At 53.3% G+C, this 113343-nt stretch overlaps 4 protein-coding genes across 9 annotated transcripts; 3 read left to right on the top strand and 1 right to left on the bottom strand.

The window, feature by feature from the left end:
• The first annotated feature begins 3151 nt into the window (after positions 1-3151).
• MYO1F (myosin IF) lies at positions 3152-39046 on the top strand. The gene is made up of 28 exons (XM_090027543.1): positions 3152-3304; positions 11402-11539; positions 18119-18208; positions 18963-19057; positions 20979-21066; positions 21627-21716; positions 22472-22603; positions 23038-23172; positions 23586-23718; positions 24324-24520; positions 25173-25253; positions 25902-25988; positions 26416-26502; positions 27039-27206; positions 28231-28316; positions 28813-28894; positions 28985-29091; positions 29840-29938; positions 30801-30945; positions 31431-31545; positions 32612-32781; positions 33052-33197; positions 33775-33921; positions 34352-34500; positions 34849-34932; positions 35501-35702; positions 36219-36382; positions 38102-39046. Exons 1-28 carry the CDS (start codon positions 3302-3304, stop codon positions 38176-38178), a joined length of 3297 nt encoding a protein of 1098 aa, XP_089883669.1. The 5' UTR covers positions 3152-3301; the 3' UTR covers positions 38179-39046.
• Positions 39047-44243: 5197 nt separating this feature from the next.
• On the top strand, positions 44244-65187 carry ZNF414 (zinc finger protein 414). 2 transcript variants are annotated; one of them, XM_090027562.1, is made up of 10 exons: positions 44244-44560; positions 51276-51426; positions 53083-53190; positions 54061-54168; positions 55039-55144; positions 55559-56097; positions 56609-56671; positions 57367-57531; positions 58051-58209; positions 58951-65187. In XM_090027562.1, exons 1-10 carry the CDS (start codon positions 44489-44491, stop codon positions 59025-59027), a joined length of 1548 nt encoding a protein of 515 aa, XP_089883688.1. In that variant the 5' UTR covers positions 44244-44488; the 3' UTR covers positions 59028-65187. The 2 variants fall into 2 exon arrangements, with proteins under 2 accessions (XP_089883688.1, XP_089883689.1); XM_090027563.1 differs by lacking the exon at positions 44244-44560 and adding an exon at positions 44765-44967.
• Positions 65188-65286: 99 nt separating this feature from the next.
• LOC149853271 (acidic leucine-rich nuclear phosphoprotein 32 family member B-like) lies at positions 65287-72483 on the bottom strand. Of its 3 annotated transcripts, none has more exons than XM_090027565.1 (7): positions 72287-72483; positions 70597-70746; positions 69392-69514; positions 68052-68253; positions 67596-67714; positions 66820-66874; positions 65287-65526 (listed from the first exon to the last, which is right to left on the bottom strand). In XM_090027565.1, exons 1-7 carry the CDS (start codon positions 72338-72340, stop codon positions 65435-65437), a joined length of 795 nt encoding a protein of 264 aa, XP_089883691.1. In that variant the 5' UTR covers positions 72341-72483; the 3' UTR covers positions 65287-65434. The 3 variants fall into 3 exon arrangements, with proteins under 3 accessions (XP_089883691.1, XP_089883692.1, XP_089883693.1); XM_090027566.1 differs by having other exon boundaries at positions 65287-65523; XM_090027567.1 differs by having other exon boundaries at positions 67596-67711.
• A 184-nt stretch (positions 72484-72667) lies between these two features.
• ACER1 (alkaline ceramidase 1) lies at positions 72668-112256 on the top strand. Of its 3 annotated transcripts, none has more exons than XM_090027570.1 (6): positions 72668-73886; positions 102616-102730; positions 104656-104794; positions 106963-107100; positions 109562-109699; positions 111351-112256. In XM_090027570.1, the coding sequence occupies exons 1-6, from the start codon at positions 73884-73886 to the stop codon at positions 111517-111519; spliced, it is 702 nt and encodes a 233-aa protein (XP_089883696.1). In that variant the 5' UTR covers positions 72668-73883; the 3' UTR covers positions 111520-112256. The 3 variants fall into 3 exon arrangements, with proteins under 3 accessions (XP_089883696.1, XP_089883695.1, XP_089883694.1); XM_090027569.1 differs by lacking the exon at positions 72668-73886 and adding an exon at positions 81579-81630; XM_090027568.1 differs by lacking the exon at positions 72668-73886 and adding an exon at positions 88974-89077.
• Positions 112257-113343: the final 1087 nt, after the last annotated feature.

The raw sequence follows: 113343 nt of genomic DNA, 5'->3' as shown, positions 1-113343 counted from the left end.
AAGATCTGTCTGACATGGCCTGTGGTTTTCAGGGCATCACAGTTACAATCCTCTACAATGGTCATATTCCTGTTCTTTTTTTTGTCCTGTTTCCATAAGTTGTCCCTAGTTAGTGCAGCACCCAGGTCATGATACTGAGCTATTCAGGGTGCACACAGGCCCACGGTGCGACTCGCACGCCACAGGTAGGTGCCCCGCTGCCTCCAACTCACATTGGTGCCCTGCTCAGGTTGTGCAAGTTTAACCTAGTTTTATTCATCTCCGCCCATACAACTTGTGGTTGATCGGTACGTGCCTCTGGGCTGCCTTTCTCAGCATTTCACCTTGGGCAATCAAGAATCGTGAGTCAGGCTCCAAGATTGGTGAGGTTGGCTTCAAATAATTAGGGCATTTTTAAGCAGTAAAATATGTTGGAGGCTTTCTTATTTGCCTTCTGATTTCCGAGTCTTTCACTGGCCCTCGCTTCATTTTCAAGCCTTTCCCTCTGAGTATGGGGGCTAAATAGTTAATCTTAGAAGAGGAAAGTATAGACACTTGAGTTTCTTCTGAAGTCTCCTAATTCCAGGACTGGTGGCTTTAAGGACTACATTAAAGATCTCAATACAGATCCCCACGGATACACCTGGTGCTCCCACTCCCCGGCTGGCACTCACGGGGGGGGCACCTGTGTCCCCTCCTGCCCCGGCGCTCTCGTGGGGTACACGTGCACCCCCGTGCACTCCCTACACATCGCCACGGCCTGGGGAGCCGGTAACGTGGCCTGATAGGTAGGTGCCCGTCTCTAGATCAAGGCCACGTTTGCACCTGTTGAGCCTGGAGCATTTTGACGTTGAGTTCCCTGGCAAAAAGCCAAACACCAGTTAAGTCTGCAAAAATATCTGCAATTGTTTGTCTATCTGCAAGGGGCTGGTGAAGCCCTGCTCACAGACACCAGCCCTCCTGCAGGGAGCCGCGGCAGTCTAGGAGCAGGAGCACATCCCCAGTGCTGACTCCTATCCCGCGGTCGTGGGAGCTCTCACCAGCTCAGGTGTGCTCTGAGTCCGGGGTTTGCTCCCTGGTGCCGACTGGGCGAATGTCGGCCCCTGCTTCTTTTTGCTGTGACCTCCGCCTCCAGGTAATCATCACGGAAGAGCTTGCGATGAGCTGCAGTGAGCTTTTCTGAAGAACCACTTCCCCGACACATCGCTGATCGCAGGTACCAGCTACATCGCCAGCTTCCTGCAACGGTAGTGGGGGTGTCGGCAGTTGTCAGCCAGCTCTTCCCCTGCCTGTGGTCAGTCCAGCTCAGAGCAATTGCACCAGGAGTGGGTGTTTGGGAGCTGGGCTTTTCCACGAGGACTTGGCTACCCAGGCCAGGATCCGCACTTAGCCAACCCCGCACAAGCACTGTGTGCGCCTGCCTTGCTTCTCTCCACATCAAAGGGAGGTTCAGGCTATGCAGATGTCTTGCCCATAATGCTCCCAGTTCTTGGAAGATCTCTCTGGATCAGCTCTGGTAGTCAGAAAACCTTTGAATTGTCAACCCCTTCCCGGGTTTGGCCCCTTGGAAATCAATGACGGTTTTTGCATGAGAAGGAATCTCATCCCTGGGGTCATTTGATTTGCCTGGGGTTGCTAGGTTGTAGGTCACAGAGTAAGCACTTCCTTGGCCCTCTTACCACCCCATCTCCCCAGTGCCCCTTTTGCCATCTCTTGCAGAAAGACTGGGGCTGTGAGAGTGATGAGGGGAAGTGGGGGAAGCAGAGAAGACAGAAAAGCGGGGGGAAAGAGGAGATTCGCTCTACCCTCCCTGCCTCTTCTTGGCTGGAGAGGTCTGTGGGATGGAGGCAGGGGTGCCTGTTTCTGGTGGAAGGAGGCAGCATGGATGAAGCAGGGGCAGAGAGGAGCTAAGGGGAGCTCTGCATATTGGGGACACAAGGCTCCAACGAGAATCTGGCCCATATAGCTCCTCCTAGGATCCCCAGCCCTACGCCACAACCCCCTTGTGCTGGCCTGGGTGATCACTTGTCCGGATGTCTTGTCAGGAAGAAGGGGCAGGGCTTCTCCGGTCCTGCTGAAAAACCAACATTAGCAGTTCCTGGCTGGGTAGGCTTAGATCGTTGCTCAGAGCTGACAGTCATGCCAGGGCCTTCCCCTATCACCCTGCCTAAACATTCAAGGCCTTGATCTCTGAGCCTGCAGTCGAGCTCAGGTGCCTCCATGTTCTTACTGTAGTCTGTGTGTGCAGGGACCCCGAGCAACTTAAAAAGCCTCTGGTCCCTCGTTTGTGCCGCAGCCCCTGGTCCCTCATTTATGTTGCTTCCCCAGCTTCAGCCAAGAGCATTGCAGCACTCGAGAGACTAAAGAGACCTATTCAGTATAGAAAAGAGATGTTTGTGGGGGGACATGAGAAGGGTTAACAACCTACTGAATGGCCATGAGAAAGTAAATAGGGATTTATTATTTACTGTCTCTCACAGGACAAGAACGGGAGGTCACAAAAATGAAGCTAGGAGGCAGCCAGCTTAAAACTAACGCAAGGCAGTGCTTTTTCACATGGCGAGTCATGGAAAGTGTGACATTCGTTGTCACCAGCTTTGGTGCAAGCTGATGGTGCAGCTAGGTTCAACAAGGAATTGGACATGTCCTTGGGTCCTCAAGAGCTGTTGAGCACAGGAGTTAGGGATGGGGAGAGGGACGTGCAGTTCGGCCTTCTGTGACTCCAAAATGACTTAGAAGCTTTTGCTCCAAGGTTGCAGAGAGAAAGCCATTCAAAGGACTCAAGAGAAATCATTCTGGCGCGTTGCTGCTATGCAAGTTCCCAGCTCCGTGCAGCCCCAGGGTCCGGGAAAGATCGCAGAAGAAACTGCTTTGCAACCTTAAAGGTAGCAGAGGCTGCAGGTGATCCATGCGGCCTCCCCGCCTGCAGCCCAGCCCCCCCAGCAGGTGTCTCCCAAATGACAGATGCCTGGCGGAGGCTCAAGCAGAGTTACCCCTGCCCTCATCTCCTAGGTGGGCAGTGTGCGGGGGGGGGCGGGGGGGAGTTTCCCCGCCTCCGCAGCAGGTTGCAATAGGTAGACAAAGCCAGCTGCCCCCTCCCCGCCTCTCCCAGCCCTGAATGAGGAAGTAGAGGCTGAAAAGGAAATTAACTTGCAGATTTCTTGCTGCCGGCAAACCAGCCAGCGAGAGTCAGTGTCTGGGAGGGCCCATGTCCCCTGAGCTGCGGTGACAAGGGTCTGGCACCCCCTCGCCGACAGCTCAGCCCCACCCCACCTAAGGGTCTGCAGCCAGGCGAGCAGGACTCCGGGTCTGCAGGGACACCATGGTAAGTGCAGCAGCTCAGATCACGGGGTGCTGCCCCCTGCTCCTGCTCTGTGCCCGCTGGCTGTCCCTGCCCCCAGCCCTGACCTCCTCTGGGTTCGTCGCTCCTTGTTCTGCGCCCACCGGTGTCACCGCAACCTGTCCTGAGCTGCCCCCTAAACCATCAGGGTCTCATTTGCTCGTCCCTGCTGCCCTGGGGCTGTCACCGGCTTCTGCACAGCGCTGCACCCACTGCTTTTCCTGGCAACCTGCACTCCTCTGGGTTTGTGAGAAAGGCAAGGTGCAAAGACCCCCGCCCCGGGGACTGGGGAAGCTGCAAGTCTCCCTATGCACAGGGAGAGGCAGGGACTGCAAGGGGCTAAGAAGGAAGGAGGCAGGTCTAGTCCTGAGTCAGCTGGGGAGCCCAGGGTGGCTTCGACCCGAGGCTGAGAGCTGCAGGGTCAGTGCTGTTTGAGGCCTGCCATCGCCCCGTCGGCTCCCTGCAGGACCTCACCCCTCCAGGCAGGACTGTCGAGCCGGCTGCATTTGCTCTGGGCTGGGGCTGATGTGATGGAGGAAAGGTGGTGAGATTGTCTGGGTGCTTTGGATACCTTGGAGCTGCACAGCAAGGCCCATGGGGGAGCTTGGGGGGGACAGAGCCGATGTCTCTGGTTCCTGCTTGCCCAGCTTCCCCGAAATGCTTCTGCTTCCTCTACCTGCTGCCGTCCAGCTGCAGTCAACCCGGCGCAGACAGAAAAGGAGCAGGTTAGCAAGCTCCATCCCGCTGCAGGGTGGTGGGTGCCTCCAGGAGCTGAGGTGTCTGTATCCAAATAGGAAAGTGCACGGTTGCCAAAGCGTCTGGTTGAGATGGACCAGGCAGGGGCAGGCACCTTTTCTGGAAGCCAGATAATGCAGGAACACTTGGACTCACTAACACCCCTTAGTCAGGCCCCATGGCTCCTCTCCCATGGTTGAGCCATAAGGCACAGGCCAGCCGTGGTCCCCAAGGAGCCTGTGAGTCTTCGGGAATGCCATAGCCCATGCTGGAGGCTCCCCTAGGAGCTACTGAAGCAGGGGCACCATTTAAAGCCACCTCCCCTGGGGCTACCCCAACTTGCACCAAGCTGCCCAGCAGCCCTTGCATGTGTAAAATGCCAGCTGCTTCCATCCCTGCCCCACAGCCAAAATACCCCCTGCCCTGCATGGAGCTGGCTAAGTACAGTGCACTCCTGGTGTGAAGGAGAAGCAAATGACAAGCAGAAACAGAAGTGTCGCAAGGCAGCTGCACCTCCGAGCAGAGCCAGGACCTGCCCGCGTGCCCTGGCCCACTCGGTGCCCAGCCTCACCAGAGGCAGAGCTCAGCCAAACTCCCCGCTCCTAGGACAGCCGTGGGTAGATCTTGAATTTGCAAAGCAGCCTGCAGAGGTTGAGGTGCATCACATAACCCCCCCCCCCAAAAAAAAAACCACGTTTTTCTCCAGTTAAAAATAAACTAGAAGATTTACTTCTATGCTCAGAGCCTCGGGGTGGATCGTGCAGTTTAAGAGTGAAGCAACGAGAAATGCATTTCATTGGAATGAATTTAAAAAAGCAATCAGCGGGGCTGTGAACTAGTAGCTTCGTTAGCAAGAGCAGGGAAGAGCCGGCAGGATCTGCCCCGGGGAGGTGCATCTGGAGCCTGGCAGGTAGACCCCCCGCCCCCCCCATTCTGACTTGAACGTGAGGTTGGGTTGGTTTTGCTGCTGTGGCAGCACTATATGCACTTCTGCACCTTTTCAGTCTTTCCGGTAGTTGGGGTGTTGGCTGCAGGCCATGTTTGCTTTGCCTTTTAAAGGTGCCGGTTTGCCAGGCCTTGCGCAGTGTTTCCTCCCCTCTTCCCAGGGCTGCGCAGAGTGTCGTGCTCTGATTGCAGCTGTGCTTTGAAGGGGGCCCAGACTGTTTTGAAGATCGTGCCGCGAGAGGTCTACTGCTTCCCATTGCTCAGTTCTTATTTGGGCAAGACGGCTGAGCTCTCGGCCGGCAGCTGAGCAGCGATGCGGAGTGGCAGTGGCAGTGCCAGCCAGAGGTGGGCTGTGCTGGGGCACTTCTGCATCTTCTCTCACCCTCTGCCCCAGTAACCAGGTAGGGAGTTACACCTTACATGAGCTGTGTGAGGCTATAGAATTAGACTTCTAGTTTTAATCCTTGTATCAGCTCATCTAAGGCACCAGGAAGCAGGTAATCCCTGCCCTGAGGCTCGCTGCTTGTGCCCATTCCTCAGGGAGGAAAGCTGAGGAACAGCTGGAAATTAAAGCCAGGCAAATTCAAAGAGGAAGTAAAGCATTTGCAGCTCCAAGGGTGATGAACTGGAGGCAAACACTCCCCAGGGAAGTGGTGGAGGATTTCCCATCTCTCCAAGTCTTCAAGACGGCTTGCCCCTCTGCGACGTATGCTTTTAGCCAATCACAGTCACTGGGCTCGGGGCTGGGGGAAGCGGAAGAAATCCTACAGCCTGTTGGATACAGATATGTACCATCAAGCACCCGGGTCACAACCCGGACGAGCCATATTGCTCCCAGAGTGAAGGATGCTAGAGACAGGTAGCAAGAGCGGAGAGAGAAATGAAGAGGAAAGTGAAGCTGAGAACGACTCTTGATTCCTCCCCGGCTGAGATCAGCACAGGAAAGAGGAGTCAGAGAGGAAGAAGAACCTGGTGTGAATGCAGTTGTGGTCTGAGTGGTTGTTTAGCATTTTCATTGCACGCACTGAAGGAGCACCGGTGGGGGGGCAGGCCCCTACTGTCCAAGGCGCTGCGCACACACGCACTGGTCAAACGTCCCTGCCCCAGAGAGAGCACACTCGGGGCCTTTAAATCAGGTCCAGCCCACCGAAAACGTCCCCCAGCCGTTGAGATCTCTGAGGCAGAGGAAGGGCTTGTGTGCATCCCCTGTGAGGAGGGCTCGCCCCCACGGGGCACGTGCCTGCGACTGTCCCCCGAAAAGGGGCACAGGGACAAAACCGTCCAAAAGGCTGCACACACCATTGTCAATCCCTCGCTCTTTAATTCTAGGGTTTTGCAAACAGCTGGACCCACGGTTGCTGCTGTGACCACAGGCCGAGTGGAGGGAAAGGGGAACTGGGGCTATGCATTGTGAAAGTGGCCTACCTAGTTGCTCCCTTAGTTACTTAAAAGCTGCCAGTATGGAGGAGCTAGACGCCCAGACCCAGGGCAGGGTGCTAGGCACAGTGGACTTTGAGCTGCGCTCCAGTGACTCAGACCGGTCCCGGCAAAAGTGAGAGACACGGCTCATTTTGAGAGGGTGGATCCCAGAAAAGCAAACAACAGTCACAGAGGAGGTCTCGAGAAGACTTTCTCGGTAGCGTGGCTTCACTGTGGAGACTCACTAACTCGTACCCGCACTTTCTGTGCACATTGGGCAATATGTGACAGGGAAGAAGTGCATCTAGTTGTCAGAGCTGCGGACAGAGAGGTGGGGGGGTCCCCAAGTTTCTGAGTCCCTTCCTAATACTGTTGCTGACATGCTGTGGGCAAGGGGTTGGTGCATCGGTTTCTCCACCTGTAAAATGGGTATAAGGATCTTGCCCTACCTCACAGGGGCCAGTGGTGCTCTAGTCTGTGTAGGGGACTTTGAGCTCTTCAGTTCCTGGTTCTTCTGGAGCCGATTACAAAACTCCCGTTGGATTCAAGGGGACTTGTGTTTGTCCTCTGGCCCCAGTTTATCAAGGTTTATTAAGTAAGTCAGGAAAACACCCTCACCTATGAACCAGGAAGGTAAAAGCAGAGGTATGATGTTGGCTTGGACAGAAAGAAGGAAGGTGTTGAAGGTGAGTGCTTCACGCACACAGCCCTGTGCAGTCATAAAAGGACTCCCCTTGGACTGAGGTGCTTTGTGCGCTCAGAGGCGTTGCACAATTCCCCAAACGCATGGAGTTCCCTGGCAGCTTCCCGGTCTCACCCTCCAAACCGTTCCCCCTACAACTCCTCTTCCAACCTGCTTCCCTGCAGGTTGGTAAAGTAAGGGGGGAGCCATCTACGGGGCATCCCCAAAGGGAAGGGCATAGCCTAATGCATGCAGGGGAGAAGGCTACATACCCAACAACCAGCACCTCTGAAACCGGAAATGGAATTCCTTCGAAAGCCACAAGCTCGGGCTGCCCTACGCCACGTGCCAGCGAGACCGAAGAGCAAGGCCCCCAAACCCTATAATGCAGCACATGGGAGGCCTCCCCTTCCTGACCCCGGTAACGACTTGCTGCCTGTGCCCTGAAGCCTGCAGCTCAGCGAGCCTCCGTTGCCTTGCACAGTTCTGAGCGTTGTCACACAACCGCTCCAGCTGCCAGCCCGATGCCTCTGAACTTACGACCCCATTTCCAGAGAATTTCTTTTATAGCCCACTAGAAAGGAAGAAAGAGCTTGAGGAAGGGCAAGCAAAGTACCCAAACCGGGGCTAATGGAAGAGAGGCGGAGCTGAGATCTGGCAAGAGCTGTGTAAGCAGCCCCCAACCCAGGCCTGTGAATGCACCTGCTTAGTCATTGCAGCCTAACAGCAGTTCCTCCTGGTGAAGCTTTGCCTCCCCCATTCCCAGGGCCGGGGATAGATTTATGCCTACTTGACACAACGGCCCTACTTGTCATTTTTGCATCATGTTTCCTGTTGCATGAGTCAGCTTCATCCCTGGTGTTTGAGCCCGACAGCAAATTAAGATGAGATACGGCTGTATTCGGCTGGGTCCCGGCACCTGGGCTGGAGCTGAGGACAGCGTCGGGCTGCCCCCCTCCCAGCCTCATGAGACTCGGTTCTCAGGACAGGCAGCATGTCGGGGGCAGAGCTCTCCCATCAGCTGCAGTTACACCCTGTTAGGCCCCAGAAGTCCGATGTGGTCTGTGATCTTGCTGGGGAGTCCTCAAGGCATGTGACATGGTGGAGGAAGGGCAAGGCCTGAAGCAGACATGACTCACACAGGGAATGTGAAGCTGCCTGAATGTGGCTTGTTTGCAGGGTCCAGCCACCGGAGAGCGGGGCTTGTAGTGCAAAGTGGGGATGGGAAAGGCTGGAGAGGGGTGGGATGCACCAGGCTTTCTGGAAGGACACCTGAGTCCTGCTGAATAGCCTGAACCCCTGGCTGGGAGCCCTCCGAGCAATAGGAGGAACACAAATGAAAAGAGGAAGAGAAGGGAAAGGGAAGAAGCAAGAGGCACAGGGCCTGGGGGAGGGTGGGGAAGAGGGGAAGTGAAAGCTTTGCTTACTTTAAAGTGAAAAGAGGAAATTAAGGAATGGCAGCAGCAAACTGGACAGGCTCAGAGAGGAGGACAGGGCCTGGGGGGACGGCTCTGGCTGCTCTGAGACTCTGGCGGAGTCATGGCCCCCAAATGGGCTGGAAAAGGAGAGCCAGGCCAGACCAGCCGTGAGACGAATAAGTGGTGGGGTTTTCCCAAGTGCCACTCGCAGCCCCAGCTCTGCCCACACAGCAAGCGCAAGCCGCGTCGCATGGACGTCAGGGCAGGATGCTGCGCCCAGTGACCGGTGCAGTGACCTGCACTCGCGCTTTGCTCAGAAATGGAGTGATAAGTACGGCTGATCCTTCCAGGGTTAACACCCTGTTAAACAGTCCCGGGCTCTCTGTTGCTCCAGCCCTTTACACTGGGCACATTGTCTTTTCAAATGAAATCTGAGCCCAACGCGGCGTTTCCCAAGTCGGTTGACGCGGCCCAGCTCAGCGTGATCCCGGTGCACGGCCCATAAAGCCGAACCCACAGCCCGCAGCTTCCCTCCCAGCCAGCCACTGTAGGAGGAGACAGCTGGGCGACTTCAGGGTATTTCTCATCCGTGCGCTGAAAATGGACCTGAGCTATTTCTATTCCGCTGCTGGGGCAGAGGAAATTCTCAACTGTTATGTATCTCTGTGCTTTGAGGCAGCTGCCTGAAAGCCAGGGCCCCTGGTACTTGGTCCTGTGCTAACATCTGGCATGAAGATGGTCCTTGCCTTGACTTGAGTCTGAAGTGAGAGATAACAGACAGGCAGGAAGGGCAGGGAGAGGACAGACAGACAGGAACAGAGAGGAGGTAACTGTGCTGTGTAGGCTGCTTGTGTTTAGGTTTTGCTCATACAGTGCATGAGAGTTTGAGTCAGAGGCGAAGGCATAAGGAGCATTTATTTCCTCCTGCCCGAGCTGGCTACGGTAGCCAGAAGTGGCACATCCGTTCCCCCTCATTCCTCTTCGTGATGGTGTGCATGCCCAGCTGGCTTCAATCTCACTGGTGATTCACACAAGGGGAAGGAAGACTTTCGGGGAGGAACGTCACGGGGTGCTGGATGCTGCCAAACATGGCAAAAGGTTGGACCACAACCAGGAGTCTCTAGTTTCTCTTGCCCTGCAGTCACTCACTTCACCAGAAAAGCCCCTTGGCCTCAGGACAGGGCCTTGCAAGCCCTAAGGATGTCCCAACGAGTGCTTTGTACAGGACTTCGGATGGCTAATCCTAACAGAGCCAGGGAGGGGAGCTCACCCCCTGATCGAAATGAAAGGTGAATGCTCTGCTGTTGTAAACTGGCAGCATCCCAGCAATTTGGTTCCAGTAGCGGAGCCCTTTGACTTTACAACATTGTGACTTGACCCCAAAAACGAAGGTGGTGCATTGCTCCTTGGACCTGAAAGCACCTGGGTATTGTTATCTGCACGCTCCCGAGGAGAAGTGATTTCTTGAAAGTCCCATCACGAGTCCGAGCTGCATTTGGCATAGGGGCGCTCGTACACGATGCGTCTGGATGCAGAGTCCTATGCCCGCTCCACCGTGATGTGCTGCTTCTCTGAAGTGCCTTTGTTGGCCACAAAGGACCAACTCACGGGACTGTAATACATTCTAGTTTATTGGACGGCATGTGAAGTTGCCAATCAAATCATAAATGCCAACTTTGAGTTACGGGTGGTACCGGTCACCATAGCCCATGCACACACACATGCACTCCCTCATTCAGACCCATGTGGTATTGTGTACAGTAGCTGCCGTAGTGATTGTGACAGCACTGGCATCGGTATATCTACCTGCCTGAGACCCTGGAGTCTGCTGTTGGTGGACAGCTTCCTGCAAGGCGATGGGAATCGCCTGCTTCTCCTTGCGTCTCGGTAGGCCAGGTGCTGGATGAGAGGGTGCCACCGAGGGTCACTCTTCACTGCCTTTTATCCCTTTCTGGCAGACTTGTGTGATCCCCCAGCATCATCTTGCTGCCCAGTCCAGAGGTCACTGCCCCACCTGGGTTTTGAGTGGCACATTACAGCTGTAGTCACAGGGGTCTCTGCCTGCTGGTACCTGAAGTTTTGGGAGTCCGCCCTTGACTTACTGACTTAATGGCTGTATTGTCCTGGGTTACAGGAATAGTCCATAGGATGAGTGTTCAGCTCCAGGAATCACTTCCTTGGCTTGATTAGTTGAAAATGGCTTGTTAAGACCCTTCGGCTAGGCTATTGTCACTTCATTACATACTGATCACCATACACTCCCATTCATTCAAGGGACCGCCCAATATAGCAGATTGTATCACTTTACCATTGCAATTTCAGGGCAGTTTTTCACCGCGGTCCAGGGTGTAACTTCATTCTACAGGGAGGACATTCCTGCAGGGTTTAAAAAGTATAAAATATAAAATACAAAATGCTTTGGTAAAGACGAGACAGGTGAAATGCACTGGGAGAAATATATCAAAATGCAATGTGAGACAGTGAGGGACAAAGGCTACTAGGGACAGTGAGTGAGTTAGATTAGCACAGGATATATTTACAGTCTTTGCAGGGGATATTTTAGCTCTTTTGGGTTTTTTAGTGACACTGAGTTTAACTGATATGTAGATGTAGTTTCTAGGTTTCTCCTACAGAAAGCCACTTCAGCTTTCTGGCTTGCTCTGACCCTTGCCATACCCGTGCAATGAGTGTGCTAGGTCTCTGCCAGTACTGAGAAGGAAAAGAAATGCAGAAAATGGGAGGGAGCGGGTGCTGCAGGCAAGAAGGGGCTTCTGTTATATCAGTGTCCAGAAGAGAAATGTGCAAAAGGGGCTTTCTGCTACACCTTCTTGGCCTCGCTATGGACCGACCGTCAGTCTTTCTCTCTCCCATCTCCCCCCACAGGGCAGCAAAGAGCGGTTTCACTGGCAGAGCCACAATGTTAAGCAGAGCGGAGTGGACGACATGGTTCTTCTCTCCAAGATCTCGGAGGACTCCATCGTGGAAAACCTTAAAAAGCGCTTCATGGATGACTACATCTTCGTATCCTTTCCAGGGGCTGTGCCGGGGCACTGGGGCAGAAACCGAGAGGCCAGCTGAGGAGCACTGCTGAGAGCCTTTCAGTGAAACAGCTTCAGCTGGGGCCTGCTCTGGCCATCCAAGGGCTGCCCTCTCCGATAGTCCCTGATTGTCCTGTGGTCATAGGCGGTGTCAGGGTATTTCCTGGGATGCGCTGAGCACGGCTGTGGAAGGCCGCACTGTCCTCCGCAAAGGATTCAGGCACTGCCAGACACCGCAGTGAACGCAGATGTCTCAGACTCGACCCCGGATGCTTTTCCCATTGGAAGGCCTGAGACGCGACTACCCTGGGTATCTGAAAGGCTGGATCAGGAGGTACAAAGTCTTCCTGGGACACCAAGAGCAGGATTTTCAGACCTCAGCTCCCCTTTGGGCAGCAAAACCAGTGGCTGGATCATTACCCAGCCGGGATGCTGAGCTCTTCTGAAAATCTGACCTTTAGGCTCAGGGATCAGGCCATTTCCCCCCACGGCCATGATAATGTGGCCCTTTGTAACTCTCCTTCTGCCCCAACAGCACCTCTGCTTGGGAGAACAAAGGTCGTCTGCAGCCAGGGTATTTTAGGACCATTTCTTTTGAAATACATCCGTGTTGCTCTTACCCCGTGAGAGGCCTCCTTACTATAGGGAACAAAACATCAAAAAGCAGAGTTCGTTCTCAAGGCACACTGATTTTCTGGCAAAACATGCTGGCACAAATGCAAAATAGGATTATTTAAATTAGGGTTGCAATGCCCCCCCTGGGAGATGTAGTTCAAATCCTTTGTAGTCCCCTTCTCTTCCTTGTGCACTCCCTGGTTGGCCTGTATCTGCCGCGGTGCCTCACTTTCTAACCTGGAGTATTGTAACCTGGAGTATTGTAGGCACACCTGGCTGTGGTGCAGCCTGGGAGATGTAGTTTGGCCACAGATGGGAATGGGAACATGGGACATCTGACCTACAGCTCCCAGCAGACACAAGAGGGGCAGGTTGATTCAAACTCCTCCATTTTTGTGATAAAATTCCACTTTTTCCGGTGGCAAGCAGATTTGTCGCCAAACCCTGCTTTGTCAAATGCCTGGCTTTCCATCTGAAAAACAGTTGTATCGGAAAATTGTGGCAAGTCCTGGTGACGGCCTTGAGCTTAAAGCAGGAGCTCCCAGGACAGTCCTTGTTAGGCCAGTGGTCTGGCCGCTGTATAGGATCCCCCGCCGCAGGGAGACTGCCTGGGGAACCCGGGAGCAAACACGGGCAGGCTGAACAAAGGCAGGACCCAATGGGGGGTGTTAGGAAGTGGGGGGGTCTAACCAACCAGCCTCAGGGTGTTTTTCATGTGATAAAGGGAAAAACAGACATCAGTTCTCCTTGTGCATTTTGGAGGCTGACTTTGAGGCCTGGGTAGTTTCCAGCTGGGGTTGCTTTGCTGCGGGAAGTAGCGGCACTTCACAAGGAGAAAGGCCGAGGGACAGGAGAATCCAAAACCTGCAACCAAAATGCTGGATACAGAAGTGCTTCATGCAACTTCTGGAAAAGGATTTGGATGCAGTCCTGGAAGCGAGTGCCAGAGGCAAGGTCTGGTTCCCACTTTCCAGGTACTCCTTCCTCCCTGCTGGGAGCAGCCGCATAACCCCAGGAATTGCCGCCTGAATGGGAATCTGGGGCAGGCCCGTGTGTGCTCGCACGTCCCTGTCCTATACCTGGATGCTTACCAGCTGCATTTTACCTTATTCACATACTGAAACTACACTGGGCAGTTTCGCTTCCTGGATCTCAGGCAGTTATCTGGGGGTTTTCTGGGTTTGAGTGTAACACAGGAAGAGTGACAGCTTGCCATCGAGGGCCTCTTTAACTTTGTGCCAACTTTCGGCCGTGAGCCCTGTTCTGGGTTGTCTTGCAACCAAGCGAGTATTCGCCCCTGTTTCGAGCGGGTGTAAAGTGTCCCGCCCTCCCTTGACGGGTGAACAACTGCACAAAGTGAAGCCGGGACAAAGTGTGTCCATTCACTGTCGATCTGTGAAGCCTTTTCTTTGTTTATACGGGATCTGCATTTTGGGCCCCTGGGGCAGATAGTGAGGGGCTGCCTTGCGCTCAGATCTAGGGTCCGCCTGCTCCTTGCCTTCTCAGAGCAGCTGACAAATCCTGCAGCCCGGTCTATTGGGTCGAGCCATACTGCCGCCCTCATCTCTTTTGACAGGAAAGGCCAATGAGCTGGGAGCCAAAAGACCCCAGGCTCCAGCCTCAGCCTTTTCACTCCTTTCTGGCAATGACTCTGAACCCTTCACAGCCTAAATGACCGAGAGGGGCTTCATATCCCTCCCCTGGTAGGGTAGGCAAGTATCCTTCTCCACACCGGGAGGTCAGGACTGGAACTCGTAGCATTCAAAGGCACCTCGAGGGTCCCTGGGGCCAACCCCTGCAGAGCTGGAGGATTTGCTGTTCCTAACCCATTGCAGAGAGAGATCCCAAATGCACCTCTTTGTGAAACCCTCCAAGGAAGCTTTTTTTTTTTTTTTTTAAACATTTTATTAGAAAAACTGACACTATCAAACACATTAAGAAAAACAACAAAGAAACGAAACCCACCTGAGGTTTCACAAAGTTAATACAAAGCATATTCCACTGCCTCCCTCTGCGGGTCTGGGTGCTGGCCGGTGTTTTATGCCAAGACTACTGGTGCCGCCCTTCTGACTTCACCTTCTGAAAATCAGGGCTGAAGTTGCAAGGTCATGGACCTTCCCAGTGCCTGCACCACGCTTAGCTGCCCTGGGTCTCAGTGGTTTCATCTCTATCACCAAGGCGGGGAGCAAGTCTGACTGAGCAGGTGCAGGGATCCCCCAGTGCCTCCGCAGGGTGATCACTGCGGGGGGGTGGGGGCATGGAAATGCAGGGTTAAGGCATATGGCAGTGCTGTGTATAGTCCCGTAGGGACAGAGGGGAGAAGCCTTGCCTGGAATGAAGGACTAGCGAGTGAACCTCAAACGGAGCGACCGCTGTTTCCATTGACCTGGCGCATAAGGCTGGTAGCCAGCTCTGGGGCGGAGAGTGTGCGCAGTGCGAAACAGAAGACAGAGGAGGGGGATTTGGCAAGGTTATGGGTCATCTGGGTACAGAGCAGCCTCCCCCTGCCCCCCTGCCGGTCCCAACCCTGAGTCCTTCTTAGAGCAGGCTCTGCCCTCATCCTTTGCTTTCTAGTCCTTCCACCGAGCTGCTTCTGCGGTGCCCCCAGCAATGCTCACGTGCTCTTCCCTCCTGCCCAGCAGCACTCCCAGCTAGTCCAGCCCAGGTCCCCACTGCACCCCAGCACTTGACCTGCCTTGGTCCGGTCGGGTCCCTGCCTCCTGCAGCAGAGGCAGGCAGGTTTTTTGAGGACATCTGCACCAGAAGCCCGTGCTGCAGCGCAGAAGTGACTCTGGGCGCTTAGTACAGAACTGATCCTGTTTACCCCTGTTCATTGTGATTCGAGTCTCGCGCGCTGCCCTCGCACTGCCCATGCCGGGTCAGGGAGAAGGCGTCCGGGCAGAGCGCACCATGCACCCCCCCGGCACTTCCCTGCGGGAGGCTGCATGCTGAACCCACTTGCTATGGGGCTGCAGCCCGGAAGTGGATGTCAGTCCTGCTGGTCCCAGGGGCTATGTTTGCTGCAGTTGCAAGTGGAGAAGACAGTCAGCGCAACGCTGCGGCTTCGCCTGCTCACCAGACCGAGAACCTAAATAAACCTCCTGTGACCTTGCGTTGTACTTTTCACTGGCCATGGTCACAGAAGCATGACAGAGAGGCAGGCCAGCACACGGACGAGGGTCCGCAGCATCCTCCGGGCTCTCCAGCCATCGGCTGCTCCCTGCTGCCTTCCTGTCGGGAGGGGGCTGGCTGGGAGCAGAGGGAGCCGGCTGGGCACGGGGTTCCCTGGCTGGGAATGATGCTGGTCTGAATGCTGGGGGTGAGAGCACAAGCCACCGCCAGTCCCAAGGAAGATGGGGACGGTGAAGACTAGATCAGCCATTCGCACGGCTGTGGTGCACTGTGGTTTGCACGGAAGGCAAAGCTGTGTCCTTACAAGGCGAGGCAGTGACATAGACTCTTCCTGCTTCATGCATCCTGCGGCCTTGTCGCCTCTCTGGGGCTGTGGGGGGTGTTTTTCTGAACAGGAAAAAACACAAAAATAGAAACCTGCATCTTCCCTTTTCTTCTGCAGCTGTGCGAAGGGGCCCCGAGTCCAGCAGAGCACGTATGCATGCAGCAAGAAGTCCCCCACCCCTGCTCGCCTCTCCTCCCATACTGTTCCCAGTGGACCCGCCGCCTGGCAGGGGAGTGCTGCCCCACCCTCCTGCTCCAGGGACCCGCTGCGCTTCTGCAGGCTCAGCTGGACACCAGAGGCCACCTGCTCTGTCGGCACTGCCACGGCAGGAAAATCCAGCTCAGAAAGCGCGGTGACCTGGAGCTCTGCAGACACCTTCCCGCCCCGTGCCCTTCATCCTCTCCTTAATCTACCAGCTTCTCCTCCTGCGCTGCGCCTCACCTTTCCTGCCTCTGCTCTCGCTCGAGCACCCCCTTCCTCACTCCCAGTTCCCCCCATAATCTTTGGCATGTCCTGCATCTGCCCTTTCATCTCGTCCTGGATCTGACCAGGGCGCTGCTGGAGAAGACGGGCGCTCTCTCCGCAGCCGTGCCCTTGGCTTACTGAAGGGAGTCACTGCATAAAATGGAGATGACTCAAGACTATGGATACACGGAGCAGAGGGCAGCCCGCTGGCGCTGCGTCTTCCATGTATCAGGCCCTGGCTAGCTCTGCAGCACTGCTGATTTATACCAGGCCAGGTATAAAGCCGCTTAAAGGTGTCTGCTGGCTTATCCCTGATATGTGCACGGATGCTGAGCAATTGGGCCCGGGCAGGCAGTGCTCCCGCGGATGGGTCTGCCTGGACCAGGAGGAGATTGCAGCTTGCTGTCAGAGAGGCCGGCCAAGAAGAGCACTTCCGAGACATCAGGATAGCTGTGGTGAAAAGCGTGAAAAGCAGAGTACTCCAACCAGCATGGAGATGTCTGCCACTTCAGCTGCTAGCGCCGGCCCCCAGGACTCCTGCAACGCCAGAGCGGCCCCACGTCGAGGGGAAGGGGGAGATGCTGATAGCGAGCTCTGGAGCGTCAGTCTCCACGCGCCCAGGTTGCACTCGTGAAGCCGTGCTCCTTTTTGCAGGGCTGTTTTGAGGACTGGGGAGCTGGGCTGATCTGCCACATCAAAGCCCTGCTGGCAACACCCAGCATAAACCGTTGCGATTTCCTGATCTCTACCACCCAGCCCTCAAGCTAAGAGCGAGGTGAACAGCTCGTTTCACGTGCTCTGCCGCACAGGGAGGGGCCTGGCTTGGAGGGCATCTCGGGTATGTGCAAGTGGGGCCGCCCCTGTCCCAAGGTGCAGAGGGCAGTCCTGGTTCTCCAGGGTGCATTTTGCAATGTCCAAGGCTGGGGCTCTCGCGTTTGTCTTCGGTCAAAGAAAGCCTTGTGATGCATCGTCAGGACAGGAGGTGGGAAGAGAAGAGCCAGCGTACGCTGGAATACACCACTGGCCGGTGGTAGGCTGAGCCCAGCCTCCTCTTGCATCCTCCTGTCGGTCCGTCCAGTCATTTCTTCCTCCCATCCAAAATCAGAGCCATAGTCGGGACCCTGCACGTGGGAAGCTCGCAACGGAGCGCGTCCGTGGAGTGACAGCGTGGGACCGCAGCATGGTGCGAGATCACAGCATGACTTTCCTGCTCGCAGGACCTGGCTTTGGACCTGCCGGGACAGCCAGAGCACGTGCCCATCCGAGGCCACAAAACGCCAAATTTGCAGCAGTGTTTGGTGTCGGCAAGCATCATGGCAGCTGGATTTGGAGAGTTCAGTTGCTGAGTACGGCTTGAGCTCTGGCCCTTAGGACGCGCCACCCTGGGAGCTGAACGTTTGAGAATTTGGCCCGTAGGTCTGAATTTTCCTTGTGTTTTGAAACCGTCCCAAATGATAAGTTATATTTCCCCAAACTTCCCTCAGCTTCTGTAAAGCCAGTACGCCCCCTCCATAACCCAGTATCACCCTCGCGGGAGAGCTGTGCCATCCTCTATCCCCAGTGCTGTGCTTCAGCTGTGAGCCATTGGCAAGGGAGCAAAACTGTGTGTTATACCTGCCTTTGCCTCTCGGCTTCTCAAAGTCCATCTGCGCTATATCTTGACTGGCCCCTTCCTGTGGGATGGGAACCGTCATGATAGATTCAGGGAAGCAGAGACCCTAGAAAAGTCTCTGCACCCAATAGCCACCCGTACCGCTTTTCCTGGGCCTGATTGCACCGCTGGGGTCAATGCATTCGGCCACTCGCTAAGCTGCCGAGTTCTGGTCCAGATCCCCAATCCCTAGATGCTCCAAGGGTGAGATTTAACCCTGGTCCATCTCTTGCATCAAACTCCTCTGCCCAGAGCTAACATGGCCCCTATGCCCGGCTTCAGCAGCTGTGCTATGTCTGCGGTGCAGGGGGATGTGAGGGAAGGGAATTGAGAGACGCGCATTCAGGACAGATGGGCCTTAACCAGCTGCTCAGACTTACATCGGGCCAGTCCTCATCTCAGTCAACCCCTTCAAGCAGATGCCCTACTTCACCGACCGGGAGATCGAGCTGTACCAGGGGGCGGTAAGTGGACCTGGTCACAAGCCAGTTGGCCATCGGGCTTAGAGATGGGGGTTGATTTTACCCTTGTTGCTGCTGCCTCTGGATAAAATGCAAGCCACGGATTCATGCATAATCTATTGCATGGGGGGAACCTAGACCAGAGGCGGGGTGTGTGGACCACTGGGTCAGGCCCTGGCCTGGGAATCAAGAGACCTGTTTTAGTCCCAGTTCCATCATTGACCTCCTGCCAGACTAGGGCAGGCCACTTCGGCTCCCTGGGGTTTCTATCCATCCCGGTTGGATATAACTACGTTGAGGCAGGGTCTGCCATTCACAGTGAAGAGGCCGCCATCGTGGCTAGGGCCTTTGGGCACACTTGGAAATACACATTTCCAAACAGACGCTGTTTAGTCTGAGAGGTTGCATGAGGAACTGAGGGTCAGATATACTACTGAGACATTATAATTATCCCAGAAATAGACTTTGCGAGGCCAAGAAATTCAGCCTCACCGTTACAATTTCAATCCAGGTCCAACAATATTAACCCATAACCCCAGCTCCTTTAAACCTGTTCTATAATGACACCCAGAGAGGTAAAAATAATCTGAATTGTTGTCTCTAAAACTAATACAATCTCACTGGGGGGCTAAGTGCTGGTATGAATGTACAGCTGCTGTAGGGCGGAGTTTAGGTGATTTAGGAACTGTCTATAAGTGCTGCTCACTCAGGGGCCCTGCTCTGTGTTTGGTAACTATTCTTCTTGTCCCGTTTGTAGGCTCAGTATGAAAATCCACCCCACATCTATGCTCTGAGCGACAACATGTACCGGAACATGCTGATCGACGGCGAGAACCAGTGTGTCATTATCAGGTAGCGAGAACTCAGCCTCCCAGGGCAAGGAGACGTGGGGCGAGGGAGGAACTGGGGTGCGCTAGTAAAGATGCGGTACGTTCACCAGTTCAATGGAAACCTCCAGGGAATCCCTTTGTACTGGAGGAAGGAAATTTGTGGTTCAAGATGGGGCTTCAACTGGGGAGCAAGTACAGGTGCAGTACTCTGGGTGTTGCCATTCATGGAGGGGCCAGCAACTCAGCGTTTGCACAGCACCTAGCACCACAGCATCCGTCACTGCAGCTCCGAGGCCCTACAATAATATTATAAAAAAAATTATAATATTATAATATTATATTATTATAAAATATTATAATATTATAAAAAAAGCTGGGTCAGGTCCTGTCCTTTGCAGGCATTAAAAATCCCAGAACGTTTCCCAGGAGTAGGGCTGTGAGTCCTCAGTCCATCTCTGGGCTAAGTCCCAGCTCTGCCACCGCCTCTTCCACTTTCAGTAGGCCGCAGCATGCTTCACTTCCCCCCCTGAGCTGCTGCACCAGGCTGCTTTGGGTTTGGGAGCTGCTGTCCTGGCTGGGGTGATTCCTCTGCATGTGAAAGCATGAAGTGCTCAGAGGGGGAAAGGTGGTTGCAAAAGGCACTGGCAAGTCTACACCTACAAGGTGGTTAGAGGCAGAGGAGCTCTCTGGCAGGGGGCACACCAGCGTGGTGCTCTATGAACCGCTAGGCTAGCAAGGGTGTGTAATGTGACCCCATTTTACTGATGGGGAACCATGGAGGCCAGAGTGGCATGGTGATCAAGGTCACCCAGCAGTCCAGGGCAACGCTGGAGGGAGACCCCAGGACTGCTGAGCCCCAGTCTGGGGCTATAATCACTGCTCCACCAACCACATTGTGCCCCTGTCTGTCAGACACAAGCCATCTGCCCTCCATCTGGTTTGCAGCCACTAGTCAGCACCAGAAGAAGGCAGGCCTTCGCACTGCTCCCAGTTACTACCCACTTCAGAGCAGGCTAGCTTGTCTCCAATCACCCATTACTTGAATAAGATCAGGCCCCGCTGTGGTTGATGCGACCCATACACAGAGGACAGGACAGTCCCTGCCTTCAAGGGCATACACCCTAGACAGACAAGCCAGACAGAGGATGGGAGAGAGAACGGAGGCAGAGGTAGCCAGTGACTCAACCCAGGTCACACAGCAGGCTGGTGGCAGAGCCAGGAACGGGCTCCAAGTGCCAGGAGCCTGCATGCAGTGCTCCATCCGCTTGGCCACGCTGCTAAGGGAATGATGGCTGGCAGGAGATGAAGCAGGCACTTTGCACAAGAAGCAATCTTTGCACAAGTCCCTCATCCGGCTGCCTATTGCAAAGAAGCAGCCAGGATGTGGGGCAAGCCCAGAGACTTCCCTTTTACATAGAAGCCACCAACATGCCACACAAGCAAGAGCCTGGGGTGCTGGGAACTCAGCCCTGGGCAGCCCACCGCAGCGGCAAAGCCCTGCTACGTTTGTATGTCACCGCATCTCTGGGTCCCTTTGACTGCATGCTCCTTTTGCAATAGCAGGGATGCGGATTGGGAGTTAGACGAAGGATGGGAGGAGAAAGGAGGAATAGAGCCCTCCTTTCCGGACAGGCTCGGGGCCCACGCTGCGAGATCAGGCTGCCCCGTCTCACGGCTGGGTGGGTAACGGGGTGCTCCAGGCCTGCGGAGCAGGTCTCGGGTGGTCAGTCCTTGCTGGACAGCTGCATGCTAAATAAGCAGCTCTCTGCACCCCCTCATTAGAGCAGGACTGAAGGGGGTTCACCTGTGGGCAGTGGGGGCTACCCCAGGCTGTGATCCCAGTGGGTGAGGGCTGGGTCGGCCTCCACTGCTCTGGAAGTGCATGGGCCTGGGCTGGGCTGGGCTGTTTCACTTCCTCCTCGTTTCTTTAAATGTCTCTGCAGTGGAGAAAGCGGAGCTGGAAAAACTGTGGCAGCCAAATACATCATGGGCTACATTTCCAAAGTGTCCGGAGGCGGAGAGAAAGTGCAAGTACGGCTCCCTCCTGCACCCCCTGAGCCCACCTTGTCCCTTGTCTCTGTTCCTTTTCACTCCCTCCAGCACCTCCATCCCCCTCGCTTGTTTTCTTTGGACACGTCCTTCTTCCACCCACCGAGCAGCTGTCCCCAGTAGCAGGGGGCCCTGGCTTCTCCAAGGAAAGGGGTTGGCAAACCAGATCCCAGGCCAGGCTCCCTCTTAAAACTGAGTGCATCCTCCCCGCAAGGATGCAAGTGCATCCTCCCTGCTAACACCTGGCATCTGCTGCCCTGCTTCACACCAAGAGCTGGCACTTTCATTCCAGGGGCTCCAAAGGTCCCCCCTCACCAGCTGGCAGTGCCCACCCAGCACCAGCCCCCCTCTCCACACACTGGGAATTGCAGCCCTGCTCCAAGCTGGTGGCTAGCAATGAATGCCTGCCCCATAGCCTTGAAATGGATGTGCCTGCCTTTCCATCGGCCCCCTGCCATCGCCTCTCCTGAGCAGCAGCTCTTCCCCCTGAGTCACCGTGCCCACCCCATGCCCTCCGACTTGACCGTTCCTCTCATTCCCAGCACGTCAAAGACATCATCCTGCAGTCCAATCCGCTGCTGGAGGCCTTCGGCAACGCCAAAACTGTCAGGAACAACAACTCCAGCCGATTCGTAAGTCTCCAGGGCTGGCCAGGCCCATGCCATACCCTGGGCAGTGAGGGATGGAGCTGGAGAGCCTAGTGGGAGTCGTCATTGTCCCAGCCCATCCAGGTGGCAGGGATGCTGCAGCGTGGGCTGGACAGAGCTGGGCCAAAGCTTTCGCATGCCGTGCTCCAAGCAGCCGTTTGCTTTGCTTGGACCACTGCTCCTTCCAGCTGCACATGAAAGCCAGGAAGCCCACAAGCTGGCGGCGTATCCATCTGCTCCACTGGGACTCAGCATCAGACCCCTTCTCTTCCTCCCACCTGGTCTGGCTCCCTTTGAGCCTGCCTGTGGGCTCACAACATCCCCTGGCCAGGGGAAAGGTGGAGGTCTTGGAGCCGGGAGAGGGAGCAGGAAGGGTCATGCCCCCTGCAGATGGAGAACCCGTCTGAGGGCCAGGCCCTCAGTGAGGAGATGGGACAGGAAAAGGATGAGAGATGAGACAACTCGGGTCCCATATGGTACTTTTATCTGGATTGTGGTATCAATGAAGAGGTCTTGGGTTTGAGGTCTCGATCAGGATCCAAACTCCATGGTGCTACATAGTCTTTGCCCATGAGAAGGGGCAGCGGATAGGGGAAAGGGAGGAGAATAGCGCAAAAGGGTTTGGGAAAAACCAAGAGTTCAAGGATGAGGGAGCCTCATAACAAGACAGCCAGACTCTGGCTGATTCACGGGGAGCCGCAGTCCTGGAGCCCCAGGGCTGAGAGGTCTCCCCTCGGCAGGGAAAATACTTTGAAATCCAGTTCAGCCGAGGCGGTGAGCCGGATGGAGGGAAGATCTCCAACTTCCTGCTGGAGAAGTCCAGGGTGGTGAGCCAGAATGAGAACGAGAGGAACTTCCACATCTACTACCAGGTACCCGACAGAGCACAGCACAGCTCCCCGGGGCCTGGGGCTGCACAGCGCCCCTGCAGCCTCGGGAGGCAGAGGGAAGGGAGCGCAGGAGGGTCTGAATGGGCGTGAGTGTGACTGCATGGGTATTCATGTGTGTGCAGACGGATATACATGTTTGCTTGTGCATAAGCGTGTCTATGCAAGGGTCCAGGAGTGTGCAGGGAAGCGAGCAAAGGGGCATCCATGCCTGTGCCCCATAGCATGCCACTTCTGGAGCAGACCGGCTCTCTAGACCTGCTGACAATCCGTAGAGGATGGCAGTGCCAGGGGAATGAATGATCAGTTGCAGGTGCCAAGCAGGGAATCGCTCTCAGGACATCCCTGGCCCCTTCATGTCCATGCGGGACACAGAGCTGACCCCAGACCTGCATTTGCTCTTCCTCCTTTCCTGGCAGCTCATTGAAGGCTCCTCCAAAGAGCAGCAGCAGAACCTGGGGGTGATGACCCCAGATTATTACTACTACTTGAACCAATCGGAGACCTACCAAGTGGATGGCACTGATGATCGGAGTGATTTCCACGAGACCATGGTGAGTAGCTCAGCGGGGGCTCAATATGGGGCATGTCATTGTGGCTCTTACTGTGACTATCCAGATGAGCGGCTGTGACATATCGTGCGACCTGTGTCTTCCCATCACAAAAGTGATGCATTTCAGTGCTGCCATGTGGCCGGCATTAAAAACATTGTCCGAGACGTCGACGCGGCTTTATCACCAAGGGAAATAAATGACAAGTGAAATTTCCAAGACAAAAGCATTTGATATTTGGCAACAGATTCTAACAGCTTTATGACAATATCTTTTGCTGAAACTTCACAATGGACTTAATTTTTGTAGCGGTTATTGTTTCCGAGCCTGTCCCAAACAAGCTTGCAGCCAAGATACCGAGTCCGACGGTCCTTAGCCCAGCATGTGGGCTGACCAGCTGCTTTCTCTGCCCCCAGAACGCCATGCAGGTGATAGGCATCTCCGGCGAGCACCAGCAGCTCGTGCTGCAGATCGTGGCTGGCATCCTCCATCTGGGCAACATCAGCTTCAGAGAGCAGGGCAACTATGCCCAGGTGGAGAGCTCTGACCGTGAGTATGACAGCCTGAGCCCGCCTCCAGGGACAAGCTGATGGAGGAGGCAAGGAAGCTCCCACCAGGGGTAGATTTCCACCCAGAGACAAGGAAGAGAGAAATGCATCCTTCTGGGATCTAAAGATGGCAAAGGGACTGGAGTCCTCAGGCCGGCCTCTTCAGTTAGCAGGAGCCAGTGGAGAAACTTTTTAACAGCTTGCATGCAGACTCTCCACATCAGAGGCCTCACAGTGCAATACAGAGAGCGCTGCTGTCCCCATTTTAGAGAAAGGCAAACTGAGGCACAGAGAAGGGAAAGGACTTGACCAAGGGCCCTTCAGCAAGCCAGGCCTAGGACCCAGGAGTCCTGCCCGTCAGTTCCTTCCTATGAAAAGCTAAGCCACGTGCCCTGCCACGATGAGGAAGAGAAAACCCAGGCATCTGGGTGCCTCAGTGCCCATTTTCATCACCAGACCAGCTCCGCCCTCTATCAGTGACCTATCAGCTCTGCCCTCTAACCTGGGGGCCAACCGTCTTGCTGGCTAACACCCCGGGGAGGGAGCTGTGCGGCTGGTGGGAGTCTTCCTCTCTGCAGACACTGAGCTTGCGCTCCCTGTGCCCAGAGCTGGCCTTCCCCGCCTACCTCCTGGGGATCGACAAGGACCGGCTCAACGAGAAGATCACCAGCAGGAAGATGGACAGCAAGTGGGGGGGGCGCTCAGAGTCCATCAACGTGACCCTCAATGTGGAGCAGGCGTCCTACACCCGCGACGCCCTTGCCAAGGGCCTCTATTCCCGGGTCTTTGACTTCCTCGTGGAGGTGAGCTGAGCACCGTGCCTGGCTTCCAGATTCTGGCCGCTCTCTTACTACCCAGGCCCCGATGAGCATGGAGGGAGGAGGGATGGGTAGGCAATGGCGGGGGCAGACCTCAGGTAGAACGGGGCTGAGCGCACCCCACCCTTCCCGCCTGAATCCGCAGACATGCTCCAGAGCTGCAATTTCCTTTGGGAGGCTGCTCTGGACTTGTCCCCAGCACCTGCTCCAGAGCCTGCCGACTGTAGCAAGCCCGAGGCTGAGCCCAAAGCACCCCCGCAACCAAACCTGTGTCCCGGGAGCACATCGCAGGATTCAGGTGGGGTGTGAGTCCTGCCACTGACAAGCCCAGACAGACACACACCCACTTGGCATCAGCAGCTGCTACTGGCATATCCCCCATATACAGCTGTGCCCCACTGGGTCTCCCCCTGGCCTGAAGCAGCCTTTTCAGCTGCCTCTTTTTTCAGGCTTGTGGTGAATAAGGGTCAAGAATTGGGGTTTTGCTGAGTCCTGCCCCAACAGATAGCGCCAGGCCCAACCCCGCTGTGAATGGAGACACCAGAACGATGCAATGGAATAAACTAGAGGAAAAAAGGGCATCATGGTAACGAATCTCTCCCTTGGCTCTGACCCCTTTCTCTCTTTCTCTCTGCAGTCCATTAACAGGGCCATGCAGAAGCCCCATGAGGAGTACAGTATCGGGGTGCTGGACATTTATGGCTTTGAGATATTTCAGGTACTTGTCACCGTTCAATGGCAGCACTGATACGGGGCGGGGGGGTAGGAACTCCAAGGCATCGGCATTTATAATGGAGCAACCAAAGAGGGTAGACGACATTCCCTCTCAGCAGTCTGGATATCCAAAGAGGTCCCCCAAAGTTTCCTCCATCCCAGGGTCACTGTCTCCCCACCAAGCTCGTTTCCTCTGCAAGCCTCACCCTAACACAGGCTCCATGACAGCCTCCAATACCAGACTCATCCTTGCAAGTCTGGATCTCTGCTTCCCTGGGAACGAAACTACGAGTGAAAGGCCACCGTGCTCAGGGTGGCCCCGTGCAGACACTTTCACACAGACCTGTCTGCCAGCTGCCCCTGCTGGTGCCCACTTACCAGTCCTGGGAGCCAGCACCTATCAGCCTAAAACTTGGTGCCAGTGTCCACCCTGCCTGGCTAGCTATACAGCCAGCATCCATGCCCTGCTGAGCCCACGGTGCCCTGGACCTGCACCAGCAAGGAAGTGAAAAGCAGGCCTGGCTGTATTGCTACACCTACCTATCCTCTGACCCAGGGAGCAGGCAGGGCCCAAGGCGGGCTATGGAGAGTGGGATGAGCCAGTGTCATGAACCTCACCCTCACCTCCTCTCTCTCGTTTCTTATGCTGCAGAGAAATGGCTTTGAGCAGTTCTGCATTAACTTTGTCAACGAGAAGCTGCAGCAGATCTTCATAGAGCTGACCCTTAAAGCAGAGCAGGTACCGCAGGGATGGGATCCGAGCAGCTCAGGGGAGGGAAGGAGCCGGGGGGGAAAATGCTGCAATCAGGAGGTGCCATGCAGATCTTATGGTCTGATTTGCATATCTATAAATAACCATTTGCATACCATGCAGATTGTCTTTTCGAGAAAGAAACTATGAAACTATGAAAGCTGGCCCATTTTTGGCCCCACTGGTGACAATCTCAGCTGGACGCTGCTGCATGCTCCTGCCTGAGGAGGCCCAGCAGTCTCTGCGACCAGGACATTTTCCTGAGGGACTTGCTGCGTGTGCTAAATGGGCTTGAAAGGGAGACTGGCGACTGGTTCCCCCGGGAGGAGTCTGCCCATCTCCATGTGCCTGTGCCCCGCATGGCAGAGCCGTGCCTCGCCAGCCAGGTCAGCTGGATCTCTGTTGTGTTCCCTAGGAGGAGTATGTGCAGGAGGGGATCAAGTGGACCCCTATCCAGTATTTCAACAACAAAGTGGTGTGTGACCTGATAGAGAACAAGCTGGTAAGAGAGGAGAGTCCCGCTCTTGGGGGCGTGGGGCTGTGGGACCTGCATTCAGCACTGACCCAGGCTTTCCTGGGCACTGATGGTTCATCCAGTTGGCAGTGAATGGGACTGAAACCTTTGGGCCCCGCTCAAGCTCAGCAACAAAACAGCTGCACTTCCTGGGCGACATCCCTGGGCGGGACGGTTTGAGGAGGTGCTTTAAGATTCTCAGGCTGGAAAGACCTTGCCGGGCCTCTGAGTCCAGTCCACAGCAGAGGTGCCCATTTAGCCAGAGAGACCAAAAATTGTCTCTACTCAGGCACTGAACCCCAAGCACTTTGCACATAGTTCACAAGTGGTCCCACCAGCTCAACCTGAGTGGAGGCTGACCCGTACCAGCACAGGGCTGAGCTGCTGCAGGCACGAGGCTGAGCTGTGCCCTCCCTGCCACCTTTAGGAAGCCCTGTCCATCCATCGCAGAGGTCAGCAGCTGGACCCCGCTCCTTTTCGAGGGCCCCGTTCTTCCTTGGTTTCACTCCTACTCTTCCTCCCAGAATCCTCCTGGGATCATGAGTGTCCTGGACGACGTCTGCGCCACGATGCATGCCACCGGCGAAGGGGTGGACCAGACGTTGCGGCAGAAGCTGCAGGCAGCGGTGGGAACGCACGAGCACTTCAACAGCTGGAACTCGGGCTTCGTCATACACCACTATGCAGGCAAGGTATATTGCATAGACACGCTTCCTAGGGCCGCTGCACACCTCCACGAGTATATGAACACTCACACTGCACACACGGGCACTGCGCACGCTGCCCAGGGAGGCGTGTGCACTTCAGGTCTGGGGCCTGCATGAATACACACGCCCCAGGGCACACGCACGCAGCCTGGGAACCTGGGCGTATGCTGTGAATGGGAAGGAAAGCTGGTCTGGCGTAGTGGTTGCCAGCCCGCTGTGGGATGCGGATGACTGGTGCCTTGCGAGGTTGTAGTGAGCGAGCCCTGGGTTGCCTGTCTTCAGTTAACAGTTTGATGCTGAGGGTACCGGGTGGCATGCCAGAATTATGAGTGGCTTGGTCATCCAAAGATTTGACAGTGATCTGCTGGGAACAACTGGTCTAGTGGACAGAGCACTGGGGCAGGAGTCACTAGCTTCACTTCCTGGCTCAGCTGCATGCTTTTTCTGTGTGAGTCCCTCAGCCTATCCAGTTCTCCATCAGCAGAGGGGGATAGCTCTGTCCTACCTCTCAGGGGCCTTGTGAGGCTTAATTCCATGAATGACTGTGAGATGTCCCAGTGCCGTGGTGACAAGGGGACCGGGTTGCTACCCTGATAAGTAGAGTGATGCTGATTAATGTGCGCTGCATGGGTGATGTGGCCCTGTGCACACACTGAATGCATGCACATGAGTGCACACTTCTTCCTGCCATGAGTCCCCGGGCTGAGGATGTGCAGACCTCAAGGTGGAGCAGCCACTGTCTGGGATCCAGTAGAGGAGTCAGGGGCATGAGCACCAAGATCCTTGCCCTGTGGGTGATGCTTCCCCTGCTGGAAGTGCTCCCCACCAGCAGGACTCTAGCCCCAGACCAGACTGGGGGGTCCCCTTGGGCGCTTGCAAAAAAACAGTGACCCGCTCCTGGACTGTCCAAGAGCAATGGTGTCATCGGCGGATCATTAAGAGCATTTGTTGAGCTGAAGACTGGACCCTCCCCTACTGATTTCCTCCCTTGCCTCTCGGCCCCCCCCAGGTCTCCTATGATGTGAATGGCTTTTGTGAGCGGAATCGGGATGTGCTGTTCACCGACCTGATCGAGCTCATGCAGAGCAGTGAATAGTGAGTCCTGCGCGGGCTGCCCAGTGTCCCATGACAGGGGCTTGTGTGTGTCTGTGCCCTGAGGTTTGCTCTCAGTGCAGCATCAGTGGGTACAAACCCAAGCAAAGAGCCTCAGAAACCAACCTGGCTTGGGTGAGGTGGGCTGCCCACTGGGGCAGGGGCGTAAAACAGCAGGGACCAACCCGCTGTGACACCCGCAGCCCACAGATGCAGTTGGATCTTCCCAATGGCACTGTCCCTTATGCAACCCTCCCTGCATGCCGTTGCTTGGGTGCATTACGAGGGAGGATGCACCAGGATAAGGAGACTGGTGGAAACCATGGATTCAGCCCTTGTTTTAACAGGTGCATCTCACATTCACTTCAAAGGGAGCTGCACCTGATGGAGCCAGAGCCGAGACTGGTGCACTGAGCTGGCCAGAGCTTCAGGGGGTGGAGACCACAGCCTGAGCAAGCCTGTTCTGGGCTCGCACTGGTGACCATTTTCTGTCTTCTAGTGGATTCATCCGGATGCTTTTCCCAGAGAAGCTTGATTCAGACAAGAAGAGCCGACCGACCACAGCTAGTTCCAAAATCAAGGTAGGGCCCTGAGGCTGCCAGAGGGTGCGGGCCAGGATGGGCTCATGCTGGAGGCTGTTAATGATATATAAATGCTCTTCTTTGCAACAGAAACAGGCCAATGACCTAGTAAACACGCTAATGAAGTGCACCCCACACTACATCCGCTGCATCAAACCCAATGAGACCAAGAAACCCAAGGACTGGGAGGAGAGCAGGTACGATTTGCTGCTTATCATTTGGATTATTTGGATCCAGAGTCCCCTCGGGGGGTAGGAGCTGTACACACACATAGTAAGGTACAGCCTCTGCTTCAAAGAGCTTGCAAGGAAACTGCTAGCACAGACAAGGGGTTGGAGGAGACATGACCTGCCCAAAGGGGGTTCAGTAGCAGAACTGGGAAGAGAGCCCCGGATTTCCAAAGCCCGGTTCAGTATCTTCCCCTCTGGGCAGCAGCAAGAATCCAACATTTGATAACCTAGAATTAATCAATAGGTAGCTCTGCCGGACAGTGAGTAGGTCTGGGCTGTGGCTTAAAGCTGGGAGAGGGTGTTGATATACAAGCAAGATCCTATTTACATGTAAGCAAACCTGCTTCAGCACAAATATAAACCCACACAAGGTGCTGGTCTTCATCCTTAGGCACCTGCCCCGCTTGATAAATCATAGCTGTGCCAGCGCGGTAATACAAACGGGCCCTACAGCACATAACCAGTTTGAAAACGGTGCACGTGACCGGCCGTGTTTGATTTCTGTGGTTTAGTACAGGGGTAAGCGAATCAGACATGCATGTGCACACATGCGTGCACACGCTCGAACTCATCCGCTTGCACACACGTGCCCCTACACATCCACGTTGCCAAAAGGACTCAGGCATACTTGAGTGGTGCCTGCCCCTCAAGCTGAGGCCTTGGGGCTGATCAGCCTCCTGTGATGCATGTTCCTCTGTTCCTCATTGCTGCATAGGGTGAAGCACCAAGTGGAGTATCTGGGGCTGAAAGAAAACATCCGAGTGCGCAGGGCAGGGTTTGCCTATCGCCGAATCTTCCACAAGTTCCTACAGAGGTAAGGCCATCGCTGTCCCTGCCCGGGGCCTGGCAGACCCATGCTAGCTCCCTGGAAGGTGTCTACCCATGGAGCCAAGAACCACTGCGTCTAGGGCAGGGCGGGCAAAATGTGGCCCGGGGTCCAGATGCAGCCCACCAGGTTATTCTATCCGGTCCTCGGGGCCCCTAAAAAATTTAGAAAATTAATATTTATCTGCCCTGTCATGCGGCCCTCGATGGTTTGCCGAAACTCAGTAAGCAGCCCTCCGCCTGAAATAATTGCCCGCCCCGATCTAGAGCATGGTCTATGTTTCCCTGGGAGAAGGCCTCTTGTTTCTGAAGGAGTTTGAGATGCAGTCCCCGTAAGCTCATTGCTATTGTACAGACTAGGGGGGAATAAAGGGGTTTTCAGTTCAGCCAAACTTAAAAATTGTGGGAGGAGAACAGGGGGCAAGGGGAGCTGGGGGTTGGAAACAAATAAAAAATGGTTTAGGATCAACCCGAAACATCTTGTTCGACATAAACCGCGATAGCTTATTCACTTTTTCAGCTTATTAAAGCCCGGTGTTTAATTATTCTCAATTTCCCTTCTAATATCACACAGAAACGGGCGTCTCAAACCAAACAGTCAAAAGGCTTTGGTTTGAATGCGGCGAAACAGAAAATGTTGGCATTTCCAACCCAAAACATTTTGGGAACACCTTTAAAATGCCTCAACATTTTCATAAGCTTCTGGCCCCCGCCATATTTTTTCAACCCGAACTATTCTGCTGAATTTGTCCCTAACTGGTGATTCGTTCTGGGTCCCCTTGCAAGACCTTTTATCAGCCAGTTCATTAATCACTGAAAAAACTTTGCGCTCAAGCCCCCTCTCCTGGCAGGTATGCCATCTTGACTCCCGAAACATGGCCATGCTGGCGGGGCGACGAGCGCCAGGGTGTGCAGCACTTGCTGAGGTCTGTTAACATGGACACGGACCAGTATCAGATGGGCCGAAGCAAGATTTTTGTCAAGAACCCCGAGTCGGTACGTGTTCCTGGGTGCTGCCGTGGGGGCTCACCTCTTGCCTAGATTAAATCCTAGATTATCTAGGATTTCAAGGGAGTCACTGGACATGAACCCCAGTGTCAATGTGGGAGTGCTTTTGCCAACCTTCCCCTGTCCTTTGGCACCTGGGCATCTGGGTGATGAAGAGGAGGGGGCCAGCTGGGATTCAAAAGGCAGCAGTGCGGGTTCCCAAATACCTTGAAGAATGAGAACAGATGACAGCCCCCTTAAAGCCACTGGGGATTTTCATCCAGGGAAACCCCAATGGGGTCTTGACAGAGAGAGATTTAGATCTGATGGAAAACTGTCCCTTTGTCTGCCCGTCCCATCTGCCTCCTATTAACTCCACTTCCCTGTGAGCCTTCCCCGCCACGCAGTCCCCGTGGAGAACAGAGTACCCGCTCTCTTCCTGCCCCTTCCTACTTGGATTTTTTGGGGGGATCTCATGGTTTTTCCACCATCAGCTCTTCCTGCTGGAGGAAATGCGGGAAAGGAAGTTTGATGGGTTTGCCCGGATCATCCAGAAAGCCTGGAGGCGGCACATCGCCATCCGGAAGTATGAGCAGATGCGGGAAGAGGGTAAGGGAGCTGCAAGCTGTGCCACTGTGCGCAGGACAGAGGAGGGACGGGGCAAGTGACGACGCAGTGGAGGGTGGGTTAAAGTGGCATTAGCAGGTCGGGGCCTGTTCACCAGTGGGAGCTGATGGGGGGTCGTTCCAGGAGGGGCATGATTCAGGCCCAGCCAACTTCTGACGATGGTCCTTTAAACATGCACAGTTCAAACCTGCAGCCTGTGTGGGACTAGGAGACAGGGCTGAAGCTGTTCTTTGCTCTGGGAGAAATAGTTTTTCTCGTGGTAAAATGGAGAGAACTGAGAGGCACAACCCCTGGTCAGAGCTGAGTCTAGTGATTCGAGCAGGGAGGAGAGGAAGGCTGTATTTGTGGGTCCTACCCCCAGCCACCACCGGGAATTTGGGATGGGAGGTAGAGCCATGGAGACTGGGATGCAGGACGCCTCTAAGACATCCAGGACAATTTCCAGGAAGTCACTTTATTTCCCTGGGACTGTTATGAGGCTGAACTGAGGACTTAAATATGTATCACTCAATCTGAAAATAGAGTGTTCTCCTGCAGGCTCTAATACAACAAGAGCTTTACTAATGCTCCCAAACCTAAACAATATGAAAAGCCAGCAGAGATACACAGGTACAGAAATAGCACTGTAGAGAAGCCAGACGTGCTCCCATTGCCCTGTCCCGCAGCACAAATGCAAGAGGACAACCGGGGCAGAGAAAACCTTCAAAGAGACAAAAGCCGCAGCATCTCCTGCGATGCACAGCAGGCCTGCAGGACTTGCAGTGGCAGAGGATGAAGGAGAGAGGCAGCTCAGGACGACTGGGCATTTGTCTGGGGAAGAACGCCTTCGTACTTAGGATGAGGATGGTCAAATCATGGCAACTGTAAATGCCCAGGCTTCAGGGCATACGCTATTGGCAGCTCAGGGTCTGGAGGGGATAGGACTTCATATGCCAGGGTGCTTTAACACTGTCCTCCCAAAGCATCAAAACCGGGGGCATCCCACCAGGCCGGATGGGTCCTTGGTCCGCGCAGGGCCTGACTCGTGCGGACACATGTCTTTGCTCAGCTGCCAACATCCTGTGCGGCTTCAAGGAGAGGCGGAGGAACAGCATCAACCGCAACTTTGTGGGTGACTACCTGGGCATGGAGGACAGGCCCGAGCTGCGCCAGTTCCTGGCCAAGAGGGAGCGGATCGATTTTGCCGACTCTGTCACTAAGTACGACCGGAGGTTTAAGGTAAATGGGCTCATCCCAGGCTCCTCCTTCCCCAGGCCTGTGCCAAAAGGTTTGTTGGAGAAGGAGAGAGGTCAGTCCCAGGTGACGCAGGGGCAGGAACAAGGTGCTAACACGCGGGGATCGGGCCCTAAATGCCTCGTGTGCTGGCTGCCTTTGCCCAGGGTCTCCCCGGGGTCCCGGTGCTGTCCCATGTGAGACATGGCCCTAGCCCCTGCCCCTGGGCTGCTTCTGCTGGCTCAGCACCCCCATCCTCTCCTCTCTCTCCCTCAGTCCATCAAGCGTGACTTCATCCTGACTCCCAAGTATTTCTACTTGATCGGCCGCGAGAAGGTCAAAAAAGGCCCGGAGAAGGGTCAGATCAAGGAGGTGCTGAAGAAGAAGGTGGAGATCCAGGCTGTCCGTGCAGTCTCGCTCAGGTGACTTCTCCGCTAGCCCTCATCACACCTGCCACTCCCCACAAGGCTGCCCCAGCCCTGGCAGGGGGCTTCCAACACGTGTGAGTGCCTGGTTGCATTTGAAGTAGCAGCTCCTTCCCCCGGGCGTCTGTAGAGGAGCCGCCCTCACCCCCTTGCACCCACTCACCCCTTTGGGTTTCTTGATCCCACCAACGCACCGGGTTAACCACAGAGGTGCTCCCTTACTGCCAACTCCAGCACTAGCCAGGCTCTTCCCCCACCTTGGAGGCCACCCCTGATTACCTGACACTTTCTCCATTGCCAGAGACTTCCCAGACAAGGCTGGTGATGGGGTGCGGTGTAGGGGTAGCGTCCAGGAAGAGAGCTCGGTCCTTTGCATACACTACAGTGAGAGACACCCCCCCTCCATAGTTTCCTGAGCACATGTGACCTTGTGGGGGGGGGGGTGTCTCTGTGGCCTCTAACCAGCCCTGCCTCCAGGCTCACTGAACCCAGCAGGTCCCTCCTGGGGCTTTATGGTCCCTGATGGGGCCTGCAGGCATGTGACGCACTCTCCTCTGGTGGTTTCTCCGGCCAGCACAAGGCAGGATGATTTCTTCATCCTCCACGACAGCGAATCCGACAGCTTCTTGGAGTCCATCTTCAAGACGGAGCTCATCAGCCTCCTGTGCAAGCGCTACGAGGAGGTCACCCGGAGCAAGCTGCAGCTCAACTTCCACGACACGTGAGGAGCGGCAGGTCCCCTGGGGCAGGGAAGGTGGCACAGCTGGGGCCACTTCACCGGCAGACGAGCGCCCTGCTCCCAGCTCTGGGAGGGGTGTGTGGTCTAGTGGTTAGAGCGAGGGTAACAGGGCAGCAGGGCTCCTGGGCTCTATCCCAGGGTCTGGAAGGGGAGGGGGCTCTAGTGGTTAGCATGGAGGGGCTGGGAAGCAAGACTCTTGGGTGCTCTAGGCTGACCGAAGAGGAAAGTGGGTTGTAGCGTGGCTGGGGGGCAGGTCACCGTGGTGGTCTCGGGGCTGTTGTGGGAGAAGGGGAAGTTTAGGAGGAAGCCACACCTGATTTTTCAGGGCTGTCTCCTCAATGACACATGGGGCTTTTCAAAGAAAGACTAGCCAGGCGAGGGACCCTCACGGCCCCTCTCCCCACTTGCCCAGACTACAGTTCCGGGTGAAGAAGGAAGGCTGGGGCGGGGGCGGCACCCGCAGCGTGACCTTCATGAGGGGGCAAGGTGACGTGGCCATCCTGAAGGCATCGAGCAAAGCCCTGACAGTCAGCATCGGGGACGGGCTCCCCAAGAGCTCCAGTGAGTGCCTGCGGCGGGCCCTCTCGCCCTGGGGTGGGGGGAGCAGGAGGCTGGTCTGTGACTAGGGTGGCCTGAGGAATTGCACCTGAAGGATGGTGCCCCTGGGGGCCTGGCTCCCACCACTCCTGTGTCCCAGGCTGCACCATCCTGGCTGGAGCAGGCGGTTGCACGGTTTGGTTTGGGGGCCCCGGTCCCACGGGGAATGGGAAGAGGATGTGCCTCCGCGGGGCAGCAGAGATGGGTGTGCTGAGAAGCAATGGGAAGGTGGAGGTTTGCAGTGAGCCGGGTAAGCACCAAAGCCCTGATGAAACTGGGCTGCAGCTCCTGCTCACTGCTTTGTCCCAACAGAGCCCACTCGGAAAGGGATCCAGCAGAGCAGAGGCCACCACAGGCAACCGGCACCCACAAGAAGCGTTCCCCCTGCTCCCAGAGGTGAGGAGAACGGGGCTTTAGGGGCAGCAGCCCAAATCAAGAGCTGCCATGCTGGGGAGCCTGCCCAGGCAAGGAAGTCCCCAGACCTCCCCGAGACAGGGGCCCATCAGTCGGGTCCGTTTCAGCCATGGTGCCAGGCCTCGTGGGTCTCTAGGAGATCCCTCCCCGCTTAGGATCATGGCCCTGGGGCCCACCAGCAGCCCTCGAGCACTTGGGCTTGACAGTATAGTCTAATAGCTACAGCTCGCTGCCCTGGGAATTGGGACAGCTGGGTGTGTTCCTGGTTCTGTCCCTGACTCAGTTTCCCCGCCTGCCAAACGGGGATAATGAGGCCGAACCCCCTGGATCAGCGCTTCCCAAACGTTTCCTCGGCATGGCCCCATTTGCAGCCCCATTTCCTCAGCATGGCCCCCCACCCCCACGACGCCACATCCAGCGACGGTGTGACCCCATTTGGGGTCGCAGCGCTCAGGTTTGGGAGCCGCTGCCCTGCATCCATGGCTGGGGAGCGCCCTGTACAGCCGTCCCTGGGGCTCTCTAACGCACCCTCTTCTCGTGGCCCTTCCAGGGAGCTGCCAGAACGGAGCTCCCCAGTTCCCCCGCAACAACATGAGGCAGCGGGACTCGACAAACGCCGTATTGCAGAAGCAGCCGCGGGGGCCGCCGAACGCGGCGCTGCCCAGGCAGGGCGCCAGCCGCAGGGTCAAGACAAGACCCCCCTCGGAGCACAACCTGGAGTTCCTGAACGTGCCCGACCAGGGAGTGGCAGGGTACGTGTTGCTACTGTCCCGTGCGCCAGGTCCCTGGACTGCCCTCGCCCCAGCCACCGGGGCAGCGATTGTCCCCTTTGCCATCAGCCCCCTCCTGCCGCCTGACACGGTTCAGCCCATGCGTGGAGCCCCCCTGCGGGGATCAGCACGTGCTCACCAGCGCTGGCCTGAATGAGTGACTTGCTCAGGGAAGCCAGGAACAGCGGAGGCTGTCTAGAAAGAGAGCAACCTCACGCCTGGGGCTGAGGCCCTCCTAGCACCGACGCAGCCCTCCACAGCCCAGCGAGCAGTGATGAGGAATGAGCAAAGCTGCTCTGCCTCCTGTGTCGGTCCTGAAGCACAGAATCGTTCTGGGGGGGGAGCTGGGGACCCACACGAGGTTTTGGGGTCTGCCGTCACCGACGGGAAGATGCAGCCTGAGAGCTGTAGCCGTCCCCACCACCCACTCCTGAGACTCCCCTCCGTGCTGGGCACCGCGCAATCCCCACTGCTGACCTCTCTGGGTGCCTTTTGCAGCATGCAGAGGAAGAAAAGCATAAGCCAGCCCCCTCCTGCAAGACGGCCCAAGCCCCAGCCCAAGGTCACGGTCCCGCGCTGCCGGGCCCTATATCAGTACACCGGGCAGGACGTGGATGAGATCAGCTTCAACGTGGGAGACGTCATAGACATCCTGATGGAAGGTGCGTATTCTGCATCGGCTGCGTCAATGCGGGCCAACCTCCGCGGGGGCAGGAAAAGCAGCCCTGGGGCAGGGGCCCCAGTGCCAGGGAGGTGGGGAGGATGGACCCTGGGGTGACAAAGCCTGCCTCCTTAGGCTAGCTGGGGATTAGCTGCTTCACTCCCCGATCAGCAGATGCATCCTTTGCAAGGACGCTGCCTAGCAAAAGAACCCAGCCATGGTGCCCGACAGACTAGCATTAAAGTGGGTCTTGGTAGAGAGCCTGGGGTGTCTGCCAGAGGTTAGCTCAGACGCATATTAAGACTAGAGAACCTGAGAGTATAGAGCCTGTTCACAGAGGCTGGAAAATGCAACCCTTCACTTGGGATGCAGCCAGTAGCAGCAGGGAGTGACCATCTGTGTCACAGGACTCACTGGCATTCATGCCAGCTGATGGCAACAATGGCTAAGGTACTTTCTCCCTGTTCCAGACTGGATACCGATTCACTTGCCCTGGTCAGGAGTGTTTCATGCACAGAGCTCTGTGCACTAATAAAGGCACTCAGCTGGACTATAGCAACTGGATCTTTATTTTAAGCACGCTGCATTAGCGCATGTGAAAGTGGCACCTTGTTTGCTCAGAGCTGCTGTGCAATCCCCAAGCACATGGAGCTTCCTGGTTTCACCCTCCAAATCGTCTGTCCTACAACTCCTGCTCCAACCTGCAGTTTTCCTGCAGCTTGTTGCAAGGATTCCTCAAGCAAAGGGCTGAGGGCAGCTCCGGCCTGTGCACCTGTAGCTCGTGGAAATGCACCTGCTGCGCTGTTGTGTCTCATCTTTTCCCCATGGCGTGACACCTGCAAAGTGTAAGCAGCTGGGGACAATCAGACAGTCCTCGGGTCTCACAGTCTAAGGCCGTGATTCTCAGTCAGGGTGTCACAGCACCCCGCAGTGCTGCGGGGTGTCGCCCAATATGAGCACTGCTGGGTGTGCAAACACCTACACATAATTCACAGATAAACCCAGAGATTTCAAATCCCAATCCATAATGTTAAAAGCATCCTGCCTTGTTACCGAGTTCTTTGCAACAGAAGAATTGCTCTGTCATTTTTCCCTTGTCAAAAATTGAGCGAAAACAAAAGAGCTAGCCTTTTCCAGGGGGAAAATGAGTCTTAACAAGAGGTTTCTTGGGTCACCACAGGGCTACGGTCTGTGCGCTCCCTGAAGCTAGCCTGGGGTGCGGAGATGTCTTCTGTAGCTGACCGTGAAAACTGTTAGCGGGAGGGATGTTCTGGTCCCGTTCTGTGGCCAGAAGGGACCCTGTGAGCATCTAATCTGAGCCCCTGCATAGCACTGGCTGTAGGATTTCAACCCCAGGCAATGGGCTTTTGTTGAGTGGGCCTGTCCAGTGCAGGATATCGCCAGTTAAACCTGAATAGGATCGGGGTTAGGGCATCTTGTTGACTCGTTTTTTAAGAAGGGGTAAGTAATAGTGCAGCCAGCTCCCCCAGCTGGGAGACGACTGGGCCATGGCCAGAGTCATGCTCCCTACACTCACATACGGGGTCACCTTCGTAGGAGCCAGTCCACGCACCCAGCCGCACGTGCGCGCATACCCAGCTCTCGAGCTCCGCGGCAGCGGGAGGGATTCACTGAGATGGAGCTTGCAGGGCACAAAGAGCCTGCGAACGGCATCGCTCACTCCCCGCGCCTAATACTAAGCACCGTTTCCGTCTTCCAGATTCCTCGGGGTGGTGGAAAGGCCGGCTGCACGGGCGAGAAGGGCTTTTCCCTGGGAATTACGTGCAGAAGATCTGAGCCTCGGGCCGAGGGTGCGCGGACAGGTGCTTTGGGACAGACATGGCTGAGCCTACCAACCTCATCTTCTGATAAAGACTGTGCGACCAGTGAGCAAACAGGCCCCTCCCACAGGGGCAAAACAGGCTCCTCCCACAGGGGCAAAACAGGCTCCTCCCACTCTGCTTCCCGAGGCGGGGGAGGATGGATGCATGGCGGACAGATCGTGATGGGGATGTGGCGGCACAACTGTTGTTTGGATTCCCGGGCGCAGGCTTCGTCGGCGACACGTGTTTAAAGCTCGCTCCCGTACGGCTGCTGAGCAGCTGCTTGGTGTGGCTTTCTGCTGACGCTGGCATTTTAACAGGTGCTTTCCTTTCCAGCTGCCTGCCCTACAGCCCCCTGCTCCATCTCTGTTGCCCAGCTCCGGTCCTGCTCTCCTGCTGCTGAGTGATCGGGAGCTTTGTTCGTTGCTGGTCCAAGCCACCTTTGCAGTAGCTCGCCCACGTGAAAAACCTATTGCAGCAAGGAGGGCCCATTAGACATCCGTCCGACACTTAGGACAATGGGACTAGGACTTTTAGGTGGCTATGAGGCCCCAATAATGTATTATAATAAGGTTGCACTCAGCGGTGACTTCAGCCCCGTGACCCGGCACCCAGACCTCCTGCACTGTTTCTGTTGCACGCTGAATCTTGAATCAAGATCAGCAGAGAACATAGGGATGAGGAGCCGGCATCGCCAGCGGCTTGGCACCTCTGCACCGCGACTGGATCCCTCGCTGCTCCCCCCACAGCGAGACATGCAGTCTCTCAAGTCCGAGATGGTGTTTACAGCCAGGCAGCACAGCCCCCTGGTCCTCGTGCAATGAATGTTGAGTTTGCTCCTCTGTACGGTTACCTCGATTCTTTTTTATCTACACTCAGAAGGTGCACGGATAAACCACGTGGGACTGAGATGCGTTTCCTGCAGGAAGTTAGAAGAACGGTCTTTGCAAATCAACGTGAGACTATGCAACGGGGAAGTCCTAGCACAGCAGGGGTGCTACCATCACCTGACTACCTGGGAAGAGAGCCACAAGCAACAGGTGATGGAAGTGCCAGGAGTTAACGAGGCGGGCTGGCGAGCTCCAAAGCGGCTGACTCAACAGGTGTAGCAATTTGTCATCGTTAGTCAAGAGCTTACCCTTTTCAAACCAGCAGGTCAGCAAAGGGTGACTGTGGTTATGTGCCAAGGGGGCTGTGACTCTGGTATTAGCACCGGAGTTGCAGTGAGCAGCAGATTTGGTTTATCTTCCTGATCCGCACCCTGCCTGGAGCAGGAGATGGACCAAAGTCAGTGCAAAATGTTCTGAATTGGGTGTTCGTATTCCCTCTTAAAATACCAATTAAGTGGGGTCTGCTATTCCTCAGTAATGACCCGGCAAAGCGTCTCAGCTGGAGGGGGAAGTTTCTGATTCCACTGTTGATTCTCTTTTTGTTGAGTAAGAAGGCAGCAAAACTACCCCTGTGGGTTAAATAAACCTCTCTCTCCGGATTCCCACCTGGCAGCTGCATCACTTGCAGAAGGGAGACCACCAAAGACGGTCCTGCTCAGTTTGTCCCTGTAGGTGCTCGGACAAATGAATTGCCCTTTCATAGTTTCATAGTTTCATAGTAGCTAGAGTCGGAAGGGACCTAGGTAGATCATCTAGTCCGACCCCCTGCCTTGGCAGGAAAGAGCACCGGGGTCAGATGACCCCGGCAAGGTGCTCATCTAACTTCCTTTTAAAAATCCCCAGGCTAGGAGCCTGCACCACTTCCCCTGGAAGCCGGTTCCAGGCCCTAGCCGCCCTGACTGTGAAGTAGCGCCTCCTAATATCTAATCTAAACCTACCCTCCGCCAGCTTGTGACCGTTATTCCTGGTCACTCCTGGCAGCGCACGGGGGAACAGGGACTCCCCCAATACCTGCTGATCCCCCCTGACCAGTTTGTAGCAGGCCACAAGGTCCCCCCTTAACCTTCTTTTGTGGAGGCTAAACAGGTTCAGGTCCCGTAGCCTCTCCTCATAAGGCCTGCCCTGCTGACCCCTGATCATACGAGTGGCCCTCCTCTGGACTCTTTCCATATTGTCCACGTCCCTCTTGAAGTGTGGCGCCCAGAACTGGACGCAGTACTCCAGCTGCGGCCTGACCAGTGCCGCATAGAGGGGAGGATCACCTCCCTGGACCTGCTCGAGATGCATCTGTGGATGCATGACAGGGTACGGTTGGCCTTCTTGACTGCCTCCCCACACTGCCGGCCCATGTTCATCGTGGAGTCAATGACGACTCCAAGATCCTTTTCCGTCTCCGTGCTGGCAAGAGGGGAGTTCCCCAACCTGTAAGTGTGGTGCCGGTTCTTCCTCCCCATGTGCAACACCTTGCACTTATCAGTGTTAAACCCCATCCTATTCTCATCCGCCCACCGTTGCAACCTGTCAAGGTCAGCTTGTAGCCTATTGCACCCTTCTAGTGCACCCACATCCCCCCACATCTTAGTGTCATCAGCAAACTTGAACAGGGTGCTTTCTACCCCCTCATCCAAGTCACTGATGAAGATGTTGAACAGCGCGGGCCCGAGGACCGAGCCCTGCGGAACCCCACTGCCCACATCCGCTCCTGTTCCCAGGCCCTTCTTTAAGATAACAGTGTGGGCAGATAACATCACACCGTGCGGAAGAGGGAGACCATCCACCAGTTGTGTATGGGGAAGGCAGCTTGCTCAAAGCCATTCAGCTGCAGAGACAGGAACAGATCCCAGGTCTCCTGGGTCCTAGCCCAGTGCTCTGTCCGCTAGGCCTCTTCTGCTGTCACTGCAATCACTTTAGGGTAGAAATGGGCATGGAAGCAGGGATGTATGAGTAGGAAGGAAAACCAATATTCCTATCCCTACCTAATTGTGCAGCCCCCACCTACATGCTGTCTGCTTGCAAGACCTCCCAGATCCCCCTGCCCAAACCAGCACCCACAGGACCCCAACCCCAGCAGCCTCTTCGCTCACACGACCCTTACAGTGCTGACAGGCTGGGTAATAGGGAGGTCTGGAGGGGCTAAGGCTGAAATGGGGGGTGTTTGAAGAAGCAGAGGAGCCATGTAGGGGGCATAGGTTAGCTCAGCGGTGGGCAAAATGCAGTCCACGAGCCAGAAGCTGCCCACCAGGCCATTCTGTCCGGCCCTCGGGGCCCCTAAAAAACTTAGAAAATTAATATTTATCTGCCCCTAGCTGCCTGTCATGCAGCCCTCAATGGCTTGCCAAAACTCAGTAAGTGCCCCTCTGCCCGAAATAATTGCCCGCCCCTGGGTTAGCCCCTCCGTGCTAGCCTCATCGGGCCCCTGGCAGAAATCCCTGGGCAAATTAACTGAAGTGCCAGTGCCTCAGGGGAGGAAAGGGGACGCATATATGTACAACCGTGCGCACACGTGCATGCACGTGTGCTCACACAAACCCAAGCCATCAGGGGAATTAGGATGCAAATCACTTTGGGGCTGTCTTCCCTGAGGCTGTCCCCTAGGTTTGTCCCAAACATGCCTGCCCACACTCCGAACCCTCCGTGCGACTTGGCTAGAGATGTATTTACAGCCAAGGTGCTGCTTTCCCTCGATCTGATAACCCACCCAGTTCAGAGTGCTAATCAGGCTAAGCCCGGTCCTAATGGTCTTCCAGCGCCTTCCCACAACTCTTCTAGTGTGCTTAGCAGGACAAACGAGCTCTCCCACCACGCGCTGGGAAAGGATCATAGCACAGCTCCAGCCCCTGCACTACACACATCTGTGGGTTGGGCCCAGAAGTGCTAATGCCACACGCAGGGGAGGTACCAGTGACTAGGGCAGGATGGTGCTCGCACCCAGCCCGAGCTCGAACCCAAGCTGCCACCCATGGCTGCCTTCCAGCCAGAAGCACACGCCACAGCCACCACCCACAACGGCCCCCACCCTAAGGTCACCAGCCAGGCAGCACCCATGCTGGGCTCCCCTTTTCACTAGCCCCTACACCCGTCAACCAGACAGAGACTGGAGACGAGGCAGAAACAGGCCCAGGGGCTGCTGGCTGATGTAGTTGTCTCCAGGGTGCTGTATATGGCCTCTTGGTCCCTTTGTAGAAGGGGAGAGATGGAAATGGGGTGGGAAGTGATGGAGGAGGAAGAGCAGTGGCAGAAGGGAGGGTCTGCAGCTATAAATGGGTCTGCAGCCCAGCAGAGGCTGCCCACCCCCCTCCTAGGCACTAGAAAAGCAGCCCCAAAGGAACGAAGATGGGAGGATATGAAGAAGCAGCTCTTAAATGGCCGCTCCTTCATTGCAGGCCCCACTAGATGGCACCACGCACCCAGAGTACGGGTGCTGGGCCCATGGGCGGGTCCCGCGGCCCTGAGAAGGGAAGAGGTTTGGAGGCCTGGCGCAGGTCGGAACAAGCCTTGCCAGCCGGTCAGCAGTGGCAGCGAGGGGGACGCTAGGACCTCCTTGTCCCCAGGGGCTGGCACCTTGTCCTGGCCGTACCTGGGCCACCCCTGCCCGGAGGAACCGGGGTGCCAGGGCGTGCTCCACCCGGAGCAGCGGGCAGCACAGAGCGCGGCTCCCAGCCACGCGGGAGGCTGCGGGTGCCGTGCCGCGGGCAGGTTGCTGATGAGAAAGGGCTGCACACCCGGGGGTCCTGTGCGAGGTGCTGGGGCCCAGCCAGTTCGGGAGCGTGTGGGCAGGAGCTGCCCTAATTGCTAGCGGACCCAAACCAGGGACAGAAGAGCATTGATACAGGGGTCCTGGCCAGCTCCAGACCCAGCCGATACCAATGAAAAGCGCAGGCAGCCCCGGAGCGGTGAAAAGCAGGCCCTACTGCTTCTCCTGTCTCCCATCCCGGCTCCCAGCCTCTAACCCGGAGACCGCGTCACTTGGCATTATTCTACGCCTGGGGCAGAGTTAAGGCCCTGCCGGGGCCCTCACGACATATTTCTTCTCTTAATGCCTTTGGGTTTCTTTCCGTGACCTTAGAAGAAAAATGCCTAGCTTGGGAATAATTACAGCAGCCTGGTTATTCATTTACCCCGGCACAACCAGTACCGTGCAAGCATGAGGGATCACGGGGGACTTCCAGGCATTTCTGCAAAGGAGGCCACTGTCCTGATGGCATGGCAGATAGGGAAAAGGAGGCAGGGAGGTACGCCGCGGCAGGCCTGGGGTCACCTGGCAGGTGGGCGGCAGCGCTTAGGGCAGAACCCAGATCTTCAAGGCTGCAGCTGGTGAGACAGGTGCAAGGGTCTCCCCTAAAAGGACCCTCCTACCAAAAGCAGGACGTCTCCCTGCAGCAATGGGGGCTGGTCTGAGGGAAACGTGCGGAGCCTCCGCCTGGATACAAGATAGCTTAGAGCCGAATGCGACCTGGAGGCTTCCTGTGCGTCTGAGAGGCCCCCCAAGACATGAGGGCTGGCACTCGTCTCCTTCCTTCCAGCCATTCAAAACTTGGTGGGGCCCAGTGCTGGAGACCTGCTGGGACCTCTCATGACCCAGCAAAGGGGGCCAGACGCGGGCATGGGTGCACTGGGTTGCTGCCCAGGGCCCAGACGCAAAGGGGGCCTGAGAACGGTAATTTTTATTATCGTTATCGCTGGCAAAGCGGGGGCCGATACTAGAAGTTCACCCAGGGCCGCCAGGCCTAGGTACAGCGCTGCCAGCAAACCTTCCCTGGGCACAGGCTGGGCTCTGCAGGCTTTTCTGGGGGGTGGAGCGGGGCCCGTCTTCCCAACAAAGGGCATGGGAAGCCTGCGGGCAGGGACGCACGGTAACCCTCGGCTTAAACACGAGGGGACAGGCCCAACGCTGCGGGAAGGGCTGCAGAAAGGTGCGGGGAAAATCACGTGCTGTTGCGAGCCGGGTTAGGGGCAGGGGCCGCGCTCCTGCTCGGTCCTCCGGGCCCCCCCCGCCCAGCCGGAGCCCCCTGGGGCAGCGGCCGGGCCCCGCTCCGCTGCGGCCACACCGCCGCGCCCCGGCTCCCTGCCCCCATCCCGGGCGGCCGCCCCTACTGGTGTGGGGGAGGGGAGAGGAGGGGAGGGGAGGGGAGGGACCCCCGGGCGGGGAGCGCTGCGTGCCAACGCGCCGCAGCAGTGACGTTTTGGAACGTTCCCATTGTGACGCGTCCGGCCCGCACCCCCGGGGATCCCCCGGGCGCGGGGCAGCGCGACACGTGCGGGGGGCTCCCGGGGGAACCCCGCCGAGCCGGGCCGGGCCGGGGGAGCCCTGCCCGCAGCCCCCGCCCCGCCGCCTCCCCGCTCTCGCGACAGCTGCGAAGCAGAAAATGGCTCCGCGCTGAGGCCGCGCCGCGGATGCTGCTCCGGCCGGACCCGGCGCCCGCAGGCAGGACGCGGCCCAGCCTCGCGGCCCCCGCCGCAGCCATGGTACGTGGGCGCCGGGCCCTCCTCTCCCCGACGCTGCCCTGAGACAGCCGGAAAAACAGACCCCCCCACCCCTAAAAAGGGCCGGGGCCTGCCCCCCCCCCCCGGGCCCTGCTGCAGGATCACGTGACGCCCGCCTGGGGGCGCGGGGGGCCCCCCTGCCTGCGCCTGGGGCATGTCTCCCCCGCCGGGCCTGCAGGCGGGGGCAGGGCACGGGGGAGCGGGGGCTGCCTTGCGTGCCCCTGGGCGCCCGCCTCCTGGCACCCTCGTCTGGGCTCTCCTTGCACCCGCGGGTCCTGTCTGCAAAGTGGGCCCCTTCCTCCTGGAGAAGCCTCCATTTCTCCCGGCCCTCGCTCAGCTGCGCGGGTCACGGCTGGTAGCCCGAGCGGGGATGCTGCTCGGTTGTCCAGGCAAGGGGGCTGGAGGCAGGCCCGGCGGGGGGGTGACGGCCGCCACCCCCGCTTTGATTTGGGGTCTGGGCTGGAGGCGGTGGGTGGCTTTGCAAGGGAGATCCGAAGGTGCGGCTTTTGTTTCGGATAACGCGCTCCTGGCCGTTGCCGTCGGGGGAGGGCGACGCTGTCCCTGGCTCTGGAGAGATGCCCGACAGCCCCGCGCCGGCCTGCGGGCGCGGCTTCGCTGCAGCTCCGCGCCCAAAGGGCCTGGTGCCCTGAGCAGTTTGCAGGCGTAGGGCTGCGGCAGCCAGATAACTCTTGCAGCGGCCGTGCCCCCGGCGGGGGAAGCTAGCTGTGAGAGAGGCCCTCGGGGGCGGCGGGGCTGCCCGTCGTGTAATCTGTTCGGTTTCATTGTGCAGCCTTGCTCGGCTGATCGAAACAATAAGGCGTGTGCAGAGATCAGGGGTGGAAAGTCCCAAGCTAGGGGAGTCTGGCACCCGGGCTGGCAGACGAAGCGTTTCCAATGGGCTCCTTGAAGGCACATTTCCCCCCACCACCCCAGAGGCCTGTTTCCACAGGCGGAATGGTAAAGGCCTAGAAAATGAGGAAGAAGCTCAGGTCTCGGCGAAAGGGCACGAGCTGGTGCCAGGACCGTGTTTATCCTAGGGCACAGGCCTGAAGCAAAGGCTGCTGTCATCGCGGCTTGGCGCAGGTGGAGGAGTCAGCTGCATGCTCCTGTGTGCCAGGCAGAAGTCAGGTGCTGCACGGCGATGTCTGCCAACAAGGCATTTTGCATCACGTGCGTGCTTCTCTTGTGGGAGAAGAGACGCCTATGTTAAGGCTGAAATATTAACATTGGGGAACATGTGAATTGACGCCTGCTGCTCACCGTTGGTCTTGGTGTTTACTGCCAGCTTTAAATCATCATCCATCCCTCTGGGTTTCACGGTGGCAGATCAGGGAGATTTGGTTCAAACAAACAAACAAACAAAAAGCAACCCCGACTTGTCCAGCCCCAGCACAAATCGCCGGCTGTGATGCCCTTTGGATGCAGTGTTTTATTTAAGACCTGCGCGCTTAACTCTGTTATCCCTGGTCTGAATGTGCCCACTGCAAAGGGTGCGTGTGGCTTCCCCGCCTGGCAGATGGAGCATAAAACGCCGAAGGGCAGGCAGCGGGGTGGGCGGAAAGCTCAGCAGAGCGATCGGCAAAGGGCCTTTCCGCTGGTGTCGCATTTATTTCCTGTATCTCTCGTTCCTTCCTGTTATTACCCAGCGAGCGATCACATGAGTCCCCTGTTCTGAAGCCTTTGTCTCTTGTCCCTGCACGTTATGATCTGTGTTTCGGGGGCTGTTAAGCCTCTGGTGTAGATTCTCCAGCAAAATCATGCACCCCGCCGCGGTAGCCAGCATGTGCAAGCCCTCCGGTTTGGACCAGCGAGCTTGAGCCTTGGAAATTATTAACTGGGTCAGCACTGGTGACTTCTGTTCTGCCAATTAAATCTGGGAGGTTCCTATAAATGCTCTTCTCCTCAGTGTACCTGTTTGGATTCGCGAACGAACCAGCTTGGGCTGCTTTATTCCCTGTGTGCGTTATGCCTAAGGAGTGTTTAGAGAAACCGAGTTTTCAGCAGCGACGCAGAATATTTGTGGACAGTGAAGTTTGACCGGGCAGTTGACACTGCCAGGGGCCAAGGGTACCTCCGCCCTCTGATCAGTGCTTCCCTGGGCACGTATGGACCTCACTAGCTCGGGCATTACCAGCAGTGAAGAGCTACTGTGCAGGCTGTAAGGCCCAGCGGGGTCTTTTGGTACTTTGCAGAGTTGCTGGCCCATGCTGAAGCCCAAGCTAGCTCGATTAAAGCCAGCGGGGTGGAGTGATCTGTGTTTTAACGGCACTGCCAGCTGTAGCGTGGACGTACCCCAAGCACTCAGCTGTGGAGGGTGGAAATGCCCTGGGTAGTTACAGGCTCAAGTTGTTCTTTTTTTTCTTGATCTCTTGCACCAGGGCACAACTTGGAGTGATTTGGTAGCACTGTGCATGGTGCGGGTAGGGGAAAATGCCCCTGTTGCTAGCTCGTGGTGCGCCCTTCAGGGCTGCAGCAAGGTGCACGGGAGCCCACGCTGGTGCATCGTATCCTGGCTGTGTGGACAAAGCCGAAACAGTCGTCCTGCCTTTCTCCCCGTGCTCCTTCCCAACATCTCAGGGAGCTTAGCTTCTGGGGAAGGGTTGGGGCTGGGCGGGTGCACCCTTGTCCCTCCTGGAGCTGAGGCCAGGTTACATGGCTGTAAAGACCCCTGCAAGGGGCAGATACAGGTTGTCCTGGGGAAAGGCCTATTTTGGAGATCGTGTGTGATGTGGCGAGCCCCTGCTACAGGACTGTCCCTGGTCTTCCTGCGCTGACGCATGCGTTTCACTGGGGATGTTGCCTTCTCTCTCATTTCATGCACGCGGGTGTGAACGAAATGAATCAGAACACCCTCGGGGATGCTTCAGTGGACCCCAGTGCGGTAGATGTCCCTCACCATTTCCTCTGCCGATGCTTCAGCAAATTGATCTGCGCCCCCCCCCCCCCCCCCCGGCATCTGAATTTCCCAGAGGCTGGAAATCTCAGTTTCTGCCCGGTTCTAGCTGTTCCTGGTGCTGTGGCTTGGCACAGCCCACTGAGACACCTATTGACTTTGGCAGGCTTTAGGCCAGGGCTTGAGTGATTAAGGAGCCCTTGCATGACTTGCTCAGGAGTTCTTGCCTCCTTTTTAAACTAGAAAATGCCCCCACAAAGCCCCCCCTCCCCGGGCAGGTGTGACCAAAAACACCTAAGTGGCTTGCAAAAGGATTTGTGCTCCCAAATCACTCGGGTGGCAGTGAAAAGCCCATTTCTTGCATCAAGGTGGCATGGATAAACCTGAAGATGCCACCTTCCTTCTGTCCCTTTGTGTGCACTCATCACAATAGAGTCTTTAATTACTTGGTCACGTGCTCTTCCTAAATTATCGTGCCATTTTTTTTTCCCCCTATGCAAGCCAGGGAGTTGCCTCTTGAATGAGAATGAATCATTGTGTCTGGTTTAGTCTAGCACAGGCTAGACATCGGCATAATTTGAAAGCGCTCTCATTTGACACATCCTCTCTCGCCACCCTCTTGCTTGTCTTATGACTTGCCCCAAGCATTTCAAGCTGTTTAGGGCCAAAGCTGCGACTAGACCCGTACAGCACCAAGCACAGCTGTGCTTCAGTGGCGTCGAGGTTGCTGGATGCTAGTCTGCACCAAATGAGCTCAGGCACTTTGCTGACCCGAGAGAGCCTGATGGTGGCCTGGCCCTGGTGCAGCCTTATACAAGTGATGGACACTTCTAGGGAGCGCGTCCGATGCTCTAGACTCGCCTTTGCTTCCCGTGTGTCTGAGTCCCAGCCGGAGGAGCACGCGGCTGAGCTTGATGCGCTCTTAGGGTTGTCCAGTGAGGCCTGCACTGGAGGTCTCAACGCCACCCAGCCCCTGCATGCACGCACTTCTGTCTCCTCCGGTCTGGAGGGGAATTTGTCGCAGATGTGGAGGGTGGCCGGCTCACCCAGGAGCCGGGCACGTCCCTTTCCTTTGCTTCTGCATATCACAAAGGAACAGATGCTAAGGAACACTTTTTCAGGTGCTTTGAGCAAATGCCCAGCCCTTCCAGAGGCTGCTTCCCTGGGGTGCTATGTGCTGGGCCTGCCCACCCCTCCGGATGGCGCACAGCTCTGGGGAGGAGCAGTGGGCCTAGTTCTTCCAGGCACTCAGGCTCCTGCCATCCCTTGCATTCCCTCCTGGCCGTGCAGTTGTGCCAGGCCTGGGGCTGTGCAGAGCAGCAGGGAGGGGAGTGAACCGGCCCATGGTGGGGGCAGTCGCTGGCATGATCTATCGGCCCTTGGCGCCGGCTGGGCTGCGCGGAGGCTTGTCAGCCTGCGATGGGAGTAGGTTGTGGGGGCCTTGGCTCACGCCGTACGGGCACGTTCAGCTCCAGCCAACTCCCCCCCAGGAATGTGCCGCGTCAGGTCTGAGATGCAGAGCTGCACCGTGTCCGTACCACCATGCCGCCCCAGCTTGGCCTGTGGCCAGGTGCCCATTTCGGGACCCCCGAGCCCTAATTTCAAGCCTGCTGCAGCACGGCCAGCATCCTGGAGGCAAGGGGAACAGGCTCCCCTTTGTGCGCCCCGTAGGCCTGGCGCTGAGCGAGCCCCGGGCTCGGCTGGGAATGAAAGAGCCACTGAGTCACGCCGGAGCTGTCCGTGTCCCAGCATCACGGGGCCCTGCCTGGCCACGGGGTCTCCGGCATCCCCTGTGGGCCTTGCCCCGAGTAGCAAAGAGCCCCTCCCATCCCATCCCGTCCCCAACCACAGGACGAGCGTAGCCTTGTCTGCGTTATCCACGCAGGCAAGTGCCAGCACTGATGCATTGGTGTCCCCAAGCGGTCCCCGGTCCCTGGCATGAGAGGGGAGTCAATGCCACAGGCTTCCTCATCCTGTGCCTCCACCAGGCCTGGGCTGAGGCTGTCGGTGCTGCCGTCAAGCCGGTGACAGCTCAGCCAGGCTGAACGCGGCTGGTTTAACCTGCCTGGCCCCAGTGCCCTGCTGCAGCAGCTCTGCAGCTCTCCATGTACCAAGCAAGCCCGGGTATGTCTGGGCCAGCGGCAGGCCATCCCGCTGGCAGCAAGAGCTGCGCCCAGAGGCGGGCCCGGGGTCTCGGCCCCCGTGGCAGGAAGCAGCTGGGTGCAGGAAGCGAGTAACCTCCTGCCGTGGGAGCATCTCCGGGCAAGGGCTGTGCCCACGTCTTCTCGGTACCCAGCGGGATCCGCAGCCCCGCGGCAGCCTGGGTCTGTTCCCTGCCCTGCACAGGCTTTTGCAGCATCTGCTTCTCCGTCCTCGCTGCAGCAAAAGGCTCTTACGATGACTTTTCAAGATGGCCCATTTCTAATAGGCTTAGACTGGGGAGGCCTGTTCTCCTGCCTGTGCGTGTGCGTGCGAGCACACACGCATGCGAGATAGCAAGGAGAGTAAGGCAGGCACTGCTCCCACAATGCACTGTGTCATCCTCATCCGTGCCGGCAGGCAGGCAACCAAGGTGTCCCCGGCTAACCTGAGTTTCCTGCTGCTGAGCAATGGGGGAGGAGGTTGCAGCAGACGTGGCGAAGCCCCAGACAGGGGCATGTGGGACCCTGAGTCGAGGGACCTTTGAGCGCTGTCCCCAGGAAGGACCATACGGCTGGGATCCCAGTGCTGGCCCGCACCCCTGGGACGCCGAGGCTGTTTTGCTGGGTCGTGTGCTGCAGGCTTGCCCGTGGGCCGTGGGGAGCAGGCACTTGGCAGCGAAGGCAGGGCCTGGCATGGGAGCACCGGAGAAGGGCTGGGGGCTGCAAGAGCGGGGACGGGCTCAAAGGAGGACAGCGTCCCTGAGAGAAACAACAGCGAGGCCTGGGAAGCCTCTGGTGTTGGGGCACGGGTCCCTTCTGCCTGCCAGAGACTGGCATCAGCAGGGTGGGTGGGTTATGCAGTAGCTGCCCATCGCTTCTCACATCCTCAGATGAGGCTCCCAGCTAGAAGGCCCCTGGCCTGATCACCCTCTTCCTACGTGGAGGGGGCCTGCTCCCTGCCTGCCGTACAGCTTGCCCAAGCTATCGGGGCGACGGGGCCCAAGCCCTGCTCATCCGTCCACTCGCTGGAGCGGCTGCACCGCCCGGTCCTCTGAGACCCCGGCCTCCTAGGGCCTGGCTCAGGTCCTGGGCCCAGTGGCCCCACACCCGGGTTTAGCTCCACGTCCAGGCTGCACAGAGCCCTGGGGGTGCTGCCTGCCTCTGCTCCTTCCCCAGCCACGTCCTCTTTCCACACCTCCCCTTCCCACTTTGCTCCCCGCTTCACCTAGCCATGGCCCCTCCTGGTTCCTCTCCAGCCATGCCAACCTCTCCTCCTGCTTCTTCCTCAGATCCCAGGGACATGTGAAGGGGTCTGGGGGGGAAGGGGTTGGAAAACGGTCCTTTCTGCTCCTCTGTGGTCCCATGTAAATGGCCTCCCAATTTGACAGGTGTGGTGTCTTCACCCCATGAGTGTTGTCCCCACACAGCTCTTGGGGAGGAGGGCTGTGGCCAGGGGACATCCCAGTGACCTCCCACCCTGCCGCACAGCCAAAGGTCATTGCACTCCTAGGCCTTTCCCCGCGCTGCACGTGGAGCAGGCAACACTGAAGTGCAGCGGTGGCTTTGGGAAGAGGGCAGGGTCCCCTCTCGGGGGGGGGGGGTGCTGTGGTTGATCCTTCCTCCCCCCGCACAGCTGACCGTGCACCCTCGTGTCTGTCTGTAGCATCACCAGGAGAAGACCTCCTCACCGGTGCCCAGCATGCCTGCCCGCTCCACCACTGCGCTTGCTTACCCTGAGCTCTACCCCAGCCCCATCAAGAGCAAGGTTTTGAAGACTGAGAAGGAGAGAGCATCGCCCACCTTCTCCTTGGGTGGTAAATACCCTTCTGGGGGACCAAGGAAAGGAGGGAGGCTGGAAGGCAGCTGGCTTTTTGGGAAGGGGGCCGGGGCCAGGAGCTGAGGGTAGGGGTGGGGCGCTTGGTTCTCACGGAGCCCCTTTCACGAGAGCACAACGTGCCGCCTGTGTTCGCCCACCAGGCGAGGCAAAACAGGGGGCATCGTTGCCTGGGGCTGTGCCCAGAACGGTCCTGCTGGGGCAGCTCCGCTCCCCCCTCTTCTAAAGCGAACCAGATCTTGGGGCCTCAAACCTCACGACAGCCCCTGCCTGAGTGGAGGTAGCAGGCACCCAGCCTTGCTTCCTCATGCCTCCTGCTCCACGGATGTGTGCAAAGCCACCCTAGGCCATGCCACCCCATCTGCCCACGCTGGTCACCATCTGGAGCAGTCCTCTTCTCTCCTTGCTCCGACTCCGGCTGTCCCCAAGTGCTTTAATGGACCAGGCTGCGAAGTCTGACAGGTGGCTCCAGCCTCCCACGGTGGCCAGAACCGCACAGCCAGGCACCACCTCGGGTCTGGGCCTTGGCATGGCCTCAGGGCTGGGGTTGTCTGCCTTAGGCTCAGGAGGGAGATTGTCAGGAGCTCTAGTTTACAGCTGGCTGCCCCGTAGGGCCTGTCCCCCCAGTCCGGATCCCTGTGCGGGTAGCGAGTCTGTGCCTGCAGTGGGTAGGTTGGAGCAACATGCAGAGGTCCTGGCTGAGACTGTAGCCCTGCTGTGCTGTCGAGAGGACTCAGCCCTCTGACCCCTCGGTCAGCCCTGGAGGATCTCCTCTACCCACACCTGACAAGGCAAAACCTCTGCCAGAGCCAGAACAAGCAAACAGTGGGAGGGAAAACTGAGGCACGGAAAGGGAAAGAGACTTGCTATTGGTAGCAGCAAGTCAGTGGTGGATGTAGGACTTGGATTTCCGGTTGCCTGAGTTTCAGTCCAGTGCCCTAAGTACTAAGCTGGGCTGCCTCCCCGTGCTTTCTTCTAAGCCCCTGGAGGTTTAAGATGAGTTCAGATGGGCACTGGGTTCTCTACGACGACAACAGGAGATAGAAAAACAGGAGCAGCGGAAACAGTGCACCGTGGACCAAAGAAAAAATCCAGCACCACCCACCCCATGTGGATACAGGTGCTCGAGTTGCAACAGAGCCTGTCAATCCTGGATCGTCCTGGTTGGCCACCTTCGGACCCCCAGATAAGACAGTCATCCTTGACTGCAGGGGGATTGCCAAAGAAGGATTCTCTGCAGCTGTCTGAAAAATAATAGAGACCTTGGCCTGTTGTTTTTTTAATCTGCAATGAGAGGGGAGTGGACATCACTGCAGGCAGTGCTAAGGTGATTAGGAGCCTGCTCCGAGGCATTTACACTGAGGCTTCTGGTCCCCTCCAGTTTGACTGCCTGTGTGTCTCCTCTGTGCCCTTGTGCTACGTAAGCTGAACAGTAGCTGGGTCTTTGGCCAAGCCAAGCCAAGCCCTGTCTGGGAACGTGCTGCTACCCCAGGCTGGGATATGAAATCCATCCCTGCTTTGTTGAACCCCTCCACGCGCCCCCCATGACCTCATCCTAGGGTGACAGACTTGCCCCCCTAGCACTGGTGCTGGTGTATGTGTATTCACCCTCCTCATCACAGCCTCTCCCCATCAGGGTGCAGTGACCCGGCCGTCTTGGGCAGCCAGGCACAGCCAACGGCAAGCGGAGGCGGTGGGGCTCAAGCGCAGGAACTGCGGCTCCCCAAGCGCAGACCTCTCCCAGGTAAGGTCCCTGGAGCCCCTTCTGGCAGCCTTGCTCCCAGCAGGGTGGGGCCGTGGTCCTAGCAAGGCCAGGCAGGGTACGCTCAGGTTCTGGGTGGGCATAACTGTGGGCCAGCTCGAACTTGGGACCCTCGTGGGTCTGGCGTTGTTGCCCTTTCAGCCGCAAATGGTGACTGCAGCTGCAAGACACTAGCCTGGGAAAGAGGGAAGGGTTAGGGGAGTTGGTGAGATGCAGAGGGAAAGCTGTGCCTGCCTGGTGTGGCGGGGTGGGAAACTGGGCCATGGCAAGAAAGAGGCAGAGGTTAAAAGAAAAAAGAGGTGAAGGAGTGAAATGGATGTGGTGGGATATTTCTAAAGGAGAAATGAGGTACCAGTGGGATCAGAGCCCCTGGTACAGACAGGGAGCATCTGCCTTTTGACTGCTCACCAGGCCGTGTGACGTGAGTATGCTGCGTCTCAGCTGTGGAGCTGATGATGTCTTTTCCAAGGGGCCAGCTCCGAAGAGGGAGAACAGGCCATGGGGAAGTCTCTAAGCCAGGTCGGAGGTGCACTCCAGGGGCCAGGAAGGTGCTGCCGCTTTCCATACCCATTTACTGAGCAAACCACATCTGCAGGAGCTCTAGCTCCCAGCCATGGGTCCTGTGAGGACTGGTTGGCCGTGCTTGTGGGGCAGGGGTGGTCTCTAGATTGGGTGTGACAGCCCAGGTCAGCTTCAGTACATCAGTGCCAGCAAAAGAGGACCTGCCTGGGGAAAAGCTGCATGGAACAAGGCTGCATGGAAGCCCCTACTTTCAGTCAGTCGGAGGTGGTGAAAGCCAGGAAGCTGTCGGAGCCAGGGACAGTAATGACTCCAGGGTTTGTCTTCTTCCAGGGAAGCACTACCAGTGCTCGAGCTATGGCTGCAAGCTGGCCTTCCACAGCATGCAGGAGCTGATGGACCACTTGAAAGTCCACTACCGACCCACGCAGTCACTGGAGGGTAAGGCGGGGGGCACATCCTGGTGAGGGGCACTGCTGCTGAGATGAGGCACGTCGGGACAGCACGTGCAAGGGGAGCGTGGCGGTTGCTGCAGGGGCAGAGGATTCGACTTAAGGAGGCCTTGTTCACCCCTTCCTGGTGCTTTGGCTCAGCAGATGGGCGCCAGTGGGTTATCGTATCATTGCAGTGTTCATTCGGTCAATAAATTGTGGCCCACGGGCTGCTTGCAGATAACCTGCTGTGAGCGCTTGTCCGAGGTGTGATTGGTCACTGAAGTCCCCTGGTGTTTCTGCCAGTGCACAGGTGGTCATGGCTCTTGTACCAGGAGCGCGCAGACTGCCATGCCAAGGGCCGGTCTTCCAAGTGTTCAGGGCATGGTTGGGGCATGGAAGGTGCTGTTCACTCTGGGAAATCTGGACCTTGCTTCTTATGCCGTCATGTGTCAACATGACACCCACATGCATATGCATTGCACTGTTTTCCTGGCTCTGCCTGTGGGCTAGATGAGCTCTTCATCTTGTGTCTTAAAAGAGGAGACTGATTTATTAACGCCCAAGTTCTCCCCTCCCTGCTGTGCCCTGAGCATCTTCTTTTATTGGTAGGTCTCTGCCAAACTTATCACCCACTTCAGTAAATGATCAGTAGCTCTTCTGTTCTTAGACCAGTCCGGCGCATGCCATGGGTGGGGAGAAGTGTATGAGGCGAACGAATGGGTGGTCCTCGGTCTCCTGCTGGACTCTGTAACCATTGAGTCACTGGTTTATGGAGGTCCCCTGGGTACAGGGGGAGGCTGCCGTGGCTGGCGCTATCCTGGCCATGGGTGCTGCTGCAATGGCTAGGACACTGCCAACCTCTGTGCCCCTCTTCTAGGGAAAACCTTCCGCTGTCCCACTCCGGGCTGCACGGAGACCTTCCCCAGCATGCAGGACCTCATGACCCACATGAAGGTGCACTACAAGCCAAACCGCTACTTCAAGTAAGTCCCCTTCATTGCACTGCAGGCACAAGGCTCCTGCCTTTCTCCACCCACTTCTTCCTTTGCTCACGCCTTTCCTGGGTGGGATTGTGTCTGTTCCCCGGTGGCTGTTCTGCCTCCTCTCAAACGTCCCCATGGGATGTGCTCTCACTATTCAGCCTGGGAGATGGTGTAAGAGCCAGTGTCCCTTCCTTTTGGACCCCCAAGCGTTCTGCAGCCCCTGGCCTCATGCAGTGGGGTCACAGGGGCTAATCCCTGCCCCCCACATTAGCTTTGCCCCCCTTGGTTGTGTGTACAGGAAGGCCTTTCTGCCTGTGGCCTGCTCGGCTTTTGGCCCCTTCGGGCCTGGCGGCAGGGGCCAATGCCGGGGTGGCTTCCATGCTTGCCGGGCCATTGCCAACTCTCTTCTTCCAGGTGTGAGAACTGCATGCTGCGCTTCCGAACGCACCGCTCCCTCTTCAAGCACCTGCACGTCTGCTCCGACAGCTCCAGCACTTCGTCTCCGGCTCCAAAAGCCGAGAAGCCCATCCTACCTGCTACCTCTGGCCTGGAGAAGGACCCCCTGGCCAAGCCGCTGGAGGGGCTGCCCAAGCTCCAGGGCGTCATCCGGCACATGGAGAAAGAAGCCATTCTCCCTAGCATGGACACGGTCTCTGCCACGGCGCCAGCCTCCCTCCCCGCCAGCCTCTCTGGTCTGCATGGCTCCCTGGAGTCCATGCCCCTGGTCTCCCCGACCTCCCACCCCTTCCCTCTGCTGGAGCCCTCACTCTTCGGGGCGCCCTCCTTGACTCGGTTCTCAGGCCCGCCCCATTCCTCGGTGTCGGGGCCTTTCCTGTCCTATATGCCCCCCTCGCCCTACAGCTTACCTCAGGCTTCAGTCCAGCATCGTCTCAGGCCATATCTGCCCAGCCAAGGTCTTCCCGTCTCCAACGCCGTGTGGAAGAAGAGTCAAGGTGAGACAGCAGGGCCGTTCGGTACAGCTAGAGCCTTCTGCTGGGGCTTGCCCATGGCACAACGTGGCTCCCGCGGGGCTCGGCTAGCAGCTTCTGCTCAAGACCCAGGATATTACTGGGCCCTTTCCCTCCAGGAAGGATCTGGCACCCCTCAGCTCCCTCTCTGCCTCCTGGGCTTGGCCTGATGCGTCTGGGTGGCCATTTCTCTTCCCCCTCCCCCCCCATGCCCAGACTCTCACCCCAGCTAGCAAGCGGCTCCTTGGGAAGGTGTTAAATCAAGTCCCACCGCCCTGCCTGGAGACCACAGCCTGGGGTCGTGGGAGGATCCTGGTCCAGCCTCTCCCAACCACCGGAGCTGTCGCCACCCCACAGAGTCCTTGTTGATCAGGCAATGTCCGACCTCCATGCCAGGCCTCGCCTGCCTGAATTGCTGGCATCTCAGCCAGGGCTTTCCCCCAACCCCCGCACCCTGCCCTGGGAAGGGAAGGCCTAATGCTCCTCTTGCCCCCAGTTCCCTTCGCAGATGTGAGTGTCAGCCCCCTCCTCCCAGGCTTCGGCTGGGGAGTGACTCCAGGTTAGTCCGGCGTGGGGCTGCTTTCTGGCCACGAGAGGGAAGTTCAGCCTCGCGGGGTGGATGCTGCCGTGCAGAAGCGGGAGGGGAGGCGGCGCCCTGGCTGGAGGCTGAAGGAAGACCAGGGAGGCTGCTTGGACCAGCGATGTGACGAGGGGCTGGGGGACCTTGCAAACTGGTTGAGGAGTTCCCAGAGCTTCCCTAGGGGGTGAAATGGCAACGCATGGGGCTGGAGGCTTGCTCTTACTCTGCTGCTTGTGGTTGCTGGGTATCGCGGGCCCTGGTCTCATCGCAGCTTGTAAGCTCAAGTGTGCTCAGGAACTGGACATAAGGGGCACAGCCCAACAGTCATACCTTGTGGCCACTCGTGGAGGGAGGGCGCTGCAAGCTGGGAGGCCGGGGGCTTCCGGCAGGTCTCTAGTCCAGCACCAGGTGGGTCTTGGCTGGGGGTGGTAGCTACAGTGGTACCCAGCTGATACCGGGTCCTGTTTTGGTACTAGGTGGGGGCTGGCTCTGTCCTCTTCAGCTTGCCCCTGCGTGCAGCGGTCTGCGTCCTGCCTCTGCATGGGACCAGAACCTGGGTTCCCTGCAGCTCAGCGTGGGGCTCTGGCCCTGGGGCGGGTGTATGACAGCAAACACGGTAGCCAGACAAATTCCCCTTAAACTGAAGTGCCCTGGGCCCCTCCTTTTCTTGCCAGAGGTAGCACCCAGACACCAGGCCCCAGCAGGAGGCAGCCCCTTCCCCAAGGAGCCTCAGTCTTACTTTGGTTCTCACTTGAGCTGTTGTGGCACCCTGGGGTACCATGAGATGCTTTCGGGGATGCCACACTTGCTCTTCCCCACCTGGGCCCTCTTGCAAGGAGGTAAGTGGAGGCTTTATGCAGGGTAAGCTCCTGCTTCTCCCTGCTAGCCCCCGGGCAAGCAGCGAAGTGCTTGAATCTCCCCCCAGCACCCTCTGACCTGCCCCTGTGCCAGGAGGTATGTGCTGTGCCAGGAGTAAACACCTGCGGTATTGAAATGGGGTGTCACAGAAGGAGTTTGCGACCCACCGGTCTAACAAGACGAGGCAGACGCAGGGTGGCATGGTGCAGGGTGTTGGTGGCAAAGCTGAGAACAACGCAGGCGTCCTTAGCTCCCGTTGGGGGGCCATGCTTCATCCATTGCCCTCTTGATCCCTCACCCCACCCCTTGTGCCATCAGCTTCATGCTGCTCCTTGCATAGCAGGGGGCCATGGCTGAGGGCCATTGCTGACCCAGCGGCAGTTACGGCTTCGCATGCCTGTCCTGGCCATGGGTCCCCGGGGGCTGCGCAGGCTGTGCCCTGTGCCCAGGCGCTGGCGAGTCAGTGCGTTGCTTCCTGCCCCCCCCCACCTGTGCTGCAGGCCACTCCTCCAACAGCCGCATTGTGTGGGAGCACACGCGAGGGCGCTACACTTGCATGCAGTGCCCCTACTCCACCGCCTCGCGGGAGGAGATGACGCTGCATATCGAGGACCACCGCAAGAACCCGCCCCCGCCCAGCCGGCTAGATGGCGAGATGGGTATGTGCCAGTGGGCAGCTGGGGTGTCGTGGGGAGGCGAGCAGCGTACCGTGGCCTGCTGCTGGGGTTGCTGTGGCTCCCATCATGAGTCCGGGGGTGCTGGCCTTCAGCTGCTTGCTCCCAAAGTGGTCACAAGCCTTGGCTGTGGGTGGGCACTGTGCCCCCAGCTGTCACGTACACCCTTCCCCAGCCTTTCACGGCTGGGCTTTGCCTTCCTAACTGGAGAGGCAGGGAGGAAGGTTGGATTCCTGCAGCATGACCATGTCCAGGGAGAGGAGAGGTGGGTACTGGCACTGAGGATCAGGCTAAGCTGCCAGAGACCTTCCCACGACACTAGCCCCCCTCCACATGTGATCTGCACCATCACCTTCTCCCCCAAGGCTGGGAAAGCTCCCCTTGCCTGGGTGCCTCTCCCTGCGGGTGCCCAGCAGAGCTTGGGCCATGCACCGTGCACCTGCCAGCCTGGGGCACTGACACTGGCTGGCAGAGTTGACAGACAAGTGAGGCATCTGGGGTGGCTGCAGCCATGAAGTCTCCACTGCAGCAGGGCCAGTCTGTGCCCCAGATGGGGCTTTTGCAAAACCCTGGGAGAGGGCTGGGGTGGCAGCGCCATCTTAATCCAGGGCAAGCCAGGCTGTCCTGCCCCTGGGAGACATGCACCACTTAGAGCAGCCCCTGGGGAGCTGGTGGGTGCTTTGGCACTGACTCTTCTCCACCCCCCCCCGTCTCTTTCTCCTTCAGATTTCGGGGTGGGCCTTGCCTCCTTCCACTCGAAGCTCACGCCGGAGATGGAGAACTCCCTGTACTCACAGCTCTGATCCTTCTGCTCCTGCTTAGTCAAGTGATTTTTTTTTCCCCCCCTGCTCCCCGAGGTGGGCAGGGAGCTGTGCACGGGACTCCAACAGGAGCTGGGAGTGGGGGGAACTTAGGCAGGACCCCCCCCCCCCTCCACCCTGGGGCTCTGGCATGGCTCCTTCACCCCCCCTGCTGTGTTCACGTCCCTTCCCACTCCAGCCCGGACTGCGTGCAGGCCCCTTGGTCCCCCACCGCAGCATCTGGGGTGGGGGGGAAGGGTCTGGGTTTGCTTTTCTTTGGAAGTTTGATTCGAGGCCCCAAAGCCTCTCGCTCTCCTACAGATCTCACTGCTTCAGACACGGCTCTGCCGAGCCTGCGCGGGCTGCTCAGGAGTTAGTGGACTTCTTCTCCGGAAGGAGGTCTCTAAATAATAAATGGGAACTGTACAGGAGCCACCGTGGGGCCGTCTGCTCTGCTCTGTGTCCCGGGGCTGGGGGGCTCCAGGGCAGGCGGGAGAAAGGGATGAGAGCGGCTTGCACGGCGTGGGTGGAGGGGCGCTGGGCCTGCCAGCATGGCTGGTCCCTCTCTGGAGGGCAGCAGGGGTTCAGGCATTTGGTGGTTGCTGCTTTGGGCTCTAAACCAGAGAGGGGGAAGGCTTGCGGTGCTAGAGGGAGACACCCCCTCCCCATGGCTGGTGTTATCCTGCAGCCCACAGTGGTGCTGTCTCCCGGTCGGGATCTCACAAGTCCCCAGGCTCTTTTCTCTGTCGGCTTCACCAGGCAGCTGGTCAACCAGGCCCCTTGGTCCTAGGGCAGAGGGAAGGAGGCTTGTGGTCCAGGCCCTGCACTGGCCCAGACTTGCTCTTCCCATGGAGATGCATTGGCTCATAGCAGCACTAGTGTGGGCCCAGCTGGAGGTAGGCAGTGGGAGTTCAACCACAGCAGTTGTGCTCTCTCTGGCTGAACTGGCCAAACCCACCTTGCCTTTCCCCAGCTGGAAGAGCGTCCCCCCAAGCCCAGGCAGAGCTAGGGGAGAGAGGGGGGTGGATCCAGTCTGCCATGGCGTATTAACCATTTGTATCGCAGGAGGATTAGAGCCCCTGCATTGTACTTACCAGAGCAAGGCAATCCTGACTGCCCCCAAAGACCAAAGCAGGGAGACAAAACCTGGTGTCTTATCTGAGGTCACAAGGGCCAGTACTGCAAGTTCCCAGCTCAGGGCCAACTCCCACAGCCCACACTTCACATCTGCTTTGCCTTGGCTTGCACATCTGGATGCTCCTGTTAAGCCCTTCAACCCAAGGGGCCACTTTATACACACCAGTGAGATGCAACCCAGAGCCATACCTCTTCCCCCCACAAATTGATGCAGCCTTAGGGATCAAGTACTGAAATGAGTCAGTGCAGCACCAGCCCCTCCCCACCCCCTAGCCTGCCCAAGCGGCTGGGATGGTGCACGATCCCCAGCACTGCTGCTTGCTTTGCTCATGATGGCGTGGCAGCCTCCACCCGCGGTCCCCACGCCTGTGCGGCCCTGGTACACCCAGGGCCCCACTGTGCTGGGCATGGCAGATAAGAGCCCCTGCCCTGTTGCATGCTAGAGACAAGTCGGGTTGGGGCGCTAGAGCGAAAGAGGAGGAGGGGTGAGCAGGGAGACTTATCCAGGGCCCAGCTGTGGGCACGCCCTGGGGTTCAGTGAGGACAGGGGCTGATACAGTGGAGCAGCCTAGCACTGCCAGGACCCCCCACCCTTGATGCCGTGGTTCCTTGAGATAAACCACTGCTTCGGTACCTTGGACCCCTTCAGCAGAGCAACAAGCAGAGCTGCAAGGAAGGGGGGGCAGTGGTGTGCCAGCTCAGCCCAACCTGCACGGCCGATAGCTGCGCTGTACCCACCGACCCAGCCCGCTTCAGACAAGCCGGCTAGAGCTGAGCCTGAAAGGAGTGGGCAGAACAGCAGCACACGCTGAAGGGTTCGCAGCCGTGGGGCAGTGTGTGGCCATGGACGGGGACCTGGCAGCCACTGGTGGTGCCCAGCAGGTGTGAGTGCATCCCCAAGTACCAGAAGGGTAGATCTGCACCCTACAAACTAAACCAGAGGGGTATGGCATGAGGTTTTGGGAGCCCAACAGCCAGGCAGCCGCTCACAGAAGCACATGTTCTGATTTAGTTAGTCCAGCAGCACCCGCAGTCAGCCCAGCTGGTGGCAGGGCCATGTGGGCCACCCCACAGAAATTTGGCAGCAGGCAAGTGGCAATTCATGGTGGTGCCGCTCCCTTCCACCACCATATTTTTGGCCCTGTAGGGACCCCAGGCAGCTGCCTCCCTCCGCACTAGCAGGAAGGGCTGCACTGCCACAGCCTGAAGCCCTTCATTCATCTGTGGCAAGAGCAGCCCCTTGCCAGTGGGTCAGACGCAAGGAGGGGAGGGACCGCGGCTGTGCTCCATCACGTAGGCAGTGCATTAGCCATTTCTCCCCGAGCACAGAGGGTTAATCCTAACCCCACCCAGCACCAGCCATTTGTGCCAGCAGCTTTCTTTGGACTTGCCTGCCTGCCTACGCCCTCCGTGAGTCAGCGGGCAGAAGATCCAGCTTTCTTTGCTGCAACACAGAGCGCGGCCTCAACCCCCGCCCCAAGGGAGGGAGCGGACGCCATGGCTGGAAGAAAAGGCAATGCAGCCACAGGCGGGCCAGGCGATAACAGGCCTCTGTGCTAAGCTCCAGCGCAGATCCCAAAGCACAGGGTGTCCCAAGGTGGCCAGAGGCTGGGCTGTGGGAAAAAACCCAGTAATTAGGTTGGGGAAACCTCCCTGCTTCTTGAACCGTGCTCACACGGCAGCAGGAGGGGGAGGGATGGGTGTTGAGGGCGAATCCAGAGCTAAACAGGCCCCAGACAAGGACGATGTTCCTGCCAGCCAGGCAGTGGGCAGCAGAAACCCCTCGAGGCAGCTGCGTTTGGCCGCGGCGCGGGCAGCCAGGAGCGATGCATCTGCTGGGCAAGGCAGCTCCCCTCGGCAGCCCTGCTCCCTTTAGTCCCATGGCATCCATTGCTGCTGGAGCACAACAGAGTCCTGCCCCCCCAAGCACTCCTGTCCTGTCCTGTCCATGGGGTGCCGCATCACAGTCTCCCCCTCCTCTCCAGGAAGCAGCCTGGGCCTCCGCTGATAACAAAGGGCAGAGGCTGACCTCACAGCCAAGGCATGTTTGCTCTGTGCAAGCTGAGCAGTGAAGCCTACTGAAGCAAGCACCCACCCCCAGGCATGTTTGCTCTGTGCAAGCTGAGCAGTGAAGCCTACTGAAGCAAGCACCCACCCCCAGGCCTGGCAGGGACCGTACAGTCTTCTCACATTCACCCCCGTCCCAGACAGGGCATCCTCTCTCCATGGGGGGCCAAACCGACCCAGAGAGGACAGGGACCCACAAGCGGAGCCTGGGAGACATGCAGCCCCCTTGATCTCTGAAGGGCGATTCTCCAGCATCTTCCCAAGAAGTAGGGAGTTTCCCCCATTTCCCAGCCCTAGTTGAGGAACCCCTGGGGAAGGGAGCCCAGCTCCAAGACCAGCACAAGCAGGCAGCGCAGAACATGCTGCCGTCACGTCCTGGGGTGCCTGCTGCACTCCCAAGAGATGCTCCAGTCTCCCGTGCTGGGCTTTAGCAAGCTGAGTGCTAACAGCTAGGGCACCGTCCCTTCCTTTTCAGCTCCCCGTGGACCAGGTCCCATCCATCTGTAGCAGCTGCAAGGCTCTGCATCCCCCCCGACTCCTCCCTACCTGAGATTTCCAAGAACTCAGCCTGCAGCTTCCTCCATCCACCTCCACTCAGTGCAATGGAGAAGGGGGAAGAAATCAAATGCTTCTCCTTTCAAAGAGGCAAGCATGGCTTCCTCTGCAGCAGCTCCAGCTCTGCAAGCAGGCTGAGGCAATAGGGGTGCAAGATCCCCCTCCACCCCCCATTCTGTGCAGGTGCTTGGTTAGCATTTCAGTGACCCACACAGGTGCTAGGACTCCAGCTTCCCTCTGGCATGTCTCCCTCTGCCTCTCCTTCCCACATACCAGAAAAGCCAGCCCTGCCCTACGGAGATCAGGCTTGTTCTAAAAACCCAGCGCCCCTTAAGTCAGTGCTTCCCAATTCTGCACTCCCCTCCCCAGTGAAGAACTTGCACCGAACTTGGCAACCCTGCCTGGCCCACTACCCAGGTTCTCCAGAAGGCTATATAGGGCTCTACACTTTGCCATTTCTCCTTTTTCAGCCTAGCCTGAGGCCTTTTTAACATATTAGAGCAGCGAAGCACATGTGTTCCCAGTCTAGGGGTTAAACAACAAACTAATCCTGGCAGTTTCAAGACGCTGGCCAAAAGGAGCTTTGCATCTTGCTTTGGACCAAGCGCCCTGCTCCAAGCCATGGGGGAAAGGACCAAGATACCCCCTTATCTCGCGCTTCCCAGGATCGAAAGGGGGCAGTGAGAGAAAGCCGATACAAGGGGTTTGTAAAAACTGACATCTTTATTAAAACTTTTTCTCCAAATTTTGTAACAAAAAAAAAAAAAATTTACAAAAAGGCTGGAGAGTCTCATTTCTGGGGCTATTCTGACCAATCGAAACCTGACGGCGATTAGGCTAATATAAAATCCTTACAATCCGCTTCATTAAAAAAAAAAAAAAAAAAGGGAAATTAAAAAATACCAACTGCTGCTCTGATTTCATTTAACAAAAAAAATCCATTAACATTTATAAGTTATTCAGTTTGCATTTTACAGGAGGAGTTTCTCTTTGAATGGTTATAGCTACTGTACAATGCAAGAGACAAGGGCAAAGCCACACCAGGCGACAGAGCAGAGATCTACGGGGGCTGCGGTATTCAATACTCCTCCGCAAGAACTGCCTCAGGAAGGGGCAACTTGCTGCAGTCAGCTGCAGGGGCATTTGCATTTGTGATAGGCATTTGCCCAGTGGCCAAGCGCCCTGCTAAGTGCCAATGCATCTGCCTTTGGGATGACCCAACTCCCCTATCACTAGCCTGTCTGAACAGAGATCACTGGGCACCAAATAAGCCAGCAACTGCAGTGCCATGATGCCACAAGGCTAGGACAGAGTCCAGGAGCAAACAAACACCCCAAAGAGGGAGGGACAGAAACCAAGGAGTCAGAAATGCCATGCTGGGTAGCTCCATCTGGTTAGATCCCACCCACTCCTTGCTATAAAATAATAATTAAAAACAAAACAAAGCAATCCATAAAAAGGGCCCCAAAATACTGACTGGAGAGGCGCATCGGTTCTACTGCTCTGGGCAGGGGAGAGGGAGGAGGCACCTGGTGAAAATGTTGCAGCACAGCCCGAGGTCTAGTAGTGCATGAAACAGTGGAGATGGGGAACAGCTGGAGTTCCCAATGCACTTCTCTGCACTCTGGAAAGAGGAGGGGATGCATACGCCAGGCTAGCAACTGAGCCTATCAGCAAGAGCTGGTACTGGCTAGCAGAAGGACCCTGAGAATATTTAGGCTAACACGGTCTCCGGGGAACGCCGAGTTAGGTGTCACAGTGATAATGGCGGAGTGAAAAATGGAGTGTGGTGGTGGTGGTGGTGGTAATGCAGCATCCCCTGGCCAGCTGCTTTCTGCCCCTTCCTAGAGGTGTAGGTTGGGATGGGGATAGGGAAGCCTCACCACAGCAAGACATTCACAGCAGCCAGGCAGAACTACTTTGCTGACAGCCACAAGTTATGACGTGGCTAACAGGTCACAAAATTCCAGTTTATAAAACAAACTAGGAAGCAGAGAAAGCAAGTGGCAGGGCTGCTGCAAGGTGCAGCCTCAGAGGTATAAGACCCAGCAAGGAGCCTGTTCCTCCTAGAGACCCAAATGCCTTTGCACCCCGCAGGGCTGACAATCTTCCAGCATCTCCAGAGGTCCCACCACCATTGCTGTTCCTGATGGGACAATACCTCAGGTGGCTTTGCTTTCAGAGTCCATCTGGACGAGCAGCTTGCACGCACTGTTTTGGGAGGCTGGCAGCTCCTCTGGAGTGTGTGCATGGTGGGGATGGCCAACTTGCATCTCCTTGTGGGGACATGGGGTGGAGAGGGGCTGCTGGAGCTCTGGGTCCCAGGTGGTGAGGCCAATTTCAGACAAAAAGATGCTCTAGGAGGATTTTCTTTTCTTTTTTTTTTTTTTTTTTTTTGCAAAAATGCAGCACAAACCACAGAACGGAGGAAGCCTTTGGTCATGAGATGTTTGTGAGAAAGTGAGCTTGTATGGAAGGATTCTCCTGAATGCCTAGGGTAGTCTAAGTCTTAAAAAAATATATTGTGGATGCTGCAGCCGGACAGAGGGGAGGGGCTGGGAGACAGGGATTTACAGTCTCACATGGACACAACAGGGAGGTTAGGACAAGCACAGTCATAGTCCGTAAAACTGATTGGCTCGCTAGGATTATCAGTCGTCGTCCTCATCGTCTTCATCTTCCAGATCTTCCTCTCCCTCATCCTCTAGCTCTCGTTTTCTCTTCTCTCCCTGCGGAAGCTCTGCTGGGAAGGAAAGAGATAAACTAAGCAGGTGGCCTGGCCAAGACCCTGCTAAGTGCATTATCTCAGCACACCTTGAAGGGGCCTGGTTTCAGGAAAGACAAGGCACCTCAAACTCAGTCCCCTCCTGTGGATTTCTGAGCATGCAGAAGCTACTGGCTACTTTGAGCCTCCTGACCAAGCTGATTAATCAAGTGATTTAACATTCCAAGTCCATGCCAGCCTTCATGCTGCTGCATATATCCTCTCTCAAGCTTTAGTCTCCTTTATATAATAAACCCACTGAGATCGAGATCCACTAGCCAGTGAATTTCAACACAAGTTGAAAGGCTCAGTCCCCTTTTGCTCAGGAGGGAAGAGGCCAAGTAAACTGCACTTCCAGGAGCAAATGCTTCCTTGATATTACATACAGATCAAGTTTCCACTGGAGACTCCTGTACAACTGCAGGAGAAGGCTCCTACAATGAGAAATGGGCTATTTTGTCAGTCCACTTTAATGTTTCACTGGATTGAACAGCCAGCTGCTACCTTTTTTTTTTTTTTTTTAAAGGTCCTGGAAGAGCATAGATTTGGTTAGTGTTAATGGGAAGTGAATGCCTGGTAAACCGGTATCGCTCCTCCGGGCTTAGTCCAAGTCCAAAGTTACATTTTGTAAGCACGTAAAGCTGATCAGGCCACTTCCCCAGTGGTTCCAAGAAATCATCTTGCTCACATAACACACATCTGAAGTTTCAAATGTGGCCTGTTCCAAAAGCCTCAGTCAGGAAGGATGATGAATTTCATTGTGAAGGCAATGGATGCTTTGTCAGCAAGTTTGCATGAGCCCATTTGGAGATTTCACTGCCTCCATTAAGGGTTTGGACAATTTGCACCTGCAGCTAAACACCCTGCGTGGCTTTATTGTGTGCACACACATACACACGCCACAATGCAAGTCAACACAGCATCGAGCACAGGAATGCTGCACCGTAAAGGAACTCAAGCATTAACCCACAGCAAGAACGTTGCATGGCAATGACATTAACTGCAAGTAGGTGCACCCAGGCTATGCAGAGTAACAGTTTGTACTGGGCCAAACTTCTTGGTTTCAAGTACCTCGCTTGTGTGCTGGGTTTCACTGCTTGCACTTTTCAAAGTGCCCAAGTTCAGAAAAAATGGGGCAAGACTCATCCAACATGGAACTGCCCAGTTTCTGCTCATATCTCAGAGCAACTGTGTGCACCCAAGCTGTGCAGTAATGGCCAAGGTGGCATCAGCCATGCAGTCTAGTTAGGAGAATTAGAGTTTTATACTCACCCTCATCACCTTCATCCTCCTCTTCATCCTCCCCATCCTCATCATCCTCTTCCTCCTTGAATGAAATGAGAGGCTATTTGTAGCAAGGAATAAGATCCGTGGGACAAATCTAATGACCTTTGTAGGGAAGCATCCCCCCCACAGCCCCTGCTCCTCTGACCCTGCCCACTGGAGGAGCTGTCCCAAAAATGATCCCCAAAAGCATAAAACCATGAAAAAGTAAGGCTGGAAGGGACCTCTGCAGGTCATCTAACCCAGGCCCCTGCTCAAGATGGGATCATCCACAATTGAACCATCCATGTCCTAGCCTGAATTATCCCTGAAACTACACCATCAGCCCTGTCGCAAGCCAGTATGTAATGTGCTGTTTCTTTCAGTCACCAAGCCAATCTATTTACTCCGGGAAAGGCTTCAAGAAGGCGGCTTCAAGAAGACATGACTGCTGGCAGCATTGTGCCAACAACAGTTCCTGCGATACCGAGCTCTCTTTGCACCTAGACGGCTGCTCCCTCCTCATCCTACTCCATTCTATTTCACTTTGTAACAAGCAGGAGAAAAAATGCAACTCAGGGATGCACAGAAAGATGCTCTCCTTAAATGCTACAAGGCACTATTCGGAGACCAGCCAGCTACCACAAAGGCTCTTTTCCTGATTAATACTACCCTCGGGCCAGAATACAAACAGCTGGCTACATTACCAAACAGGATTAGAGGGGATCACTGATGCAAAGGACACACGCTGGGAACCAACCAAAATGTACAAAAGCGAGTCTCACCTCATCGTCTACACCATCCTCTTCCTCTTCAGCATCCAAGTCATCGTCATCCTCCTCTTCATCATCAATCACTTCTTCATCCAATTCATCTTCCTCATCATCATCATCTTCCTCCCCTTCTAGCACAAGAAAAGTTGAAAGAACTGGGTTCTGCTTGGCACCAACGGGAAAGCCGGGAACCCCTGACACTTCCAACTCCCAGCTGCCAGTATGGCCACACTATTTATGTTAGTGCAACGTACCTGTGACAGGGGACTAAAAAATCCTGCAGAGCAGACCTAGGCACATAGGATGTGTCAGGTGACAAGCCCAGATTTCTAAGTTAGGCCTGGGAAGGACAAGATTATAAAGACTCATCCTACTCAGAGTTCAAAGCCTGAAGATGGGTCTTTGGGAAGCCTGGCTCCTGAGAGAGTGAAATGTGTAGGCAGTTCTAGAAAACCAAAAATCTCTTACCATCGCCATTCTCCTCATACTCATCATCCAGCCCATCACCATCTGCTTCAGGGTCCGAGTCAGGGGCCTCCTGGTCATCCACATCAAACCCATCCAAGTAGGTGAGTTGGGGCAGAAGGGCAAACACGCTCTCCCGATAGTTGATCAGCATTGTCACTTCGCAGTTGAAGAGGTCCAGGCTATGCAGGTTCGGCAATTTTTTCTGCAAGGATTAATTTGTTGCGCTGTCAGAAGGTTGCTTATGGCAGGTGAACATCAAGTTATTTCCCAAAGGGCTGGTTTCCTCTCTACCAGAAGCAACCGTCTTGCATGCAATAACTGCACTGAGCTCTTTGTCAAAACTTGATAAGCTGTGAAATAAGGACGGAGCTATCCCAGACTCAGTGACGATAATCCTAGCATAGCTGCTTCCATTCTAGCTCCATTGCTGTGCATTTTTCTCCTCTCAAAGCTTAGGTCCCTCCTTGATTTGTCTCTAAGCCCCATGGAAGAGGAAGCTAGACCAATGCTTAGTTCTGGCCTGAAGCGTGTTGCATGAATTGGCCTTCATACATCCTTTCCTGCCCCAAAGTCAAGACACCACAAAGCACAAGTCTGATGCTAAATGGCTGCACGGCTAGATCATGCAGCAAGGCTACAGGCCATGTACTTTCGGTGCCTGGGAAGTGCTGTTCTCACTGCCCCACCTTTTCCTCAGTCGTGCTGCTTCAATTTGGACTGCAGAACTGGGCTGAGGGAGGAAGGGAGAAGAACAGCAAAGAGCTTTGAACTACTGGGGAAAAGATGCTGAGAACAAACTGCACCTACCAGGCACACAATGGGTGCCACAGAGGCAGGAGCCTTCTTCTGGGAGCAATGTTAACAGAGTGGGGGAAAGGGGCTTTGAATGTGCACCAAGAAGGCCACATGATCCGCAGCCATAGCACCAAGGGTGACATGGGGTCATGACACAGGAGGCGAGTGTCCCAGGACTGATGTGACTGACACCCCCTCTGGTGTCCAAGCAAATCACGGCTCCATGACACACCCAGGTGCCACCTACCTCAAACCGCATCCGACCCCTTAATGGTCCTGTCTCACAGATAGACACTGCGCACTGCGTCCACAGTTTACTCATCCAGCCCAGTGTCAGGCTTCCTTTAGCAACTGGCTGCTGGTTTTCCAGACAGAGGAGCCATTAACTATTAGCCCAGCCACAAATTGGGCGACTCATCTGTTCACATCAGAACCACGAAGTGCTGTTGGAACAGTTACCAAAAGGTTGGACGTTTACCGCACAGACAGCTCCCAAAGGAAAGAGTGCCAATGGCTCGGATCCCCGTGCTGGACCTTCCACTCACCAGTGGCTCCAGGGTGTTGATGTCCTTGATCTTGTTGCCGCTCAAGTTCAAGTGCGTCAGGTTAGGGGTCCTCTCTGCTAGCACTTCCAGGCCTCCAGAGATCCGGTTATCACTCAGCTCCAGCTGCCAGGAAAAATATTATGAGGCCAGGGTCTAAGAAGTGGCAGCACTTGGGGTGGAATATCACCTCCATCTGAGAGGTCATACAGGCTAACAGAGGAGCCCAGACTCCTCATACAGCTGGGATACCCCAAATACCACCCCCCCAACCTCATATAAGAAATGGTCATAACTAGAGAGCCTACCGCACTCCAACCAGTGCCCCACAGGAAACGTCAGCAAGTTAAAAGTGCCCCAAAAATCCAAATTACAAGCAACAGCATGAAACATCCTCCCACTGCCAACCCATGCAGGGGCTCCACTGCTCCAGCAACCGTCAGCACATTTTAGTTTGTCAGAGCGCACAGGCAGCGATACAAATGGAGCAAAGTGGTGCTAATCCTGCCCGTAAGAAGTTTTGTATCCCCACTAACAGCAGGGCTATGCAGAAAGCTTTGTCAATGGTTTCCAGTGTTTTAACCAGCTATAAACGCCTGAACCAACATGGCAGGACCTCCAGTGCCAGCAACAACTCTGCTTACACCTACAAATGCTGCACGCGCGCTTGCAGCACCAGACTTTTTTGAAGGCTCGTGCGGAAAGAACCAGCAGTTCTCATCCCCAGTAAGGCTGGCCACAGACAACGGTGTCGAGGCATTCAACAGCACAGCACTTTAGCAGCAAACAGGCCTGCTTCCACCATCGAATATGGCGCTTGCAAGCCGGCCCTGAAGCAGTTAACCTCATTGTTTCACCAAAATGTGGTCGTTCCGCGGGGTCACTGCTCTACATGCCCGTTTCATTAAGCCCCACATAAAGATTAGGTGTGTACAATGCAGCGGCTCCCAAGGGAGGCCCAAAGGTGCTGGCCCCTGCCCCTCCATGCATCACTGAGTGACATGAGGCAGCAGAGATGTGGGGGGAGGGGATGGCAGCACCACTCCACCCCAAACTCCATGCGACGCATTACCCGTTGCCAACACCACGAGTGGTAATAGCACAAATGGCAGTCTCTGCTCCCAAAGACATTCAGCTCTTCTATTGCCAGCCATGGTTTCCCAGTGGACAGCTGCTACAGGTCTGCCAGGCACCAGCCTCTCGTTTACCTTGCGAAGTTTGCTGAGCTTGGGGAGGTTGGATACCGACAGCAGGTTGATGTTGATCATGCTAAGGAACTCCAGGTTCTCAAAGTCAGAGGAAAGGCCGACAATCTTCCCATCATCAGAACGGCAGTTATCCAGCACCAGCTCCTTCACCTAGCGAGAGGGGAAAGGCACGAGAAAACCATCATCATTTAAGTTTCCTGCAGTGTCATCTCTAGAGTCGATTTGCATGAACCCCACACAGGCTCACCTCACTCATCCGAGCTCAATGACTACCTGCAAACATCCCCCTCCCACTCGCACCATAAAAGGGGAAGCAAGTTCCCCACTGCCTTGAAACCAAATGTGCTCCGGAGGGACGAGGCAAGCAGATCAGCAGCACCTGCTACGGAGTCAGTCTAGTTAGGGTATGGACAGTGCACTTCGGTGACAAGGTAGACATTGCAAAGGGACAGGGGCTAAAATACACACACCTCCTCAGGACAGCTACTCCTTAGCTTGGCGGCTAAAAGTTGTCAACCAAAGAATGACAAATTTGCATCGTTTCACCCTGGGCACTGAAGCAAGCTCAGAGGACAAGCGCTTTTAGACTGCATCCGATCCCAACCGACCCGCTTTTGTCCAGTTACCGCTCCCTTTCACCACAACCACCTGGGTCTGCCTCTTACAGATGGGAATATTTCCCCACTAGAGTTTTTCACTCCAAACTAGCGTGTCCAACAACACCCATAAGCCGTGCCTCTGCCTACTTTGCGCCCCCGGCTCCGCACAATAAGACAAACTCATTTTTCAGGTCCTAAACATTTCCTGGCCTGTAAAAGCTCGGCTCCAGACATGGCCCAAATGGACACGGACCTCACCTATTTGCTCCAGTAAAAAAGCTGCTGCCTGTAATCAATTTGAGGGCGCTCCAAAGATGATTTTATCAGGAAGGGCAGCCCCAGGTGTTACGAGCTGGGACGCTGGGGACAACCCAAAACGGAGCAAGGCGGTTCTCTGCAGTTAAAAACCAGCCTTTCCCATCAGGCAAACCAGAGGCTTTGATCCCACGTGCTCTTGCAAAGCAGGACGTTACCCTTGCTAGAAAGCTCCCTTGGAGGAGCATCCCTAGAAAGCTAGGGATGCTCCTCCAAGCCACCCTGCGCCCCTGCCCTCCTGCAGCCGCCACGGCCTCCCGACTCCGCCACGCGCCAGCAAGTGGCTTTGCCTGGCCCACGCGGGCCCAACTCCCCTCAGACTCTGTCCATCCCTCCCAAAGCGGCTGAGGAAGGTCCCCCGGCTGCGCCCGAGCGGGGCCGTTCGGGCCAAGCGGAGACTTTAACTTTGAATTAAGGAGGCGGTTGGGTTCCCCTTAAATTTTGCAGCTCGCCCGAGGGAAGGGGCAAATCGCCCTTGGATTAGGAAGCGGGGTTTCTTTTTGATTTCGCAGGCAGCGCGAGGGAAGGGGCGGCTCAGGAGGGGTTTCTTTCTTCATGTCGGTGTGCAGGGGCCCGGGGGAAGGGGCGGCTCTCCCCCACGGAGAGGAGGGGCGGTTTTATTCCGCGTGTCCCGGGCCCGGAGGAGGCGGCCGCGTGGCAGCGCAGCGCCGGGCCGGGGCCCTTCCTTCCTCTCTCCCTCCCCTCCCCCGGCCCCGCCGAGCACCCCCGCGCGGCGGCCACGTGCCGGGGGGGCCCGGGCCCACGTGCGCGCCCACCTCGGCCGGCTTCTTGTTGCGCAGCTCCAGCGTGAGCCGCTTCTTCATCTCCATCCTCCGCGCACCACGAGCCGCCGCCGAGCCAGGGACGCGCCGCCGCCGCCCGCGCCGCTTATATAGAGGAAGGCGCCAAAGGCAACAAAGGGGCGCGGGCAGCGCCTCTGCCGGAGCTTCCGCGCCCTGCGCCGCCTCCCGCCGCCGCCCGCTGCCTCCCTCACGGCGGCTGCCTCAGCTTGCGGCGCCCGCCCGCGCCCTCCGGAGCGGCCGGGCCTCCTCAGAGGACGCCAGCCGCGAGCCCTGCGAGGAGTGCAGCCGGGAGGCCTTCAGAAAGTCCCGCGAAGTCGCCTCGAAGAAGTCCTTCCACATCCATACGGCTGCTGTTTACCACATAAATGCCTCAGCGCAGCGCTGTGACTCGGCTGTAATTGACCGAGTACAAAATTCTGCCTCAGTTTTGGTGAAAACAGGGGCTCGGGTCTTGGTTCAGGAACCCCTCCCCCATTTATAACAGTGCAGGAACTAATCGTGCCCTAAATCCGGACTGTCCTATGGCCTGCCAGTTGTGTCCGTGTCCCTAAACGTGACTGCTTAACCCCAGCTCGGACCCATCACTGACCCCTTTGCAGGGAGGTTTGTTGTTTTTGGTCGTTTTCCGTATTTCAAGCCGAATGAGTCCAGATCCAAGAGTCACGTGTGGCCCTACTCCACCCCCACCTGGGGCTTCAGACGTTTCCAAAATTTTTGGTGGGCATCCTACGTGCAGGCCCAAGCCTGGAGGCTGTGGGTTCGGATGCCCCCAGCCAAAGGCCCCCGGGGTGAGCCAGGGAGGAGCCTCCCCTTTCCATAAAGTCGGCTTAAAGCCAAGACCTTCCCACTCCAGCAGCTCACTGGGAGGTTTCCTACCCATCCCCTTGGCAGGTGCTATCCCCGTGCCAGGCGAGCGGTCTTCCCCAGTGCCGCTACAAAGACCGCCCCATGGTCACGGTGTTTCCCTCGCCAGGCAAGCATAAGGCTACGCTTGATCTCAGCCCGGAAGAGGCCGAGAAGCAAGTTTACTCATCTGACCCGGCGTCCGGCTTCCGTTAGCAACTGGCTGCTGGTTTTCCAGACAGAGGAGCCATTTGCTATTAGCCCAGCCGCATACAGAGCGATTCATCCGTTCACATCAAACCACCAAGCGCTGTTGGAGCAGCTACCAAAAGGTTGGACAACTGCAGCGCAGACAGCTCTAAAGGGGTCAGCGATAGCCCCTGTTGCCCGCATCCTGGTCAGACGTTCGGTCTGTACGGCCCCATCCGGGCCTGCGGCTGCACTGAATTAAAGCATTGGTCCCCGGAGATGAATCTAGGACTGGAAAATCTCACATCTCTTGCAGAGACAGAAACCTCCCCGTGCTCAGGCCGACTGAGCACAGAGCTGCGCCCTCAAGTACTGGCGGGCAGGGGCTAGAGCCCCACAGAACCGGGATCCAGCCCTGGGAAAGAGGGCCCAGAAAATGGGGTGGTGACCAGCAGGAGAAAGGAGAAGGCAGGTCAGCTAAACTAAAGAGAGAGGCTGCCCCTGGCTGCTGAGGACATGCACCAATACTCTACAGAAGATGGTAAATGAATCAACTGATTTTCATATTCTTCGAAATTTCTTGTGGGTTTTTTTATCATATGAACCGAATATTTGAAGAGTTCCCTGGTTTATTTTCCCTCCCCCACCCCCTTTAGTTTCAGTAGAGGAAAAATGAAGATGAAGGGTATTGGGAACAAAACCAGCCGGTTCTTTGGCTTTCTCGCTGCGAAATCAGGAGAAAAAAAATCCCATTACAATGAGCCTTTCTCATTAGACAAATTCCTTTGGGTGGAAAAATCATTTTTCATTTGGGAAAAAAAAATGGCTGCACAAATATGTTAAGCACCTTCTCAGCTGGGCTCCTTAGAGACTTGCTGAGCAATCAGCTCCTAAAGTGTTGACGGGTCGGTGTCGGGCTCCAGTTCGAATTCCAGGGGAAATTTTAACAAACTCCCCATGAGGATCCTTGCACCTGGAGCAGCGTGAATGGCATGTCCAGCCCTTTGTCTGAGCAAAGGAAGGACAATGCAACAGCAGGCCCTGTGGTGGCATCCATCTAAGCCAGGGGTGGGCAAAGTACGGCCCAGGGGCCAGATGTGGCCCGCCAGGCCATTCTATCCGGCCTGTGGGGCCCCCCCAAAAATTAGAAAATTAATATTTTTCCGCCCTGGGCTGCCTCTCATGCAGCCCTTGTTGGCTTACCAAAACCCAGTAAGCGGCCCTCCACCCAAAATAATCGCCCACCCTGATCTAAGCTCTCCGGGTGCTGGGAGCCTTCCAGAAGCGGTTTTAGAAAGCAAGACCCACTTCCAACTGTGGTGGGTCAGGGCAGTGGGCTCTGCTAGGCTCTCCTGATACTTCAGGCATAAAAAAAAAGACCCCAGTTTGAAACGTAGAGATACCTAACGCCACGTGCAGTCCAGGTGCATGTAGGGGATTGTAGTTTTATATGAGTTCACCGGGGGATCCAGGTGAAACAACCATCTGTCCCATCTGCGTCTGGACATTACCCAACACGAATTACAGAAACATTACAGAAACAGCTCTGTCCTCCACATGCACCTGGTCTTTGTGAGGGGGGGAAGGTTCAGGGACTGGATCCTCCCTTGGTCACCTCTTTCCTCCCATGCTCTTGGCCAAGTCTCTTGGCAGCTGTTGAGGTCGTCTCTCTCAAGGGCACTCTGGGGTGAGAGGGATTGGGTTGGGCTTAGGGTGCGATCTTAACATTTGCACGAGATTCTCTTAAAACAGTAGTGCTCAACCTCTGGCACTCGGGACCGTCATCTGCCCCACGGGGCTCTCCGTGGACAGCATTCTCGAGCCCTTCACCGCTTTTACTGGGGGAAGCATGCATATCCTTTCTGAGATATAGGATCAGGTGTAAGTGGGTATAGTGCCAGTTACACCAGTGGAGGGGCTGGTCCCCAGGATGCACCTCTCTAACTGCTCTGCTGCTACAGTCAGTCATTCACATCCATGCCCCGTGTATGTAAAATCCTGCCAAGTCAGTGTGTTTCTGACACAGTCCCACTGGTGGCTGCACCTTATCAATGATGTGTCAGTGTGGCTCATCAGACCTAGTCTGGGGCTCAGGACAACTGTACTGTATCCCTGGTTCTGGGTGACACCAGCTCAGTCACTTCCCATCGGTACAGTGAGAGCAAGTACACTCTCCTTTGCAAGAGTGTTGAGATCCAGGACAGTATAGAGCAAAGTCCTGGGCTTTTTCAAATGATCCTATTGGTAAGGAAAGTTGGCCTGACCTTCCCCTCCACCATGACCTTCACCAGCAGACGTAGAGGCTTCTGTGACCCTGGTCCTTCCCCAGGAGGCATGCTGGGAGATGTCTCCAATGCTCCCCCCCTCCTACCGATCCCTATTTGTTCTGAGGTCCCATTCATGTATTCTTTTAGGAGTTGTTTCCTGCTCTTTTGTAGAAGACAACTGTGTCTTTCTGCTCCCCCTCCCTCTTTCTCCACCCATCATCTTGGCCTGAAAATGCTCACCCAGAATAGTTAGTCTGACTCAAGTAGGAGGCAGGGTAGTTTTGTACCTTAAGCTAAAAATAAACAACTTGGCTTGATTCAAACCACAGCCTGACAAGACCATTCTCCCACACTAAGTACCTGTGAATTATTCAAATTAACACTTTGCCTTGGGACAATCAATTGCCATTTAAGCCTAGTGTATAAACAGCTGTGTGTCTGTTTTGAAGCCAGGCCTAATCAGGGCAGCATTAAAGAAGTGGGCTGTTTTTAGCCTTAGAGACTAACCAAAGCAGATAGATATTTATAGCACAAGCTTTCTTGAGCTGAAGATCACTTCATCAGATGCTGTGAAAAAATATGAAGAAAGGAGAGAAAAATCAGAATACAAAAGACAAGAGAAGGGAGGAGAAAGAGAGAGAGTGATAGGGGAGCCAGAAGGGGACAGGACTGAGAAAGACCAGTGAAAAACCAATAAACCCAGAGCAACAAAGGTGTCTGTCCCCAAAGCAAAAACGGAATTTATTTATTACAGTGCTTACCTCTTTGCAGAAGGGCCAGGCAGGGGAGTGGGAGATCAGTCAGACACGGATGAGTCTGAGCCTCTGCTTAACTGCTTATCTCCTGACACCCCTCTGCACCCTTCAAAGGATCTTAATGCACCCCTGGGGTACCTCTGGCTGAGAACCATGGCTGTATAGGCACTTAACTGCCTAAGCTCTCTTTCTGTAAGCTTATCTTCACTTAGCAACTTCCCCCTACAAATGACATCAGTGGAAGGGCTGGGCTATGTAGGACCTGCAACCAAAGTAATGACCTTGATCATGATACCCATCTGCAGCTATTCCAGTACAAGCAGGCCTGAGGACACATTTGTCATGACATTACCTATCCTCTTTTATTAATGTAGTTATTTCACACCCAGTTTTCATACAGGCGAGTCCTGAGATCCAATTTAACACCTACCAACCCTGAATCCTCACCCATACATCTGTCACTAGCCACTCTCCATCTACCAGGATCGCTTTGGGATCCAGTCCAGGAGCCTGTCTCTGGTACAATGGCTGGTACCAGATGCTTGGGAGGGGAAGGATAGGAAATCGTAAAGCGGGTCATTGTAGAACAGCAACAGGAAAGTCTCCTCCTGCTGCCCAGAGCTGCCTCGTGCCCTGAACCCACTTCCCTTCCTCTCTATCCTTCCTGAGACATGTGGGCTAGTTTCCACCTGGACAGTGGAGGTCAGATTAAACTAGATTCCACAGAACAACTGTCCCTGAGCTGTTTGCAGCGTGATGCCTTCCTAGGCATTCATGTAACTGCACAGATGTGCTGTGGCCAGCAAGGGGAGCCATTCCCAAAGCAATGTGAGATGGAGAGTGCCCTGCAATGGAGCTGACTAAATCCTTCCCTTGTGCATAGAGAAGTCATGGGAATGGCAGAGCCCCAAAGGGACTAGTATTGGGAATAGATCCCAGTGAAATGATAGGAGGGATAACCAGGTTGCAAGCTCTTCTGTAGGCAAGACCCTGCTCTTAGCGTACACAGTGGGACAGACACAGAAGGTGACCACCTGTGTAGTAGATGTTGCAGCCACTGAGTCATTACCAGGGATCCTGGTTTTCTCTGATTTAAAAAAATCCCCAATTTTCAGTTAAAAAAAAGTAACCCCAAATCTACATTTTCCCATGATTTAAATGAAACACCAATTGTGTGTGTGTGTGTGTGTGTAGTGATGTTTCATTTAAATCACAGGAAAATGTGGATTTGCAGTTACTTTGTTAACTGAAACTTGGGGATTTTTTTAAATCAGAGAAAACCAGGATCCCTGGTCATTACCAAGGTTGGGGTGAGCTATGGGCAGGAAAACCCCCAGCTACGCAGACATGAGAAACATCTTTGCCAGCCAGACCCATGATAAGGTAGTCCTGAGGTTGCCTCCCCCTTCTAGTGAGCCTACATATCCTCTCCCAGAACCTGAGCCCTGGGGGCATTTTGGGCTACAGATTGACTGGACTACACCCAGAATAGGTATAAACCCACTGATTCTGCAAAAGATTAGGTAACACCCCTTGCTCTTTGCTTACCAGCACAAGAATACACAAAAACCTGCCTCATTTCTCCACCTGTTTTTTCCACCCCTCTCTGGAGCATTATTTGGGCTAGGGACAGGTAGTGAGGGCTGATCCAGAATCCTTCTGTGCAGCTCCATGCTTGTGTACTTATGAACAATGAAGTCCTTCCAGCTTCACTCATCTTAGTTGGTCCCAGATCTGTATCAGTCCCTCCCATCCACCCCACTCCCCTGCTACAAAAGCATGGTCATCAATCATTTCTACCCCGGTATGTCCCTGCAAAAGCTCCCTTTTTTAACTATCCCCTTGTCAACTCTGCCCTTCATCAAACCTGGGGAATTGCCACTCCCAGATCCACTTCCTGAGATGTAAGATACAGCTGGTTCCCCAGTTACAGTCTGATCTTACCCAACCCATTGCTGGTCCAACCACAGCTGTAGAAGTTGGGTCTTCTGCACTACCCCTAGTTTTATGGGTACACACTAAAGGCCTTGGCAGCACATTGACATAAAGGCATTTCATGATACAGCCACTGCCATGGGAACAGCTTCCTAATGAACCCCTGCTAAACCAAATGAGACAACTAACAACCGACACCCAGGAAAAAGCCAACCTACTTAATGGGTATTTTGCGTCAGTTTTTCACCAACCCAAAGGGACCACCATGCTTAACACGGTGCGAGACTGCCAGGGTGAGGGTGAATTGATACCCTACATCACTGTAGACCATGTAAAGGAACACCTTGAGAGGCTGAACACCTTCAAGTCAGCTGGTCTGGACAGTTTGCACCCCAGGGTAGTAAGGAGCTGGCAGGCATCATAGCTCAGCCCCTGGCAAGGATCTTCAAAAACTCGTGGCGCTCTGGTAAAGTGCCCAAAGATTGGAAGAAGGCCAATGTTGTGCCTATCTTCAAGAAAGGGAGGAAAGTAGATCCAGGGAACTGCAGGCCTATCAGCCTGACCTCTATCCCTGGGAAGATCTTGGAAAAAAATATCACAGACCAGGCCTGGAATAGACTGCCTCCAGAGGTGGTGCAGGCACCTACTCTGGACTCTTAAGAAACGTTTGGATGCTTATCTTGCTGGGAACCTTTGACCCCAGCTGACTTCCTGCCCTTGGGGCAGGGGGCTGGGCTCAATGATCTTCTGAGGTCCCTTCCAGCCCTAATGTCTATGAAGTCTAATGTTAGTGAGCATGTATACGCTATGCCTGGCCAGTCCCCAGGTTGTCACAGCGGTGCACCCTGTTTGCTTTGTTGCACTGCCTAAGCAGCATTCTGCAGAGAAAACCTCAAGAGATAGGAGGAGACTTTCTCCTCTAGTTCTTGGGAAACATTTTGCAGTGGAGCCCTAGGGATGGGCATAGGTAGTTCTATTTACCAATTCTTATCATGGCTTGAAAACCTGTTCTCATAAAATTATGTTCTGGGTCTGTGTAAAGGTTTAGCTCAAAGGCCTAGTTTCCAGAGCCATCCCTTCCCACCATACGCATTATCCCCAGATCATATCTATTTTGTGACCCCTTAACACTCACTGCGAAGGGCGTGGGAAGAATCAGAGTCAAGCCAGGCATTTTAGTAATTACCACAGAAGGCAGGGGAGATTTGTCTTATAGACCTCGTATATGCAGAATAAGCTTTTAGACCTCATATATACAGAATAAGCCCAGGCTCACTTCAACAGATGCTGTGAAAGGACACACACAGAGCAATTACCACAGATAGCAGATCGGGGTGCAAAGGAGGTTGCCCCAAACTGTCCTGAGTGAGCTTGAAGAAATGAGCTTTTGTTGTCTGAACCAGAGCAAGGAGCCTCGGATTTGCTCACCTCCTTCTTTGGGCCAAGCTCAGGCAAACCCAGCTCTCATAAAGCCAATCAAATTACACAGGCCTGGGCTGATTTTTGGCCTGTGGGCTTTGGCCCATAAAATTCAGCCAGGGAATCACCTGCGAGAGTTAAAAACATTGCTTATTGGTTGCTTTTCTTTAGAGGGCTTTGTAATATTTGAATGCCAGAAAACAGGAGGCAATGAAAGCATCTGAGGATCAGCAAGCTATTGCAGTAAAAATGAGCTTGAATTTATATGACCAGGTGGGTGAGAGAGAGGTGGGTATTCAATTCAGTCATATTTGGGGTCAGATTTTCCAAACAGCTCAGCACGGTGGTGCACGAGGCTCATATCAGACCATTAGTGGTACAGTGACAACTGTCGGGTGCCGAGCCCTTTGGGAAGCTAGTCCACACAGCCCCAGGGAGCGTAGTCACCCACTGATCAACACTGAGCTTCCCACAGCAGAGTTTCACAGCTGGTGCACCAGGAAGAGTTTAGTCTTTGCAATTCATGCATTCATTGACTTTCTCATTAAAACTGCCAACTGTGGGACTGATGACTGAGAACGGTGGCAGCTACAGGGTGGCTGTTTTGTCAGGGGAACCACAGGGATCAGATGATGAATGCCACACAGGCACAAACCACTAACACGACTTCTGATAGAAACAACCTTTGGTGTCTACCAGTCTGGGCTGAGATCCAGTGGGTGGCCCAGAGGTAAAAGAAGCTTCAAGCTCCTCCAATGGCTAATCTGCTTTTGAACATAATTTGATGGTAATTATCAACCTGCTACAAGTCCGCTGGGTAGCACTGTTGCTTCTTCCTACTCTTGGCTGAGCGCTAGGCTGAGAGCTGTGCAGCCTGGGTTCTGTTTTGCCTCTCACAGGTTTATTTAGATGCCAAATCCTTCCAAGCAGGGCTACTCACAGTTGGACTCTCTAGATACTACTGTGCGATAAGTTTAATGTGATGGGTTCGGAGGGCAAATGCAACCGTGCAGACAGGTGACCATTTTGCATGGTATAATGATAAAAGCTTGCTGTCTGATGGGTGCATAAGCTGCTTAGTGAGCCTGCAGCCTGGATTTACCCCACGGAGCTCTTCAGCTAGTCCTTTTAAATGCAAACACAGACCTTACACAAACTAACAAATCAGCAAACAAAATCTGATAGCCCTTCTCCAGCTGGCCCTTTTGCTCCAGCAACTTTGTAGCATTGAGCTTGTCTAGATTTGAGCTTGTCCAGTTAGTCTCCTGCTCCTGGACTTTTCTTTCCCTTAGCTCAGGCTCCCTGCTCTCACCCTTGGGCTTTTAACTGACCACCAGCAGCTGAGTTTCTACCAAAACCTATCTGCTCCCACTTGAAGAACCAAACCACCTTGTTACAGTATGGCTTCCTGCAGGATGGCACCTCAGTTCCAGGCCATGCCCTGGGACAGCTGAAATATGAGGCAAGGCAGAGAGTAGAGGGAAGTGGTTCAGATAAGAATTCCTCCAGGGTATGAGTCTCTCTTCATCCTTGAAAGCCTCAGGTGATGGTCAGACAAGTCAAAACAGGGGCAATTTGTCATTGAGGCAATAGTCGGACAATGCCTGGTGGGTATTAGGATTTAGGACTTCTGCTGCCACTCATGCACTCGAGACTCTGCGTTAACCACTTCGTTGCCCTGTGCTACATCTTCCCCAGCTTTATAACAGGAGACTGGCAATCCTTATATAAGTGCTTTTATATACATTTATAAAGTTTTTTTCATGTATAACTTCAAGTTCCAGGCTCAGAGGTCCTTTTATTTCCATCTCTTTTTAGCTCTGGTTAAATGTAACATCTGCTGTTCCAAAGAAAAGAAGGATCATCATCCATTTCACAGCTACATATAAAGGCTATGGGGCTGGATAAGGTATCTTTCCACTCTCTGCAGATCTTGTCTATTTAAAACTGAACTTTCCTGGATGGTAACTCTCCACTATGTCTGTCCAGCACTGAGGACCATAGATGTTTCCAAGTGCAAGTACAATATTAATAGGGCCATTTTAACCCTTTAGTGGGCCCTAGGCAAACAAACATGTGGGCCTCAGGCCAGTTGAGACCCCCTCCTCACCCCGGGGTGAAGGGAAGGGAAGGGATGGGGCCATTCGAGCCACCGCTGTGAAGAGAAGGACCAGGGCCCCACACAGCTCAGGGCCCTAGACACGTGCCTAGTTTGCCTATGTGTTAATTCAGCCCTTAATATTACTAATAACACAATTATTTCCCCATTCTCATTTAGCCATTTTCAGCCATCAAATGAATGTGCCCATTATTCTAGGGAAAGGGAGACAAGTATTCCTGCATAGAACAATGGCTAATATCTAATCCCTGAGGATACAGAAGCAGAAATATCCATGATGTTTGCTTTCTTGCATTGTGATTGGGCAACCCCATGACAAATGCCCAATATTAGATGCTAGAGCACAGGGAGAATCTCCCTCCCAAGCTGTGTTCTTAGAGTGCAGCAATATAGCATAGCACTAGGTCTTCTTGCTATTTATTTATTTGACTCATTGGAGTATTTGGCCTGAAATCTTCACCAGCATAAAAAAAATGAGGTTTATCTGAGTAAATTAGGCTACAGGTGTAACTTATAAAGAATGTAGTCAATTATGTAATACAGCTGATGGTACTTGGCTCAGTGGGAAATTGCCCATAGCAGCAATGAAATACTGGCTTGAGAACATTCTGAGGAGCTGTAGTTTGGTTTGCGTAACTACAGTTACAATTATATTGTAAAAGGCAAGCGGGTCAGTGATTACCGATTAGATACAGAAGCCACACCTTGCCCAGGGTGTGATCTGCCTTGTTTGTCTTTTCTGGAGCTTTCCAACTGTCTTTACTCTGTGCAGAGCAGCAGATTTTACAGGCCTCCTTAAATGAACACTAAGAAATTAAGCTGGTCCTTGGTGATCCCAACAGAATGGAGATGATAAGAGAGCTTTTTCTGGCTCTGTCAAGTCTTTTGTGATTGGTTGTTGCCGCCCATTCATGGATGACTGGTGCCTCCCGAGTCTGGGGGGGCACCCACAGGCACCGCTGGCAGCAGCAGGGGCAGAGCTGGTGAGCTCCCTGTTGAGTGGGGGTATGTGCCCCCCCCCAAGTCCCTGTTATGCATCACCTATGCTGTTATTACTACTTATCACCTATGCTGTTATTACTACTTCCAGGCAGCGCACAGTATGATTTCTATCTTAGAAAGCATGACCTCTTCCCAGGGGAGATAAGGGATAAGAAATGTTTTCTAACTTCTAAATATATGCAAGATGAGATACCAACTCCTGTAGAGCAGGTCATCTGCAGAGACTAAGCCCTGACTATTTGCATCTGAAAGCATGAGCCTGCATGCCTTGAGCTAAGGCAACATGCAAAGGAGGTAGGAGTAAATACAAAAATAGATTAGACTGCTAACAGGGGCTACCATCATGACTATATTCAGATAGCATCTAATGGTTTCAGGCAGGCATTGAGAGATAGGACTCCTGGATTCCAGTCTACAATCTGCCATTGACTTGCTACAACAGTTTGGCCCAAATCCTTCTCTAACTGCAACATTCCCCTAGCTTCCTACAGAGAAATGCAGTTTTCAAATGAAAGGCTACGTATTGCAAAAATCATTGCAATTGTGACCCATAGCTACTTTGCCTCTTCACAAAAATAATTAAGCTGCCAGACACCTAATAGGGATTATCTGGATAAAGAAGGGGGGCAGCTGAGGGAGGAGATAACAGATGATCCAGAGAGCTTTTGTTGGGTCTGAATGAATTCAAGTCAGCAAGGCAGGATGAGCTTCATCCTAGGTCCTGAAGGAACTAGCAGAGGGGATCTTGGAGCCCTTGGCAATGATCTTGAGGACTGGAAAAGGGCCAAAGTAGTGCCCTTTTTAAAAACAGCAAGAAGGAGGGCCTGGGGAACTACAAACCAGTTAACCTCACCTCAATACCTGAGAAGTTACTGGACCAGATCCTAAAGAAGTCCATTTGCAAGCATCTGGGGAAGAAAGGCTGATCACCAGTGGCTGGTATGCATTTATGAAAAATGTTGTGTCAAGCAAACCTGATCCCAGTTTGCTGGGTTGGACAGGGATGATCTAGGTGCAGCTAGGCTCATTTTCTACCATGGGTATGTCCCATGCTTCTGGGCTTTGCTGGTTGCTCCCACCCCAGCTTTTTTTCTGCTATATGTGTCATAGTGTTTTTAAGCCTCCCCAGAGGCATTGAATGTTGGCTACAGCAAAGGCTGGGGACTTCAACTGAGTGGTGGCTATTCTCCTGCTAGGAGCAAAGCCAGAGGTTCCTGCCTAGAAGGTCTTGCCCCTCTGTTCAGGGTCAGAGCAGTAGCCATATTTGGGGTCAGATTGGCCTGGCCTGGAGGGGTTTTACCTTCCTCTGTAGCGGGCGTCATGGCCCTCTACCCAGGACCTCTTTAGACTATATTGACAACATTTTATAGACACGGGACATTGGCTGCTGTGGTTCCCCTGCTTTATCTGTGGCAGGTTAGGGTGTTAGGTCTGTGCTGTGTCAGGGTTGAGGATAGTCTTATGTAGAGTTTAGATTATGGTTGTTGAATGGGCTGGTTTAGATAGCGATGATCCTGTTTCAGGCAGGGAGTTGGACTCAATGACCTCTGCACGGATTTCTTAGATTTTAGGGTCGGAAGGGATCATCGAATCTGGCCCTGGGCAGGAAAGAGCGCTGGGGTCAGATGACCCCAGCCAGGTGTTTGTCCAATCTCCTCGTAAAGACCTCCAAGGAAGGGACAGCACCACCTCCCTTGGAAGCCTATTCCAGATTTTGGCAACCCTCACTGTAAAGATTTTTTTTCCTGATGTCCAGTCTAAATTTGCTCTCCTTCAGTTTGTGGCCATTGTTTCTAGTGATCTCAAGGCGCGCCCCGGTAGACGTTGTATCCCCTGTTTCCTGCTGTGCCCCCTGGATGAGTCTGTAGACAGCCACAGGTCACCTTTCAGCCTTCTCTTGCAGAGGCTGAAGAGATTCAGGTCCCTCAGTCGGTCCTCATAGGGTTTTTTCTGTAGGCCTCCTGTAGGTGGCCCTCCTCTGAACCTTTTCCAGGTTATCTACATCCCTCCTGAAGTGTGGCACCCAAAACTGGACACAGTACTCCAGCTGTGGCCTGACCAGTGCTACATAGAGGGGAAGGATCCCCTCCCTGGACATGTTTGTGATGTACTTACTTATGCAAGAAAGACTGCGGCTCATAAAAGAGCGTATAAAACAGTTTTTTTCTTCCCAGATCATTTCTCCCTCTGATGTTTGGCTGCCATGTATCATGTCTTGGCTTGGTTGGGTAGAAATGATGCCATAACAAAATGGACCAAGTCATATTGGCATGAGTCCATTGGAGCACTTGGCAGAGGGTAGGATTGGGCAGCTTCCAGTGGTTTCTTAAGGTTTCTTCCAGTGGTTTCCTGTGCATGCCCTGCCCATCCACTCCCTCCCCATACCTATCAATGGGGAAATGAGGCTGCCACTCTCGAGATCTCTGTTTCCCACATGCAGGAGTGGTGGGAGGGGATGCCTTCAAGGGAGCTCCACTGCGTCATTTCCAGGCCCAGCAGGTGTGAGCGGTGGGGTGTGATCACTCCAGGCTGGGTATTCAGACAGGAGGTAGATGCCATGCTTCTCATGCACTTTTGTGCATGCTCAAAAGTGCAAGTTCAGGCTTTGAAGGACTTTATCGGCCAAAACGTACGTGTTCTCCTGACCTCTTCTTGCAGCAATAGAGACGAGGTGGCATTTAGGGAAAGCAAAAGGTAGCAGATTTGTGACTGATGAAAAGAAGAACTTCCCTGCACAATACACAGCTGGCCTCTGGGACTAATTGCTACAGGGTCTTGGGGAGGCCGGATGCGTCCGGGCCATTTCTCTAGAAGTAACGCACACCTCCAGAGCGGGAGCAATAACACAGAACCAACGCGTTTTAGCAGGGATCTAAACTCCCCGGTGGCAGGACATGAGCCAAATTCGAACAGGGATATCCTTTAACTGCTCTCTGCAAGATTTTGAAATCTTATTTTCAAGCAGCTGGTTCTGACCATGGTTTAGAAAGAAAATGCTGGACTAACAGGTGTAATGCAGTCTGCCAATACCTGTGTTACTAAGGCAGGTAGGCATTGTACATACTTCAGTACATGCAGCTGGACACAACTTTCCCAACATCCCTTTTTTTTGTTCAAAACTCATTTTTAATTTTTTAAGATTTTTTTTGCGTGTGAAAAACTGCCGACTTCAGGGAACATTTTTTTTGCTGCAAACAATATTTTAAACATTTGTAAAAGGCAGCATTGATTTTAGCACAGATGGTTTCAAAGCTGTCATCAGAAAGGCCCCGTGTTCCCAAATCCAGGTTTTTTTGGTAAACAGGAAAACAATGCAAATTGCTGAAAAAACCGTGGGGACAAGGCTGGTTCATGAAACTACCCAAGGTAATGAATAAAAAACCCCTCGAAAAATTTGAACTCTGCAGAATGAAGCAACTTGAACATTTTCAATCTTTTTGGTGAAAATTACTATCATTTGTCAACCAGCTGTACCAGGATATGTGCACATTTTGGGGAAATGCATAGCGCTAATGTTTGTGCTCGGACATGCTGAAGTCATTTCTGGTTGTATTTGCAGCTGCTTTTCCAGTTTCCCAGCTCCACGGCTCCTACCTCTGTCTCGGCAAGGCTCAGTAATTCAAAGCCTCTCACTCGCCCAGTTCTATAGTACTTGGAAAGTGTCATGGGAGGTGTTGCTTGTGTCTCATCTGGAAAGTGTCTCATCTGGAGACAAAGCAAAAGTGATTTGGTGCTTCCTGCCAACGGCTCCCTGTGACCTCACACTGTAGGCGCTCCTTTAAAACTGGAGTGGCAGAGCAGGTTAGGAGGGACTCTGGCAATCAGAAATACCTTGGAGCTCTTGGCAGCTTGCTGCTCTGTGCGAAAGCAGCCGTGAGTTGAGAGAGGGTGCACAGGTAAGCTAGACCTGTATGAGACACAAACACCAGATTTGCTTAGAGTCTTTCCTCTTTTGTTTCTCTGACTTCTGTGATATTTTTACCTGGGCTTCCTCTGCATCTCTTATCCAATTCTTGATGGGGGCTATTTTCTGCAGGAAGCCCTGCTTCTGTCTTGCCTCCCACCTTATGTCATCATTTCCAGCAGTGCAGAAGTGAGTGCAATGTAGATGCAAAATGCTATGGGATCAGGATGATGCTGGTATACATGCACTTTGCTGGGATACAAATGACCACATTGAAGTGCTGGGCCAGAAGGTATCAGGCCCCATTGTTTTAATCTGTTTCTATTTTCTTTATTTTTCTATCATTATGTCTCCACTCGTGCTGAGGAACTGCACGAGTGTCTTAAATGTAGTCCATTAACCTGGACTATGATGAGGGATGGCTCAGTTTGCTTGTGCTTTGTGTACAATACATTTGCTTTAATGTGGCTTTCCCCATTTCTCTCCCTTTCACATTCCTTTGGAAAATGCAAAGAGAGGAAACTGGTCTCATTGGCACCATTGTATATCTGGAATAAATCCATTATCTCAGATTGACACTGGTATAACTGGGAGTAAAATTTGACTTTCTGCATTCACTTTTATAAAGGAGCACTTATAAAGTGCAAGTTGTAAATGTGTAGCAATAAGCTTTTCTTAGATCAGCATTTTCACCCATTAGGCTGTTGCCTATCGGTGCTTTAAAAATGTAAGACACAGTGAGGTTAGTATTATCATTCTGTATTTTAGACTTCACAGATATGGAGAAATGTAACTACAACACTTGTTATCTTTGTATTGTGTTGAAAGAATTCAGATTCCCAAATCTTGTTGGTTTTTCTGTAGATATCAGGTATTTAAACCTAAGGTGGCATTTTCAGTAGTGTCTAAGTGACTTAGGAGCAACAGCCAAGATTGTAGAAAGCGATCAATGATCTGGGGTATTGGGATTGAAATGCCTGATATTAGACAACCACCTCTCAGATTGCCCTCCCCTTAACTATCAATCCCTGTTGAAACTCTAGGTTTCATCAAAAGGCAATGGAAGTTACATTCCTAAGACTTAGCTCTACTAAAAAGCTCACACTTTATCATAAAGGTGTTACAATTGCTAAACTACTGTGATGAAACACTCATTTCACAACTAAGTTTTTTAAGTGCCAGTTCACACAGAGGACAGAAAGTTGAAATGGGGTTGAAAAATCCTTTTGGGGTGCCAGTCCAAAATACAGAATAATGGACCTGATTTAAAAAAAAAAAATTAAAAGAACACTGAAGTTGAGGTCTGTTTTGGGACAGGGACAACCTTTGGCTTTCAAGAGAAAGCAGGAAAGGAGACAAAGCGTTCCACTTTCTACTGTCTGCTGTTTCAAAATGCGGCATCTTCTGCTGTCAGTCATCATCGTGATGTTTTGGGATCTCCAAAGGCATGACAGATCAGCACACACTGAAGCTGCATGTCACTACAGCACGTCTATGCAGCCACATGTTCTGTATTTCAACCTAGCTCCATTTCTGTTTCTTTCCCCTTCATTTCACTTCTATATTTACCCAGAGGAGTTTCTTATCTGTTGGCAAGATCATTTCGCTAAGCTATGCACTAAAGGTGGAGTTCACCTGGTGTAGAGGGGCAGCACAATCCCTTTGCTCCACTCAGACCAAGAGGTGAGCACAGCCTAGAAGCTGTGCCAGTTTTCTGCCCAGGGATGAAATTAATCCCTGGAGAAATTGTGGGGGAACAGCTGATTTACAAGAATAAACCCAGGGAGCAGAGCTCAGCCATTCCTGGGAGGGACTTTACTCCCGTTTCCCAAATGAGAAGCTCTTCTGCATAACCATGAAAGTGAACTTAAGGGAGAAGAAACAGAAACAGAGCTGGGTTGAAACACAGGACCACCAGCAGCAGAGGTGGCCACTGGGGATGGACAACAGAGCTGAGAGGGGTCCTGGCGGCAGGTCCAGGGCTCACATTTGGGAAGCGTTTCTGGAGCAATGATGAGCATTCCTGGAGTCGTGGAGGGATGTGAATGAACATGCTGCCTTTCCACATGCATCAGGAAGCCCAAGAGGCTGGGCCAGCAGGGAGGACATTGCAATTGTGCTTGAACAGATTGGTGGAACATGTGGAAATGGAGATGCAGGACAGGCAGAGCTGGTTAGTCCCCCTCCTCTGTGGCACAGACTCACCAGCTTCTCTCCCTATGCAAAGACAGCCCAGGAATGCCAAGCATATTTTCCTACCTCAGCGCAGAAGTGGACTGGTGCGAAGGCAACTTTGAGCACTCGCGGTCCATTGCAGAGTACTACAACACGGTGAGTGTGCAGCTGCTTCCTCGCAAATGGGGGGCGTGGGGCAAATGATGCTGAATGCATCTGTCGGGGGAACCAGCTCATGGAGCTGGGATAGACCAAGCTCCTCTCAGAAGTGGGCTTGTGTTTTTGCTATCTCCAGGGACTCTTGAATTTTGTTGCCTGGCTGCGGGTCCCTTGCTGGGTGGGAGGTTCATTGCCTATAAAAGTAATTTGGTAATAGCTTTGGCCGCTGTCAGTAGGTGTGGGACAGGTTCCCTGTGAGCTCCCCTGTGAGCTCTGTCGATGCTCCTTTACCCAGAGTGTTAAAAATCCTGATATTCCAGTCCTGCAGCTTTCCTGCCATGCATGGTGTATCCACAGCAAGGCTTATACAGCAGATATATGCACAGGAAAGGCAAAGCTCAGAGCTGAAACTCCTCACTCTGTGCTTGCTCTATGCTAGGATTTGAGCCCAGGACTAAGAAGGAGTGAGAAAACAGTGATAGAGTAACCTTGCTCTGAAAATGCTTCCTCCTTGTCCCAATGGTTTGCAGCTGGATTAGACACAGTGAGTGCATTTACACACACACCTTACTATGGAGCTAATTAGCTCCGCAGTAAAGCATCACTGTCTACACGTGCGCCCATACTAGGACACAGTAAATTAACTCTGCTGTAAGATAGTAGTGCTGGACAACAAATCCTACAGCAGAGTAGTTACCTACACCAAAATGTATGTGAAGATGGTGACCAGAGCTGGCTGGGGCACAAGGGTGCTATGACTGCTGGCTAGCCCTGCGCTGTATCACCCTCTGCTCCAGCCAGCCCCTCCGCAACATGTTGAACCAGGGCAGAGCAGCCCCAGGCTGGCAGGCTGATGCTGTGGGCCTCCTGCCAGCCGAGGCCTCTCCATCCTGGCTCAATGTTCTGTGAGCATAGGCACACAAGTAAATACTGCACCCAGGAGCAATAAGCTCTTGTGCGAACTGCGCCGAAGTTTATTGCTACATGCTAACCGCACATGTAGAGGCACCTAACTCATGTAGATTTATGTCCCTTCAACAGCTCTCACTCCTGAATTTCTCAACACCCATAAAAGTGCTTCCTTCATTTTTTATACTTCCTGGTTTTAAGAATTGCCTTCTAGTTCCCTCAGCACAGTACAGGGGAACCTGCAGGACCAAATGCCTATCAGCGTCTGTTCTGCTGCTAGGCCTATTCAATTAGGGCACTAACTCAAAACATGCCAGCCTCGGTGTGGGGAAGATCCCACACTACAGCAAGCAGGCACAGGTGCTACTGACAGCAAAGGGCATTGTACCAAGGCTGAATTCAGTCCAGGCAGAACTCCAGATTTAGGTACAAATTGCATCCCTTTTATACACCCCCCCCCCCAAAATTGTCGTAACTGCTACAAGTAATGCTAAATGATGTAGCTACTTGAGACCCCTTCCGATCACAAAGCCCCTGAGTGTGTAACCTGCCCTGCCATTCTCAGTGCATTACTGCTGGAGGATCTCATGAGAACAGACTGGGAGATGTTGGGGCAGATACTAACATCTGCACACACAGACCTGCTTTTTAAAATGTGACTAGTTACTTTGGGGTGTCAATCTTTAGGAGCCCAGCCACAGCCACTCCGCAATGGCTAGAGTTCCTAAAAGCACAGAGGAATCTGTAACTCAGGTGGGCATCTCCAGGTGGGCACAAGTCCTCGTGAAAAGCTTTGGCCCTAAATCCATACTTAAGCACCTAAATAAATGGAAAGGTGACATTTTCAGAAGCCATTTTTCAAAGAACGTGGGTCTTTAAGGGAAGATTTTCAAGGATATTCAGACTCCTAAAATGAAAATAGGAGCCTGAGGACCTCACTCTGCTTAGACCCATTCAGAAATCTTACATATCTTTGAAAGTCTGACTTATAGGAGCTCACATCCCTTTAGCTTTCAATGGGACATGCTCATGAGTGCCCAAATCACTTTTGGAAATGTAACTAAGATTTCTAGATTAGGACTTTTAGACAATTCTGCTAAATATCAATTTAGCATCAAAGGATTAGCACCTGTACTTCTAGATTAAGCCAGCGTTATGATGCTAACTAGGTTGAGTAAAATTCCTTTTAGCCACGACTCCTGCACCAACTTATCCCTTGCAGGAGAGAACAACTGAAATGAAGAGTGAAAACAGATTACGCCAAAGGGTAAACGGCATGGAGTTTCTTTTGGGGATTAAGTGATTGTTTCTCTCTAACTGAACACAACACACTTGCTTCCAGTGAGGGAAAGAGCTTTTTTTTCTGGTTCAGGCACTGATCTCACTCACTACAGTTTTTCTGCAGTTGAGTCACTCAAATCATCCCAGGCCAAGAAAAGTTCCCTAAAGTATGTGTTTAAGGGTGAATTTAATCCCTTTGGATTGAAGTACATCTGCAAGCACTGTCCTGTTTGGGAATGGATTTAGATCATTTCAGACCTGCTTATAGGCATATAGGCTGGCTCCTGGCTGCTGGGCACTTACAGCTTCTCCATGAAAGTCAGTGGGAGTGAGAATATTCAGGCCTGTGGCCAGAGGAGAATCAAGTCCATTCTTTTCATTTCTACATGTCTGTCCCCCACTGGGTAAACTGGCCATATTTTCACTTTTAAAACCATCCTCTATGCCCGTCCCTAAGAGCTCCTTTCTACTGGGCCCTGATATCATGGTATAACACTTCCAGACCTTGTCCCAGCAAACATCCCCACACCCACACACTCCTGCTCTCTCCAAGGAGAATGTGATTACAGCATTCACTCATGCAGTGTACCGTTCAGCAAACTGCATCATCTATCTCATGCTCTCCAATAGGCAAACCTAGAAGTCACTGCTATGGGTGGCTGCTGCTAGGCCACTAGTGGCAAATACTGCACTGACTGATTTTTGTAGCACCTTCCTGGAATGCAGATCCTTTTGCTTGTGGATCAGACACTGCCATTTCCAGTCCTCTGGAAAGCAAACTGTGGTCTCAGACCGGTTCAGTTGGGCCCTAGTAAGAGGCATTGCTTTCTGTGGAAGCAGGTGTGTTCTGCATTTTCTAGATCATGCTAAAATGCATTCCCCATGCAGAGCTCATTGCACTCCTCTGCTCCTGCGATGACAAATACCTGGATCGCTGGGGTGCGGCCCACATCCAAAAGAAGCAGTGGCATTCAGCTGGCCAGGCAAACTTTCCTAAAAACTGCTACTTCTAACAGAGACTGCACTCGAGTAACCAAGGGTAGGGATCAGTTAAAGGGGCAAACACAGTCCTCAAGATCAACTGCTGTCACCATTCTTCCACCAGTATCCAAGTCTTATGCAGGTGCAGTTTTCACTTCCTGAGCCCTCTTCTGTGTCAAAGCCACATATTTTTCCCAGGTGAGCTTGATGCAGTGGAGGGAGATGCATTGATGGTACTTGCAAGAGTTTGCTCTTGAGGTTCACCGTTGAGGAAGGCAGAAATCTAGGCTACAGAAGCAGTGTCCTGGAGTTGCCTGTGGTAGCATTCATTCACTGCATTTCTTACCCTGGAACAGTAGAATTCATCATGCATGGGCCTAATCCACAGGTTGTGGGTGTCAGTGAGAATCTTCCCATTGACTTTTACAGGCTTTGGCTCAGGTCTTGCATGATTAATTTAAACTGGAGGATTAGTCTGTTCCAGCTCACGGCTGGCGTGCTCTGCTTGCTTGTCATTCAGTCACTGGTTGGACAAGATGCTAGATGTTTTGCTGAATCCTTTGGGTGTGTGTGCACAATAGAAACAGCAAACAGTAGTCCCTGGTGATGCATTCACAGATTGTAACCATTAATGGTGTCCTAACCAGTGCTGGTAACCTGATGAGGTGCTGAAGTTACAGAAGGTGTTGTGGTGGGGAGGGAAGGGGAGCAAGGAATATCTTTGGGCTCTAACACAAAAGTTGATAGTATCAGGCTCAAAGGGGAACTTCAAGGATTCTCCCCCCACTGCAGAGCCCTTTATAGCCTACTTTTTGCAGCTTATTCTATGACTTGAACTTTTCATAGTGTTCCTAACATCACCCCAACTCCCTTCACCAAATCATCTGGGATAACCTTAGTTAGATCCTAGTATAACTAGCTTGGGTGTTGACATGACTTTGTGACTGGACCAGATAACCCTGCAGGTCCCTTTCAACCCCAATGATTCTGTGACTCAGTCCCCTATGGAATAGATAACCTCATCCTCCCCAGAGTTAGCTTGCTTTGTCCTTCACAAAGTTCATCAGCCTGGCCCCCTACACGCTGTGCCATCATTTATGTTGGTACAGAGTGAATGTAAACTGCCCTTAAATCAGCAAGGCAGCAGTTTATGCCTGGTTTGCACTTGTGTAAACCACGGCAGCAGCAAATCAGGCCTTTTCTCTTTATTTCTCTGCTTTCTATTGCAATTGGCTCCATGAAGATTCAGGATGTTTTCTATTAAGCTTTCCCCCGCCGCATCTGGTTCCCTGCCATTGTGGTTTGGAGCTGGTCATTCAGGATTTTAGCAGCACTTTTGCTGCTAAAATGTTTTGCTTTGTCTTCTTCTCAACCAGTGCAGTTATGTCTACTTCAGCTACACCAGCTGTGCCTTATTCTTCTGTTTAAGAGACATCATAAACCAGGGGTGGCTAAAATGCAACTTGCAAGCCACATGTAGTTTAAAGGCAGGCCTGAAGAAAGTAGTAGTAAGATCAAAACATTCCTTTTCTCCTCTGCATTTATTACGTTGTATTCCTGATTTTCTTCCTTTCTTGCTTATTATTTGTTCTAAGAAGTTGCTTAACAACAAATTCTTCTCTGGGCTGGGGCACTGTGCACACATCATTGACTCTGGGGCATGCACATCTCAAAAATGCTGTGCCCTATGGCTCTTGGCCATGTTTAGCTGCAAACCAAAATCTTGACTGGTTAAGAAGTTTGGCCACCCCTGCCACAGAGCAAGGCAGTGACAGTTTTTTCTTTTAAAGCAGTGGTTTTCAAGCTTTTTTTGTACCATGACCCATTTGCAAACATCAATGGCCAGTCCCAACCCAGTGCCTCTCCTGACCCACAGCCCCCTGCCCCGAGGCCCCAGCCCCTCCGTGTCAGGGCAGAGCAATCCCTTATAAGCTGGAGATCTACTTTTGGGTGAGCCACAGGTTGTTTCAAGGCATTTTCCTTCATGCCACCTTTGTTCTCTATTATGCAAGTACCCATAGAAATAATCTCTCTAAGCAGTCTTAATCTCATCCATAATTAAACTCAAAGCAAGAACATTTGTGATTATGAGTAACCCAACAAGTACACTTTTCTCGAGACCGAAATTTGTTGCCTGATCTTGTCTTGTGTTATGTCACATAGGAGTCTCTGTTCTCACAGGTCTGAGCTCTGACCACCAGAGTACATCACTGCCTATTATTATAAACAACCAAGAATTAATCACAATCACTCGCTACTCTTAATTGCAGTACCACAGTACATCATCATCCTACCGGCAAACCAGTATATCCAATGGGACAACTGTAGGTTATGTGGGTGGATATGTGGAAGATGAAGTGAAATGGCCAAAGAGAAACCAGTTAGAGGTTTGTGACTGATAAGTCACTTGGGTGTGGACATATATGTACACACATATATAGAGCAGTATTTGGAAGGTTTGTAATTGGTTTCAGTGGGAGAGAAACTGGGGCACAAACCATGCAAAATTGAAGGGAAGGAACCTTGGCACAGATTGTTCTGGTCTCAATTATAGTGGCAGATCGAGCTATAGCCTGGACTTACAGGGATTTTCAAATGGTGCCTTGTTTCCAAGACTCTCCAACAGCACTAAGTACATTGCCAATCTAGCAAAGCATTTTGAACAGATGCCAATCAGTCCATTAGGCAGGTCTGCCCCCTGCCTCAGTGCCTACCCATTAGTCCCATCAGTGAGGAGGGAATCAGCAGAGAACCAGGCAGATCCCATGCTGCAGTCCCTGTAATCTTTCACCTAACTCCCAGATATCTCAGCTGCAGTGAAGCTGCCTGGCTGTTTCTGGGACTGCCCTTCATGGGGGATTTGCAGTTCAGGGTGGACAGGGGCACAGAAAGATGACCGGGCTGAGGGGGGAGGTGTTATTTTGTCAATGGATTCTCCTTTGGGTTCATGTGGGGGGATACCTGTGTTGCTTCTTGCACTTGATCCATTCAAACAGGCAAATTGATTTGGATCAAAATTTAATGGTCTCTGGTTCATCCCCAGCATGGAAAATTTCAGCACAAAAGGAACTTGTTTGGGAAGTATTAGCAGCTGGAAAGGGGGGTTAGGGCTGGAATTGGAGCTTGACTACAGAGCAGGGATCTCCCATGCCAGCCAGTATACTCAGAGCCTGAAGCAACTGGCCTTGCAGTTGTCAGTGGGTTATCTCCCAAGGACAGCTGGCTAGCAGGGCCACTGGACTACTAAGTCGGCAGTCTCTCAGAGCAGAAGCAGCCACTGTGATTGCAGATCTGCTAAGGTCCAGGATGGCTGGTCAGCACCTGATTGGAATCACACAGGTATAATCATCACCAGCAACACAGTGGAGCCACAAAAACCTATGTCCACCTACTTTCTTTCCACACATGGTGCGTTCATCCGTGGCTTCAGCTGAATGTCTCTCTAGGTGCCTTTTCTATTAGCAGACTTCATGAGCAGTGACCTGTCTCCTGTTCCTGACTCTACCACTGTCCTAGGCAGGCCCCTTCCCTCCCACCCCTCATCCGTCTGGCCTGTAAGCCCTTGGCAACACAAATCATCTCACTATGCATCTCGTCTGTGCAGATCTAGTTGTAGTTAGGGTTTGTAGGTGCTGTTTTGATGATAATGAGACTACAGACCCAACCATCACATTGTGGAGTAGCAACTTGTAGGGAATTGCAAGAGGGCTTTATCAAGTCCAAGGGCACTGAGGGAGGAGAGGGCCTACCTCCCTGAGAATCGCCCCCTTTCCATCACGCTTTCTCACAATGTAGGCCAGGTGCATGGCCTCTCAGCTGAGACACAACATGAACAAGTCATCAGATGACATCTGAACTAGTTCGGCCATCTGTTCAGTCCCAGTATCTCTACTCGGCTTGGAAATCTCTGTCTATGGCTTATTGTTCTTATCACCCAGAATACCATGCATCTAGATGAGTGCTATGACAGACCTAATCAGGACTCGTAGTAGAGTTGATATCTTTTATTAGACCAACTAGATTTTTGCATACAAAAACAAGTTTTTTAATTGCAAGCTTTCAGGCACAAACACCCTTCATCAGCATAGGAGAAAAGATTGTAACCTGGATACATGACAAGTCGAAAGCTCATACACCAGGTCTAGTCTCTTGTTATACCAAACTGTCTTCCAGGAACTTGATATTCTGATCTGGACAGCCTCTCTGGTGTCTGCTCCTGTGGTTAGTTGCTGAGGCCCTGTAGGCTCCAACGTCAGGCAAGTCTGATTCCCAGCCCAATAGGACCTAGCGAGTGAACATCTTGCCTCCATAAACCCTCACATTAAGCTAACTATGCCTAAGCTGCTATTGTGACAGAATTGTTCTTAGACTTTGGAGCACACAGTAGCCAAAAAGAAAAAAAAAATGCCCCAGATGCCTTCTGTACTTATCATCAATTTAGTAACCTGTTCAGTTTGCCACCAAGTCAGGTCCTGCTCTGAGTTCCAGCCTGAAAAAATTAGCAATGAACTGAAATGCATATGGTAGCAAGATTTCAAAAGGACCGAGGAAGTTAAATACTCTGTTTCCACTAATTTTCAATGGGCGCTTTTCCAAACTCCACCCAAAGCGATTAAACTTCATGCTATTAGATAGCCATAAAAGTAAACCCTCTGTGGACCATTGCTGTTGTAGCAACAGGAATATCAAATGATTGTGAATGGAAAGAGAGATGCTCAGGAGAGAGCCTCACGAGGGAAATGTGGTAGCCTACTGTGAAGTCAGAGGCATCCTGTGAGAAAAGAAAAATGTGTCAAGGCAACCAGTAATGCCCATGAAACCCAATAGGGATTTGCCAGAGAAACAGAGCTTCCTTTTGCAATGCATGTTGGGTGTAGAGGATGCCAGCTGAAATAGCCACCGGACATAAAACAAGCCATGGGTATGCCTAACAGTGGGACGCAGGCATCATTTGGATGCATCTTCTGGTTCCTCTGAAAGCAACTATAGCAAAAGATGGATTCAAAGGATGGGCTCAACAACTGTAGTCTCAGTCCAGCATTGCAGAGCCTGCCTGGGACCTAATGCTAAGCATTGCCTGGTAGTTCTTTCTGCTGCTTCTAATATTTTCACCAGAAGACATTCTTTCTCATGCAAAATGAATTCAGGGTCAGTAAACAGCAATGGCCAAAGCCACATAGGTTGCCAGGTCTTTGCAGGACTCCCCATACTCACATCTATATTCCAACTTTCAGTGTGCCCTTATACTTCAGTCCTAGGCCCTCCTCAGATAGATAGCTTTCCTAATGCATAAAGCTCTGCAAACGCAGCATACTTTACTACTCCAGTCCAAGTTCTCTCCTAAATAGAAACAGAGAAGCCTGTCAAATATTATGACATGGACAAGACCTAAAACTCACTCATTGTCCCCTGGGAGCTAGGCCTTTGTGTGAACTGCAGAGCTAGAAAGCTAGTGAGATGGCTCACACTTACACATGAATTCCTGTTGCCATCTGTGCACAGACTATGTGGCTGATTTCTGCTTTCCTAAGAGTTCAGTGGAGACGGTTGCAAGTTGGTATCTCAACCTGCTTAAACTGGCCATGATGAAGTTGAGGCTGGAAATTAGAAGGAGGTTCCCAGCTATTTGAGCAAAGAGGTTCTGAAACAGCCTTCCAACTGGAGCAACAGGGGGGAAAATTAGCTGCTTTTGATGGCACTCAACAAATTTATGGAAGGAATGGTATGACGTGGTACCTGCAATTAGAGGGGACTGGGCTAGGAGACTGGAGAGATTTTTCCAGTTCTGTCTCTTTATGTTCCTACTAGATGCAATGTTATGGAGTTCCAGTATTTAACCATCAAGCTCCAGTGCCCTGGATTCACTTAGTTTTCAAAAATTGCTTGAATTTAATCATCGCATTTTCCAGTCTGGCATACTGCACCTCCTTATACCTCTTCTTTAATATCTGATCTTGTTGTTTTCTGTCTACTGTACTAATTAAATGCTAATGTTGAAATCAGGTCAGTAAAAGATGGTGATGCAATGCACATAGCAGCAAGGGTTACACCCCTGTGTGAAATCTCTAGCATCTGCTTTTCCTAACTCTGGTCTGCTGAGTTGGTAATTGAGCAACCAGCAATGCCATAAGATCATTCTTGCAATTTGCATTTTGCTGCACTTTCTATGTGCATTTTTGCTCTGTTGCTCCTTTGTGTTCTCCAAGAACGTCTTTACTCAATTTTGAGGCATTTTTGTTCACAGCCTATTTGTAATTTTATAGCTCTGGTTTGTTTTCTCCCTCTCTTTTGTTCTGTCTATCACTGATCACAGCAGCAGGACCAGAACTTCCCTTTGGTGGATGTGTCTGAACCTAAAAACTGAGTGATGGATAAGATTGCTCTGATTCTAGCCTTGGCTAAATTCCCAGGCAAGAGTGGAAATACAGCTGGATTGGGTAATAAATATACCAAGAACAGGCAGCTCTCCTTGGCCTGAAAGATGCTATGAAGAAAAGCATTAGCTTGTCTCCCCACAGGCTTGATGAGGTTCAAGACTAACATGCTGCAATGAAAAGAGAGCAGCCTCGGTTGTGTATCACATGGCTGATGTGTAATCTGAACATATTAGGTTGTGTATCATACATATAACTACTAAAGTGTACACTCGAGCCCTCTTATTATCCACTTAGGGCCTTTTGGACCTCACAAGTCAAACAAAGCTTGCACACGAGGGCCCAGAGGGATGCAAGGAGTTGCTTAATACAGACCTGATCATAGGAACTGGGCCCAAGTCAGCACCTGCATGGGAACAAAAGGAAGGACCATGGTGGTGAGGTTACAAGTAATCTCAGAGCACAAGGGGTGCTAAGTGCAAAACTAAGCTGTGCTCCCCACTTCCCCTCCCCTGCAAAATAAGTGCTACTTTTCAGATGAGATTATACCAAGGGCTCAACCACTTGTACTCAGAATATTTGTTCTTGCCTCCTTGCTCATCCTAACATCCTCCCTTCCCCTAGCAGCTTCAGGTGGACCCAGATTCCTTTTGCTCTAAAACAGTGGTTCTCAACTGTTTTAGACTCAAGGCACCCTTCAAAAAATGCCTGTTTTTAGTTTTCACATCTTTTTCTTTTTTTTTAACAATGGCAAAATAATTGAGAAATTCCTCTCTTGTGAAGTATCCTGAAAGACCACAATAGGCCAGAATGTTTTAGACCCTATGGATTCCTATTTGAAATCTCTAGGTTTAGCTAAACAAGGTTCTTTGGGTAAATCCAATAATATCTTTTTGATACTATTTGAGCTGGTGTAATAATAGTGGCAAAATCCACGTCAGGGCTGAGAAAATGGTGGCGGCATGCTTTTGAACTATAGGTTTAGCTAATGATTCTTATGTAAGTGTTTGCATACCAAACACTGCTAATAGCTGCACCCCACATCAGTGCTGTCGTGATTGATCCTGGATCTTGCACTTGCATCTTCGGAGGTGTGGTACATCTTGTGCAATGCGCTGGATGCCTTTGTGGAGGGTGTGTGAGGGAGGTTAGGTGGCAGCTGCATGCTGGGATGGGTGCACGCCGAGGATCTGTCACGGGCGGGAGTGCCTGGTTGCTCGTGGGTTCACACTTCTCACAGGGTGGCTATTCATTCGCCAGTCTCTCGGTTCTGATCCTTGGGGGGAGTTTGCAGGGCACCTTTCCTGCACAGGCCTGTGGGCTTCACTTTGTGGATCTGCTGGATGCAAGAAATCGTGGACTAAATATAGATATTGGATTTATGGCCTACCTGCCATCAGATACCCTGTCTGCATTTTACCAGCTACATTTTATCACCTTCTCCCCCTTCCCTACCCGCCATGCCTTTTCACACCTATTGTCTCCCATTCCTTTTGAACCTTACTGACATGCATTTGCATGTTCACAGACCTGTATTTTGCATTTTGGCTTCTATTCTACCTAGGAAAGCACGTAAACACCAACTGACTTTCCCTACGCCTGAAAAAGGGTGTTTGTGCCCGAAAGCTGGCAAAGAACAATTTTTCCATGGGTTTAGTTGGTCTAATAAAAGACAGCATGTCTACCCAAAGAACCTTTTTTCCAATATAGTGCAAATCCTTTTAAAAGGATCTCATGGCACCCCAGGGCGCCATGGGTGGTTAGGAATCAGTTCGCTAAATCATTGTGGGACACTCCTGCATGTTTTTAAACAGCTAAAATGTTTCACCCTAAAGGAGACAGCATTTCATTGGTAAGCTTCTGCAGTGTGTTTAGGCTTGGGATGAAAAAGGCCAAGCCAGAGAACATACCATCCAGGTCAAGTTGAAATTCAGACAGACATTGCACATATGAGCATTTCCAGTTGGCAATTAGCACTCTTTGTCTTAGCTCAACATCAGTCCTGACTGGCTCTGGGGCCACATGAGGCAGTGTAAACCAGAGGGCCATGATGTTAAACCAAGTCTTGTTTGAACCACTCCTGGCATAGACTGGGTTTCACTTTTGCAGGGGTTAAATAGATACTGTTAAGAGCACTGGGCTATAATTTCCAAATCTGACTAAGGGCCACTCTACAGGTAACATTTAGGCTGCAATTAATGCGTTAATCACAGCATAGTTGGCAAGGGTGCTACTCATGCTCCCAATTTAAAGGTGCCATAAAATGAAAAACCAGACATAAAAGTGTTCCACTTATGATGTAGAAAATTTTTATGGCTGGTTTGCATAGTGCCTTAAATCAGATGTGAAGCACATCCAGGGCTGGTGCTGACAATCAGCTCATTGCTGGCCCTGGCCCCAGGACAATACCAGCTTACATCAGGCTGCAATGCATTTGTACACACACTTGCGCCACAGCACGGGGCACTTTTAAAAGATGTGCATCAGTGTGGCAAAAATGGCTGCGGCACACTGTCGAACTAAAACACCTCAAAGTGTTTTAGTTCAAAAGCATGCCACTGCCATTTTCTGCATGCTGGTGCACTTTTTGCCACTTATACAACGCACACGATGCAGCGCAGTGCGCATCAGTTCACATGTGGACCTGCCAGATCTCCAGCATGTCATGGGATGAAAAGGTATGTGTATAAATGCCCTGGCTCTTGACTTGGTGGTGCAGAGAGACCCTGGGATCATGATCCTGGGCTTTCCCTTTACTAACAAATAGAAAGGGCATGACTGGGATCTGATCCCTTATCCCAAAATTGCAAATATAGCATGGAAAGGGTTGCACTTGTTGGGAACAGGGCTCAGATCCTCTGACACCTTTAAAGAAACGTGTGCCAGGGATCTAAGGAATCCAGGCATTATTGCTGGGAAGAGATGTGAATCAATATTCCTTGGCTGGCTTTCACACTGGTCCAGCTCCTTTGCTGATAAAAGCTGTTTCCAAATCTAATCTACCTTTTACCATTTGGGAATTTTTTGGACCTTCTCTAGAAGCAGCTGACCTCTTAGATGCATCCTGATCCTTTCTTGCTCTTTGTATGGTCACCCTTACTGCCATGTCAAAGATAGGGAATTGAGATCACAAGAGGGAAGGCAAGTTACCCAAAACTATTGCCTTGGGAAGAGGACCCAGTATTTCTTCACTACTTCCCCGGGGTAGGCACAGCCTTGTTTGACATGAATCACATCAAGAGATCTTGATTAGATGCTGTTAGCAGAGTGCCTTGAAGGTACAGAATAATCCTGTTACATGCATTTTAAGAGCATTAACAAAAAGTGCATCTTTCATCATGCAGTTGCAACTGTATTGACTCCCTGACTCTTGTGATACATTGGTGCACTGGCTTATCCTACCTGTCTCCCTTCTTGTCTGGCTCCACAGCACTGCACCCTCAGCAAATGCCCCCTCCCCAACAGGTTTACCAGCTGATTCACCTATTCAAGTAAAACTCCTTAGTCCTTACCTCCCTGCCAATATGAACTGAATGCTACAGATAACAGGGGCATTGAAGGAAGTCCAGGGATGAGGAGGAAGACAGAGGTGGTCAGGGGCTGAAGAGCTCTGGCCTTTCTGTTCATTTGCCCAGGTACAGGATCGATCCAGTTTAAGTAAACTGGGACAGACTGTCCTGCCACAGCTCTGCTGACTCCCTTCCTCTGCCCCAAAGACTGATTTAGGCAGAGAGAAGGCAGCAGTCCTTACCTGCCACTACCTTACAAGGGTAATTCTCCTGCCAGCTTCAGTCCTATTTGCTGCATGACACCTTTGCCTCCTGAATTTCAGTCAAGAGTAATATCGATTGGGTGACACCTATGGTTCAACAAAGGTAGGTATCCATTTTTCAGATGGGGAAGCTGAGGCACAGCAGTGATCTGGCTTGTCCATTGACACCCAGGGTTCTTTTCCCTGTAAATTGAATATGTTTGCTGTTTGTTTTTCAGATCAGCAATGTGAGTTTCTTCATCATTTCTCCTGTCCTGCTGCACCTGAATAAACAATATGTCCAGGAGCACAGAAAGCCTGTGTACTATCTCTCCGCCATGCTCTTATCAATAGGTACGTGGCAGGGTTATGGAAAGGCTCAACATAACCCAATTGCCTGCAGGTTTCAGTGGAACGAGAGTGGACCTGCCAAGGAGGCAGACTCAACGCTGGGCTAAGTGCAGCACTGAAGGCACAGCTTAGGGCAGGCAAAAGACAGGATTTGTGGCATCTCCTCTGCGGTCAGTGGCACCAAGCAAAAGCTAAACAGACCTTTACTGCTGCCTTCACTGAGCTGCTGCTTTGCACTGGGAATCCTTGTAATGAGCGTGCCACAAACACTACCTATGCCTAAGCCAGTGGTTTTCAAGCTTTTTTGGACTTGAGGCACCTTCCATAACTTTTGTGAATTGAGTGGGATCCAATTTCAGAAATCAATTTATGTATTAAAATGCTTACCTCCTACCTGGGCCATGGAGGTGTGAGATCATCCAGGCAGAGACAGGCCTGAGCCTGGCTTATCCGCTTAGTTTATTTGCTTATCTCCTCTCATCTCATGGCAACCTTCAAAGGATTTGGCTGTACCCCAGTGTGCCCTGACACTATGGTTGAGAATCACTGGCTTAAGCCAAGCCTACCTTGATCCTAGGGTAAAGTTTCCTCCAGCCTCTTTCCGCGATCAAAAGGGCAGCCAGAACCCAGCCCAGGACATTATTCACAAGCACTAAATCTTCTCAGTAAAACTCTGGGAACCTGTCTGAATTGAGCCACTTTATTATTGACAACCACCTTCCACCCCCAAGGGAGGCTTGAGGGGGAGTCTCAGGTTGTTGAACTGGCTCAGGGACACAACCTACAGTTTCTGGATCTACCCCTGGCTCTGATTATGGAGCAGAGATGCCTCTCCACTGGTCCCCACTGATTCTTGGATTCAAGAAGGTTCATAAGCAGGTGGGCAACTTGAAAGATCATTTCAATGGGATGGAGCCAGACTAACCCCATACTCCAAGACCTACTTGAACCAGAATCTAAATATATGAATGAGCCCCTGCCAGTAAATTGAACTTAGCTGCACATCAGGCTTGTCTGGCTTGCAGGCATTCATGCTGACATTCATGTAGGAGTTGCTGTGGACAAAGCCAAACCTCTTGGCTGCTCCTCACTGAGGACTAGGGTGGGAGGGAAAGTCGGGGAGAGGTGGGTGGAAGTTACTATAGGAAGAAAGGAAAACACGCCTACACAGCAAGCTTATCATGCTAGGCAGTGGCATCCTCAAAACAGGCTTGTGGCTCCACCCAAGCTGCCTTTCAAACTGGAAGCAGTATAGTTACACCCAGGCCTCATTGCTGGCCAGCTAATTAGCACTGGTTGGGCTATTTGGTCCAGTCACTCATCAGTGGCAAATGCACACCCAGAGCATGGTGTAGATGTACCTGCACCATTCTGGTTTAGGAGGCAGAGTGCATGAAGTAGTGCAGTGTGCTTGAGGCCACCACGGCTGTCTGACATAGCAAGTTTGCTGGGTTTATCTGGAAATGGAAGTGACCCCCTCTATCCCAGGCTGAGGCCAATTTACAAGCCTGCCTGGGTGGTGTGAACGGGGTTTAGTGCAAATAAGAACCAGGCTCAAAGGTACCATTTGCTGACTCCTGACCAGGGTCTCTTACTGCCCACCTACAGCAGAGTGCCCTATGGAAAGGATACATCCCACTGTCTGGTAGATGGGTGGTGCTGAATCCTGCCCTCCCCTACATGTCTGACTGCTGCATCCACTGGAGTTCAGCAGAAGTTGGGCAGGATTTGACCTTGTGCAAGGGTTGAAAGGCAGAGAAGGGGCTTGTAGCATGTGTGCTATGGCTCTCTTCTGTCCCAGCCCCCATTAGAAACTTCAAAATCAGTCTCTTCACAAGGTCTGTCCCAGCCCCCATTAGAAAATTAGAAAGGTGGAGGGGGATTGGGAGGAGCAGGATTATTAATCCAACCAGCTTCACTCACTGCAGGTATCTTCTCTGTATACTTTCACACGACCTTAAGCTATGTGGGGCAGCTGCTGGATGAGCTCTCCATCCTTTGGACGCTGGCTGTAACCTATACCTTTTGGTTACCAACGAGTCGCTTCCCAAAATTTATCAAGAACAGGTGAGAAAGGTGTGGCTACTATGTACCCTGCAGGCTACAGCAGCTGCCTTGTCAACCATAACATCTCAGCCTTCCCTTGTGTGGATCCATCAAGTCCCACATTCAGTAGCTGACCTTGCTGAGAGGGGACACACTACAGAAGTGGCTCTCAACCTTAGACTCAAGGCACCTCTCCATAACTGTTGTGGATTTAGGGGCAACCTCTGCTGATACAGACAGGAGGAGCCGCTCCTTTTCCCTGCACAAAGGAGACATATTCTCTGCCTTTGCCGCAGTGCATCAAGCCCAGGGGACACCCCTTGCCTGCCAGGTAGGGACAACACTTACTATATCCTGTCCACAGTGGTGTTGCTGGTCTGCCTGAGAGCCCAACAGGCTCCTGGCAGCCACTTCTGTCAGGCCAGGCTGCAGCAGGGTACCCCCTCCTTTATCAGCCACTTGTTGGTCTGGTCCCACGTGGCATTTTCCAGAAACAGAGGTGCAGCAGGGCAGCTCTACTTGGCAACAGCCGCATAACATCCTTAAAAGGATCTTACAGCATCCCCGGTTGAGAATTGTTGTCTTCCAAGTTACTGCGCCACATGCTGGAACCACTGTTCACTGGCAGCAGCTTGGTCAGTGCAACTGTGAAGGATACTCCTAGCAAAGCTTGCAGGAGTTGTGCGAAAGTCAAGTCAGCTGGAGCAGGTACAACCAGCACATGGGCAATCAGGGCTTAACCCCGGAAGGTCACAACTCAGGGGATCAGGAACAGGCAAGGTCAGAAAGCAGGGGTCCCAGCTAGAGTCTGGAAGCCAAGGTCTGCAAGAGGCCAAAATATAGGCAGCCCTCCTGGGTACAGCCACAGAAGAAAACAGGGGGATCCAGGCTGCAATTGCTAGCCAGGAACTGTAAGGGACTGGGGCACAGGTGATAGAAACAGGGAGCTAGTACCACACCCATGCAGGCAATGGGTCAGCTGGAAGTAGTTTGGCCACTGGCAGCCAGGCTCATTCGGGTAACCAGGGCAGTTTAACCTGCTTGCAGCTCTGCCTCCTCTAACAGCTGCCTTTGCAAAGCTAAGCAGGAAGCCAAACATGACTTCTCTCAAATGCATCCATTTGGCCCTTGCAAGCAGCATGGCCAAGTAGATGAGACTCGGGTTTGCCAAGTTAGAAGCCCACATCCTTTTACCACCTCTCCTCACTTCTCAGTGAGGCCAGAGGTCTTGCTTGTTTATGAGGCTTAGGAAAGGCAAAAAAGTTATCAGCACTAGGTAGTAGCACAAAAGAGTCTGGCAAGTGTGATCTGATTCCTAGCCCGGGCATATTCCAGGATATTTTGAGGGAGAAAAGCATGGGGATGACAGTGAGGTGTCTTTGTTCTGTCACAAGCGGCGTGGGTGCAGTAACACAGGTAGGGGAAGCTCTCACCTAGACCTGCTAGCCTAGGCTAACAGTTGCAGTGAAAACCTCCCCTTGGAGTCAGCCATTCCCATGCAAAAAAAAGGAGGTCACTGGGAGTTCACTGCAGGAACAGGGCTGGAGGAGGAAGGAGAAGAAGGGAACTTGGAAGGGATTTGCATGTGAATACCCCATGTGGGAGCCCTATTGTTCAGCAACTCAAAGTCTAAAGGGGTTTGCAGGAAAAACCCTGACTGGTGCTAGTGAGAGGAATTCCAGCCCCTGGCCTCAGTCCTGCAGTCCTTACTTGTGCAACATTTACCTCCGTCCTGTCTGCCTAGCTTTCTGCCCACCAATGTGACAAAGGAGATGGGTCATGCTGACCGCATCTTGCCCTTGTTCCAGCTTGCTTTTCCTTTGGGAATCCTGCGGGCATCAGATAACATTGCCTTCAAATGAGGCTTTTGGCAAATGAGCTGTGCTTTGGGAGAGACTTCCTGCAGAGAACAGGTATCCCGGGAAGACTCCTGTCCCTGTTTTCCTGCCTTTCACAGTCTAGCTGCTGCTCGGTCACTCGTGCTGTCAGCCAGGTGCAACTCTGAGGCTTCTCCTGCTGGACTTTGGGCTCCATGCTGCGACACCACAAGGCCCTGAAGGGCAGGAGTTGGGTACCAAGTTAGTGCGGTGACCCTCTTGCTTACATCTCAGCTAGGGCTGCGACCTGCCATGAAACATACCCACCTCCTGTGTGATGCTCATCCATCTCTGTTTGTCCTTTCCTGCTAGGACTCAGTTTAGATGGCTGATTGCCATCACGACCGCCATCATCACCCTGCTCTCCTTCATCAAGCCGTCCGTCAATGCTTATCTGCTGAACAGCTTTGCCTTTTACCTGCTGTACATGATATGGAGTCTTCTGAGGAAGTAAGGAGTGGTTTCCTCTGCTGGGAAGTCTGTTTGCACTTCATCCCATGCTCATGGCTGCAGGGAAGAGTGTAGGGGCAGGGGGGCACTCCCATGAACACACACACATGCCCACTGGGACTTGGGAGACTTGGGTTCAGTTTTCTAATCCACCACATACTTCTTATGTGACTTTGAGAGACCTGTTGGTCTCTCTGGCCCAAATCCTCAAAGACAATTTGGTGAGCTCCCATTAAAGTCAGGGTGAGTTGTGACAGGTTAATCTAAGTGGCTTTACACCTTGAAGCAGCTTTGGTTACACCCTTCAACTGAGCTGGTCACTCAGGGGATTTGTACACATGCATGTGTATGTGCCTCAGCGCCGGGCATTTTTAAAAGCACCCGGTACTGTGGCACACATTTGTATAAATGGTGAAGTGTGCAACAGCGCTGAAAAAATGGCAGTCAGAGGTGTTTTAGTTCAAACATCAAAGGTGCTTTAGTTCAAAAGCCATATTCTGTATGCTGCTGCACATTTAACCAGTTATACAAATGCATGCGATGCAGCACCGGGCACATCAGTTTGCATGCTCTGCTGACTCAGTTAATTGAGTCTGCTCCGATGCACTGGATTTTTGGTGCATCAGAGCAGATATAGCTACGTGTTTAAATGCCTTTAGGCATTTATACAATTCAGATGCTATGTTAGGACTCCAGCCCCACCAAGCATTTAAGTATGTGTTTCAGCACCTCACTGGCCAGGAAAGTAGTTGAGCATATACATAAGATCAGCAATAAGGTTGGGTTGCTGGGCTGAATGGAGGCCCAAACGATATGTTAAGGTTGGGTCCACTTTAGACGAGAACTGTTTCATAGTTGGTCGGGTCGGAAGGGACCTGAGCAGATCATCAAGTCCAACCCCCTGCCATGGCAGGAAAGAGTACTGGGGTCAAATGACCCCGGCAAGGTTTTCATGCAGCCTCCTTTTGAAGACCCCCAGGATAGGAGCCAGCATCATTTCTCTTGCAAGTTGGTTCCAGATCCTAGCCGCCCTGACCATGAAGTAGCACATCCTGATGTCTAGTCTGAATCTACCCTCTGCCAGCTTGTGACTGTTATCTCCTGGTAGTGCTTGGGGGAATAGGGACTCCCCCAATGCCTGCTGGTCCCCCTGACTAGTTTGTAACAGGTCACTAGATCGCCCCTCAGCCTTCTCTTGTGGAGGCTGAACAGGTTTGGGTCCTGTAGCCTCTCCTCGTAGGGCCTGCCCTGCTGCCCCCTGACCATGCGAGTGGCCCTCCTCTGGACCCTCTCCATGCTGTCCACATCCCTCCTGAAGTGCAGCGCCCAGAACTGGACACAGTACTCCAGCTGCGGCCTGATCAGTGCCGCATAGAGGGGGAGGATCACCTCCTTGGACCTGCTCGAGATGCATCTGTGGATGCACGACAAGGTGTGGTCGGCCTTCCTGACCCCCCTGCTGTCGGCCCATGTTCATTTTGGCATCAATAATGACTCCAAGATCCTTTTCTGCCTCTGCACTGATGAGAAGGGAGTTCCCCAGCCTGTAGGTATGGTGCTGGTTCTTCCTCCCCAGGTGCAGCACCTTGCACTTGTAGTGCTGTGACTAAATAAGCTTCCTGGAGTGGTGTGCAGGTGACAAGGAGCTTTCAAAGGGTCGACACTTAGCTGCATGGCCAGCTGAGGAGAGAGCTCGAACACAGAGACTCACATTTTGGGTTGACGGCCTTTCTCAGAGTGGCATGGTAAAGGCCTTTCCCCAAAACCCAGTGGGTTCAGGCTCATCAGCCTGAGCAATGATGGGCAAAGAAGAGCTGCCCTTGAACATGCTGTAATGCTAGTGAGTGAGCGTGGGGGTGGGGATGGGGGCGTGTATGTGCGTGGGTTGCACTGTTCACCTCTTGGTCAGGGGTTCAAACCAGCTTCGGTCAGTGAATAGTGACTGATGTTCCTAACATACAGCTCTGTGCTGGCTCCTGTGCAAGGGATGAGGGGGCTCACAACAGGTCAAACATCTGCTACACGTGAACTGATCCTGCAGTCAAAAAGACTTTGTGGCAGGGCAGAAACTGGTTGTGGCCACAGAGACTACATTGGCCCAGGATGATTCCTGCAGCACCAGGGAAGCAGCTCTAGGCATCTTCAAAGACCTGTAGAGAGTTAGGAGCCAAAATCAGCTCAAGGCGATTTGGTGCCCGACTCCCTTTAGCTCTTCTGAAAATCCCACCTAAATGTCTTTCTTTTCCAGGGTAACTCCACAGGTGTCCACAGCACTGAACGTACTCCCACTTGCAGGAGTAGTTCTAGTGCACAGAACCGCAGGGAAAGGGGGGCTGGCCCCCTCCATGGGCAAGGGCACACATCTTGCTCTGACATGGCGAGCTAGAATCGATGACCAAAAGACAAACTCTTCTAACTCCACGATCCAACCTCTACCCCCTCCTCCCAAACTGCCTTCCAGGTGCAAGGACGGCCGTGTCCACCGGCTAGCTGCTGCCATGGTTGTGTGGTGGGCATTAGCCATTGGCTGCTGGATAACCGACAAGTGGTTCTGCGGATTTTGTCAGAGGATCAATTTTTGTTATTTTCACAGCTTCTGGTAAGAACAGTCATTTCTTCTCACTTTGACAGAGGAGCCAAATCACTGTGGGGTGTCGCCTCCTAACCAGGACATCCATCCGCCTGGTTTCAGGCCATAGCCTGAGAGCTCAGGAATCATTTGGGGGCTGGGGTTCAACAACAAGGCAATGTTAGGGTTCATAACTGGTAACGACAGTTGAATTTTTTCAGAAGGGAACGTTGTCCACTGCAAAAATGCCGACGTGATAAAACGGGCATGTTCCAAGAATCATGTGCTGATTCCACTGAGACTTGATGGAAACCAGACATCCTGGCTAGTGCCCTGCCATCTTGACCATTGGCTTCCCAGCCTGGGCATCCTACTATAAAGCTGGACAGCTGGGACCTGATTTGCTAGCCTAGATTTTTTTTTAATCCATTATAGATGTTTAGGGTCAGAAGGGACCTTAGTAGATGGAGTCTGACCCCCTGCCCTGGGCATTATGTTTCTTTCAGACTGGAGGGGCTTTGTTTAGTTTTTGTTTTTGAATTTCCATTCGACAGAAAATTTTGCATGTTTGATTTTTCGTTCCTATTCACAATTCTTTGGAAATGATTTTTTATTTTTATTTTTTTACACAAAGCAAATTCTGGTTTCCACCCATCTCTGTTTGTTTGTTTGACAATTTCTGCATTGAGTCTAAAGCCTGAAGTCCTTACTCAGCTCTTGCTTGGCACGTCTACATGAGACGCTAAATGCACAGTAGACTAATTCTGCTGCACATTAACACAGCAGGCATAAACCATGCTAATGCGCAGCAGAATTAGTCTACTGCACATTAGCATCACAAAGCGTGCGCTGGTGCTACTGTGCAGTAACACCAATTACGAGGCAGTAAATTAGTCCTTTTATTACAGGTACTAAACGCACCGTAACTACGGCACATTAATGAACATGTAGACACAGCCACTCAGTCCTTAAATATGAAAAATGAAGTGTACACTCTGCACTTCTCAAGATCTGGCCTTTATAACTGACTAAACACTACTTAGCTCCTTGGTACCAGCCAAGGACTTTCTCCTTATTTCTTCACCGTCAAAAAATACAGCAATTCTTCTGTTGCAAAGAACTCAGACCCCAACTGGTCACAATGTTTCTGACACTATGAATTCCTATTTGAAATCTCTTCATTTGTCTTGTGAATCATGTATGGGTGTTTGTTTGCACACCTAACAGTGCTAATATATGTGCAGTATCCTGTGGCACCCTAAAAAGGATCTTATAGCTCGATCCCTGGTTAAGGATCACGGCTATAGCCTGATTTCCCAGTGGAATATATCTTCTCCTGGTTATATATATATATATATAAAAACAGGAAAAGATATATATCTACAGTTGTCTTCTCCTGGTTATAAATATATAACCAGGAGAAAGTACTGGGCCAGATCCTCAGGTGTTATGCATTGGGCAAAGTCTTTTTTGGAGCTATTCAGATTTATACGAGCTGGGAATCTGGCCTGCTACATCTGGACCTCATAAAAATCCCACACCATGCTATGCTGGCAACGAGCTTGCAGCTAGAATATTTTTCACCTTCATGAGGATGGGGCCTGTGTCGTTGCAGAGAACAGTGTGCACCGGCTGTGATGTCCCATGCTTCTTACACATGCATTCTTTGTTTCTTTGCTAGGCATATACTGATCGCCATCAGCCTTCTGTACTGCTGCCCCTTGGTTATCTACTTTTATGTCTTACATGATATGCCTTCCTTTCAACCCCAGATACAGTACTGGCCTTGTGACTCCTGGGAAGTTGCCTTGCCCTATCTTGCCCTAAGGAAGACTCACAAACAGTGTTAGAGACCAGTTCTAAGATTCAGCTGCTCAGGGGCCATGCGTCTGAGCACAGATATTGTCTGCAAATACTTAAGTGGTGGTTTTGGTTCTCTGAATGGCTGTTTGGATACCACCACCAGCATAACTAGGGCAGGGCACCCAGGGCAGCCACCCTGGTTTCTAACTTGGGTGGTGGGAGAGTGGGGGGAAACTCTGCCACTGAAATGGTAGTGGACAGCAACTGGAAGTCACTGCTGCCCCAGATGCTCAGCTACATTGTTATCCAGGTTGTAGCTGTATTGGTCTAGAAGAAAAGGCAATCAAGACTCACAGTAGAGACGATATCTTTTATTAGACCAGCATTATAGGTCTAATTATTATTATTATTATTAATTATTAATTATTATTGGTTTAATAAAAGGTATCCTCTCTACTATGAGTCCTGATTGTTATGTCTCTGGTTGCCACCCTGGTGATTGGGATAGAAGTGTTGATAGCTTGCTCTTGCATGGCGTGAGAGCTGTGTGAGAGCTCACGAACAGCCAGAAGTACCACGACCCAGTGTCTTCCATTACACAGATCCCCAGGGAGCGGCTGCCTCTTTTGCACCTGGGTGTATTTCCTGATCCTTGCTGAAAGGATCTCAGCTGATAACAAACCAGAGAGATGGCATCTGGCTTTAGGACCACTGTTGTTATTATCATTGTTATTTACTGATGCCTACAGTACGTCTCACAAGGGATGTGTATTAAAGCTATGGACACTGACTTTGGCTGGAACACATCTCTCTAGACTCACTTCATACCATTTGTCTGCCACGCACTCAAAGATGGCCACCAAAGCTCCCATCTATCCTTGGATCCTATGAGGGCTATTTTTAAAGGCATGGGTTATGGCTGGTCACTTGTTTGGATGCATGAAATGGGAGAAAAGCTAAGAAGCAATCTCTCCCTTACAGCCCCCATGCAAGCACTAGATGCAACTGCCACACCAGCAGCTCTCCTGAGCAGCAGGACTCACTGCTCACTTCCAGTGGTACCTGCAGCTCTGGGGAAAAGGCGATTCTTCTAGAGAGAGCTGGCCAAGAGCACAGACCTGACTGCACATGCAAGGGAATACTTGCAGTACTCCTCAAACATGTTCTCTTGGCATGCCAAGTTTCTGCAGGAAGCATGCAGATGCCATCTCTTGCATTCCCCTTGGGGTGATGTGGGGGGGATATGGCACACCAACAACACAGCCAGCCATAAAGTGCTCTGCAGAATGGCAAGATATGCACAGGGAGACAAAGTGCTCTTCCCTGGCTGCAGAAATGCGGCCATCTCTAAGGGTAGGGTGCTATGGTAGTGCTGCCCAGTAGTTAGGACCAGAAGGAAAGACACTGCATCCAGTCAAAGCAGCAAGAGGAATTCTAAAAGTAGGTGCTCAGTAACCAAACCAACATGCTGCCTGAATATTGAGCAATGGAGATGGATTTGAATGCTCTCAAATGTGTGGCTGAACTGCAGTTTCATCTTACAGTGTGAACACAACCACCAATTCCAGCTTTGAATGAATCCCTGTACCTCTCTGTGTCCCAGTTTCTGGCTCTCTAATGGTGATATTGTAAAATTACCAGCCTGCACCCCCAGCTCCAGGTTAATCAATGTGCATAAAGTGCTGCTGCATAAGCAGTTAGGATGTTAATCATACTCCAGGTTCTTGGAAAGTCAGATTCACAAACCAACCTGTGTTTGATGTAATGAAGAAAAGCATTATAGAAGAGAGAAATGGTATAATCATTGTCCCATGTCTGGGAAGCCTGAGTGATGATCATTGTCTCTTCTCTATTGCCTGGTCTGCCACGTG

Source organism: Crocodylus siamensis, chromosome 14 (assembly GCF_052110815.1).
Source record: "Crocodylus siamensis isolate JL-2025a chromosome 14, ASM5211081v1, whole genome shotgun sequence".
In the NCBI taxonomy this organism is placed as follows: Eukaryota; Metazoa; Chordata; order Crocodylia; family Crocodylidae; genus Crocodylus; species Crocodylus siamensis.
This window is presented reverse-complemented; position numbering and strand designations above follow the sequence as displayed.

What these genes read in the sequence shown, in the direction of transcription:
- ZNF414 (XM_090027562.1), top strand. Translation starts at nt 44,489, where the DNA reads ATGCTGCTCCGGCCGGACCCGGCGCCCGCAGGCAGGACGCGGCCCAGC. An exon ending in AAGCCAAACCGCTACTTCAA is followed by an intron (nt 55,145 to 55,558) that starts GTAAGTCCCCTT and finishes CTCTTCTTCCAG; the next exon opens with GTGTGAGAACTGCATGCTGC. An exon ending in CGGCTGGGGAGTGACTCCAG is followed by an intron (nt 56,672 to 57,366) that starts GTTAGTCCGGCG and finishes TTTTCTTGCCAG; the next exon opens with AGGTAGCACCCAGACACCAG.
- MYO1F (XM_090027543.1), top strand. An exon ending in ACCTGATAGAGAACAAGCTG is followed by an intron (nt 26,503 to 27,038) that starts GTAAGAGAGGAG and finishes TCTTCCTCCCAG; the next exon opens with AATCCTCCTGGGATCATGAG. An exon ending in CAGCTCAACTTCCACGACAC is followed by an intron (nt 33,922 to 34,351) that starts GTGAGGAGCGGC and finishes CCACTTGCCCAG; the next exon opens with ACTACAGTTCCGGGTGAAGA.
- ACER1 (XM_090027568.1), top strand. Translation starts at nt 88,985, where the DNA reads ATGCCAAGCATATTTTCCTACCTCAGCGCAGAAGTGGACTGGTGCGAA. An exon ending in CGCCATGCTCTTATCAATAG is followed by an intron (nt 102,731 to 104,655) that starts GTACGTGGCAGG and finishes CACTCACTGCAG; the next exon opens with GTATCTTCTCTGTATACTTT. An exon ending in CCAAAATTTATCAAGAACAG is followed by an intron (nt 104,795 to 106,962) that starts GTGAGAAAGGTG and finishes CTTTCCTGCTAG; the next exon opens with GACTCAGTTTAGATGGCTGA.
- LOC149853271 (XM_090027565.1), bottom strand. Translation starts at nt 72,340, where the DNA reads ATGGAGATGAAGAAGCGGCTCACGCTGGAGCTGCGCAACAAGAAGCCG. An exon ending in GCAACAAGAAGCCGGCCGAG is followed by an intron (nt 70,747 to 72,286) that starts GTGGGCGCGCAC and finishes CCCTCTCGCTAG; the next exon opens with GTGAAGGAGCTGGTGCTGGA. An exon ending in GGAGGATGAAGGTGATGAGG is followed by an intron (nt 65,527 to 66,819) that starts GTGAGTATAAAA and finishes TTTCCTTCCCAG; the next exon opens with CAGAGCTTCCGCAGGGAGAG.